Source organism: Budorcas taxicolor, chromosome 1 (genome assembly GCF_023091745.1).
Source record: "Budorcas taxicolor isolate Tak-1 chromosome 1, Takin1.1, whole genome shotgun sequence".
NCBI lineage: Eukaryota > Metazoa > Chordata > Mammalia > Artiodactyla > Bovidae > Budorcas > Budorcas taxicolor.
In genome coordinates this window covers 207,133,457-207,275,031 of record NC_068910.1, presented here as the reverse complement: position 1 = coordinate 207,275,031, position 141,575 = coordinate 207,133,457, and the positions used below count along the sequence as shown (strand labels likewise).

Here is a 141,575-nt window from a genome sequence, read left to right as displayed (position 1 = left end):
GCCCCACCACCACCTTCCCGCCCACAGTGGTTTCCACTTCACGTTTCAGTAGGTTTTGGGTATCACCAATACTGCAAAGCTTTGACAGCCTGTCCTGTAATCTCGAAAGTCATCTCATGGTGGGTCCCAACATCTTTGGCTTCCTCCTATCAGCAAGGAGACTTTCTCCCGCAGCAAACAATGGGGTGTCTTTCTCTATTTCTGCATGAACAGTGCTGCTGCTGCTGCTAAGTTGTTTCAGTCGTGTCCAACTCTGTGCGACCCCATAGACGGCAGCCCACCAGGCTCCCCCATCCCTGGGATTCTCCAGGCAAGAACACTGGAGTGGGTTGCCATTTCCTTCTCTAATGCATGAAAGCGAAAAGTGAAAGTGAAGTTGCTCAGTCGTGTCCAACTCCTAGCGACCCCATGGACTGCAGCCTACCAGGCTCCTCCGTCCATGGGATTTTCCAGGCAAGAGTACTGGAGTGGGGTGCCATTGCCTTCTCCCGCATGAACAGTACAATTGAGCCCAAAGTCACTAAAGGGAAAATAAGCCTCAGTGACCAACAGAGATGCCTATATCCTTGGGAGTGCCGGAATACTACAGTCAAGTCAGGTCAGATTCTGCAGCAAAACGAGTCTTGCCACTAAGCTTAATGGGGAAAAAAAGTCTCAGTCTTAACTTTTTTCATTTTGGAATTGCAGGGACTGTGGGTCTGTCCTACCAGGGAATCAAGGAAAAGATAGAACCAGGGTCTTCAGTGAGCTCCCAGTCCAGCAAGAGAGAGCTGTCAGCCATCAGAGCATGGCTCGGCGGAGAAAGCAGTACTGTTCCACAATGTCGGGGAGGAATACCTCTCCTTCTGTCCTTCCAGGTCCTTCCAGCAGCTCTGAAAATTAAATTGACCTGGGACAGATTAACAGGAGAATGTCAAACAAAAGTTCAATAACATGAAAGAGGCCTGGGAAAATGAGCATCTTGCCAAAATAGCCTTTTCACACTGTTCATGGGTTCTTGAAGCAAGAATACTGAAGTGGTTTGCCATTCCCTTCTCCAGTGGACCACGTTCTGTCAGAACTCTCCATGAGGACCCATCCGTCTTGGATGGTCCTGCATGGCAAGGCTCCTGGCTTCCTTGAGTTACACAAAGCTGTGATCCCTGTGATCATTTTGGTTAGCTTTCTATGACTGTGGTCCTCCTTCTGGAGGCTGTGGGCTTTATAGTTCTTGGTTCCTGATGGGAGGAATGGCTCTGGAGAAAGCTGTGTCTTGCTCTGGTGGGCAAAGCCATGCTCAGTTCAGTCCAGTCAGTCGTGTCCAACTCTTTGTGACCCCATGGACTGCAGCACGCCAGGCTTCCCTGTCCATCACCAACTCCCAGAGTTTACTAAAACTCATGGCCTACCAGTCAGTGATGCCATCCAACCATCTCATCCTCTGTCCCCTTCTCCTCCTGCCTTCAATGTTTCCCAGCATCAGGGTCTTTTCCAATGAGTCACTTCTTTCCATCAGCTGGCCAAAGTATTCAAGCTTCAGCTTCAGCATCAGTCCTTCCAATGAATATTCAGGACTGATTTCCTTTAGGAAATCAATTTCATCTCCTTGGACTCAAGGGACTCTCAAGAGTCTTCTCCAACACCACATTTCAAAAGCATCAATTCTTCAGCGCTCAGCTTTCTTTATGGTCCAACTCTTACATCTATACATGGCTACTGGAAAAACCATAGTTTTGACTAGACAGACTTTTGTCGGCAAAGCAGTATCTCTGCTTTTTAACATGCTGTCTAGGCTGGTCACAGCTTTTCTTCCAAGGAGCAAGCGCCTTTTAATTTCATGGCTGCAGTCACCATCTGTAGTGATTTTTGAGCCCAAGAAAACAAAGTCTCTCACTGTTTCCATTGTTTCCCCATCTATTTGCCATGAAGTGATGGGACCAGATGCCATGATCTTCATTTTTTTAATGTTGAGTTTTAAGCCAACTTTTTCACTCTCCTCTTTCACTTTCATCAAGAGGCCTTACAGTTCCTCTTTGCTTTCTGCCATGAGGATGGTGTCATCTGCATATCTGAGATTATTGCTATTTCTACCAGCAGTCTTGACTCCAGCTTGTGCTTTATCTAGCCTGGCGTTTCTCATGACGTACTCTGCATAGAAGTTAAATAAGCAGGATGACAATATACAGCCTTGTCATACTCCTTTCCCAATTTGGAACCAGTTTGTTGTTCCATGTCCAGTTCTGTTGCTTCTTGACCTGCATACAGATTTCTCAGGAGGCAGGTTAGGTGGTCTGGTATTCCCATCTCTTGAAGAATTTTCCACAGTTTGCTGTGATCCACACAGCCAAAAACTTTGGCACAGACAATAAATCAGGAGTAGATGTTTTTCTGAAACTCTCATGCTTTTTCTATGATCTAATGGATGTTGGCAATTTAATCTCTGGTTCCTCTGCCTTTTCCAAATCCAGCTTGAACATCTGGAAGTTCATGGTTCACATCCTGTTGAAGCCTGGCTTGGAGAATTTTGAGCAGTACTTTGCTAGCATGTGAGATGAGTGCAATTGTGTGGTACTTTGAACATTCTTTGGCATTGCCTTTCTTTGGGATTGGAATGAAAACTGAACTTTTCTAGTCCTGTGGCCACTGCTGAGTTCTCCAAATTTGCTGGCATACTGAATGTAGCACTTTCACACCATCATCTTTTAGGATTTAAAATAGCTCAACTGGAATTCCATCACCTCCACTAGCTTTGTTTGTAGTGATGTTTTTTAAGGCCCACTTGACTTCGCATTCCAAAATGTCTGGCTCTAGATGAGTGATCACACCATCTGGGTGGTTATCTGGATCACGAAGATCTTTTTTGTATAGTTCTTCTGTGTATTCTTGCCACCTCCTCCTAATATCTTCTGCTTCTGTTAGGTCCGTACCATTTCTGTCCTTTATTGTGCCCATCTTTGCATGAAAAGTTCCCTTGGTATGTCTAATTTTCTTGAAGAGATGTCTCGTCTTTCCCATTCTATTGTTTTCTTCTATTTCTTTGCATTGATCACTGAGGAAAGCTTTCTTATTTCTCCTTGCTATTCTTTGGAACTCTGCATTCAGATGGGTATGTCTTTCCTTTTCTTTGCCTTTCCCTTTTCTTCTTTGCTCAGCTATTTGTAAGGCCTCCTCAGATAACCATTTTGCCTTTTTGCATTTCTTTTTCTGGGAATAGTCCTGATCCCTGCCTCCTGTACAATGTTATGAACCTCCATCCATAGTTCTTCAGGCACTCTATCAGATCTAATCCCTTGGATTTATTTATCATTTCCACTCTATAATCATAAGGGATTTGATTTAGGTCATATCTGAATGGTCTAGTAGTTTTCCCTACTTTCTTCAGTTAAGTCTGAATTTTGCAATAAGGAGTTCATGATCTGAGCCACAGTCAGCACCCAGTCTTGTTTTTGCTGACTGTATAGAGCTTTTCCATCTTCAGCTGCAAAGAATATAATCAATCTGATTTCGGTATTGACCATCTGGTGATGTCCATGTTTAGAGTTGTCTCTTGTGTTGTTGGAAGAGGGTGTTTGCTATGACCAGTGTGTTCTCTTGGCAAAACTCGTTAGCCTTTGCCCTGCTTCATTTTGTACTCCAAGGCCAAGTTTTCTTTGGAGTTACTCGAGGTTTGTTACTCCAGGTATCTCTTGACTTCCTACTTTTGCATTTCAGTCCCTTCTGATGAAAAGGACATCATTTGGGGTATTAGTTCTAGAAGGCCTTGTAGGTCCTCATAGAAGCTTTCAACTTCAGCTTCTTCAGCATTATTAGTTGGGTCATAGACTTGGATTACTGTGATATCGAATGGCTGACCTTGGAAATGAAGAGAGATCATTCTGTTGTTTTTGAGATTGCACCCAAGAACTGCATTTTGGACTCTCTAGTTGACTATGAGGGCTACTCCATTTCTTCTAAGGGATTCTTGCCCACAGTAGTAGATATAATGATTATCTGAATTAAATTTGCCCATTCTAATCCATTTTAGTCCACTGATTCCTAAAATCTTGATGTTCACTCTTGCAATCTCCTGTTTGATCACTTCCAATTTACCTTGATTCACGGACCTAACATTCCAGTTTCCTATGCAATATTGCTCTTTATAGCATCAGACCTCCTTCCATCACCAGTCACGTCCACAACTGGGCATTGTTTGTGCTTTGACTCCATCTGTTCATCCTTTCTGGAGTTATTCCTCCACTCTTTTCCAGTAGCATATCGCCCAATATGACCACTGACCTGGGGAGTTCATCTTTCAGTGTCGTTCTCTTTTTGCCTTTTCATACTGTTCATGGGGTTCTCAAGGCAAGGATACTGAAGTGGTTTGCCATTCCCTTCTCCAATGGACCACGTTTTGACAGAACTTCCACCATGACCCATCACCTGTTATCCTTATCTGTCAGAGCGCAGACAGGATGAAATCCACAATCATAGATAGCATCACTGACTCAATATACATGAGTTTGAGCGAACTCCAGGAGATAGTGAAGGAAAGGGAAACCTGGTGTGCTGCAGTTAGTTTGTGTAGTCTCAAAGAGCTGGACAGGACTCAGTGACTGAACAACAACCCCATAACGGCTGAAGTCCTCACCTTAAACACCATCTTCAGCTAAAGACAAAAGAGGATTTCAGGGCTAGTGGTCTGGGGCTTCAAAGAGGCAGAAGGCAACTCACAGGGGTGGAAAAGCAGGTGTTTGGTAAACAAGTGTTTGTGGGCCCTGCAGTGACAGTGGAACACGGCGTGGACTCTGAATCGTAGGCGTCCCTACCACTCTGGCCCACACTCTTTGTAGACAGCTCTGGTGGCGGTTCGATTCCAGGAACAGACTCCTTCTCTAAATTCTTTAGGCAGCTGAGGAAGAGGTAAAAAGACTTCCCAAGTCTTATTTCTTAAAAAACCATCAGCCTAAATTAATCCTCAGGCCAGAAACACATTTTTGGGTGGCACATCTTACCTGTCACAGTGAGCATGAACTGTCAAGCTCGACGCAATGCTCCTAGGTAGGCATTACTGATCCCATGAACAAACAGAAACTCTTGAGTCCAAATAAGGTTATAATCAAGTGCTATAGGCTAAATACTCATGTCTCCCCACTCAATACATTTAAATTCTAACCCCCAAGAGGTGAGACTTTTGGGTCATGATCAGGCCATGATAGTAGAGTCCTGATGTATGGAATTGATGCCCTAATAAAAGAGACCCCAGAGAGCTCTCCTTTCCCCTACACGAGGACTGTGGGGAACCAGTACAGGCCTTCTCAAAATATGCCTTAATGACATATTACTTTTTTCTTAATATACATATTTTATTAAAGTATAGTTGACTTACAATGTTTCAGGTGCACAGCAAGGTGATTCAGTTATACATATACACATATATTATTTAATTATTTTCCAATATAGGTTGTTACAAGATACTGACTATAGTTCCCTGTGCTATACACTAAACCTTTGTTGCATATCTATTTTTTAATTGGAAATATAGCATTATACTAAGTCAAACAAGTTGAATCAAAATGTCATAAATTTTTTAGTTAGGCAAAAATTCATAGCTTTTCTAAAACATATACATTACACATATTATTTATATATATGTATACAAAAGATTTTCTACTACACTTGATAAAGGCTTGAAAAAGAACATCAGAAAAAAAAAAGATGGAGGAATTGGAAAACATAAACTAAATGAAGTGGGAGCACTGACTATGAAATTTTAAAAGTGAAACAAAAGTAAAATATCCTCATATAGTCCAGTTGTTTTTAAACAGAGCTGCTCATTAGAAACATATCTGGAGCTCTGGAGAAAAAAAAAAAAACAACACCTAAGCATTTGTATTTTTCAAAAAATTCCAAGATAATTCTGATACGCATCTGGATTTTTAAAAGTGATTACAGGTTTTTCTACTAAATCGTCGTTTTGGTGATATAGAGTTCTATTACTTTTCTGTTGATCAGTCATGATACAATGGTATTAACTGAGTAATAGTCACATAATCACAATAGTCAAAGATGTTTATCAGTTTTCACAATCAATGGCCAGACAAAAAATAAAAGATAATTACAATTTAAAGCCATAATGGGAACATGGTCAACCTAACAAGATAATTCCATACAATTTGGGGGGTCAGACAGAGTGATGTGGCGAGTGAAGTGCGTACATAAATCCACCCAGTCTGTCTTTTGGTTGGTGCACTTAATCCATTTACAGTTAAGGTAGTTATTGATATGTATGATTCTATTACCATTTTAATTGGTTTGGGTTTATTTTTGGTAAGTCTTTTCCTTCTCTTGTGTTTCCTACCTAGAGAAGTTTCTTGAGCATTTGTGGTAAAGCTGGTTTGGTGGTGCTGAATTCTCTTAATTTTTGCTTGATTTCTGCAAAGCTTCTGATTTCTCCATCAACTTTGAAGGAGAATCTTCCTGGGTAGAGTATTCTGAGTTGTATATTCCTCCCTTTCATCACTTTAAATGTATCATGCCATTCCCTTCTGGCTTGTAGAGTTTCTGTTGAGAAATCAGCTGATAGCCTGATGGGAGTTCCCTTATATGTTGTTATTTTTCCCCTTGTTAATTTTAATATTTTATCTTTGTCTTTAATTGTTATCAGTTTGATTACTATGTGTCTTGGTGTATTCCTCCTTGGGTTTATCCTGCCTAGGACTCTCTGTGCTTCCTGGACTTGGACTTATTTTCTTTCCCATGTTAGGGAAGTTTTCAGTTATTATCTCTTCAAATATTTTCTCAGGTCCTTTCTCTCTTTTCTCCTTCTTCTGGGACCCGTACAATGTGAATGTTGGTGCATTTAATGTTGTCCCAGAGGTCTCTTGTGCTGTCTTCATTTTTCTTCATTCTTTTTTATATATTCTGTTCTGCAGCAGTGATTTCTACCTGTCTGTTCTCCAGGTCATTCATCTGTTCTTCTGTCTCTATTATTCTGCTACTGATTCCTTCTAGTGTATTTTTCTGGAGAAGGCAATGGCACCCCACTCCAGTACTCTTGCCTGGAAAATCCCAAGAATGGAGGAGCCTCGTAGGCTGCAGTCCATGGGGTCGCCAAGAGTCGGATACGACTGAGTGACTTCACTTTCAATTTCCACTTTCATGCATTGGAGAAGGAAATGGCAACCCACTCCAGTGTTCTTGCCTGGAGAATCCCAGGGATGGGGGAGCCTGGTGGGATGCTGTCTACGGGGTTGCACAGAGTCGGACACGACTGAAGTGACTTAGCAGCAGTGTATCATTCATCTCTGTTCTTTAGTTTTTGCAGGTCTTTGGTAAATGTATCTTGCATCTTCTCCATTGTTTTCCCAAGATCCTGGATCATCTTCACTACCATTATTCTGAATTCTTTTTCTGGAAGGTTACCTATCTCCACTTCATTTAGTTGTTGTTCTGAGGTTTTATCTTGTCCCTTCTTCTGTGACAATTCTCTGCTTTTTCATTGTGATAAACTTTCTGTAAAAAAAAAAAAGGTAGGGGGATGTTTTAGCCACTGTGGGACTGTGTTTCTTCTTGCTTCTTCTGTCTGCCCTCTGATGGATAAAGATAAGGGGCTTGTGCAAGCTTCCCAAGGACTGGCTTGGGGTAAAACTTGGTTTTGCTCTGGTGGAATGGGCCCTGCTCAGTAAAACTTTAATCCAATTATCTGCTGATGGGTGGGGTTGCACTTCCTCCTTGCTGGGGTCTATGATAGAGTTAATGGTGACCTCCAAGAGGGTTTATGCTGAAAGGGACCTTCCTGGCCTTCTGCTGCCAGTGTCCCTATCCTTGTGGTGAGGCCCTGCCAACCCACACCGCCACAGGAGACCTCCAACACTAGCAGGTAGTTCTGGTTCAGTCGCCTGTGGGGTCACTGCTCTTTTTCTCGGGGTCTTCAGTTCAGTTCAGTTGCTCAGTCATGTCCAACTCTTTGAGATTCCATGAACGGCATAACTCCAGGCTTCCCTGTCCTTCACCAACTCCCAGAGCTTGCTCAAACTCATGTCCATTGAGTCGGTGATGCCATCAACATCTCATCCTCTGTCTTCCCCTTCTCCTCCTGCCTTCAATCTTTCTGTGTCTTGGTGTGCACAAGATTTTGTTTGTGCCCTCCAAGACTGCAGTCTCTCTTTCCCCCAGTCCTGAGGAAGTCCTATCATCAAATTCCACTGGACTTCAAGGCCAGATTCCCAGGGGATTCCCAGTCTCTCTGTCAGATCCCCAGGCTGGAAAGCCTGACATGGGGTTCAGAACGTTCACAATGAAATGGAAATCCAAGTTCTTGTTCTTGGAGCCAAAGAATGGAATCCACAAACCGGCAAACACTCACAGTAGCAAGAAAACAGGGTTTATTAAAGAGGAGGGAAGCAGAAAGTTCTCAGCACAGATACTGCAAGGGGGTAAAGGGTCCCTTAGAAGGTGGGGTTTACAGTTTTTTATCCTTACCAGTATTAATCTGTACGTTTTTGGTTGGCTCTGGCTCCTGTCCTTAAAATGCATCATTTTTAACCAATCAGTTTAAAGGTCAAGATGCTTAACATCTTTATGGCTTCTCTTTATCCTTCAGTTCAGTTCAGTCGCTCAGTCATGTCTGACTCTTTGCGACCCCATGAATTACAGCATGCCAGGCCTCCCTGTCCATCACCAACTCCTGGAGTTCACCTAAACTCACGTGCATCGAGTTGGTGATGCCATCCAGCCATCTCATCCTCTGTCGTCCCCTTCTCCTCCTGGCCCCAATCCCTCCCAGCATCAGGGTCTTTTCCAATGAGTCAAATCTTGGCAGGAGGTGGCCAAAGTATTGGAGTTTCAGCCCCAGCATCAGTCCTTCCAATGAATACCCAGGACTGGTCTCCTTTAGGATGGACTGGTTGGATCTGCTTGCAGTCCAAGGGACTCTCAAGAGTCTTCTCCAACGCCACAGTTCAAAAGCATCAGTTCTTTGGCGCTCAGCTTTCTTCACAGTCCAACTCTTGCATCCATACATGACTACTGGAAAAACCATAGCCTTGACTAGACAGACCTTTGTTGGCAAAGTAATGTCTCTGCTTTTCAATATGCTCTCTAGGGTGGTCATAACTTTCCTTCCAAGGAGTAAGCATCTTTTAATTTCATGGCTGCAGTCACCATCTGCAGTGATTTTGGAGCCCAAAAAAATAAAGTCTGACACTGTTTCCACTGTTTCCCCATCCATTTCCCATGAAGTGATGGGACCAGATGCCATGATCTTTGTTTTCTGAATGTTGGGCTTTAAGCCAACTTTTTCACCCTCCTCTTTCACTCTCATCAAGAGGCTTTCAGTTCCTCTTCAATTTCTGCCATAAGGGTGGTGTCATCTGCATATCTGAGGTAATTGAGATTTCTCCTGGCAACTTGATTCCAGCTTCTGCTTCCAGCCCAGCGTTTCTCATGATGTACTCTGTATACAAGTTAAATAAGCAGGGGGACAATATACAGCCTTGACGTACTCCTTTTCCTATTTGGAACCAGTCTGTTGTTCCATGTCCAGTTCTAACTGTTGCTTCCTGACCTGCATATAAGTTTCTCAAGAGGCAGGTCAGGTGGTCTGGTATTCCCATCTCTTTCAGAAGTTTCCACAGTTTATTCTGATCCACACAGTCAAAGGCTTTGGCATAGTCAATAAAGCAGAAATAGATGTTTTTCTGGAACTCTCTTGCTTTTTCAATGATCCAGCGGATGTTGGCAATTTGATCTCTGGTTCCTCTGCCTTTTCTAAAACCAGCTTGAACATCTGGAAGTTCACGGTTCACATATTGCTGAAGCCTGGCTTGGAGAATTTTGAGCATTACTTTACTAGCATGTGAGATGAGTGCCATTGTGCAGTAGTTTGAGCATTCTTTGGCATTGCCCTTCTTTGGGATTGGAATGAAAACAGACCTTTTCCAGTCCTGTGGCCACCGCTGAGTTTTCCAAATTTTGAGAGCATATTGAGCGCAGCACTTTCACAGCATCATCTTCCAGGATCTGAAATAGCTCAACTGGAATTCCATCACCTCCACTAGCTTTGTTTGTAGTGATGCTTTCTAAGGCCCACTTGACTTCACATTCAAGCATGTCTGGCTCTAGGTGAGTGATCACACCATCGTGATTATCTTGGTCGTGAAGATCTTTTTTGTACAGTTCTTCTGTGTATTCTTGCCACCTCTTCTTAATATCTTCTGCTTCTGTTAGGTCCATACCATTTCTGTCCTTTATCGAGCCCATCTTTGCATGAAATGTTCCCTTGGTATCTCTAATTTTCTTGAAGAGATCTCTAGTCTTTCCCATTCTGTTCTTTTCCTCTGTTTGTTTGCACTGATCACTGAGAAGGCTTTCTTCTCTCTCCTTGCTATTCTCTGGAACTCCGCATTCAAATAGGAATATATTTCCTTTTCTTCTTTGCTTTTTGCTTCTCTTCTTTTCACAGCTATTTGTAAGACCTTCTCAGACAGCCATTTTGCTTTTTGCATTTCTTTTCCATGGGGATGGTCTTGATCCCTGTCTCCTGTACCATGTCACAAACCTCCGTCCATAGTTCATCAGGTCCTCTTATCCCTTAAATCTATTTCATTACAATCCCTAGATCTAGTCCCTTAAATCTATTTCTCACTTCCACTGTATAATCATAAGGGATTGATTTAGGTCATACCTGAATGGCCTAGTGATTTTCCCTACTTCCTTTAATTTAAGTCTGAATTTGGCAATAAGGAGTTCATGATCTGAGCCACAGTCAGCTCCCGGTCTTGTTTTTGTTGACTGTATAGAGCTTCTCCATCTTTGGCTGCAAAGAATATAATCAATCTGATTTCAGTGTTGACCATCTGGTGATGTCCATGTGTAGAGTCTTCTGTTGTGTTGTTGGAAGAGGGTGTTTGCTATGACCAGTGCGTTCTCTTGGCAAAACTCTATTAGCCTTTGCCCTGCTTTATTCTGTATTCCAAGGCCAAATTGGCCTGTTACTCCATGTGTTTCTTGACTTCCTACTTTAGCATTCCAGTCCCCTATAATGAAAAGGACATCGTGTAGCTCTTCATAGAACCATTCAACTTCAACTTCTTCAGCGTTACTATTGGGGCATAGGCTTGGATCACCATGATATTGAATGGTTTGCCTTGGAAATGAACAGAGACCATTCTGTCGTTTTTGAGATTGCATCCAAGTACTACATTTCGGACTCTTGCTGACTTAGATGGCTATTCCATTTCTTCTAAGGGATTTCTGCCCACAGTAGTAGATATAATGGTTCAGTTCAGTTCAGTTGCTCAGTCGTGTCCGACTCTTTGAGACGCCATGAATTGCAGCACGCCAGGCCTCCCTGTGCATCACCATCGCCCAGAGTTCACTCAAACTCATGTCCATCGAGTTGGTGATGCCATCCAGCCATCTCATCCTCTGTCGTCCCCTTCTTCTCCTGCCCCCAATCCCTCCAGCATCACAGTCTTTTCCAATGAGTCAACTCTTCGCATGAGGTGGCCAAAGTATTGGAGTTTCAGCCCCAGCATCAGTCCTTCCAAAGAACACCAAGGGCTGATCTCTGGCTGATCTCTGAATGGACTGGTTGGATCTCCTTGCAGGCCAAGCGACTCTCAAGAGTCTTCTCCAACGCCACAGTTCAAAAGCATCAATTCTTCGGCACTCAGCTTTCTTTACAGTCCAACTCTTGCATCCATACATGACTACTGGAAAAACCATCGCCTTGACTAGATGGACCTTTGTTGGCAAAGTAATGTCTCTGCTTTTCAATATGCTCTCTAGTTTGGTCATAACTTTTCTTCCAAGGAGTAAGCATCTTTTAATTTCATGGCTGCAGTCCCCATCTGCAGTGATTTTGGAGCCCAAAAAAATAAAGTCTGACACTGTTTCCACTGTTTCCCCATCCATTTCCCATGAAGTGATGGGACCAGATGCCATGATCTTCGTTTTCTGAATGTTGAGCTTTAAGCCAACTTTTTCACCCTCCTCTTTCACTCTCATCAAGAGGCTTTTTAGTTCCTCTTCGTTTTTTGCCATAAGGGTGGTGTCATCTGCATATCTGAGGTTATTGAGATTTCTCCTGGCAACTTGATTCCAGCTTGTGCTTTTTCCAGTCCAGCGTTTCTCATGATGTACTCTGTATACAAGTTAAATAAGCAGGGGGACAATATACAGCCTTGACGTACTCCTTTTCCTATTTGGAACAAGTCTGTTGTTCCATGTCCAGTTCTAACTGTTGCTTCCTGACCTGAATATAGGCTTCTCAAGAGGCAAGTCAGGTGGTCTGGTATTCCATCTCTCAGAAGTTTCCACAGTTTATCGTGATCCACACAGTCAAAGGCTTTGGCATAGTCAATAAAGCAGAAATCGATGTTTTTCTGGAACTCTCTTGCTTTTTCCATGATCCAGCAGATGTTGGCAATTTGATCTCTGGTTCCTCTGCCTTTTCTAAAACCAGCTTGAACATTAGGGAGTTCACGGTTCATGTATTGCTGAAGTCTGGCTTGCGGAATTTTGAGCATTACTTTACTAGCATGTGAGATGAGTACAATTGTGCGGCAGTTTGAGCATTCTTTGCCATTGACTTTCTTTGGAATTGGAATGAAAACTGACCTTTTCCAGTCCTGTGGCCACTGCTGAGTTTTCCAAACTTGCTGGCATATTGAGTGCAGCACTTTCACAGCATCATCTTTCAGAATTTGTAATAGCTCAACTGGAATTCCATCACCTCCACTAGCTTTGTTTGTAGTGATGCTTTCTAAGGCCCACTTGACTTCACATTCCAAGATGTCTGGCTCTAGATTAGTGATCACATCATCATGATTATCTGGGTCGTGAAGATCTTTTTTGTACAGTTCTTCTGTGTATTCTTGCCACCTCTTCTTAATATCTTCTGCTTCTGTTAGGTCCACACCATTTCTGTCCTTTATCGAGCCCATCTTTGCATGAAATGTTCCCTTGGTATCTAATTTTCTTGAAGAGATCTCTAGTCTTTCCCATTCTGTTGTTTTCCTCTATTTCTTTGCATTGATCGCTGAAGAAGGCTTTCTTATCTCTTCTTGCTATTCTTTGGAACTCTGCATTCAGATGCTTATATCTTTGCTTTTCTCCTTTGTTTTTCGCCTCTCTTCTCTTCACAGCTATTTGTAAGGCCTCCCCAGACAGCCATTTTACTTTTTTGCATTTCTTTTCCATGGTGATGGTCTTGATCCCTGTCTCCTGTACAATGTCACGAACCTCATTCCATAGTTCATCAGGCACTCTATCTATCAGATCTAGACCCTTAAATCTATTTCTCACTTCCACTGTATAATCATAAGGGATTTGATTTAGGTCATACCTCAATGGTCTAGCGGTTTTCCCTACTTTCTGGAACAGCAGCTGTGCTTTGCTGGAGTAGCCATGAAGAGATACCCCACGCTCAAAGTAAGAGAAACCCAAGTAAGATGGTAAGTATTGCAACAGGGCATCAGAGGGCAGACACACTGAAACCATACTCACAGAAAACGAGTCAATCTAATCACACTAGGACCACAGCCTTGTCTAACTCAATGAAACCAAGCCATGCCTGTGGGGCAACCCAAGACAGGAGGGTCATGGTGGAGAGGTCTGACAGAATGTGGTCCACTGGAGAAGGGAATGGCAAGCCACTTCAGTATTCTTGCCTTGAGAACCCCATGAACAGTAGGAAAAGGAAAAATGATAAGATACTGAAACAGGAACTCCCCAGGTCATTAGGTGCCCAATATGCTACTGGAGATCAGTGGAGAAATAACTCCAGAAAGAATGAAGGGATGGAGCCAAAGCAAAAACAATACCCAGCTGTGGATGTGACTGGTGATAGAAGCAAGATCCGATGCTGTAAAGAGCAATATTGCATAGGAACCTGGAATGTCAGGTCCATGAATCAAGGCAAATTGGAAGTGGTCAAACAAGTGATGGCAAGGGTGAATGTCGACATTCTAGGAATCAGCGAACTAAAATGGACTGGAATGGGTGAATTTAACTCAGATGACCACTACATCCACTACTGCGGGCAGGAATCCCTCAGAAGAAATGGAGTAGCCATCATGGTAAACAAAAGAGCCCGAAATGCAGTAATTGGATGCAATCTCAAAAGCGACAAAATGATCTCTGTTCGTCTCCAAGGCAAACCATTCAATATCACAGTAATCCAAGTCTATGCCCCAACCAGTAACGCTGAAGAAACTGAAGTTGAACGGTTTTATGTAGACCTACAAGATCTTTTAGAAATAACACTCAAAAAAGATGTCCTTTTCATTCTAGGGGACTGGAATGCAAAAGTAGGAAGTCAAGAAACACCTGGAGTAACAGGCAAATTTGGCCTTGGAATGCAGAATGAAGCAGGGCAAAGACTAATAGAGTTTTGCGAAGTAAATGTACTGGTCATAGCAAACACCCTCTTCCAACAACACAACAGAAGACTCTACACATGGACATCACCAGATGGTCAACACCGAAATCAGATTGATTATATTCTTTGCAGCCAAAGATGGAGAAGCTCTATACAGTCAACAAAAACAAGACCGGGAGCTGACTGTGGCTCAGATCATGAACTCCAACATATAGAACAGAAGTTAATTACTGCTCTTCCCTAGATCTAAGGGGCTTCCCTCATAGCTCAGTTGGTAAAGAATCTGCCTACAATGCAGGTGACCCAGGTTCAATCCCTGGGTTGGGAAGATCCCCTGGAGAAGGGAATGGCAACCCACTGTAGTATTCTTGTCTGGAGAATTCCATGGAGAGAGAAGCCTGGTAGGCTACAGTCCATGTGGTTGCAGAATCAGACAGGACTAAACAACTAACACTTTCACTCACTCAAGGTTACTTAAGAAACAACCAATACAAGAGACACACACTGTCTCCCTGAGAGTAGGAAATAAGTCTCCCCGAGAGTAGGAAATAAGTCTCCCCTGTAAAAGGTGCAACCCTGCACCTGGAGGCAGAAGGAGTCTTATCACCGAAGATGGGGAATTTGGGCACATGAAGCTTATATAAGTGAACTTTTCTACTTCTTTAACTGGGCACCCCAATCTTAAGTCTGTCAATTCCTCACAAAGTCACAGCTTGTCTAAAAAGAATAAAAGCTGCCTGCTTTGCCCACTTCTTGCTGTGGTTACTTGCTTAGTCATATCTGACTTTTGCGACCTCATGGACTGCAGCCTGCCAGGCTCCTCTGTCCATGGAATTCTTCAGGCAAGAATACTGCAGTCGGTTGCCATTCCTTTCTCCAAGGGATCTTCCCATCCCAGGGATCAAACTCCAGTCTCCTGCATTGCAAGCAGATTCTTTATCCTCTGAGTCACCACGTAAGTCCTTGCCCACTTCTTAGGTCCCATTTCTATGGGGCCTCCATGTGCATGAATTAGAGTTAAGTTTCTTCTTTTCCTGGTAATCTACCTTGAGTCAGTTTTACTATTAGTCCAGCCACCAGAACCCAAGAGGGTTGAGGGGTTATTTCGCTTCCCATAAAGTACAAATAGGATCCAAGCCCCTGCTATGACACCCACCAACCAAAAAAGCAGTTCTCAAAATGTGTTCAGAGGGAACCGAGTCCTCCTCGCACCTGCTTTGAGGGGTACACAAGCACCTGGTTATCATTTTTACCTTCACTCTCAAATGTGCTCCATACCAAATTTTAACACAGTAGACACTGCCAAAGCATTTCTGCCAGGATAAAACTCATTTTTGTGCAGGCTTCTTCCCAGGATAAAACTTTTTGTTGCGTTCTCTGTTTACGAACTTCTGAGACTGCAGACTTGGGTGGACAAATAAACCAGGTGTGCGTTTGCCCCAAATGCAAAACGATACCTGCAGGACACTTGCTGCAGGACTGTCAGTAGAGGCGAGACTGGCTCTTCCTTGGGCCCATCAACAGGGGACTGGTTAGCCACACAACGGAGCTCTGGGGAGCCATGAAAGTAGTCAGGACTGCGCCCACAGTCCTATGGAGCCATCTGTGGGAAGGGCCGCTGGGTGAAAGAAGGGAAAGAGGAAGAAACAGTGGGTAAAAAGGAGATGCCTCAAAAAAAAAAAAATAACAGAATGAATTAGGAACACCGGAGGTGGGTAGCTCTGGGGAAAAGGACCCGGCGTCCACGCAGATCTGTGACTCTGCTCGGCCCCCTCGTCGCAGCGGCCCCTGCACTTTGGCTTCTTCGTGGTCTTCAGGGTTTCTGTGCCGAGCATTGCTGGACGTTCCTAAACCTGTCCCGAGCCCGTAACTCCTCACTCCCCCGCACCGCTCGGTCTTGCGGGCCAGTGAGCTCGGCCCGAAGACGTGCGCTCCGCCTTCCCAGCATCGGAGCCTCTCCAAACCCGCCGGGCTTTCCCGGGGCCAGGCCCAGGCGGCACACCTCCGGACCGGGGAGCAGGGGAGCTCCGACTCTGCTCCCCGAAGGCGAGGAAGCTGAAGAACGCGTCTTCTCGGAGGAAGGGTTCGGTGGGGATCCCCCAGGGAAAGTGCGGGGAGGAGGATCTCGCACCGCTTAGAGCCCGCGGAACCCCCAACGCGAGACTGGCGCGTTCAGGGCCCGGCCCCAGGGACTTCGTGGAAAAGCCCCTCGGCCGCTGCCTCCTCTGCAGCCGCTTGGCTTCTCTGGGCATTGGGGAACGCCGGTGGAGGTCGCCGGGCCCCAGCCCCGGGCGCGAGGGCGCTGGCGCCAGCCCGGAGAACCTAACGAGAGCCGGTAGGTGGCGCCGGCAGGCGGCGCGCGGGCGCCGCGACCGCCAGGGCAGCGCCTCCCGCGCGCCCCAAGCCCCGCCCATGCGCAGACAGCGCCTCTCCTGATTGGGCAGTGCCGCCACGCTGGTGAGGCGGAACGAGCGTCGTCGCGTCCGGGTGACGTCTCTGGCGGGCGTCGGGCGGGGTCGTCGGCGTCGGCAGCAGTGTCGGCGGCGGCGGCGGCGGCGGGTGGGAAATGGCGGAGTACTTGGCCTCCATCTTCGGCACCGAGAAAGACAAGTAAGTGAGAACCGGCCGCAGAGGTTCCGAGCTGGAGAGGCGGGTGGCGCGCGGAGGAGCTTGGCGGCGGGGCCCGGGCGGCGGCGGGAGGCTCGGCGGGGGGAGGGGCGGGCTGCCCTTCCGGCCTCGGGAGCCGCGCTTCGCCGCGTGCGCCCGGGCAGGCGGGCGATGGGCCGGGCGGGCGCCGGGCTTCCGCTTGGGCAGAGCGGCCTCTCCCGCCGGGGGCTCCTCGGTGGCCCACCTACAGGCGACCCGTGCCCCCGGCTCTCGGAAGCCGACTCGAGTTGTGCTGAAGTTGTCAACGTTAACGATTCTCCCAAGTTTGATCTTTTAATGTCGAGTCGGGCAGGCTGTAGTAGAGACTCGCCCGCGTTAAATCGCTAGATAACTGAGGTTCCTGTTAGGGTTTTAGATGCTTAACAAGCCACTTGTGTGAGTTAAGCGATCATCGAACAGCTCATAAGGACATTTATTGTGAAACAGTATTTTGGAGATTACGAGTTAACTAACCGTGAAAGACAGTCTGCTTTTAAAATATTTTCAGGTGCAATTCCAATATAAGAATAAGATGGGTGATTTTTTTAGGTTGCATACCTTCCGTAGTTAGTTGTTAAGTTGAGAGTAAAAATAATATAATTTTGGCTTTGCCAGTTGTTAATTTGGGAGGACAGTTCTTTAAAAACCTTAAGATTGAGCTGGATGTATTCTTCGAATAAGTGGTTAGCATCTTGGTGTTCTTCAGAGCTGTACAGGGTTTATGTGAATATGTTTTTAACAGTAAACTCGTAAGTTTGCCATAGCAAATGTTTTGACTTTATCAAAAACTTTAAATTGTTTCTGTTTTCCAGGATGCAGTGTATCTTGTAAAATGTCTTTTACATATTCTAGAATCTGTGTTGTTTGGAAGAGGGGGTTATATTTTTTCCTAGTAAAACTCACGACAGTCATCAGTCATATTCAGTCCAGAAACACTTACTGGGTGTCAGCTCAAGGCCAGTGTCTGGGGACTCAGAGATGGGTAGAATCTGGATCTTGTTCTCAAGGAGCAAGGGGGTGCTTGTTGTGCAAAGGATAACTGGATTAAAATGAATTGAAATGCATTAAGTGCTGTGGAAGAGAGGCCTGCCCTGAATGCTGTGGCCCCAGAGACAGCAGCTTGGGAAACAGGATCTTGAACAGATCGGCCAGCTCTGCTGGACAAAGAGGCTTCTCAAGTTTGCTGAAGAGCGTGCAGTGTCGATTTTACTCATGAGCTTATATCAGTGTGGGCTGTGACCTATGTCTCGTTGAGTTTTTCTTTCCCTCCTTTTTGTAAAAAGCTGCATAAGGTGATGGTATCACTGTTATTCTGTGAAGCTCTTACATTCCTGCCATAAATAACCCCATTTCATCTGTTAGAGTTATATTATAAAAGTCACAGCTGTAATAATTTAGGAAACTTGATTATTTAATCTAGTCTTCTCGTTTCAGGGAGATTTGTGGAGTTTTAATTTCCAGGAAACAGCTCAAAATTTTCAGCTGAAAAATGATTCCTGCTAACTTTTTAAATTTAATTTGAACTGAATGTAAAATGTATACCTAGCAATTAAAAATATTTAGCTGATTACACATTTGAGGTTTTAGACACTTTCTAAATCTAAGAATGGATTAGCCTTTCTGATATCCTCTCTCAAATAGTACACTGCATCTTTTAACATCTTTTCATTTTATTGCAGTAGTCCAATGAGCCTACTAGAAAAGCTTTGACTAATAGATTAAATTCAGTGATTAACTGGTCATTGTGAAATGAGAGTCATTTCTGATAGTACAGCAGCCAGGATTGTTTCACTTATATATAATAGTTGAGTGTTAATGGTTGAGACGGGTTTTGTCCATTCTGAGACAGTCTTAAACTATTTTCAAGTGACTTTCTGAAGATGTAACGTGACATACTCAAGTGTATGTAGTAATTTTTCTCTCCTCATAAATTTAGACTTCTCCATTTTTATTGCTACCTGATAATAAATAAATGGCTAGTTGATTTCATGGGCCATCAAATTTCACTGAGGCCCTTTAATCTTAACTGTGAATGTGAAAGTCGCTCAGTCATTTCTGACAGTGGGTAGCCTTTCCCTTCTCCAGGCGATCTTCCCAGCCCAGGGGTCGAACCCAGGTCTCCTGCGTTGGCAACTGTGAATGGCCCTTGCTAAAATAATTGACTCTACAGGGTAACTTTCCCACCTCTGCAAGTCTGAGTTTTAATGGGACACATCTAGGAAGGTTGCGTAACTTATCACAGATCTGCTCAGCCACCATGCGTTGCTGTCAGGCTGGCTGGATTGCTAGTTTTGATTTTGTCTGCATCGCCCAAGTATTGGAGCATATTGAGAGATGACCTTGTGTAGTTCTTACGAGCAGAGTGGGTGCCCCAATAGCTTATTCTCAGTGTATTGAAACTGGGGAGGATTGTTTACTTCAGACCTCTTTTGGAAATATTCTATTGGTCTGCTGTCTTGGCTCAGGGAACCTGGACTTTGTATTTATTTAGATGATAGTGACTGCATGTGATGAGCACATAGTATACTTGATCCTGGTTCTTGGAACAGTGCCAAGGTTGGCATTTTCCTCAGTTTACAGAGACCCGGACAAGTGGGGGTGACTGGCCCAAACCCAAGCAACTAGTAGCAGAGTCAAGATCCTGACCCCTCACCAGACTGCTGATGTCCTCAAGAGAGGAGTTCATCATGGAAGGAAAAGGAGCAGATAGGTTTTGAGTTAAATATAGTTTTAGACTAACTTACATTCAGTTTAAGAGAGAACAGTGGAGCAGAGAAGTATTGAATCTAACTGAACCTTTGAACCACATGGAGGTTGGGGTGCCAGCCCTCTGCACAGTCAGTAATCCAGTCCCAGTTTATTTACCCTCCAGTCAGCCCTTCATGTCTGCTGTTCCGAATCCTGCAATTCATCCAACCATGGGTCTTGTAGTCCTGCAGTATTTAATAACTGAAAAATCCGAATAGAAGTTGTTCAGGGACCAACCGTACTTGAAAGTGAAGGGGATTTGAATGAGGAGATCAGTTTAGAATAGAGTGCCATGTTTGAAGAGGGGCAAATTGAAGCTAAATAAACCAGAGCTTGCCAGGATACAGAAGTGGTAAAGAATCTGCCTGCATGCAGGAGATGTGAGGTTTGTTCCCTGGGTCAGGAAGCTCTTCTGGAGGAGGGCATGGCAGCCCCCTCCAGCATTCTTGCCTGAAGAATCCCATGGACAGAAGTGTGGTGGGCTACCATCCATGGGATCACAAAGAGGTGGACACAACTGATCAGGTGGGCTGCTGCTAAGTCGCTTCAGTCATGTCCGACTCTGTGCGACCCCATAGACGGCAGCCCACTAGGCTCCTCTGTCTCTGGGATTCTCCAGGCAAGAACACTGGAGTGGGTTGCCAGTTCCTTCTCCAGTGCATGAAAGTGAAGAGTGAAAGTGAAGTCGCTCAGTCAGCCCGACTCTTAGCGACCCTATGGACTGCAGGCCACCAGGCTCCTCCGTCCATGGGGTTTTCCAGGCAAGAGCACTGGAGTGGGGTGCCATTGCCTTCAAAGTACCTGTTACCAAGAGAAACATTGTGCCTAGGTCTTCGTGAAGTAAAAGCAAAGTAGTGTGGTGGCATTTGTCGTGTTGATGACGTATTTCCATCTAGTTCATGTCTTTCCAGCACACTAATCAGCTCTCGTTTTCCCTTACAGAGTCAACTGTTCATTTTATTTCAAAATTGGAGCATGTCGTCATGGAGACAGATGCTCTCGGTTGCACAATAAACCGACCTTTAGCCAGGTTTGTTTGTTTTTCCTTTTTTTTTTCTGTTTTCATGTAAATTATCAAGACTTCATGTACTTGACAGAGGCAGTTAGTAATTTCCATGTGTTAATAAGCAGGGTTTTTTCCTCTAGTTTTATTTTTCTGTTTGTGTTCATAAATGTGTTTTGTTTAAATGCGAATGAGGCAGGTGAACCACCCCAGCAGAAGGTCTGAGAGCACCAGTCCCTGTTTTTATCATTGGAGAAACTTGTTGGCTATGACTGGTTTTCACTGCTTTACCACCCTCCCTTCCTCTAATAGACATGGGTCGGGAGGGACAGCCAGGCCAGTGCTGACCTCGCCTCTTCTCCAGGCTGGTAGATGTAGAGGTGGGCGGGGGGCCGCCTTGAAGGAGATTGCCATGCTCTGCCCCGGGGTGGGGGGGGCTCTCCAGTACTACTGGGCATGTCCCCTTAAGACCCCAGCCAAGGACACAGCTAGTTGTAGCATGTTATAGAAACATGAAAAGTGAAATTTAACCTTAGAAGGTGGGCACTTCCCTTCTGGTTAATGGCCAGTCTGTTCAGTTAATTGAGAGATGGCGGTTGAGAGATGCCACTTATTTGAGAGATTGGGCTTAGCTCTGTTGGAAGTTTAGTCAAAAATTGTGATTTTTGATAGTTTCTTTTCGGCTAATTGAAGAAAAGGCAGGGGTTTACACGCTTTAAGTGATCCGGTGAATTTAAGGGAGATGGCACCTCCGAGAGGAACAGAAACCTTCTGCCCATGTTCACCTGAACATTTGGAATTTGAAAAAGATCTAGACTTCAGTCTTTCTTGAGCTCCTTCAGATGGCCCGTGAAGTCCAAATGTGCAGCCTCAGCACCAGTGGATATAACGTTTACGAAAACCAGCCAGCTGGTGAAAGAAAAAGACAGTGTTTCTAATTTAATTGCTTTGAGCATGTCTCTTTTGAAATTCAGAATATTGGAGGATTTGCTTTACATTTTCTGTAATATTTTTTCTTTAAGTGCTTCCATTTGTGAACTAAGTCTCCCTGACTAGGCCAGTGGCCATGATTCCATAACGTTTGGTGGGAGTCAGCTGTATGTGTTAACTTGAACATCTTGTTTTGATTCATTTGGTTGGTTTCAGGTAATCCTGACCTCCTCTGATTTTAATGGAACTGCATTACTCCCTTTAAGTGTCGTTTTATTAAACGGTCACTGCCAGATGACCTGGGTGAGATCTAACAGAAATTTCCTGTTGGAGACTTGGGCTCCGTATAGCTGTCCATCAGACTTGTCACGCTCAGGTGGTTTTAGTTAAAAACCTAATGTGGTTGGCTTTGGGAAACAGCCAAGGCCTGAGATAGGCTATCAGTGACATGAGGGAGAGGCCAGGCCAGAGGACGAGGCAGTGCTGTGTGGCTGGTGGTCATCCTCCCAAGTGGGTTTCCCAGAGCAGACCTTTGACTGGGGGGCTCTCTCATGACCACTCCCTTTGAACACTCAGCTACAAGTAGAACAGGCCAGTTTTATAAAACCAGTTAAAAAATTGCTTTGGATACGTGTTGAGACTGCATATTTATTTTCCTAAATTTTGTGATTTATTGGTTCAGCTTGTAAATCTCTAACAATGTCAGTGTGGGTTTCTTTTTAAGCTTCTTACAGTGATATGGACATTAAGATTCATGTAATGTGCTAGCCTACTAACTTAAACATGGTTTGTTTTTTCAGACAACTTGATTTTAAGAAGAACGGTACAATGTAAGGTTTCAAGTCTACCTGATCCAGTTTAAAGCACAAGGGCTAAAAGGATTTTTTTCCCTTAAAAGAAGGATCGGAAAAGAGCAAATGTTTTAAGCTATTGTATTATGTAAACAGAGATCCCACCAAGAAAGTGTAAATGTGCTAGCTGCCTCTGAGAGTTAGGAAACCCATTCGTGTGCCTGTTTCCTACGAGATCAAGAGAGCTTGATGGACTGCATATGCTTGAGTTACACATTTGGTTTTAAAAACATAATTTCATGTGGGGAATATGATTATAACATGAATTTTTTGACATCATAGTGTCTGTTAGCTTGAAGCATAAAAAATGTTAGTGTTCTATTGCATTAAAACACTTCAATAACATGGGCCTACTCAAAATAACAGTTTCTTCTTGGTTGCTGGCTGACTTGACCTAAGTCACTTGACCTAAGTCACCGCTCAAACTCTGTTTTCATAATATGATGGTTTGGGTGTACTCTTCAGAAGACAAGTGTCTGATTTGCAGGAAGCAAACAAACAGCAGGCGTTGAGCCATTTGCAAACAAGTTGTCTCTTTGCAATTGTCTAATATATGCACAGCAGCCAGTAGAATTCCCCTTTTTATTTTTTTTTCCCCGCAGACCATCTTGATTCAAAACATCTATCGTAATCCCCAAAACAGTGCACAGACGGCTGACGGCTCACACTGTAAGTCCCACAGTTGGAGAAGTTTTTTTAAGACAATGGTGTTAAAGAGCCCACTCTTAATTGAGACAAACCATGTTGGCTTCTGAGCTGCTGACATAGAGCTGTTGCAAACAGGACACGGTGCCGGAGGTCCTTGGCATTCACAGTAAGAACTTGATACTTGGCCGAGGTCAGCAGGCTGGCCGAGGAGGTCGCTGGCCAGGCCTCTCCCGCCCTGAATGTTTGTTAGCGAGAGGGGTCCGGCCCTGTGACAGCCGAACGTCACCAGCCAGTTATTGGTCTTACCAGTGGCTGAACCCCTGGCAATTATTAAGTTCTTTCTGTGAAATCAAAAACCTTAGGAATATGTAGGAATCAATAAGGTAAGTTGCCCAGTAAGTGTGGGTTTTATTTCACCATTACGATTTTTCCTCTAGGGAGTGGAGATTTCATGATATGTAATTATTGTATTTCTCTAGTCCGTTTATACAGGCACGCTTCTTTCTCAGTTGTTCATTAAGTTTCCTGTTACAAGAGTGGTTTTGGTGGTAGCCTGTCAACTTGTCTGCCTTCTTAACTGGATTGGAACGTTGAAATGGTGAATTCTTCTAGTCTGTGACAGAAATACAATACTAGCATATCATGGGATCTCTGTTACACTGAAGTGTTAGGGCGCTCCAGGACAGCCATCAGCTGAGAGAAAACATCACTGCTTCAAAACAAAATAACTTGCTCTTTTTTCAGCACTGAGTCTTGACTGAAGCGATCGCCACAGGAAACCGGTTAAGTGTTTACATTTAATTTTCCATAATATAAAGTTGTTGCGTTTTGTATTTCAGACCATTGCCCTCTTGAACATTTACCGTAACCCTCAAAACTCTTCCCAGTCTGCTGACGGTTTGCGCTGTAAGTTCATACAAGTTCCTTCCCTGGTTCCCTGGGCTTGCGTGTCAGAGCTCAGTGTCGACTGCACCTGGTCTGCCGCTGTAGTGTCGAGGACCGCCTTCCACTGGAGGTGTCAGAGCTTGTGTCCCCCTGAGCCCGTGGAAACCTCTGCTGGACGTTTACCTTGTGCCCACTTAGGGAGGAGCGAGTGCCTAGAGAGGGGGCCCTTCCCAAGAGCGCAGAGCTGCTGCTCTTCTGGGACTGTGGCCATCATCCCGGAGAACGTGTGTCAGCTTAAATGTGGGCTCACGTTTTTCCCGCTTACAGTGAAAGTCGCTCTAACTTAAAAAAAAAAGTTCTGAAATAATTTTTTCAGATTTTCTTTCTTTCTAGAGTTTTTTTCCCTTAAACTCCATTTGGAGACCATGCTTTTCACTGTGAGAGCATTGTCCTGAACATGACCCCAGTAGGACCCTCCCAGTTGCACTGACCTTCAACACCAGTCCTGTGCGGACTCTTGTTTTCATCAGATATTTTACGTAGGTGTCTCCTGCATTGGGGAAGTAAAGGATACTTGCCAGGGAATAGCTCTGGAGTGGGCAGTTGGTGGACATCACTCCTTTATGTGCCGGGGAATGCTACAGTCAAGTCACGGATGTGGTACTGATGGGTAGTTTTTAGGGAACAATGGAAATAATAACTGTTGAACTCTAGAGTAAATATAGTCATTTGAGGATAAGCTGAAACGAACATCCTGGACTCGTGTTAAAATCAGAGGGTCCAGACAAAGGGTAGGTGCTTCTCATTCACCAGTTCATTTTAAAGCTGTTTAAAAAAAAAAAAAATCACAGAATAACACCATGAAGTACCTTTGGTGGCCACATGCCTGGATCAGACACACCCTTGGCCCAGAGCCCCTCAGTTTGTAGGGTGGCCTGTGGTGGGTGAAACGGCCCTGGTAGCCGCCACCTCCCTGAGCTGGTCCAGACTGGGAGGCCTCCTGGTCTGTGCTGTGGTGCGTGGCACCCGCGTGCAGGGGGACCAGACTGGTGCGCTCTTCCTGCCAAGACACTAAATGTTTTTCGATGCTAATACTGACCTGAAAAGAGAATTTCTTTCCTTGTTTCTGGTGGCAGCAGGACTTGGTAGCCCTTGGTGTATTGTTTTTTTAAAGAAACAAGATCAGTGGGTGAAAGGAAGTGTTCCCGTCTGGATGGTTCAGTCATCTTGTGCCAGCTGTACCCTGGGATAGCAGTGGATGAGGAGCAGGGGGCTGAGTGACGACAGTGGGTCGCTCTTTGCCCTGTCTGTTTTCCGGGGATGCGCATGCTTTATTGACAGAAGGATGTTGTATTAGTTCTCTGTGTGTATATTTGTGATTCGCAGAACTCTTGTTTTGCACATGCTACAAAATAAAAGTTTAGCTGTACTAAATGCTACAATTCTGGAGTCCAGATTGTATGAATACAGATTAAATGCAATTTTTATTCTACAGTTTAGCTACTAGGTTCATCACTACTGGCTTTTTAATATAACCTTGTATCTGCAGAAAAATAAGCTTTCTATGCTTGGATTAAATATGAATCCCAGTTTAAGAATGTTTCTTTAAGAAAACTGGGTACTTTCAAGTTGTATTTAAAATACATTGAGTCATGTTAATACTTTAGTTGAGAAGCTTTTTTAATCAGTCACTCACCTCTGCCTTTCAGATCATTTTGATTGACTCAAAAATTTTTAACCAGAGCATAGAAGATAAAATATGCCCACTAGGAAGCATTTTAAAACATGAACTTTATATAAGTTATTAAAGTACAGTATTCTGTTTATGTAGTAACAGAATAGAGATACCAATCCCACGAATATAGCCAATAGTTTAATGGCCACGAAAATGTGATTCTCCGCATTGCTAAGACTTCGACTGTGTGAATATTTTCTGTCTTCTCATTTTCCTAATGTGGAGAAGGAAATAAATTTTAAACATTAAAACCTGCCCTTTGGAATGGGCTTCTCTTGACTGGCTTTTCTGTTGTTCAGACTTTGGTTTCTACTCAGGGAAGGAGATACACTCGTAACTTTTAAATCAAGACGAGCTGTCCGGAGTGGCGTCACCACACGTGTTTACTGAGTTCTCTGTTGTAAAGCGAGCTGGGTTCCTGGAAGTACAGAACCAACTACGATGCAGGGACACCGCTCTCCCCCACCCCCACCACCCCCCTACTGGCTGGAATGGGAACTTAAATCACTGCCAGAATTAAGATGGAAGCCAGTTTTAGAGGGAAACAGAGAGCTCGGGCATTGTGGGCAGGGCCTGTGGCCACAGCCTAGGGCCCTTGGTGGGAGCCCAGAGGAGGCTGCGAGTCCCAGAGGGTTCCTTTGGAAGGTGGCTACTAGCAACAGGCTGTTCCTGCCTCGAAGCTCCTGCCGGCCTGGCTGTTGGGAATATCAGCTTACTGACACTCCAGCTTTCTGCTTCCTCAAATTTAGATTCAGAGAGTGTCAGAGTTTGAATGGTAGAATGTAATGAGGATGGGATGTGAATTTTCTAAATCTGTCCACAGAATGGACAAGAGTTCACTTAGTGCATGTGAATTATGAAGAATAAAGATGAAAACAATTTGACACCTAAAATAATGCTTTCTTCAACAAAAACCTGTAACTTTCCCTTTATGCAAAAGAAGGCACTCAGATTACTGCGATTGAACTTGGTCATTGTCCTTCTCAGTCTTCACTTTCCATCATTTGGGTTTTAATAGCATCAGAAAGAATTAATAACATTCTGTGTAGCTGATAATTGGTAAAAGAAGCTAGTAGGGAGCATAGATTTTAATCATCTCCCCTGCCTGATTGCCACCTTTCATTTTAACCTAAGAAAGGAATGGGGAAAAGTCAGTGTGATTACTTGGCCTGTATCTTAAATCTGAAAAGGAGGAGAATTTTCAATTTGAAAATTTCTTTTGAGAGTCAACCTTTTCCTCATGCTTTCTGAAAATGTTGGCCCTTTGATGCTGATGAAAACTTGTCGTGATTTTAATATTTTAATAGCCAGAACTGAGGCGGTCATAAGGGGCTTTTAAAATCTCACCACACTTCAAACTTTAACAAGTGGCTGTGTGAGGCACTGTCTTCCGTCTCCAGCAGAGTGCAGCTCTGTTTTCTCTCTAGATAAGCTGATGTGTGTTACATAGCAGTTTTGAGTTTAAGCACAGAGCTCTGGCGGTCACAGTTCCCGGCTCTAACCAGCAAGCTCTCTGTTGTTCACAGGCGCTGTGAGCGATGTCGAGATGCAGGAACATTATGATGAGTTCTTTGAGGTGAGCTAGTGACTGAACCCTGTAGACCCGTTCACCCCCTGTATGGGGATTGGGACTTGACTCCATTCATAAGAATACGTACTCATGAGTTCTGTTCCTTTTTCATCTTTATTGTGATCCTCTAACCCCCGTTCTCCCCTTAGGAGGTTTTCACAGAAATGGAGGAGAAGTACGGGGAGGTGGAGGAGATGAATGTCTGTGACAACCTCGGAGACCACCTCGTGGGGAACGTGTATGTCAAGGTAGGACTGAGGCGGCAGTTGGGGCTGAGGAGTGAGGCGTGCCTGCCTCACCGTAGCTAACAACCCTCAGAGAACAGCCCTGCTCAGACCAGGCCGGAGCCTTGGTGCCCTGGCCAGCCCTTGCTGGCTGCGGCTCCAGTCCGGCAGCTGGCATGTGGGTCCCAGGAGGATGGGTGTCTTAGGCTGTTGGTTAGTGGTTGTGGGACTGTGGAAAAGAAACTGAATTATATGTTTGGTTTCTTTTTCCTTTTTTTTTAAACTTTTCTTGCCTGTGTAAATCACGACATTTGTGCTTTTAACCAGTTGAATTTGAAAACCAAGGCAGCATGCATGGCATGACCTTGGACTGTTGTAAAAATAAGTCATCGCTAATAAAGGATGGTCTGGTTTTTAAATTGCTCTCTTGCACTATGCCACCTATGTGAGCACGTGATACATATTTGAATCAGTCATTGAAGATACTTGTTATTGAAGTGGGGCTGGTCAGCAGTTCTGCTTTGTCTTTTCAGTTTCGCCGTGAAGAAGATGCGGAAAAGGCTGTGATTGACTTGAACAACCGCTGGTTTAACGGCCAGCCGATCCACGCCGAGCTCTCCCCTGTGACCGACTTCAGAGAAGCCTGCTGCCGCCAGTACGAGATGGGGTAGGTGCAGGCCGGCCCGGGGGAAGCAGGCAGGGGAGGAGAGGTTGTGTACCCAGCGTGACCGTTCTGTTCTCCTGCAGGGAGTGCACACGGGGCGGCTTCTGCAACTTCATGCACCTGAAGCCCATCTCCCGGGAGCTGCGACGGGAGCTGTACGGGCGCCGGCGCAAGAAGTGAGTACTGGGCAGGCTCAGCCCTGGGGCCTTCTCTTCAAAAGGCTCTTCTGGGAACGTAGTGAGTACTCCTGGGCAGGCTCGGCCCCGGGACCTCCTCTTCAAAAAGCTCTGCTGGGAATGTAGTGAGTACTCTTGGGTAGGCTCAGCCCCAGGGCCTGCTCTTCAAAAAGCTCTGCTGGGAACGTAGAGAGTACTCCAGGGCCTCCTCTTTAAAAAGCTCTGCTTGCTCGGCCCCAGGGCCTCCTCTTCAAAAAGCTCTGCTGGGAACGTAGTGACTACTCTGGGGCCTCCTCTTCAGAAGGCTCTGCTGGGAATATGCACACTGTGAGATATAAAAGGCACTCTGAGGGACATTCCACACATGTCTTCCTGCTTGTCAGATAGAGATCAGACCTTGTTAACAGGGACCCATCAGCCGGGTGACCATTTAAAAGGAGATTTGTTTGCACAGGATCTTATTCTGTCCCCTCCATGTCTGAACTTCGTTTTTCCATTGGGGTTTCTTGGATTGGGCAGGTGTTTGGTTGGGGGAGGGGGAGGGGGTGCTCTCCTGTGAACCAGAGACAGGCACAGCCACATGGCCAGTCCTGGTGCTCAGCTGCAGGTGGGTGCTTTTCTCATAAGCAGAGAAAAGGCCAGGGTATCAGTGTAACAGTCACTCTTCCAGCTCAGATTGTGTTCTGGCCCCCAGAGGGGTTCTCATCCCTCTCCTGTTAAACATATGTTTGGAAATCCATCATTGATGATCATTTTAGTGTCAGCAGAAAAGTGTAGGGGAGAAAGAACCTTGTTCTCCCTTCCCACAGTGGGCTGGTGGGCCCGTTGCTGAGTGATAACACGAGAGGCTTGGCTCAGGTGGGAGGGGGTGTGTGCCCCTTCCATTCTGGGTCATGGCTCCCCTGGCCGCTTGGGTTGGTTCCACAGAAGGGGGAGAAGGTGTCATTCCTCTTTGGTCCCCAGTTGCACAGTTTTACCCCCGGACACTCTAATGTCTGAAATCAGGCACGTGGTACAGTGTCACGTGTGGCTCAGTCAGCAGCGTTTCTCCCTCTATCCATGTCACCAGGGTGCTGAGCCGCCGTGTTTAGGTGTCTCTGTCTGCCCTGCTAGGTTGCGTGCTGTGGTTTGGGTGCCACCGTTGGTTTCTTGTCCTCTGTTGCAGGCATAGATCGCGGTCCCGCTCCCGAGAGCGTCGCTCTCGGTCTCGAGACCGCGGGCGCGGCGGCGGAGGTGGCGGCGGCGGAGGACGGGAGCGCGACAGGAGGCGGTCGAGAGACCGCGAACGGTCTGGGCGATTCTGAGCCATGCCATTTTTACCGTATGTCTGCTAGAAAGTGTTGTAGTTGATTGACCAAACCAGTTCATAATGGGAATTTTTTTTAAAAAACAACAAAAAAAAACAAAGATGGGTTTCTGAATAAAATTTGTAGTGATACAGTGTTCTTGTGTGACTGATTCCTTGTGCACAGTCTTCATTTTAAATCTTTTCCTTCACATCATGAGTCCGATTATACCGGTCACTCTGGGTATAAATGACAGATTTTTAAACTTAGGGAATGAAATATAACACCTCCCAGTTAAGGGGAAATTCTTAGGAGAAAAAGTCAGACCTGTTCCTCGTTACCTTCATGTTAACAAGTGGTCCGGTGTTTCTCTTCTGAAGCTGTTAGTAGGCTGGGTAAAAGCTGCCAACGGTGCCGGCTCTTGGAGAAGATGCAGCCTGTGGCCCCTGCAGGGGTCGGCTCTCATACTGTGAACTTCTCGTGTTGCTCCCAGAGCCACCTTGTGTCCCTGAGACTTAGGGGCATGCTCAGCCCCTTGCATTCCTGTTTCACCCTGACAGTAGCAAGACCGCCAGGATAACAGGAGCACAGCCCTGCCGTCACGTCCGCCTCTGCAGAGCCTTTGTGTCTGCTGTCCCCTCCCCAGACCTTCGTCATTGATGACTCAGGGCAGTGTAACTCGCTGTAGCCGTGGACTTGTTCCAGGTTCCTGCCGTGGCCACACCTTGGCTAGGGGCACAGAGTTTCTAAGAGAAAGTCAACCCAAAGACCAACCAAAACATGGCTCTGGGTGGTCATCTCAGGGCACCACACTGCGTCCCTGTGCTTGCCCATAGCAGTCCTCCAGACACCCTCATGCTGCTCGGTGACACGAGTTCAGGAGTGTCCTCTCTGATCCCCTTAAATCCTGTTCATGGGGGTCTGCCAGGAAATAGGCTACTTCAATCAGTTTGCTTCATGGACATCAATTTCTATTTGATTATAAAAAAGTGATTGTAGTGGGTAATAGTTTTCTTCAAGTTTGCTGTCTTGGAATTACTGTATTTTTTTTCACAGCAGTAGAGGATTTGGGATAAATTAGTGGCACTTGGACTAGGTAGCTTCTCTCAGCCGCTTCATAGAACCGTTCAGCTTCTTCAGCGTTACTGCTTGGGGCATAGACTTGGATTACTGTGATATTAAATGGTTTGCCTTGGAAATGAACAGAGATCATTCTGTCATTTTTGAGATTGCGTCCAAGTACTGCATTTTGGACTCTTGTTGACCATGATGGCTACTCCATTTCTTCTAAGGGATTCCTGCCCACAGTAGTAGATATAATGGTCATCTGAGTTAAATTCACCCATTCCAGTCCATTTTAGTTCACTGATTCCTAGCATGTCGATATTCACTCTTGCCATCTCCTATTTGACTACTTCCAATTTGCCTTGATTCATGGACCTAACATTCCAGGTTCCTATGCAATATTGCTCTTTACAGCATCGGTCCTTGCTTCCATCACCAGTCACATGCACAACTGAGTATGTGCAGTACTTGGATGCAATCTCAAAAACAACAGAATGATCTCTGTTTGTTTCCAAGGCAAACCATTCAGTATCACAGTAATCCAAGTCTATGCCCCAACCAGTAACGCTGAAGAAGCTGAAGTTGAATGGTTCTTTGAAGACCTACAAGACCTTGTAGAACTAACACCCAAAAAAGATGTCCTTTTCATTATAGGGAACTGGAATGCAAAAGTACGAAGTAAAGAGACACCTGGGTAACAGGCAAATTTGGCCTTGGAATGCAGAATGAAGCAGGGCAAAGACTAATAGAGTTTTGCCAAGTAAATGCACTGGTCATAGCAAACACCCTCTTCCAACAACACAAGAGAAGACTCTACGCATGGACATCACCAGATGGTCAACACCGAAATCAGATTGATTATATTCTTTGCAGCCAAAGATGGAGAAGCTCTATACAGTCAACAAAAACAAGACCGGGAGCTGACTGTGGCTCAGATCATGAACTCCTTATTGCCAAATTCAGACTTAAATTGAAGGAAGTAGGGAAAACCACTAGACCATTCAGGTATGACCTAAATCAAATCCCTTATGATTATACAGTGGAAGTGAGAAATAGATTTAAGGGCCTAGATCTGATAGAGTGCCTGATGAATTATGGAATGAGGTTCATGACATTGTACAGGAGACAGGGATCAAGACCTTCCCCATGGAAAAGAAATGCAAAAAGGCAAAATGGCTGGCTGGGGAGGCCTTACAAATAGCTGTGAAGAGAAGCAAAAAGGAAAGATATAAGTGTCTGAATGCAGAGTTCCAAAGAATAGCAAGGAGAGAGAAGAAAGCCTTCCTCAGTGATCAGTGCAAAGAAATAGAGGAAAACAACAGAATGAAGACGAGATCTCGTCAAGAAAATTAGAAATACCAAGGGAACATTTCATGCAAAGATGGGCTCGATAAAGGGCAGAAATGGTATGGACCTAACAGAAGCAGAAGATATTAAGAAGAGGTGGCAAGAATACACAGAAAAACTATACAAAAAAGATCTTCACGACCAAGATAATCACGTTGGTGTGATCACTCACCTAGAGCCAGACATCCTTGAATGTGAAGTCAAGTGGGCCTTAGAAAGCATCACTACAAATAAAGCTAGTGGAGGTGATGGAATTCGGGTGAGCTATTTCAAATCCTGGAAGATGATGCTGTGAAATTGCTGCACTCAATAAGCCAGCAGATTTGGAAAACTCAGCGGTGGCCACAGGACTGGAAAAGGTCCGATCTCATTCCAATCCCAAAGAAAGGCAATACCAAAGAATGCTCAAACTACTGCACAATTGCACTCATCTCACACACTAGTAAAGTAATGCTCAAAATTCTCCAAGCCAGGCTTCAGCAATATGTGAACTGTGAAATTCCAGATGTTCAAGCTGGTTTTAGAAAAGGCAGAGGAACCAGAGATCAAATTGCCAACATCCGCTGGGTCATGGAAAAAGCAAGAGAGTTCCAGACAAATATTTGCTTTATTGACTCGCCAAAGCCTTTGACTGTGGGTCACAACAAACTGTGGAAAATTCTTCAAGAGATGGGAATACCAGACCATGTTACCTGCCTCCTGGGAAATCTGTATGCAGGTCAAGAAGCAGCAGTTAGAATGGGGCATGGAACAACAGACTGGTTCCAGATTGGGAAAGGAGTACAACAAGACTGTATATCATCACCCTGCTTATTTAACTTCTATGCAGAGTACATCATGCGAAATGCTGGGCTGGATGAAACAAGATGGAATCAAGATTGCCAGGAGAAATAGCAATAACGTCAGACACGCAGATGACACCACCCTTATGGCAGAAAGCAAAGAGGAACTGAAGAACCTCTTGATGAAAGTGAAAGAGGAGAGTGAAAAAATTGGCTTGAAACTCAACATTCAGAAAACTAAGATCATGGCATCCGGTCCTATCACTTCATGGCAAATAGATGGGGAAACAATGGAAACAGTGAGAGACTTCATTTTCTTGAGCTCGAAAATCACTGCAGATGGTTACTGTAGCCATGAAATTAAAAAGTGCTCCTTGGAAGAAAAGCTATGACCAACCTAGACAGCATATTAAAAAGCAGAGACATTACTTTGCTGACAAAGGTCCATCTAGTCAAAGCCGTGGTTTTTCCAGTAGTCATGTATGAATGTGAGAGTTGGACCATAAAGAAAGCTGAGCACAGAAGAATTGATGCTTTTGAACTGTGGTGTTGGAGAAGACTCTTGAGAGTCCCTTGGACTGCAAGGAGATGAAACTGATAAGGAAATCAGTCCTGAATATACATTGGAAGGACTGATGCTGAAGCTGAAGTTTGAATACGTTGGCCATCTAGAAGAACTGACTCATTGGAAAAGACCCAGATGCTGGGAAAGATTGAAGGCAGAAGGAGAAGGGGACAACAGAGGATGAGATGGTTGGATGGCATCACCAACTCGATGGACGTGAATTTGAGCAAGCTCCGGGAGTTGGTGATGGGCAGGGAATCCTGGCGTGCTGAAGTCCATGGGCTTTCAAAGAGTCAGACATGACTGAGCAACTGAACTGAACTGCTCTGTTGATTAGAGAAAACTCACTTCCTTTGGATGAGACAGCACTGGAGAAAGCGTTGCTGGTGGGGTCCCTGCGGTGCCACTTCCTCCTTCCTTAGTTCAGGAGTTCCTACCAAAAGGGGGTGAAACAGCACATGATTTCTTTCTTAAAAAAAGTCTATGCAAAACACAGAAAACTGGTATGAGAAATGTGCTTCTAAAGCCTTTGTGATGCAAAGTCAGTGGGGTCTTGGCGGTCAGCGTCACGTGGGACTCGGTGTGGCTGACTCTGGTGAGGTTACAGTTCTCAGACTTGGGGGTTTTTCACAGACCATGTAGATTTTCCTAATGAAAGCAGGATTGTGATCAACATAGGCTTCTCAATTTCTGATTTTCTAAGTGGGACTTTTTAGATTGCTCTCATTAAAGTCCACTCATCATTTCATGAAAGAACATTTCAAGTTTTTATCATAAAGATTTTTAAACATACTCAAAAGTAGAGAAATTGTGGCGAAGCCTGATATACTTAAAACTTGTGTACGTAATGTCCACATCCCTGACTTTTCCATGTTACATTCTCAGCAAAGCACAGCCCTCCAGTAAGCTCGGCCCCATGAACCACCCCCAAAGCTGCCCTGCCTGCCTTGCCTTTCATCTCCTTGGGCCAGGGTGTGGCAGCTGCATCCATCAGGGTATCTTGGTGTGTGTGTGGGTACGTGCGTCGCACACGCCGGCATGTATGCCAAAAGTGAGCAAGATGGAATAAATACGTTGTTGGCACCTGGCATTTCAGGGTCGAAATAGGCTCTACCCTGGAGAAAAGTATGGTCAACTAGAAGAGGTGGTTCAGACCAGGCACTCCGAGAACTCGTAGGTCAGACAAGCAAGTTGGGAAGAGACGGTTCTGTCCAGGTGCACAGGGATTTAGACTCAGGGCTTTGGACAGGGCAGCATGAACTAGCCCTGGGGGCTGGATTCCTGTCCTTGCCAAGCCAGACACAGGCAACGCAGAGCATGTTGGGAAGAGGAGGCATCAGCTTCTTATCCCAGGTAATCCACATAACCTTTTAAGAAATAAGAGTAAACTGCTCAGAAACGTAAATAAATGGTAAGGTGCTTGCTCCCAGGGCAAGTAGCAGCAGATCCGGCCTTCCAACCACAACAATAGATGATGTAATGGCTGAGCTAACCCATTACAGACAGGCTGCTGGTTATTTCTCCAGCAAAGATGGGCTTATTTGGGATCTGCAGAGAAGGCAGCCTTGAGGAGCACCTGCAAGTCCCCATACAGCCAACAAGATGACGAAAGCCTGGCTCCAGCTTTATTTCTCCACCAGCTCTAGTCCCAACCCTTAGGGGTTTGTGTCGCTTCAGGCCAATAACAAGCGGGCTGCAGCTTCTCCAGGCTTCATGCTGACAGAGGGAGGACACCTTCCCCCAAGACTCCCAGCATTTCAAAGCTCATTGACCCAAACTGGTGCTGCTTATTTTTCTAGTCAGAAAAAAGAGATATCCTTTTCATCACAGGGGACTGGAATGCAAAAACAGGAAGTCAAGAGATATCTGGAGTAACAGGCAAATTTGGCCTTTGAGGACAAAATGAAGCAGGGCAAAGGCTAACAGAGTTTTGCCAAGAGAACACACTGGTCATAGCAAACATCCTCTTCCAACAACACAAGAGATGATTCTACACATGGACATCACCAGATGGTCAATACCAAAATCAGATTAATTACATTCTTTGCAGTCGATGATGAAGAAGCTCTATACAGTCAGCAGAAACAAGACCTGAAGCTGACTGTGGCTCAGATCATGAACACCTTATTGCCAAATTCAGACTTACATTGAAGAAAGTAGGGAAAACCACTAGATGATTCAGGTGTGACCTAAATCAAATCCCTTATGATTATACAGTGGAATGACAAATAGATTCAAGGGATTAGATCTGATAGAGTGCCTGAAGAACTATGGATGGGGGTTCATGACACTGTACAAGAAGCAGTGATCAAGACCATCCCCAAGAAAAAGAAATGCAAAAAGGCAAAATGGTTGTCTGAGGAGGCTTTACAAATAGCTGAGAAAAGAAGAGAAGCTAAAGGCAAAGGAGAAAAGGAAAGGTATACCCCTCTGAATGCAGAGTTCCAAAGAATAGCAAGGAGAAATAAGAAAGCCTTCCTCAGTGATCAATGCACAGATAAAAAGAAAGAAAAAAACAATAGAATGGGAAGGACTAGAAATCTCTAAGAAAATTAGAGATATCAAGGGAATATTTCATGCAAAGATGGGCTCAATAAAGTGTGGACCTAACAGAAGCAGAAGATATTAAGGAAGGGTGGCAAGAATACACAGAACTATACAAAAAATACCTTCATGACCCAAATAACCACGGTGGTGTGATCACTCACCTAGAACCAGACATCCTGGAGTCCAAAGTCAAATGGACCTTAGAAAGCGTAACTACAAACAAAGCTAATGGAGGTGATGGAATTTCAGCTGAGTTATTTCAAATCCTAAAAGATGATGCTGTTAAAGTGCTGCACTCAATATGCCTGCAAATTTGGAAAACTCAGCAGTGGCCAAAGGACTGGAAAAAGTCAGTTTTCATTTCAATCCCAAGAAAGGCAATCCAAAGAATGTTCAAACTAGTACACAATTTCTCTCATCTCACATGCTAGCAAAGTAATGCTCAAAATTCTCCAAATAAGGCTTCTACAGTACATAAACAGAACTTCCAGATGTTCAAGCTGGTTTTAAAAAAGGCAGAGAAACCAGAGATCAAATTGCCAACATTGAGAAATCTGTATGCAGGTCAGGAAGCAACAGTTAGAACCAGAAATGGGAAAACAGACTGGTTCCAAAGGGGGAAAGGAGTTCATCAAGGCTGTATATTGTCACCCTGCTTATTTAACTTCTATGCATAGTACATCATGTGAAATGCCGGGCTGGATGAAGCACAAGATGGAATCAAGATTGCCAGGAGAAATAGCAATAACCTCAGATAGGGAGATGACACCACCCTTATGGCAGAAAGCAGAGAGGAAATAAAGAGCCTTTTGATGAAAGTGAAAGAGGAGAGTGAAAAAACTGGCTTAAAACTCAACATTCAAACATTGAAGATAATGGCAGATGATCCCATCACTTCATGGCAAATAGATGGGGAAAAAATGGAAACAGTGAGAGACTTTATTTTCTTGGGCTCGAAAACCACTACAGATGGTGACTGCAGCCATGAAATTAAAAGACGCTTGCTCCTTGGAAGAAAAGCTATGACCAACCTAGACAGCATATTAAAAAGCAGACACATTACTTTACCAACAAAGGTCCATCTAGTCAAAGCTATGTTTTCCCAGTAGTCACATATGCATGTAAGAGTTGGACTATAAAGAAAGCTGAGCACGGAAGAATTGATGCTTTTGAACTGTGGTGTTGGAGAAGACTCTTGAGAGTCCCTTGGCCTGCAAGGAGATCAAACCAGTCCATCCTAAAGGAAATCAGTCCTGAATATTCATTGGAAGGACTGATGCTGAAGTTGAAACTCCAACCCTTTGGCCCCCTGATGGAAAGAACTGATTCATTGGAAAAGACCCTGATGCTGGGAAAGATTGAAGGCAGGAAGATAAAGGGTCAACAGAGGATAAAATGGATGGATGGCATCAGTGACTCAATGGACATGAATTTGAGCAGTCCCTGCGATTGGTGATGGATAGGGAAACCTGACATTCTGCAGTCCACGGGGTCGCAAAGAGTGTGACACAACTGAGCAACCGAACTGAACTGAACTGAACTGATAGTCTTCCCAGTAGTCATGTACACTTGTGAGATCTGGATTATTAAGAAGGCAGAGCGCCAAAGAATTGATGCCTTTGAACTGGTGTGCTGGAGAAGACTCCTGAGAGTCCCTTGGACAGCAAGGAGATCAAACCAGTTAATCTTAAGGGAAATCAAGCCTGAATACTCACTGGAAGGACTGATACTGAAGCCAAAGCTCCAGTATTCTGGTCACCTGATGCGAACTCATTGGTAAAGTCCCTAATGCTGAGAAGGACTGACGGCAGAAGGAGAAGAGAGTGTCAGAGGATAAGATTGCTGGATGGCATTACTGATGCAATGGACATGAACTTGGGCAAACTTCGGGAGATGGTGAGGGCCAAGGGGGCCTGGTGTGTTGCAGTCCGTGAAGTAGCAAAGAGTCAGACATGACTGGGCAACTGAACAACAACATATATATACATATCTATTTATCTATATAACTGAAGTGCTTTGCTGTATAACTAGGAACTTTCCTGGTGGTCCAGTGGTTAAGAATCCTCCTGCCAATTCAGAGAATGTGGATTTGATCCCTGGTCCTGGAAGATCCCACACATGGCAGAGCAGCTTAGCCTGGGTGCCCCGACCACTGAGCCCAGACTCTAGAGCCGGACAGCCTCAACAAGAGAAGCCCCTGCAATGAGAAGCCTGTGCAGCGCAACCATAGAGTCGCCCTCCTGTGTCACAACTCAGAGAAGGCCCACGCAGCAACGAAGACCCAGGGCAGCCAAAAATAAATACACTCTTAAAATAATAATAAAAACAGAACTAAAAAACAATCTACATAGGTTTCACCGAACATTACAGTTTTGTCTGTTCTTAAATGCTATATAAATGAAATCATTCTGTATCCCCTTGCCTTGCTTTGGCTCAGCTTGTCTGAGGCATTCGATATGTTTTTGGACTCAGTGAACTTGGAATTTGCAGCTTGAGGATTGAGTGAATAGCACTGAAACACGTATTTTATCATATGTGAAACAGACCGCCAGTCCAGGTTTGATCCATGAGACAGGGTGCTCAGGGCTGGTGCACTGGGATGACCCTGAGGGATAGGATGGGAAGGGAGGTGGGAGGGGGGTTCAGGATGGGGAACACAGGTACCCCCATGGCTGTGTTGGGTGGCAAAAACCACCACAATATTGTAAAGCAATTAGCCTCCAATTAAAATAAATAAAAAATTTTTAATGTGGTAAGAAAGGAATGGAGTAGTTCACACGTGTTTCTGGCACAACTACCTGGAGGAACAGGAGGAGGAGGAGAGGTCAGTGGGGGCAAGTCCCCTGAAGCAGGTATGAGCTTGCACATGCGTGGATCAGGACAGGCTGGCACCAGCCCATACTTGGAAACACGTGGCCCATTCCCCTCTCACCCCATGTGTCCGCTGAGAGCCAGCCACCGTGCCTCCCACCACTGTCGCCTTCCCTCGGGACAGCTGGTGGGGCAGCCCTTGCCTGGATGGACCCCTGCCAGTCGCCAGTGCAGAGAGAGGGGAAGCCCTTGCTGGTTCTTCAACTCTAATCAAGGCAATGGATGAACTTCCACATTTCATGGGTCAAAGCAAAGTCACATGGCTTCTCAGGACTGTAGTCAGGGGGCGCCAGAGGGAGGGCAGGGAGTCCTGGGATGCCGGGTGGACAGCAGCGCCCTCCAGAATGCATTCAAGGCATAGCAGGAGGGAAAGAGGGCGACATCGCACAGGACCTCATAAGCCTGGGTAGGTAGCACTGGAGCCCCTCTGAGTCGTGGGGAGGACAAAACGTTCTGACTTTTTTTTGAAAGTGACGTCTCACTGCAGGCTGGAGAAGAGACTAAAGAGTGGGCGGTGGGGACCAACATGGACGCTGCTGCTGTGGTCCAGGCAGGTGGGGAGGGCAGGTGGGGCTGTGGGACCAGGCATAGGGGGTGGGGGGAGGCTGGAAGACAGTCTCAGGCTCCTTTGTCTTCCAGCTCTTCCACTGGGACTGCAGTGACAGGTCCCTGGCATGTCCCAAAGGATGGATGAGGCTGGTGCCTTTTCACACCACCAGCCATTTGCATATCTCTGTGAAGCACCTGCCCAATTCTCTGCCCATCTTAAAATCCAGTAGTTTATCTCTTTCCTGTGTATTTCTAATAGTCCTTTACCCAGTCTGAGTCCTTTGTTGACGTGCGTTGCAAACATCTATCCCAGTCTAGGGCTTCCTTTTCCCTCCCAATGGCATGTTTTGATGAACACACGTCTTCAAACGTAACTAGTCCTGTTCAGCAATATTTCTTCTAAGGACAATGCTTTCTGGGTTCTGTTTAAGACATCTTTGCTCCTGAGCCCCCACTGATACTCTGGCTTTGCCATAAGCTTATTATCTTCCCTGGGCATTTAGGGCTAGAATTCTTTTCTGATCGCTTTGTGTGTAGGGTGTAAGGTTGGTTGTTTTTCAACATGGAGAGCCCATGGTTCCAGCATCTTTCAATGTGGAAATAGCCACAACCCTCCCCTGCCACACTGAGGGGGGCTCTGTAGATGAGGTGACCACACACATGGGTGGGTGCGTTTCCAGGGTCTCCTGTCCAGCCAGGGGAGGGGGACAGGAGAGCCAGTCCCCAAGGTTTGCCCCTCTTAAACTGGCAAGTGTCCTGCAGTCAGGAGATACAGACAAGTTACAGTCATCTGGCGAGCAGACACGCCACTCTCTTTTCCTGAGAAAGAGGGGATTTGGGAGGAGAGGGGCGGGGCGATGAGTGCTGCTGCTGAGCTAAAGGGTTGTCGCTGCCCACCCCTGGGTCCTCAGTGCTCTCTCCCGGCCCCCTGCACAGAGGCCAGGGGGGTCCAGAGTGGGCTGGAGGGGAACTGTCTCTCAAGACTACCCTCCCTCACGCACAGGCCATGTTCCCAATACCCCCTCCCCAACCTTCCTGTTGGACGGCTGACTCTGTCCCAAGAAAGTCTGAACAGGTAAGAACCGTGTGGTAATCAACTCAAGGGCTGCCCTGAGGTCAAGGCTGAAACCTCACTCCCCGTCCATCGGTCTCCCCTGCGGCTCAGTGCTACTGTCCAGGGAGGCTCCCCAGCAGCTGGGCAGGAGACCACATGAGTTTCAGCAGTCTGAAACTGCTGGAACAGGGAAATGTAACCCTCCTCCCACATCAAAGCCTTAAGACAGGGCATGTCCAAAGCTGAATTCTTCTTTAAAGTTCAAAGACACTGAAGCTCCAGGTCTCTTCCTGCCATGGCTCTTACATACTGGAGGCTTCTCAACCAAACAGTCCCGAGGCCACGAGGTGGCTGCCCTCCCTGCTCCTGTCACCAGTCCCAGGAGCCTCAGGACGGGCCTGGAAACACAGCCCTGCCAGTCCACATGGCAGGCCCTGCCCAGGGACGTCAGAGCCGCGCCCAGCCCTGGTGGCAGGCTCCCGGAGGCCGGATGACTCATGCAGATGTAGAGCCTGGCTCTCGGAGGCACCTACCTACCTCAACACATCTTTGGACTTAGAGTGAGCTCACCCCCAAAACGGCACCCCCATCTCAAGGCAGACTTCAGTCTTTTGCTCAGAAGGTTCCTCCAGATGAGCCTGGCCTTCTCAAAGCTGCTTCCTCTGGGGAGCATGTTCAAACCTTGCACAGCAGAGCCTTAAGCTCAGAAAATCCCCACCTGTACTGGTGAACAAACATTCCAGCACCTGCCTCAAATCCCAGGTCTTCTTTTAAAAAAAAAAAAAAAAAAAGAAATCAAATCAAATGAAATTGCTGTGTTTTGTTAGGCTAAAAATGGTGGATTCCCTGGTGGTCCAGTGGTTAAGAATCTACCTGCCAGTGCAGGGGACACAGGTTTGATCCCTGGGTCGGGGGAGATTCCAAAGGCTGCGGAGCAACTAAGCCCATGAGCCACAACTAATGAGCCTGTGCTCTGGAGCCCATGCTCTGAAACAAGAGAAGCCACTGCAATGAGAAGCTGGCAAACCGCAATGAAGAGTAACCCCCGCTCACTGCATTTAGAGAAAGCCCAAGTGTAGCAGTGAAGACCAGCGCAGCCAAAAATAGATAAATTATTGATAAACATTTATTTATATACTATTTGGCTCCACTGGGTCTTCACTGGGCACACCAGATCTCTACTTGCAGCATGTGAACTCTTAGTTACAGCATGTAGGATCCAGTTCCCTGACCACGGTTGGAACCCAGGGTCTTAGCCACTGGGCCACCAGGGAAATCCCAATAAATTAATTTTAAAAAGTGGTCAAACATCAGCTGCTTCATGGGGTTCAACCTCACATATCCCAACTGCCATTGCAAAACAGGCAAGGAAGTCAATGAAGAAAAGCAGAGATGCAGGCGTCTGACAGCCTGGGTGGAATTCTGGCTCTGCTCCCCCTTAGTTGCAGGCCTTGGGCAAGTCACTGGCCTCCTCTCCTAGGATAGTTATGAAGATTCCATTAGTTACTGTAGGCCAAGTTCCTACAACAGTGCCGGGCATGTGCTTAAGCTGGGTTAAGCTGTTGTTATTAGTGGAAACGGTATTAGTCACTGAGGGTGGACATGGTGGTGTGGGGAAGGGTGAGCAGAGGAATAACCAGGAACCCTAATAGGCCTGCTTTACAAAGTAAGGACTGGACAGGTGCTGCAGGAAGTTACTGAGTACAGGCCCATATGGGCAAAGAGTCTAGAAGAGTGGACGTATGTATATGCATAACTGATTCACGTGGCTGTACACCTGAAACCAACACAACATTGTAGATCAACTGTAATCCAATAAAACTTTTTTAAATGAAAATTTTTTTAAAGAACTTACTGAGTATAAAACTTACACTCTGAAATTGAAAAAACATCACGGGGAAAAGTAAAGTAGACTTAAATAAATAGACATCCCATGTTCATGGACCAGAAGACTTAATTTTTTCCCTGGCTGGGCCAAACATTCCCACAATCAGATACATCGCTCCTCCTTACCTAGACCAGAGGAAGCAGTGGGGACGAGCTGGGGAATTCCTCCACGTGCACACGAGAGGAGAGGGAGACATCTGCCCCCAAGCCCACGTGCAGTGATTAATACCAACAGTTAAACCCACACTCCGCCACTCCCTCTACTCTTCTCCATGGCAGCGTGTTTCAGAAGACTTGATGTTGACTCTCTAAATCCAAAAGAATAAAAGAATTAGGAAGAAACTTAATCAAGGAAATGTAAGACTTACTTGTACACTGAAAATTACCAAAAAATTGCAAAGAAACTAAACAAACAAACAAACAAAAAACCTAAATAAGTGGAAAGGCATCCTTTGTTCACAGATCTAGAAGGTTTGACATTGTTAAGATGGCAGTACTCCCCCAAACCAATCCAAAGGTTCCAATCAGTCCATCTATCTTCCTAATAACCTCTTTGCAGGAGTGGAAAAGCTGATCCTAAAATTCTATGGAATTGCAAGGAACCCTGGGCTTTCCTGGTGGCTCAGACGGTAAAGAATCCACCTGCAATGCAGGAGATCTGGGTTGGATCCCTGTGTTGGGAAGATCCCCTGGAGGAGGGCATGGCAACCCACTCCAGGATTCTTGCCTGGAGAATCCCCATGGACAGAGGAGTCTGGCGGGCTATAGTCCATGGAGTCGAAAAGAGTTGGACATGGCTGAAAGACTAAGCACACAAAAGGAACCCCAAATAGCCAAGACAATCTCAAAAAAGAACAAAGTTGGAAGACTTGCACTTCCAGATTTCAAAATTGAGTACAAAGTTACAGTAATAAAAGTGGTGTGGTCTTGGGATAAGGACACATGTATGTTGTTGTTGTTCAGTCACTAAGTTGTGTATAACTCTTTGCAACCACATGGACTGAAGCACACCAGGCCTCCCTGTTCCTCACCATATCCTCACCAGGATAGATGTACAGATCAACGAAATAGAATTCAGTTCAGTTCAGTTCAGTTGCTCAGTCGTGTGTGACTCTTTGCAAGCCCATGGACTGCAGCATGTGAGGCTTTCCTGTCCATCATTAACTCCCAGTGTTTGCTCAAATTCATGTCCATCAAGTTGGTGATGCCATCCAACCATTTCATCCTCTGTCATCTCCTTCTCCCCCTGTCTTCAATCTTTCCCAGCATCAGGGTCTTTTCCAATGAGTCAGTTCTTCAAAACAAAATTATGGGTCCATAAGTAAACCCTAACATCTATAGTCAATTACTTTTGACAAGAGTATCAAGACCAGTCAATGGGGATAAAATGGTCTCTTTAACAAATGGTGCTGGGACAACTGGTTATACACATGCAAAAGAATGAAGCTGGATTTTCACCTCACACCATAAACAAAAAATTAACCCAAGGTAGGACTTCCCTGGTGGCTCAGTGGTAAAGAATCTGCCTGCCGATGCAGGAGACACGGGTTTGATCACTGATCAGGAAGATCCCACATGCCGCAGAGCAACCAAGCCCGGCTGACTGTGCTCTAGAGCCTGGGCTCCGCAACAAGAGAAGCCACCGCAGTGAGAAGCCCGCCCAGTGCCACTAGAGTAGCCCCTGCTTGCGGCGACTAGAGGAAAGCCTGCACAGCAACAAAGAACCAGCATATTTATAAATCAATAAATAATTTAAAAATTAACTCAAAGTAGATAAAAAGCTGAATATTATAATTAAACCCATGAAAGTCATCAAAGACAACGCAGTGGACCTTCATGACCTTGGATCAGGCAGTGGTTTCTTAGATATGACAGCAAAAATGCAACGCACGAAAGAAGAAAAAGTAGGTAAACTGGAGTTCATCAAAACCGAACACTTTCGTGCGTCAAAAAACACTATCAATAAAATGAAAAGACACCTCACAGAATGGGATAAAATATTTGCAAATTACACATCTGATACAAGGTCCAGTATCCAGAATATAAAAAGAACTATTATAACTCAACCACAAAACATCAAGCAACCCAATTAAAAACGGGCAAACGATCTGAATAGACATTTTCCCAAAGAAGATATACAAATGACCAACGAGCACATGAAAAATGCTTCACATCACTTGTCATCAGGCAAATGCAAATCAAAACCACAACCAGATACCACTTCACACGCCCTAGGTTGGCTGTGATCAAAACAAGGAATGATGAAAGGTGTTGGTGAGTGCATGAACAAATTGGAACCCTCCTACATTGCTGATGGGAGTGTAACGTGGTGCAGTTGTGTGGAAAACAGGCAGTTTCCCAAAGGTTAAACGTAGAGTTACCATATGACCAAGCAACTGTATTTTTAGCTGTCTATCCAAGAGAAATGAAAACATATGTCCACATGAGAAAGTGTCCATGAGTATTCATAGCAACATTAATCATACTAACCAAAAGGTGGAAACAATATAAATGTCCATCAACTGACAAAGGAATAAATAAATAAATAAATCAACTGACAAAGGAATAAATAAATAAATAAATAAATATGAGATAGCCACACAACAGCATTTCATTAGAAAATAAAAAGAAAAGTACTGATATGTACAACAACATGGATGTACCTTGAAAAAACGCTAAGTGAAGGAAGTCAGTCACAAGAGAACACATGCTATATGATTCCATTTATATGAAATGTCCAGAATAGGCAAATCTAGAGAGACAGAAAGTAGATTAGAGTTTGCTAGGGGTTACTCCTGCCTGGGAAATCCCATGGATGGAGGAGCCTCGTAGGCTGCAGTCCATGGGGTCGCTAAGAGTTGCACACGACTGAGCGACTTCAGTTTCACTTTTCACTTTCACGCATTGGAGAAGGAAATGGCAACCCACTCCAGTGTTCTTGCCTGGAGAATCCCAGGGACGGGGGAGCCTGGTGGGCTGCCATCTATGGGGTCGCACAGAGTCGGACACGACTGAAGCGACTTAGCAGCAGGGGCTGAGGGGTATGGAAATGGTATGGAAAGTTTGGTGTGGGAGTGATAGCTAAGGGGTTAGGGTTTCTATAGTGATGAGAACATTCTAAATTGACTATGGTGATGGCTGAACTTTTCTGTGAATATACTAAAAGTCATTGAATTGTACACTTTAAATAGGTGAATTGTAGAGCATGTGAATTGTATCAATAAAACTGTTGGGATTCCCTGGTGGTCCAGTGGTTAAGACTCCAGGCTCCCAGTACAGTAGGCCCTGGGTTCAACCCTGGTCAGGGAATTAGATCCCACATGCTGCAACTAAGATCCGGCACAGCCAAATCAATAAATTTAAAAAATAAAACTGTGGTAAATATAAAAAGTTGTCAGCATAAGAAAGAGCATTTTTTTTTTTTTTTTAGCTGTGCTGGGTCTTCATTGCTGTGTGCAGGCTTTCTCTAGTTGCAATGTGCAGGCTTCTCATTGCGGTGGGAAAGAGCATTTATTTTTATTGTTAAAATAGGTATGGTCTAAAGTTCATAAATCAAGAAAAGAAATACAGGATGTTGTCTACATAATGGCAATGAATACCATTTGAAAATGTGTAAGAATCTAAGAGATATACATACAGAGAGAAATGTAAAGCAAATGTAATACAAATTTAACATTTGGAAAATCTGGATGAAGGGTGTCTGGAAATTCTTTGTACGATTTTGCCACTTTTCTGAGAGTCTAAAATTATGTTGAGGACTTCCATGATGGGCCAGTTGTTAGGACTCGGCACTTACCCTGTTGAGGGCTCAGGTTCAATCTCTGGGTTGGGAACTAAGATCCTACAAGCCGTGCAGTGTGACCAAATAAAATAAAATGATATCCAAAAAATTTTTTTATTTTAACGCTTGCATTTTAAAATAACACAAACTTACTGTCTCTCGCAATCCTGGAGGCCTCACTCGCTCTGAGGGCTCTGGCAGAGGGTCCTCCCATCTCTTTCAGCTCCTGCTAGCTGCCCATGTTCTTGTCTTATGTCCAGATGACTCCAGCCTGTGCCTCTGTCTTCACGTGGCTGTCTCCTCTTTGTGGGTCTGTGGCCACATTTCCCTCTTATGAGGACATTAGTCTTATTGGATTTAGAACTCCCTTCTTTGTCCAGTCCAACCTCATCTTGAGTTGATCACACCCTCAAAGACCCCATTTCCAGATGCCTTACACTCTCTTAGTAAAAGTTTAACATCTGGGAATCTGTGAGAATCTGGGAATTCTCACGCTATTCTTGCCACTTTTGTGGCGATCTGAAATTATGCCAAGAGAAAATAATTTGAGCATAATCAAAAACTCCCCACCGGAAACCCTCTCAAGTGCCCCAGGTCATCGAGGCTGAAGTCAGAACCCAGGTCTGGACCCAGCCACCCCTCCCACCCTCTGGGCGCTCCTGTTCCTTCTCTGGCTGCACTGACCTTCTCTGGATTCCCTGCTGCTGGCCTTTGCACTGACCTACTTCAGCCAGGGACATCCTTCCTCGGAACAAGGTGTGGTTCTTAAGCTTCCTGCTCAAGGGTCACCTGTCCAGAGAGCCTGATGACCACCTTATCCAGGACTCCCATTCCTGCCTCTCTCACTTTGTCATTCTTCGTATCAGTGTCATTAGTGGAAGTTTCTTACAAAATGTTGTCTGTCGAGCCTGCTCCCCTAGAACAGCAGCCACGCAGGCGCAGAGGCCCTGTCTGCACTCCCTGTTTCCCCACGCAGGCCCGGGTGCAGTGCGCGCACATGGCCGGACACTGAACAGTCGGGGACTGGGCGCAGTAACCCCATCCTCTGCCCAAGCCTGGCGGCCCCGCCCCTCACTTAGTCACTACTGTGCAGGAGAAACCCAAGGGTCAGTGTTTCTCCATTCAGCTCAGGAACCTCAAGAGAAACGCAGGCTCTTTAAAAATCGAGAGCAACCAGTTTGGAATACTATTGTTGGCGGTGGCCTTCCCAACCGCCAGGGCCATCCTGGCGGTCAGCCATTGGCTCCCGGGGCTGGGAACAGCCTGCCAGCAGCCCAGTTCACTACGGCTTTGTGGCTTATGCCATATCCACGAGCGCTCAGCTTCCTCCCTGATGGGAGCGGTCACCCGGCTCGGCACACAGCGGGGCTCAGCACACAGCGGGGCTCAGCCGGCGAAGCGCTGTATGTGCCGGACCCTTGGACCATGAGGGTCAGGACAAACCCGCGGTAATGGATCCGAAGCCCAGGTGCAGTGCGCCTACTGTCTGCGCGCTGAGCCCCCAGCTTTCGGCCCCTTGGGGTCCCGCGACCAGAAAGAACCTTGTCGGGTGGTCGCGGGACTGGGGCCCGCGTGATACGTGCTGATGCTCATTCTCAAGTCCTTGGTCTCTCCAGACCGCAGGCCTGTATCTCAACAAAAAGTATTACATTCCCGCAGAGCAAGGAGTTACCCAAGTAAAACAGAATCGGGACACTGGGTACAGAGCCTTCGCGCCAGTTGGGGTCTCGGGGTAGAGAAGCGGGGGAAGGGCGGGGGTCCCGGGAGCGAGGGGAGAGGAGACACGGGCCACCGGCCCCTCGTGGCGTCTAACCAGAATTCGGTGTCGGGCAGTGGGGGTGAAGCAGTCGGGGAGGGAGGTGGGCTGCGCTGGGGGCGTGGCGAGGGGGCGGGTAAGAGCGAGGTGTGTGTTGGGCCCTGGATCCGCAACTCGGGATTGGTCGGGTGCCGGCCCCCGCCCCTCTTCTCTCGGCCAATCGCCTTCCTCCCACTCGGGCCGCTGGGTGCCCAGTAGCCAACAGCCTTGGGGTAGCGTCTCCGCGTCGCAGCTTTCCCGGCTGCCGCTCGCCGCTCGCCGCTCGCCGCTCCCGGACGCGCCCAGCCCTCCTCTCTCTTCGAGTCTCGGTCCAGGTGAGCACCTGTAGGACCGAGACTCGCCTCAACGCTAGGCGGAGGGATCTGGCTGGGTTCTCGGAAGGGGTCCCCGCCGCCCAACCCCGGGCCAGTGTTGCATCATCGGCATCTGCTCGCGGCGGAGCCGGGGCCGCGCCTGGGGCGTCCCAGACCCACTCCTAGCGGGAGTCCAGACTCTCCTGAAGCGGGGGTTTCTGCGCCCACGTGGCGTAGGGCCTCCGCTCCAGCTACCGAGACTGAGCAGGGGCGGCTCGGGGCGCGAGCCAGGGAGCGTGGGGCCGAGACCTGGGGAGGGAACTTTCGGAAGGTGCGCTCTAATGGCACATGCCATCATTGATTTTTTGCTGCTTTCTGGATGAAAAATGGTCGTTTCGCAAATTGCTCTTTAACGTCAATTCTATGAAGTGGGGTGTGTGTGTGTGTAAAATATTGATGTGGTTGCGCGCGCCGCACGAGCGCTGGCTGCCCGCGGGCGGGGGTAGCGTGGCGAGGGAGCGCAAGGCACGCAGGGCCCCGCCCGCGGCACAAACCAAGGGAATGGGGGAGGGTGCCATTCGACCCCATACTTTGAGCCCTAGGCGAGGTGGGTGGCTGAGCTGGACAGTAGGGAGGGGAAATGGAGGAGGAGGAGGGGCGGGAGCGCAAAACGTAGCCTCCCAGGGGTTACTTGGGGGTGCTTATCACACACGGTATCCCCAAATGCCCCTCCGATAGTCTGGGTGACCCGCGGTCTCCAGGTTCACTGGAGAGGCTCGATTTCCCGCCTGGAAAGTCTCACTGGGAAACAGGCGTTTACTACTTTCCGCGCCCTTGGCCCTGACTGGACCCCTGGACGGACTGGGGCGCGTGTGCAGGGTGCGGGGGCGGGGGGTGCGGGTTCTGTCGAGAGTCGTGACCCCAGGAGGGTCTTGCGGTGTGAGGTGCGGCAGGAGCCGGCAGGGCGGCGCTAAGTGAGCCCGCCTGCCCCGGACGCACATGCGTCGGCGCGCTGGGCGCTTTGCCTGCGTGGAACTGAGCCCACCTGGAGCCTAGCCAGGCTGGGCGGGACCGAGTTCGCGGGTTCGGGACCCAGTCGCCCAGCGTGCGTCGCACCGAGTGCCTGTGGGTTCTCAGACTGTCTGCTCCAGTCTGAGTTCCCATTAGCTCCTTACTTTTCCGGAGGTTGCTCGAGGCGAGGTAGGTCGCCACCTAGGAGGCGCGGGGCTGCCTGCGTCTGCGGGGTATTGTGGCAGCCTGGGGCTGCCGGCCTGTGGGCCTCTGATGGGGAGAGAGGTCTACGACAGGGGCGCTTCTGCGTGATGGAAAAACCACCTCCCCGCGCCGGCGGGCGCCCCGAGGGGCTAAGGCAGTGTCGCGCTTACCGCACGGGCTTTTTGATAACGAGCAAGAATCACGTAGGATATCCTTGCAGCGTTTCATGAGGGGACCTAAACCCCTGAAAAAATATTTGCTGATCCCAGGGTTTGAAGGAACCACTGCTCCAGGTACGTTTCGGGCAGACGAGCTGGAAGGCTGATTTCTGCCCGGGAAAGCCGGGGGAGAATTTGAAAGGGCCTCGGGGATTTGAAATGGATGTGATTGCAAAGGGTGGGGGGGTCTCCGCCTCCCTAGGCTTCTGTCTGGGCATCTGGGGCGACCTGCTGGGCTCTGGTCTGCACCTGACCCCGCCCTGGGAGACAGGGAACCAGCTGGGGCTGCCTCTACTCTTGCTGATGGCAGCGGTACCCACAGGGCCTGCTCCGGAGGAGAGAGCCGGCAGGTCAGTTACCCTCCACGTGTACTTCCAAGTGTGGGGCCCAGTTCTGCCTGGACTTCCCCACCTGTTCACAGCATAACTGCTTTCCTAAGCCTCCTGGGGAGCAGAGGCACAGGGCTGGGGGCTGGGGTCCCTCTAGCTTCCAGGAGGAGGGTGGGAGTGGGGCTGCACTCAGAGATCACCGCGAGCCACATCCCTACCTTGAGCTCCTCTCAGGACCTTCCAAATCCACAGGGCTCCAGATAGGTTGGGGAAGGGGAACTTTAGATTTATGAAAAAGTTGGGAATAGAACAGAGTTCTCACAACCCAACCCCACCCCCACCCCCCACCCCCCACCCCCACACACAGGCACAGTTCCTTCTCTTATTACCATCTTAGGTTTTTTTTGCAACCAATGAACATTACTGTTGATTAAAGTACGTACTTACTCAGAGTTCCTTAGTTTCCCCTAGTACCCTTTTCTGTTCTGGGGTTCCCTTCTGGAGACCTCATTCCATTTAGTCTTCACTGCTCCTTACAGAGTTGGAGCCGTGATAAGTTTTCAGTCATCAGCCTGGTGAGTGATGGCTGTCCATTCCTGTTTCTTTCTTTCCTTTTTTTTTTTTTTGTCATCTGTTTTAAGGTTCCATGAAATTTGAAAATTTGATAAAATACATGTAATATGTTGTTTATTTTAACCATTCATAACTGTACAATTTGGTAGCAATACTTTCATTCACAGTGTTATGCAGCCATTACTATTATCTGTACCCCAAACTTTTTCATGGTAACTCTGCCCATTAAACAGTGATTCCTTTCCCCAGCTCCTAGAAACCTCTGTTCTCACTGTCTCTGATTTTGTCTCTTCTGAGTGCCTCGTATAGGTGGAGTCATGCAATGCTTCTTCTTTGTCTGATTTACTTGACTCACCAGAATGTTTCCTTTTTTTAGGGTGAAAATATATTTATTACTATCTTCATCTTCCTCTAATTATTTCCATCATTCACTGTAGCCTTTTTAACACAACATTGTTGAGATATCTTTGATGTATAAAAGTTGTCTGTATATTTAAGGTATACAACTTGATGTTTTGATTTACATATACATTGTGAAAAGACACCACAATCAACCTATAAGATAAATAATATTCATTACCTCTACATAGCTGCTGTGTGTGTGTGTGTGTGTGTGTGTGTGTGTGTGTGTGTTCATATGTTGAGAATTAAAACTTCATTCCATTTTTGTGACCAAATACAATTCCACTGTGTGGATAAGACGCATTTTGTTATCCGTTCATCCACTGATGGACATTTGGTTTGTTTCCGTGTTTTTGCTGTTGTGAATAGTGCTGTTATGAATGCGGTGGACAGATACCTGTCTCCGTGTTTTGGGGTAGGTGTGTAGGAGCGGAATAGCTGGGGCACACAGTGGCTGTACGTTTAACCTTTAGGGAAAGTGCCCAGTTGTTTTGCACAGCAGCTGGTGCCTGCATAGTTATGCCCCTTCTTGTCCAGCTTCTTGAGTGAGAGGAGCCCCACACCCAGAGGAGGCCGGGTGAGCAGGAGTCCCCAGATGAGAGCTGTAAAGCAGGCTCTTCTGCAGGAATCTGGAAACAGTCTGAACTGACAGCTTCTCCTCCCCTTCCCTTTGGCAGGTCCCACCATGCCTTCTGAGACACCCCCTGCAGACACCCTCTGCAGGTCTGCAGGGTGCCCCCACCTCTCAGGGACACACTTGGGGAGAGGGAGCCTGGAGAAGGAGCCTCTGGAGGACAAGGAAGCCAAGGAGCTGCTGTGGATCCGTCCCGACGCCCCAAGCAGGTGTTCCTGGCAACTAGGCAGGCCGGTCTCTGACTCCCCACATTGCCACGCTGCCTTGTGAGTCCTGCTAATGATCATAAGATGGTCCATCTGTTACCCTGTGGGGGAGGGTCTGTTTCCTGAAAGCCAGATGGCCATGTGGACCTGGGGTATGATCCCCCGCCCCCCGCTCCATCCTTCGCAATCACTCTAGGTGGATGGTGAGTTGAGGTGGGAGGTATTTCATAGCTGAGTCCCCCAAGGCTCAGAGAGGCCAAGGCTTGTTTGTGCTGTAGCCCGGCACCTAGGTGGGGCTTCTCAGGTGATAAAGAATCCACTTGCAATGCTAAGGATGTCTCTGGGCTTCCCTGATGGCTCAGTGGTAAAAAAAAAAAAAAAAAAAAAAAAACACTGCCTGCCAATGCAGGAGACTCGGGTTCGACCCCTGGGTTAGGAAGATCCCCTGGAGGAGGAAATAGCAACCCACTCCAGTATTCTTGCCTGGGAATTCCATGAACAGAGGAGCCTGGCAGGCTACAGTCCATGGAGTTGCAAAGAGTCGGACATGGCTGAGTGGCTGAGTATGCACACACGCTAGCCCCTAGGTGGGTGCCCTCCCCCTTGCCCCCGGAGCAGATCCTCAATAAATAAAGGGATGAGCCCAAGTCACACACTCTAAGTGCTAGGAGGGGGTGAGGTTTCTAATCCAGATCCGCCTGACCACACATTCCCGTAATTAGAACCATGTCTGCCTTCTCTACTTAACTCCAGGTCATGAAATAGTCTTCTCTAGTGGGGTTTTTGTGGTTGAACTGAGACTGTTGGGTGAACAAACCATGAGTTTAAGCACTCTCAGGCATTCACTGTCGGCAGTGATCTCGGTTTGAAGAACTATGGTGGAAAATAGAGTTCATTGAAGAACTATAATGGAAAATAGAGTTCATTTACTGCACACGTCTTTATTAGGCACCTCCTATATCTGTGCCCTGTTCTAGGTGCAGGAGATAATCAGTGGGAAAGACAAAAAGGCAAAACTCCCTGACCTACCGTGACACTCAGATCAAGTCCACTACATCTTAGGATTATCTTTATTTCCCTGGTGTAACCTCCCAACAGCAGAACAAAAGTATCATAAGAATGTACCTTTTAGGTGCTTGATTCTTACTCCTTATACACTGCTATGCCCACGTTGATGATTACTGACCTTAGATTCAGAACTGGGGATGTGCAGGGGGTGTGCTCCAAAGTGGGGTCAATGGACAGAAATGGCATTTACAAACCCAGAAACTCCCAACATTAAACACGTCTCGATGCTGGGAGCTCAGGAGGACAAGATGGCTGCTGGCCATACATCACGAGCCCTCGCTGCCAAAGCAAACCAGGGCAGGGATGAAGGGCCCGTGTGAGGCTGGGGTTGGGGAGGCCCAGATTCCTGATGGCTCTGTGAGCGTCTCACTTGGGCCTGGACACCGTTGTACCCAGGCGGTAAGCTGGCATCAACCTGTGCTCCACACAGTGGCCTGACCCTCCTCCAGCACCCTGGCAGGGTTGCTGTCCCCCGCAAACCGCTTGACACAGCTCAGGTTCACTGTTTATGAGGAGCTGGGCTCACCTACTGTGGGGCTCTAGACCTGGGTCCCTGGAGGAGACAGCCTGGGGGTCCTGGTGGGGAGAGCACACGGCTGATGAGACAGTGACGTGGCCACTGGGTGGCGTGGCTGGGCAACTCGGGGAGACTTCGGAGGTGGTACCTGGATGGGCAGGAGATGCTAGCCGTGTGGGTATCTGGGGAAGATGGTTCCCAGGTTTGGGGGACTTAGAGGAATAGAGCGGGAGCGCCGGGCCAGGGCGAAGAGCTGCAGAGGGAAAGGGGAGAGCAGGCCCCTCCCTGGTGAGGGGTTTCAGGTTTGTTCCAGGGTGCCATGGGCTCTACCACAGGAAGAAGGGGAAGCAACTGAGATGAAGTGTTAAAAGTCTCCCCCCAGGCTCCTGCCCTGGTCACCTCAGGCCAACTTCTCCTGTGACTTTCTGGCCCCCAGGGCCTGGTACTGAGTCAGGAACCCTGAGTTCTCTGCTTGCCCATCAGCCCCTGCTGGGGGCAGGGGTTGGGGGTGGGGTTACAGGCAGGTCAGGCCTCCCGCTCCTTCTAGTCCATCAGCCTCTGCTAGGGGTGGATGACTCAGCCACCCCTCCTGCCCTCCCCAGGTGTTTGTTTGGTTCTCCTGCCTTGGCTTTAACTAGTTAATGAGTCAACCCCAGGGTTGCCCCTAGGACTTGGTCTCCCTCCAAGGCTAGGGTCAGGAGCCCTTTGTCCCTGCCCAGGCTCTCTCCCCTCACCCCGATGCCTGCACCTCTGTTGGCTGAGCCTGCTTCCGGGGCAGCCCAGGGCATCTGTTTTAGCTCCTCGCCACCTTGGAAGGTGCAAGGGTTCCAGCTGGGCCATGTCGCTGCCTGTCTGGGCTAGGGGCGGAAGGCAGCATTCCTGGGGACCTGGCTCACCACCTTGGGGGCGGGTGAAGAATCCACACGGATAACAGGTTCCTGCCGTGGGGGCCGGGGAGCCTTCAGCTGTGGGAGCCGTGGTACAGGAGAGATCCACAGCGTAGGGAGCCTTTGTGTTTCTTGGAACTCGGCTCAGTTTTGCATATTCGGGCAAGAATATTTGGTGGCACCTCCTTGGCGTGGACGGGGCAAGAGTGTGGGATCTGAATCTGTCCTTGAGGGTGAAGGTGGAGGGTGCGTTGTGGGGGCCACTTGGGAGACGCAGGTTCAAGGTGTGTACACAGCTGAGCAGCTGCTGAGCTGTCCCACACCCCCGGTCACCTATCACCAGCTTCTCAGCTGGAAGAACTGCTGCGGGGGGTGGTCACTCAACTGGAAGGCAGACCATTGACCCAGGAGAAGCGAATCCGACTCTGAGCCTGGAGGCCCACCTGGGAGTCGTCTGACCCTGGCCCCAAGCACAGGGGTGACCAGCCTTTGTTCTTAGGCCTGCTAGTCGAGCTTCCCACCACCTGTGCCAGACACCCGAGTGACGCCTGGGTGGGCTCTGCAGTCACTGTCCCTGGCTGGTGCCCTCGGTCCCCACCAGTTTTTTCATCAAAGAGAAGGAAAGGAGGTATTCCAGGAAGCAGGAGCCGTGAGAGGAGACAAATATCAAAAATCATAAAAGGACTGGGGCTTCCCTGGTGGTCCAGCGTGAGACCCCACACTCCCAGAACAGGGGCACAGGTTCCAGCCCTGGTTGAGGAACTAAGATCCCGCATACCATGTGGTGCAGCCAGAAAAATGAACAAACAGAACCCTGAAAAAGATAGACCAGGACACGCTGTTGTTTTGAAAAGTGAAAGTGTTTGTCACTCAGTCATGTCACTCTCTGCGACCCCTAGGACTGTAGCCTGCCAGGCTCCTCTGTCCATAGAATTCTCCAGGCAAGGATACTGGAGTGGGTTGCCATTCCCTTCTCCAGGGGATCTTCCTGACCCAGTGATCCAACCTGGGTCTCCCGCTTGGCAGACAGATTCTTTACAATCTGAGCCGCTGTTGTTTGAAGCCAGTGTTTATTAACTTTTTTATTTGGAAATAATTTAACACTCACAAGAAGTTGCAGAATTAGCACAGAGAGATCATGGGGACATTCACCCAGCTGCCCACTGGAACCGTCTGTTACCACAGTGCATTTTCAAACCCTGGAGATGCTGGTGCAGCTGCTACTAAATCACATTAGTTTTCATGGGTTTTGAGGTGCACTTGCCTGTGTGTGTGTATGTGTGTGTGTGTGTGTGTACTAAATCACATTAGTTTTCATGGGTTTTGAGGTGCACTTGCCTCTGTGTGTGTGTGTGTGTGCGTGTGTGTGTGTGTGTGTATGTGTGTGCCTTTTACCAAGTATGTATTTGTATAATCGCCATCCTGATGCTTGTGAAAGCCAATTCTTTGATGTATTTAAAAGAATGTGCTGGGCTGCCAAAGCTGGTTTTGTTTTTTTGAGTAATCACGGACTCCTCCTCTGTTTAAGGGTAAAATCTCCAAAAATCTTGCCGGATATCCTGAAGAAAATCGGGGATACCCCAATGGTGAGGATAAACAAGATCGGGAGGAACTTCGGCCTTAAGTGTGAGCTCTGTGAGTGCCGGCTTCCTCGCCCTGTGCGAGGCTTGTGGGCAGGGGGCGGGGGGCGGGACCCTGGGCCGGTGTCCCTCCACATTGGGTAAGGTCAGAAGCATACATGACAGGGAGGGGTGCTGGGGGGTGACCAAGGCCGCTCCGGAGTCATCAGTGTCAGAGAGCCGAGACCTGAGTGTGGAGAGCAGCATGTCTAGGCAGACGTCGGGGGTGATACCCGAGCGGGGACTGCAGGTGATGTAACCCGGCAGCTGCAGGAGGAGGAGGCCGGAGCCCAGGAACAGAGCGGGACCCTTCTGTCCTGGACCGTCCCAGGGAGGAGCAGACATGCCGCGGCTTGGACGGGCTGACGGGACAGTGGGGGCGACTATTGTGAGGAGGGTCTCAGCCATCAGCCCGGCAGGAAGTGGCTCCCTTGGGGCTTAGACACTTGTCATTCATGAGAGACAGTGGGAATTTGGGGGCTGTGTTTGCCTGGGCCCCGTACACAAGGGGATCACCCTTGAGTCTCCTCCAAGTCCTATGGGGAGAGGGCGTCTTTGCAGGAGGCTATCTCCAGGAACGCGGGAGGGTGAGGGGCTTTCTTCACCGCCACTCTTATGGGCACGGAGCCCAGGTAGACGTCAGCCTTCACCCAGAGGAAGTGGCAGGTACAGAGGTCCTGGTTGGGGGGAAAGGGGACCAGGCCCAGTGCTGGAGCAGAGAGCCGGAGACGGGAGAGTGTGGGAGTCTAGGGGCTTGGTGCCCCCTAGAGGGACTGAGGCCCTGTGGTCGATTCACCCCAGAGGCATCATCATTAGAGCTTTCCTGCCCCCACCCCTCCCCGGGCAGTGAAGAGTTTTCTCCCGAGCAGTGAGCTGAACACACATCGGGTCGGGGGAGGGGTTTGCTGCTGGGGCTGTGCCATAGTGGGCTCCGTGCTCTCTCGTCAGATAATAGAAGCCATTACTTAGTTCCCTGTAGGCATGGGCCTGCTGCTGCTGCTAAGTCGCTTCAGTCATGTCTGACTCTGTGCGACCCCATAGATGGCAGCCCACCAGGCTCCCCCGTCCCTGGGATTCTCCAGGCAAGAACACTGGAGTGGGTTTCCATTTCCTTCTCCAATGCATGAAAGTGAAAGTGAAGTTGCTCAGTCGTGTCCGACTCTTCGAGACCCCATGGACTGCAGCCTACCAGGCTTCTCTGTCCATGGGATTTTCCAGGCAAGAGTACTGGCCTGCTGCACCTCAACTCGGCAAGAGCCCTCAAAACAGATTTTAGTGTGTCCATTTTACAGGTGGAAAAACTGAGGCTCAGGTTGGTTACGTTGCTTACCCATGGCTGATCAGCTGGAATCCCTGCCTTCATGCCAGCCTTTCCATGGGCTCATTAGAATTTTCAAACTAATTCAAGTGTGTGGCCAGCAAGAGTCCAGGGTGCAGGCCTCCTCAGCAGTCAGACACTTGAGAGCCCCTCCTTTACTGTCCCAGCAGGGCGTCTCTGAGTCCTGGGGGAGAAAACCTGTCTCTGGTTGTGGGATTTCAGAAGCCAGCACAGACCAGGACGGAACGCGATCTATGGGCACTCCAGGCTGGCCAGGGCCCTACCAATCACATTTGGAGCCACATCGCCCCCTTTAACTGACACACCGTAGTTTTAAGAGGTGGGAGGGAGTGCCCCTATGGAAAGACAAGCAGAGGCTTGGGCACAGCAAGGGCGGTCCTGTCTGTAGGATGGGGAGGATGGCCGAGAGCCCTGCTGGGCCAAGAGGCCCAGGAGATTGGGGTGTGGAGGGTCTGCCGGTTGTGGTCTGGCCGTGTGATGGGGGGGCTGTTACTTCAGGATATGAGGTCATTTGGCAGGGCCACTGGGCCTGATTTAAGCCTGGGGCTCCAGTCACCACCCCCAGCATTCCTGGAGCTCCAGTCACCCCCCCCAACCCCCTGCACATGCCCAGCATGTCTCTTTGGGCCTGTGCTGCCCCATGGGGGTGGCTCTGCTCCGTCCATCCAGTGGAGACCCCTTGGCTCCTCTGTCTCATTCACCTGGAGTCGCTGCATGGTCCACGGCGGGTAGGATGGGAAGCCACAGTGGGCAAGCACCTTCATCCAGGTCAGGTGTGGGAGGCACAGTGGAAGGTACTGATTTTCAGAACCCCTGAAGCCTGCCTGCAGCTGCATTCTGGGCCTATCGGGTGATGGGAAGGGGACGGCAGGCATCAGTTAGGGCTCAGGGCCTCTTCCTGTCCTGACGCGTCTCTGGCTCCCAGTGGCCAAGTGCGAGTTCTTCAACGCGGGCGGGAGTGTGAAAGACCGTATCAGCCTGCGGATGATTGAGGACGCCGAGCGTGAGGGGACCCTAAAGCCTGGGGACACAATCATTGAGCCGACGTCAGGGAACACAGGTGGGCGCTGCCTGCTCCTCTGGGCCCGCGGTGGGGGTGGGAGCGGCAGTGCCCCCCCCCCCCCGGCTGCATTCAGGGTCACTCTCCCCTCTGGTGCAGCAGCCCCTGGGTCCACAGTGAGCCCCACAAATGTCTACTGCTGTTGGTTTTGGAAATATTTACGTGCTCATTTGGCTGTGCCGGGTCTTAATTGTGGCATGTGGATCTTATTTGCGACATGTGGGATCTAGTTTCCTGACTGGGAGTCAAACCCAGGCACCCTGCATTGGGAGCTTGGAGTCTTAGCCACTGTTACTATCACCTCCCCAGCTCCCAGTAAGAGCTGGAGGAATTGGGGTTCATGACTTGCACCCCATTTCTCCCCTCATTCGAGGGCAGAAGGGGGTGACGGAGGGCCTTTTTCCAGTGCCCCCTCCCCTGGGCGTTTGGGGCTGGCAGTGGGGCCTGAATGGTGTCATGGCCCCTCTCACCCCACATCCTGTCCCCAGGGATCGGGCTGGCCCTGGCCGCTGCCGTGAAGGGCTATCGCTGCATCATCGTGATGCCGGAGAAGATGAGCACGGAGAAGGTAGGCAGGTGCGCGGGGGATGGGGCGGCTCCTGGGCCTCTGTCCCCGCGCTGCAGGCCTGGCGGGGAGGTGAAGGCTGCCACGTGCCTCTGCAGGTGGACGTCCTGCGGGCCCTGGGGGCTGAGATCGTGAGGACGCCCACCAACGCCAGATTTGACTCCCCCGAGTCGCACGTAGGGGTGGCCTGGAGGCTAAGGAATGAGATCCCCAATTCTCACATCCTGGACCAGGTGAGGTCGGGGCCGAGAGGTGAGCATGCTCCCAGAGGTTGGACTGAGTGGGGCCTTCCCTGGGGGATCTCTGTTGGGGGCTTGCAGGTGGTGTCGCCTCTGCCGGAGGAGGGGCAGGGTGCGGAGTGACCAATGCGCTGGCATGCAGTTGCTGCCCTCTTCCGGCCCAGTGTGTGGCCGATGGGGTCAGTGAGCCTTTGGCTCTGCTGCCCGTGTGCCCGCTTCAGGGGCTCAGCTCAGCACGCTGGGTTGGAATGCCCCTTGCAGAGGACCCTGGGAGCTCTCTAAGACATAAAATGCATGCAGACCTTTTAACTGGACACTCTTCTTTGTCATTCATTCCACGTCTGGGTTAATTCAGAAATCTCATCTTCTGGAGAGCTGGTTTTGATGCTTGGTGTCTGTTGAGCCACAGGATCCCCTCTGGCTTGCATTGAGTCATTTGCCTGGCACCCTGTGGCTGCTGCCAGTTCTGTGCATTGACCTCATCATGGCTCCTTTGCTCTTTCCTGGCAGTACCGCAATGCCAGCAACCCCCTCGCTCACTATGACATCACGGCCGAGGAGATCCTGCAGCAGTGTGATGGTGGGTACCTCTAACTCTGCTGTCCATCTTGACTGGGAGTGTACACTTACCTGCTCCTTGGTAAACTCCTATTCATCCTTCAAAACCCAGTTCAAATATCCCTTCTCTGTGAAATGCTGTCCTGAATATTTCCCAGGAGCAGTTTCCGCCCTCCATTCTGCCCTCTTGGACTCTGCCCATGCCTTGCCTGCAACACCCAACTTATCATATTTGTTTACCTAGTAGTCTTTTCCTCCAAACCTGTAGGCACTCCTGAGTGCGGGGAACAAGCGTGTCCCAGGCTGGTGCTGGGCTCACAGTGGGGGCTTCACATTGCTGAACGGCACTGACCCCAAACACCAGTGTGGGCACTGAATTCAGCGTTCAGGTTTTCTCGTGTGCAGACCTGGGGTGGTGGCTTGCAGCTTGGCTTCTTGGAAGCTCTCTGCACTTTTGGTGCCAAGCCCCATGGGGGTTGCAGTGTTCTCTAAGGGCTGTTTCCTGAGAGAGTCCTGGGAGCGGCTGCCTTTGGCTTCCTGTTTGGAGCCTGGTGTTGGCTTAAGTGCCCTCATTCTGTGCCCAGGAGCCAGGCAGCATGGTCCAGGCATTTGCTCACCCAGGTTTTACATTTGAGAATCCTCTCACTTGGCAAAAACAGTGCGTCTGCCTCAGCGCGGGTGCCTGCACTGACTTGCCTGCTGGGTGCCTGAGCTGGCCACCAGGTGCCGAGAGAGCCTGGACAGTGTCAGAGCTGAGCTGGGTGGTTAATTCTAGTTCCTTTGGTAATTCAGTTCACTTACCCACATCATCTGAAACCAGACAGCCCCCTGTGCCCCACCTCCTGCAGGAAGGTCCCCTGTTCACGGATTCACAACTCTCGTGGGGGTTATGGTGACTGGCTGCCATTTAGATTACACGGGGCTTCCTGGGTCCCCGTTATGGTGAATGCTTCTTCCAGGTGGAGGATGTGATGAAAAGTTTCAGCATGAGAGCAGCTCTGCTTTTGCCCTTTGGATGACCTGCCTTCGTCGTGTACAAAAGCGTTCTTGATTCTTGTGAAGAGTTGGGGGGACACGGCCGCTCCTTCCTGGGGATGTCCTCCCTGACACACTTCTCCACCCCCAGGAAGGCTGGACATGCTGGTGGCGTCGGCGGGCACGGGTGGGACCATCACAGGTGTGGCCAGGAAGCTGAAGGAGAAGTGCCCTGGGTGCAAGGTAAGGGACTGCGAGGGGCATGGGCACCACCCCACCCTGCCCTGCCCGGAGATGGGGGCCTGGACGCAGGTATGTTTCCCACCTGTGGCCTGAACTGCAGCCAGAGGCTTAGCGATCAGTCTGCTTGGCCTTGGGCACCCAGAGTGGCCTCTGCTTTAGAGCTGAAAGTTCTAGCTCCCAACACTTCTGCCCCGATAGCCTTGCATCTTGTAGGGTGTGTGTACCTGTCCCTGCCAGGTAATAAAGGACAGTAGTGCATGACCTGGGTGCCCAGATGGACTGGGGTGGGAGAGTCCAGTTGGGGGGCCTCCCAGGATTGTCCCAGAGCTGTGAGCGCTCAGGCTCAGGTCCTGGGCTCTGAGATCAGGGAGGGGCACTTGGGCCTGGGGAGGGGCTCAGAAAGACCCCACTGGTGGTGCCTGCGGCATCCTCTCTCACTGCCTGTTTCTCTGATGTCCAGGATAGGTCATCCCAGCACCGCCCCTCGCCCCAGGCTCCCACCGTCCATTGGCATCTCTCCAGGGCTGTCCCAGGTGCCCTGCATGGGAGGAGCTTCCCAGAAATCCACTTCCCCCAGCCTCTCACTGCCTCCACCCCAAGTGCCCCGAGCTGGACATTTAACGTGTGATCTCCCAGCGCCTGGGCCTGGCCTTCTGGGTTTTGAGTCTTGAGGCCTGGGAGCGGGGCTGCACCCTGATGCCAGCCGGGCACGTCCAGTCTCACCTAAGGATGCCCACTCTGCAGATTGTTGGCGTGGATCCCGAAGGCTCTATCCTCGCAGAGCCTGAGGAGCTGAACCAGACGGAGCAGACAGCCTACGAGGTGGAAGGGATTGGCTATGACTTCATCCCCACGGTGCTGGACCGCACGGTAGGCAGGGCAGCAGTGACAGGGCCAGCCTCAGCCTTGTCTGGCTGGGCACGGGTGGCCAGCCTAGTGGGAGCAGAGAAATGAGTTCCACGCTGTGTAGATGGCGATAGATGAGGTGCCGTCCCAGGGATCCTCACGTGGTGACTCGCAGTACTGTGATCAGTGAGCTCCTGCCACAGACACAGAGGCCACGGGTGGGGGTGTGGCACGTCCTGTCTGTGCACAAACCCCTGCAGAGCAAGGGAGCTGGGCGGCTGGGGCAGGTGAGCAGGCCAAGGAGGGAGAGGTGAAGAGCACAGAGGAGGCTGCTTTTAAGGACCGTAAAGGAAGCTTCAGGCAGAGAGACCCAGGCTACAGTGTGGCCATGCCGCGGGGCTGGCAGGCGGTTTAGGCGCCGTGGACACACTGTGCTGGGCCCCTGGGCAGGGGGAGGGGGAACGCCCTAGGTCTGCAGAGTGAGTGTTGGATCCCAGACAGAGGCTGGGCTGCGTCCCCGGAGGTCACGGCCACCTGGACCACGTCATCTGCAATATTGCAAACTGGGCTGTGGGCCCCACGCCCACCAGCCCCCCAACCTGACTGCTGAGTACTGGGTGCTGCCCGGGCTGACCGCTGCCCTTGGCTTCCCGCAGGTGGTGGACAAGTGGTTCAAGAGCAACGACGAGGAGGCCTTTGCTTTCGCCCGCATGCTGATCGCTCAGGAGGGGCTGCTGTGTGGTGAGTGGACGCCACGCTCTGCCCTGCCAGCTTCCGTCCAGCATGTGAGGGACACCCTTGCTCTGGCCACCCGGCCACCTGCCCCCAGGGTTCTGAGTTCCGTGGGAGGCTTTGGTGGTGCAGTGCTGAGCAGATGGCAGACGGAGCAGGGTGTGGATGGACAGTGAAAAGTGGGGTCCCCCAGCACCCCACACCCAGCTCATCCACCAAGGATCTCTCAGAGCAGGTGTGGGCATGGCCACTCTTGGGTGCACACGCAGCTGCCCCTGCCGCGTGTCTGACCCCTCCCGCCCTCTCGGCAGGTGGCAGCTCTGGCAGTGCCATGTCTGTGGCCGTGAAGGCCGCCCAGGAGCTGCAGGAAGGCCAGCGCTGTGTGGTGATCCTGCCAGACTCGGTGCGGAACTACATGTGAGGCCTCCGTCCTCCCCCGGCCTCCAGTGCCTGCGCTGCCTCTTCTCCCCGCCGTCCCCCCAGATCCTACAGCAGGGGCCAGGGAGCCAGTCTGCGGCCCCGCTCTGCGTCCCTGGAGTTCACGCGTTCTCAGCTGGCTTGTCCCCGGCTTGGGTCTCCCAGATGCCTTTGGAAGTCTGTGCACGTTCATCGTGGCAGCACTTGAGGGCCTGGCGGGACGCCCCAGGGAAGGGACCCCGTGTGCCCCCTCACTCTTTCGAGCTCTCGGGGCCTCCTGTTCAGCCATGGAGGATGAGGACAAGGATGTGGCCTCCCTGAGAGCAGCCTCCCACCCTGCCCACTGGATCCTTTGCTCGCTCACTGTCCGGCCCTGACCTGGGGGGACCCAGGCTGGGGTCTGTGGCCCCCGAGGCCCCTTCGAGTCCAGTGGTTCTGAGTGTCTGTGCACCTGGAGCTTGCTGGCTCCTCTAGGCTCATGGCCCTGCCTGGGTTCACTGGCCGAAAGAGCCAAGGTTGGAGTGTGGGCGGGAGGTCACAGGGGGCTGATGCCTTCCTCCATGGATGCATGTACCGTCTGGTGTCCTTCCTGACCCAAGAGTGACGGGTTACACACCTTGAGTGAGCTCAGCTTCCCCCGGAGGGGGAGCATTCCGTAACTGGGACTCCAGCTGGGGGTGAGTCACCTCCGGGTGTCCACTGCCAAGTTGCCCTGAGCCTGGCCACCCACCCTCACTACATAGTGCATGAGAAAGGCCATCTCCCCATGTGCTTGGCTGGCCTGCTGTGTGGGTACCCATGTGTGCCTATGTGTGCGTGAGAGAGAGATGGCTGGAGTGAGTGAGTGATTGTGTCCTCAGGCACAGACATCTGGGCTGGGGGCTGGGGGGGGTCTCTCTGCCCCCACTTTGTTGGCCCTCATCTGCCTTTTGGGGCAGGTCCCTGGCAGCCCCTGAAGCCTGGCCTGGTATCCTCTGACCCCTGGTGGGATAGGCTTCCCCTGCCAGAAGCCCTGAGGGGCTGTGATGACATGAGATTCGGGACAGAACTGTTCCTGACCGGGGTCTTGGACCCTTTGATCAGTAGAAATGGATCCGAGGCCAGACAGGAAGTTCAGGCAGGGCTTTACTGGGACTTGTGCTGCAGCGGTGAGAGCAAAAACAAATATTAATAACAGGTTCCCTGGCTTGCTCCCTGAGTGTGGGGAGTGGTGAGCTGGGTCCTTACATGGGGTGGGTCCAGGGGTCGGGCTGGAGGGTGGCCTGGGTGGCCTGCCCACCTCTGGGTGGTGGTGTGTGCAGGGGGCGTGAGCAAGACCCTGCCTTTGCTCCTGACACCTCGGAAGTGGCAGTCGGGTTTTGGGTCTTTTAGCATCTTGTCCACAGTTTATCCCATCCACACATGCACATAGTTACTTCTAGTCCCTTCTCGTTTCCTTGTATCTGTTGGAGGAGATGTTTGTCCAGGAGCAGGCATTGCAGCGAAGGGTCCCAGGTCCCAGGGTCCCAGCCCATCACAGAACCTTCTGTGCTCTGGGCGTATTCAGTTCTGGTTGGCCAGATACCCACACCGACCACCATTCCCTAGGAGGTCTTTCTGGCATCCAGCCTTCAGATCTCTTCGTGGAGCCTCCAGCCAGCCCCTTGGGATCTCTGCTGGACTGTGGGGTCTGGGCCTTCTCCGAGGCCCTCTGCCCTCTTTGGGGGCAGGGGTGGTGTTGAGAGCCTCCGCCCAGCCCTGTGGCTTCTGATGCTGTAGGTCCAAGTTCCTGAGTGACAAGTGGATGCTGCAGAAGGGCTTCGTGAAGGAGGAGGAAATCTCGGTGAAGAAGCCATGGTGAGGACACCTCTGGGCAGAGGCCACATGTGTGGGGCTCAGGACTCGAGTGCCTGGTCCCCAGCGGCACATGTGCGGTCCCTCACCTGGCTGGACGCCCCCCGCGGGCTCCCTGTTCTCACTCGCCTCTCAGTTCACAGACTCCCTGGCCTTCCCTCTTCCCTCAGGTGGTGGCACCTCCAGGTTCAGGAGCTAAGCCTCTCAGCCCCGCTGACTGTGCTGCCCACCGTCACCTGTGAGCACACCATCGAGATCCTCCGGGAGAAGGGCTTCGACCAGGCACCCGTGGTGGACGAGTCGGGGTCAGTCTCAGCCTCCATCCAGCTCTCTGCCCTGTGTGCCCCTCTGCTCCGTGCCTGCACTGCTGGGCAGGGTGGCCCAGCCGACCCCACAGCTGGCCCGCTGACCTCAGTCACTCTTCATCCAGATGCTCAGAGTGTTGGACAGCTGGTCCCTGAGCCCTGGCCGGGGTGGGGGTTGGTCTATTAACCCTTCCCACCCCCCTGCACCCAGTGTGTGCACAGGGGCATGTGCCTGCCTGGAAGACCATGGCAGATGTGCAGTGGTGACGGCCCCCCATCAGGACCACCAGTTCTAGCACCAAAAGGCCCACATCCCAGGACCCTGGCCAGTTGGTGACCCTTGACACTTGTCAGAATGGAGATGCCCAAAGGATTCACCCACTGGTTTGCTCTCTGCCCGCATCGGGCAGTCAGCTCCAAGGGTGGGGCGTCAGGTCACTGCTGTGCCACACAGAGACCCCGGGCAGACAGTGTTAGTGTGTTGGCCGCTCAGTCACGTCCAACTCTTTGCATCCCCGTGGACTGCAGCCCGCCAGGCTTCTCTGTCCATGGGATTCTCCAGGCAAGAACACGGGAGTGGGTTGTCATTTCCTTCTCCAGGGGATCTTCCCAACCCAAGGATCAAACCCGGGTCTCCCACATTGCAGGCGGATTCTTTACCATCTGAGCCACCAGGGCAGATAGTGGTTGATTCCAAGAGGAGTCTGGGTTTGGCCCTGAGGGCGGCTGTGCTGAATTCTGCCATATGGTAGGAGAGGCACCAGCGCTGACCGCTGCCCTGTGTCCACTTCCCCAGGGTGATCCTAGGGATGGTGACCCTGGGGAACATGCTCTCGTCCCTGCTCGCAGGGAAGGTTCAGCCATCAGACCAGGTTTGCAAAGTCATCTACAAGCAGTTCAAACAGGTACGTGCCCCGCGTGACCCAGGCAGGCAGTGCTGAGGCCAGCTCTGTTCTGGAAGGCAGGGCGGGGAGTCCCTCTCTCTAGGGTGCCAGGTCCCTGATGTTCAGCTCATCAGACCCATAAATTGGAGGCTTTGCCCTGGCTTCACAAAGTGAGAAGCCCCGGGTGGGGAGAGGCCAGCACTGGCGAGGTCTCACCCACGCCCACACCCGAAGGCTTCCTTTGCCCCTCCCCTCCTGGCCCGCTGGTGTGCACCCTGTCCTGCAGACGGTGCACGCTCCCCAGGCTCGTGTGTGCCCTCCCCGGGCTCGTGTGCACACACAGCCCAATGTTTGTGCCCTTGTCTGGCTGCTCTGACACAGTGGAGTGTTTCAAGGTCCCTCCGAGGTGTGCACGCACACCGTCCACCCTTCCATGCCTGCGTCCAGTTCCATTGTGTCTCTGGCCTTTGCTGTTGATTCTTCGGTGTGTGTATGGCCCTCCCCTCCCTCGGGGAAGAGCCGAGCCTCTAAGTCCCCTCCCTTAGTGTCCCAGGCTGGCCTGCAGCCACACCCTTCCTCCAGTGGGTAGCCGAGTCCCGGTCCCTTGGGCTCGAGTGCCACCCAGATCCTCGGGGGTCTCAGTACCTTGCCACTGAGGTGCGGGGTGGGTGCAGGCAGACTCAGGAGGTCCTTCACTGTGGCCCCACGCATCCCTATCCCTGTCCAGATAGTGTCCCAAGAAGAATGCAGCACTGTGGAAACCTGGGCGGGTCCCATCTCCTGGGCACACCTTCCCTGCCCAGGGCTGCCCCTTCTCACCGCCACCACCTCGGCGGGCTGGCTGCCGTCACTGAGCAGCACGAAGCGGTCCCCGTGGAGCTCTGGCTCCCCTAATGACTCGGTTCTCCCAGAGGGGAGGAGGAATCCTGACCTCCATGGTCTGACTATGGCCAGCGTCTGACCTCACGAAGACAAGCATTGGGGAAATTGCTCCTGCAGCCCAGCAGGGCTGTGTTGTGTACCCCTCAGCATGCACGTGCACCCACAAGCAGGTGGGCACGACCCTCCTCACACAGCTGAAGGCACTGCTGATGTATTTCCTCCCACCCTGGAGCTCGCATCTTCTCCCAGGGAACCTGCCTCCATTACTGGAGTCAAACTAGAAATCGTATCCAGTGGGGTTTCCCGGGGGCTCACTGCTTTGGAGATCACCTTGGGGGTTGAAAAATGGACCCTAAATGTGCCTCCTTTCTCTTGGAAGCTCTCACCATGTGTCTGTCGAGCAGGCGGAACAGAGGGCCCCATGCTCCCTTCCCCTCCCTGTGCCCTGCAGCCCTACGTCTTGTCCTGATGTGGGATTCGTTCCAATGGACGGTGAATACTGCATTGTTCATAACTGAAGCCCCTGGTTCACTGAGGGTCCAGTCGTTGAGTTCTGCAGTTATGTTGTTCAGCTGCTCAGACATGTCTGACTCTTTGTGACCATATGGACTGCAGCATGCCAGGCTTCCCTGTCCATCACCAACTCCCGGAGCTTGCTCAAACTCATGTCCATTGATACCATCCAGCCATCTCATCCTGTCGTCCCGTTCTCCTGCCTTGGGGAAGACTCTTTCCCAAGGGTCTTTTCTGATGAGTCAGTTCTTCACATCAGGTGGCCAAAGCATTAGAGCTTCAGTTTCAGCATCAGTCCCTCCAATGAATATTCAGGCTTGATTTTCTCTAGGATTGACTGGTTTGGTCTGGATTGATGGGTTTGACCTCCTTATTGTCAAGAGTATCCTCCAGCACCACAGTCCGAAAGCATCGATTCTTCCAGCTCATCCAGGTGTTCTTTTATGAGCGTCGAATCCCATTCAGTCTCTCGGGTCAGCAGGAGGCTCCGGAAGAAGCCCCATGGGGACACCAGGTTGTCTGTCGCTCCTTTCCTTGGGCTCCGGCTGGCGAGCGCTGACCACGGCTTCTCTTCCAGATCCGCCTGACAGACCCACTGGGCAAGCTCTCGCACATCCTGGAGATGGACCATTTCGCCCTGGTGGTCCATGAGCAGATCCAGTGTAAGCTGGGTCCCATGGGGCTGGGGGAGAGGGCAGGAGCAGGAGCTCTGTGAGGTGCTGGCTGCCGAGCCCCCGACCCCTGATCTTTCCAGCCCTGAGCTCCAGGGCATCTGGGAGCCAGAGGTACTGACCCTGGCCTTGGATGCAGATCCCGAAGCGACCCCGCTGTGGGCCAGGCCTGAGTGCTGGCTACCAGTGAGCTAGGGTGCTTTATAACCCAGGCCTCCTCACTGCATCTCCAGAGGCCGGTGGTGTCCTTCAGGTTCTAGGCTACAACAAGATTGTAGAAATCCCAAGAATTGGTGGTGGGCTCCAAGGCCCCCACCCGCTTTCCCACTGAGGGTTGGTCCAGGAGCCTGGGCGCCAACTCTAACCCCTCTCCCGTCCTTGGCTCCACAGCGCGGGACCTGGCCTTGTCGGGAGAGGTGGGGGGGCCGGCAGGTATGTACGCCCCGCCCACCCCTGGAGCTCGGAAGTGGTGGTGTGGTCAGTATCACAGCCTCCGAGTGCAGGGAGGGCGTCTAGCCCTGGCCCTGAGCCCGGCTGGGAGGGTCCTCCCTGTGCTGACCGTATTCTCACGTTTGAACACCCGCATACCTTGACTGGGGATCCAGTTTCAGGGTCTGTGAGTAGCTTCCGTGGATGCAGCCCTACCTGGAAGCACTGCCACAGATGCTCTTGTGCTGTGTTGGCAGAGCTGAGTGGTCGCAACAGACACCCAGCAGCCCTTTACAGAAAGTTGAAAGACCTGTTGTTGGACGGTGTCCCCAGGGGGCCTGGAGGCCCCTCCGACTGTCCTCCCCTGAGGGCGCAGTGCTCCTCCAAAGCTGCCCCTTTGCCTAACGCCCCCAGTCTCTTCTGGGTCCCTGTGCTTTTTTCTGAGGTACTCCAAGTTGGCACCTCTGTGCCTCCCCACCCCCACCCTGTTGACCTGTGCCCTCAAGGTTGTCAGGGACAGATGGAGGCGGGAGCTGGTGGAATGGGATGCACCCTGGCCATTTCCCACCCACTGCTCAGCTCCGCCCCACTCTCTGTGGGCTTCTCCACAGCTGTCAGTCAGCATTCTCCCGAGAAAGAGTACCAGCAGGACACGTGCATATAGAAATTCCCTGTAGGGAATCGGCTTACAGGCTGGCATGTCCCAGGAAGACCTGCAGGGCGAGTGGACAGACCTGAGACCCCAAGATCCAATGTTCCCATATCCAAAGGCAGGACTCTTTCCTCTTGCTCGTGGTGGGTCAGCTCTTCTGTTCTATTTGGGGCCTTCAACTGATTGGACAAGGCCCACCCACACTGGGCAGGGCAATCTGCTTTACTAGGTCCTTCCAGTCAAGAGTTGTTCACATCCAAAGACACCCAGAATGACGTTCGACCCAGTGTAGGGGCACTCCATGGCCCACTTGGGTTGAAATGTTGAATTAACCATCTCAGCCACCCTTTCTACCCTTGGGCTGCAGGGCAGGGGGCCCAAGTTCATTCTAAGCCGGAGAGAAAGGCATGGGTTTGAGCACAAAATTGTAAGCCAGACATGCGAGCTGGTGGTGGTGGTGGGTGTGAGTGGGACTGGGATTTCAGGCCAAGACTCGGACCTTGGGCACCAGTTGCTCCCAATGAGTTTGACCCTCAGGCATCCCCCCATGGGTGTGGCTCAGAGGGGTCAGGCCCTGCTCTCTGCAGCCTCACCTGTGTGGATACTCTTGAGAGAAGAGGGCACTTGTGGTCAGACACACAGGTGCCCATGGACATGGGGCAGCCTCAGGGCTGGCCCACCTGCCCGTGCCTGGGGATGGGCTCAGTGGCCTCAGCTCTGCTCTGGGCAGAGGCCCCTCTGAACCTTTGGCCTTGTCCCTCCTCAGACCGCTGCCATGGGGAGTCCAGTAAGAGGCAGATGGTGTTCGGGGTCGTCACTGCCATCGACTTGCTGAACTTCGTGGCCGCCCATGAGCGGAACCAGAGGACAAAGCCAGAAAGTGCTTTGAAGCTCGGAGGCACGGGGGCTGAGGCCCAGCTCTGACTCCTCAGCGCGAGCCTGCTTGGTGGTTCTCTTTTGCTTTGGTAAATACCAAGCAATCGGGTGATTTTTAGCCTCCTGGTGCTGGGTGTCACTCTGTCCAGACCAGTAGCAAGACTGCTTATAGCTTAGTCCATGGCCGGCAGAGATCTTGTAGTTTCCTCGTCTTTAACACTTGTCTCCCTAAATGAATCTATTTATGGTTTATTCCATTAGATGTGTTTTTCTTTAACTTTCTTTTAAAATGTTTCAGCAAGCAAACCTATCAAAAGAGAACCCAGCCAGGCAGATAGACCCCCGAATGACCAGGGTAGGGAGACCGAAGGTGGAGGTGAGAAGGCCTCGCCAAGGAGTGCAGAACGGGGAGCAGCAGAATGGGGCCCAGAAGTGTGGGTCGGGGCAACAGTCCACTTGGAGCTGGGTCAGTGGGAGTGGCTGGAGTGCTTGGGGTTTTTTAATTGAGGTGAAATTCCCTTAACCTAAAATGATTGATTTTTAGATGTGTAATTCAGTAGTGTTTATCAGAGATTGTCCAGCCACCACCTCTGTCAAATTCCAAAACCTTTCATCCTCCTCTCAAACTGCCCCTCCCATTTCCCTGCTTCGCCTGGCAGTTACCACTCTGATTTCTGTCCACGGATTTACCTGTTCTGGATATTTCATATAAAGAGAATCACACAGTCTGTGACCTCTCATGTCTGGCTTATTTTATTTTACATTATGTTTCGGGTTCATTCACACTGTAGCGTGAATCAGCACTTCATTCCTTTTTGTGCATCGGTCACTCAGCTGTGTCCGACTCTTTGCAACCCCAGGGACTGTAACCCGCCAGCCTCCTCTGTCCATGGGATTCTCCAGGCAAGAATACTGGGATGGGTTGCCATTTCCTTCTCCAGGGGATCTTCCTGACCTGGGCATTGAACCTGGGTCTCCTGCGTTGCAGGCAGACTCTTTACCATCTGAGTATTACTTTACTAGCATGTGAGATGAGTGCAATTGTGCAGTAGTTTGAGCATTCTTTGGCATTGCCTTTCTTTGGGATTGGAATGAAAACTGCCCTTTCCCAATCCTGTGGCCACTGCTGAGTTTTCCAAATTTGGTGGCATATTGAGTGCAGCACTTTGACAGCATCATCTGGGACCACACAAAGCTGGTCAAAGATGAACTCCAACCTTGGAGGTGGCTCATGGATGATTTGACTGAGAACAGCAAAACGTTTTTAAAAAGTGTTTTTCAACAGAACAGGTAGGACAAGTAATGTGCCCCAGAGATGCAAGGTTCCAATCCTGGAACCCAAGAATGTTCCCAGGTGGAAGTGTTTGCAGATGAGAAGAGATTGAGGCTTGAGGTGCACTGCGATCCCGGATCACGCAGACAGGCCTAAACACCCTCACATACGGAGAAACAAGCATCCAGCTATGGGAGAAGCAAGGGGAGGTCTGAGACATGGACAGGAGGAGGACGCAGCCACACACCAAGGAATGCCACCAGGGATCTGGGAAGCTGGGAAAGGCAGGAGGCCCCACCTCCAGTGTCTTTCCAGGGAGCACAGCCCTGTGACACCCTGACTGCTGGCTTCCTGGCTGCGGGGGGATGACGTCTGTTGCTTCATATGCCCATCAGTGATCCTTCATTTCGGCAGTCCCAAGACGAGTGCAGGTTCCTGTCAGTGAAATCATCAGATTATGCTCTTGTGTCTCACTTCTTTCACTCAACACAATATTCCGCTGATTTTTAAAATTTATCTGTTTATTTGGCTGCATTAAGTCTTGGTCACAGCATGTAGGATCTGCGTTCCATCATGCAGGATTATTCATTGCCGCACGCAGACTCTCTAGTTGGGGCATGCAGGTCAGGAGTTGTGGACTTAGCTGCTTAGTTGCTACTAAGTTGTGGACTCAGTAGCTCGGACTTAGTTTCTTCTCAGCATGAGAGCTGTTAGCTCTCCCACCAGGGATCAAACCTGCGTCCCCTTCATTGCAAGGCAGATTCTTAACCACCGGACCCCCAGGAAGGTCCCTTTTTAAACAAATCAGTTCAGTTCATTCGCTCAGTCATATCCGACTCTTTGCAACCCCATGGACTGCAGCACGCCAGGCTTCTCTATCCTTCACCAACTCCCAGAGCTTGCTCAAACTCATGTCCATCGAGTCAGTGATGCCATCCATCTCATCCTCTGTAGTCCCCTTCTCCCCCCGCCTTCAATCTTTCCCAGCATCAGAGTCTTTTCCAAGAAGTCAGTTCTTCGCATCAGGTGGCCAAAGTATTGGAGTTTCAGCTTCAGCATCAGTCCTTCCAATGAATATTCAGGACGGATTTCCTTTAGGATTGACTGGTTTGATATTCTTGCCGTCCAAGGGACCCTCAAGAGTCTTCTCCAGCACCACAGTTCAAAAGCATCAATTCTTCGGCACTCAGCTTTCTTTATAGTCCAACTCTCACATCCATACCTACCCACTGGAAAAACCATAGCCTTAACTAGATGGACCTTTGTTGGTAAAGTAATGTCTGTGCCTTTTAATATGCTGTCTAGGTTGGTCATAACTTTCCAAGGAGTAAGCGTCTTTTAATTTCATGGCTATAGTTACCATCTGCAGTGATTTTGGAGCCCGAAAAACAGTCTCTCACTGTTTCCATTGTTTCTCTATCTATTTGCCATGAAGTGATGGGACCGGATGCCATGATCTTCTTTTTCTGAATGTTGAGATTTTTAACAGTTAAAAAAAAATTTTTTTTGGCTGCACCGGGTCTTAGTCACGGCGTGTGGGATCTAGTTTCCTGACCAGGGATTGAACCCGGGCCCCCTGCACTGGGAGTGGGGAGTCTTAGCCACTGGACCACCAGGAAGGTCCCCAATATTCTTCTGATTTTAATAAAATATTTCAGACATACAAAAAGGTGGAAAGAATAACCACCCCACTGAAGAGAGAAACCCTCACCGAGAGCTGGAGCTTGCCTGTGTCCTCTCATGGCACACACGTGTGTCCCTAGACGGCATGTGCAGCATCACGGGTGTCGTGGCACAGCTGTCCTCCTCCGCTCAGCTCTGCACTTCCAAGACTGGCCGTATTGACAGGTGCAGCGCCGGCTCATCCTCATCCCAGTCGTTTCCCATCAGGCGGCTTTGCGCACCCACACTGATGGACTTTTGTCTCCAGTACTTTGTTGTGACCTTTGCTGCTGCCACGAACTTTTGTAAAAAAAACACTTTTATTTATTTTTGGCTGTGCTGGGTCTTCGTTGCTGTTAGGGCTCTTCTCTAGTTGTGGTGTGCAGGTCTCTCACTGTGCGGGCTTCTCCTGTTGCAGAGCACGGCCTCTAGGCCTCTAGGTTGCGGGCTTCAGGAGTTGCGGCTCCCGGGCTCTAGGGCTCAAGCTCAGCAGTTGCAACATGTGGGCTGAGTTGCTCCATGGCACGTGGGATCTTCCCGGATCAGGATCAAATTCATGTCTCCTGCGTTGGCAGGCGGATTCTTTACCACCTGAGCCTCCAGGGAAGCCCAGACACGAACATTTCTGAACACAGAGGCTGATCCTTACAGATCACCGTTGTGAACTGGCCACTGTTCTCAGCATTTCATCTATATTCATTCAGTTTAGGTCTCGCGACTTAACCTCTGTGCTTCTATAAGACAGAAAGAAACTCACCCCTCTGTTGTGTGAGCCGCTGGTACTCTGGCTGTGGGCTGCTCAGAGGGATGCTTAGGCAGGAGGAGGGGGCTGCTCTGGAGGAAGGGGGCCAAGGCCGGGGTGTGAGCAGCAGGTTCCTTCTGGGGTCTGGGGGGAGGGTCTGTCCCAGGCTCTCCTAGCTTCTGGAGGTCTGCTGGCAATTCTTGAGGTTTCTTGAGGTGTAGAGGCATCACTTTGACCTCTGCCTCCAATTCACAGTGTCCTCTCTCTGTATGTGTCTCTTTCCATGTCACCGCCTTTTATAAGGAGCCAGGTCATTGTCTTAGGGCTAATCTAATGACCTCATCTTAATTAACTGCATCTAGAACAGCCTTTGGAGAAGGCAATGGCACCCCACTCCAGTACTCTTGCCTGGAAAATTCCATGGACGGAGGAGCCTGGTGGGCTGCAGTCCATGGGGTTGCAAAGAGTCGGACACAAGGAGCGACTTCACTTTCACTTTTCACTTTCATGCATTGGAGAAGGAAATGGCAACCCACTCCAGTGTTCTTGCCTGGAGAATCCCAGGGATGGGGGAGCCTGGTGGGCTGCCGTCTATGGGGTCGCACAGAGTCGGACACGACTGAAGCGACTTAGCAGCAGCAGCAGCAACAGAACAACCTTATTCCAGATAAGGCCACATTCTGAGGTGCTGGGTTAGGACTTCAGTGTGGATTTGAAGGGGACTCAGTCAGCCCCTGACAGCCCCCAACACAGCCTCCCAGTGTTGGGACAGCTCCACCCTGACAAGCATTGGGTCCTACAGAAAGCAGAGTCAAGACCCGGTTCAGGCTGGGTTGGAATCCTGACTGCAGGGTCCTTGGGCAGGTTGCCCTGATTTCCAGTCTATAAGAAGGACATAAGATCAACACTACAGGTATGGAATCAAGTCACATGCGATCAGGCCCACTCACTGTCCGGTAAGTCTCAGCATGGTAATAGCACCACCCCTCTCCCTTGACCCTCTTCCCTGTCTCCCCCTCCTCTGGGCTCTGCCTCATGGGACACGGCTCCGTGCTCACATGCACTCGTTTCCCAGGACTTGCACACCCTTGAGGCTTACGTCAACCCATCAGTGTGTGATGGGGCTGAATCCAGACTCTTCTGGGAGCAGTTCCAAAAGCTAGTTAATTTGAGAACAGATTTTTAAAACTCAGTTGAGAGCCTGATCCTCCCTGTATCTATTCCTGAGACTATTTCCCTCTTCCACCCATTATTGAGAAATGGGACCCCAGACACCCAGAAGGTCTCCAACCAGTCAGCATGGATTAAGTCTTTTGGAAAGCATGCTTTGACATGATTACTAAGAGCAATTGTTTGTGTGGGGCTGTCACCTCCAACCACTGTTCCTCTGGATGAAGGGCCTCCTCAGGGGTGAAGAGCTGGCTGATGAGAGAGCTCTGTGGCTGACTGTTTGCTAGCACTGGGGAAATAGTTAAGTTTCTTTCTGCAGGACTTCTCAGAGCCTTTAATATGCTAATGAGCATCGAGACTCTCTGTGAAAGGGAAAAAGTTAGTCACTCATTTATGTCCAACTCTTTGGGATCCCATGGACAGAGGAGCCTGGCAGGCTACAGTCCATGGGATTCTCCAGGCAAGAATACCAGAGTGGGTTGCATTCCCTTCTCCAGGGGATCTTCCCAACCCAGGGATCAAGTCCCGGTCTCCCACATTGTAGGCAGATTCTTTACTGTCTGAGCCACAAGGAAGCTGGTTCAAGACTCTATGTATCAGCTATAATTCAGTTCTCCTGCAAGCGATAGAAACCTCAGATGACAACGGCTCCATTCAAGTTAGAGGAGTTTATTTCTCTCTCACTGGATCACAGTGCAGAGGCCAGCAGTCCCATCATCAACAGAAACCTAACACCCTTCTAACTTGCTGCTCTTGCTTTTGCAACATAGGCTTCTACCTCATGATCCCAGAGGGCTGCTGATGCACCAGCCATTATGTGTATGTTCCACTGAGCAGGGCAAAGGGGATAAAGAAGGGTGACACACTTCTGTCACACTTCCACTTGGGGCCTATTGGTTGATCCATCTGCCAACACAACAGTGCAACTTTGGGGGAATTTGAAAAAGGCAGTTCCTCTGCCAGACACAGCCGGAAGGACACACAGCTTGACAAGGCCACAGTGCCTTTGTGCAAACTGGAAAAATGGTGAATTAGTCCATCACTATCCTTTCTTGAGGCAGACCTGGGACACAGCCCTGTGCTGGAGACCCTCTAGGTTAAGCAGAGGGTATGTTCTCTAGGCCCACCATCTCTGCTCCAAACTCTCACACTGGGCAGTGCTGGCATTAGTCAGCATGGGATGCTGCCCTGCCCCCTGACCTGAATATGGGAACACAGCCAATCTTAGCTGTAAGGGAGGCTAGGAAGTGGAACCTTTATTCAGTGGCCACAGGCTCAGCTTAAAATAGGGGTGTTGTTCCAAAGAAGTCCTAAGGAAGAAAAAAGTAGGGTGCTGGTTTGAGTCTCTGCCACAACTTCTCCCCAGGAACACTTTAAAATGAAACCCCAAATGACAGACAGCTGGCTCAGGACACTGGGGTCCCAGAGGACATGCTGGTGGAGTACCTTGGGTCCAAACCCATGGTCGTTCCACATAGCTGATGGACCTTCCCTGCTGGGGCGGTGGGCATGGGTCACGCTTGGTGGTACCCAGCAGGAAGGGGTCTTCCTGGGCTGTGGTTGCCTCATCTCATGACTCACATCCTGGGGGGAATCTAAGTCCACCTCCCAACCTCTAGACCAGAGCAGCAGTCACTCCCTCATCAACCCAGGCAGCTAGGGTGCAGGCCCCAAGACACTTGGAGGAAGAGAGCAGGACCAGGGCCTGGGCCACCAGGAGGGAGGGGTGATGTGGAGCTTCTCCACAGGGTTTGGCTGGCAGGCAGAGGGCAGCGCCGCCCCATCCCTGGTGTGACCAGCTGTGGGTGGGCAGCCAGTCTGAGCCTGCTTCCAGCTTCCTGTCTGTCAGTCAGGCCCCCAGGTGCTTCCCCTTCTGAACAAGGACCAGGCTGTGTGGGTCATGGCAGGAGGCCTGAGGTGGCGCAGCCCCTCCACCACACTGCCAGGGATGGCTGGGTTTCCATCCTGCCCGTGTTCTCCGTCACAGCTGAGTGCAGGGTGAGTTCCAGGAGAACGCACACTTCCTGGAGCCAAGCCAGTCGGAGAAGGGAGCAGCTGTCCTCCATGTCAGTCTGGGAGGGGCTGGGAGGACTCCTGCCCCTATTAACACAGAAATACTATCTTCAGCAGAAATACCGTCCCAAGTATTCATTGGAACTGATGCTGAAGCTGAAGCGCCAATACGTGGGCCACCTGATGCAAAGAGCCAACCCATTGGAAGAGACCCTGATGGGAAAGATTGAAGGCAGGAAGAAAAGGGGATGACAGAGGATGAGATGGTTGGATGGCATCATCAATTCAGTGGACATGAGTTTGAGCAAACTCTGGGAGATAGTGATGGACAGGGAAGCCTGGCATGCTGCTGTCCATGGGGTCGCAAGGAGTCGGACACGACTGAGCAACTGAACAACTGTCTGCAATGCCTCATTCATTAGAATACTGGTGTGGCACACATGCCTCCACATGGATGCAGAGGCATGCAGGCTAACATGATTTATCTACCAAATTGGTCAGTATCAAGAGAGAAGAAGCGGTGAGGGGTGCTGGGCATCCTTGCCCCCTTCCCAGGCAGTGGGCCTCTGCCAGCTCCAGACCAGGGGAAACCAAACTCGGACAATCCCTGGGGAAGGTGGCCTGATAGCAAGGGCCTTAAATGTTCCCCACCTCCCTCCCTCACCAGGTAGCACTGAGCTCCCACCAGGGATCAGGTCCTGGGGCTTCCTTGCTCAGGGGAGGAGTCATACAAGAAATAAAACACCTGGAGATGGCTAGAGAGCAACAGAGGACAGATAAAAAGTAGTGTACTCATGGATAAGAATTCAGACGCGAACATCCTGACACGCGGATGAACCTGCAGGACGTGATGCCGAGGGAAGTAAGCTGGTCACAGAAGGATAAACACCGAATGGTCCCACTCACAGAGGCCCCTGAGGGAGTCAGCTTCCCAGAGACAGGAAGTGAGAATAGTGGGGGCCAGGGGCAGAGTCGGGGTGATGGGAAATGAAATAAATTGTGCATTCATGGTAAATGTTATGATATGTGTACTTTACCACAATTTCACAAAGAAAGGAAAATCAAGGAAAGGATTGAAGAGCCCCAGGGGGCAGAATGGGCACATATCCCAACAGACGGGCAGGACTGCCCAGTAGACGGCAAAGGAAGAGCCCAGCAGGCCAAAGGCACAGCCGGTGCAAAGGCCCTGGGGTGGGAGAAGCTCTCCAAGTCAGGGGAGGGGTCGGGGGACCAGGTTCAGAGCTGAGTCCGAGGGTGGTCCCTCCATGGAGGCGCCCAGCACAGCGTCTCCTGCAGGAGCATACGTGCCCTGCTCTGCGCAGCACACCCAGCCTCCATCACCGTGCTGCCCGGATGGCCAGGGTGGAAGTCCCCTGCCCGTCTGCCGCCTCCGCCAGATCACCAGCATCTCAGGCAGGGCAGGGCCTCCTGCAGCCTCAGCGAAGGCAGTGCGTGGCCGGGTGTGCTCTTGACAGGCGGGGGGTGAGTTACCAAGTCAGGAGGAGAGGGGATGGGAGGCCGAGCCTCCTTGTGGCACGTCCCTCGTGGCCTAGTCAGGCTCAAGACGGCACCACAGGGTCAAAGGTAAACTTCACACCCTGGATGAGGCAGGTGTCTGCTGGAGGAGCGAGGTCCCTGGCAAGACAGGTCATGGGCACCCCAGCCCTTTCGGTACTTTTCTGGGGCCCAACATCAACATGGGGGAAGGCTAGCGGCTGGATCCAGAACCAGCATCAAGATTAACGTGACTCGCTCTTCTCCTGGGTCCATGGTGCCTGACATGGAGGAGAGGAGGCCCCGCAAAGCACAGCGGAGCACAGGGGCAGAGGCCACTCAGGGGGGTATCCCCAGCAGCGTCAGGCAATGGGGATGTCCCTCTGTTCACACTTCCCATGTGCAGCAGCCACCCTGACTCAGGGCACAGCTCCCAGCGTCTGCAGCGTCACCTGCCCATGTGTGTTGGGAGGCGGATGCTGTGCCTGGAACCACTGCAGGTGGCCTGGGCTTCCTTACACATGGTGGCTGGGACCCAAGGGTGTGTGTCCTGAGAGGTAGATTTCCAGGAGGGTGAAGGCCACGTTTGTTCTGACCTCGGACCCCAGCGACATAACTGTTGCCTCCTGTCCTGACATCAAGAGGGCAACAGACCTCACCCGGTTCCCAGAGACAGCGACCTGCTTGGAGGACGAAGTTCTAGAAGAGCATCAGGACCTGGAACTACCGTTGTGCCCACTGGGAAACTCACCTGCTGAGACCCCACAGCTGCAAAGAGTAACATCCCAGTGCCAAGAGCCAGGACCTAATGGCTTTAGGTCACTCGACAATAAGGGGGAGATCATCAGACAGCCCCTTCAACACTGAATAAAAGCGATTTCTGAATCCCAGGGACAGGGGAGCCTGGTGGGCTGCCGTCTATGGGGTCGCGCAGAGTTTGACACGACTGAAGCGACTTAGCAGCAGCAGCATAGTTTTTCCCCTTCTTGATTCTCACATTTAATTCCTGGCCTCTGGTGCGAAGAGCTCTCTGTGCACGCCGCCCACCACCCTCAATCTGGACAAGGCCCCACCTCATCTGAGATTGGCTGGTCCTCAGGACCCACTCACTCCTAATGCCCTCCCTCCTGGGCATCCTTCCTGGGGTGTGTGCCTTTGGAAAGGCACAATCCTTGAAAAACAGCATTTTCTACATTCCTTATTTACCTAAACAGGATGGTGAAATGGGTCTGGTTCGACTTCCTTTTTCTCCACTCACTGGTCTTAAAATCTTGTTTTCAGTACCTGTTTTGAGGCTCACTTCCATTTCGGATGTAGAAGCCACAAGAACACTACTCACAGCCTATCAACAAAGAAAAGTGGAGGATCCTCAAGATAACTCTTCTTGAGCTCAGAGAGCTGAGGCTGAGAGGCAACCACGTGACTGAATTCTGAAGAGGGACAAGCCCCTCCAAGTCAGGTGGGGGTGGGGCACAGACTCGGGAGGGGGCAGGTACGAAGGAGGCAGCCCGGCCTTTGAGGACCAGCCCCCGCGTCATCTCACAGGCATGCAGGATGGGACTGGAGAGACCCCTCAACCCCCATGGTGAGCCGGCATGAAACCCCACCCACCACCCCGCCCCTCCCCGCTTTGAAGCAAAAACCTTAATCTAATGGGGGAGGAACCTGGCCCCCCACCCCAGGCAACCTGGGTGAAGACTGCTGCTTCTGGGTAGGAGTGGGTAAACTTTCAGCCCCAGGCACCCACCCTGATACACGGCAGAGGCAGGAGAGACCAGACCACTAGCCAGGCTGACCCTGGACGCCCAGGACAAAGGACTTGCTCAAGATCAGAACATCTTCCTCCACCCAGGGTGGGGGGACGAGAGCAGAGACACCGCCCACCCCAGGGTGGGGACAGGTGCACAGGGCCGACTGAACGCCGGAGGCGGGGCAGGAACACGGAGGGAGACCTTCTGGCGGGAGGAATCTGAAGCCCATGAAAGCCACGCTGAAACTAAACCCCACAACCAGCTCGTCGGCTCAGCAGACGGACTCAGCCCCACACTGCGGGCCCACTGGAGGGTGCGTCCACTTCCGGGGCCCAGGACTCTTGGCCTTGGTCTCTGTTGTTCTATAGAAAGCATCCGGCATTTGCTCGGGAGTCAGGAGATACAGCGAAGAGAAAACCACCCATCCTCAGAACCAGACCTGAGAGTACCTGCCTGCCACCCATTCTCCATTAACTGCACGGCCGCTCCACTCGGCAGGGACCCCAGGGTGCTTCTGTGACTCTCACCACCACAGATAGCACCCACGTGCATCGCTGTAGGTCCCATGTGACCTTGTAGGAGCCTTCTGGTGAAGCCTGTAGGACCAGAGTCCAGCTTCATTTCCTTGGGGACCGCTAGGTTCCATGACAACCACCCCAGCAATGCTCCCACCAGCAGCAACCAACAGCAGGGCCACCCGCTAACAGTAGGGCCAGATAAATTACCATCTCACGGGTCTCCAAGTATGTGTCTCTGATGAGGCCACGGCCCAGAACATCTTCATGCACTTGTTGGCCGCGTGGCTTTTCTTTTCAGGGAAATATTAAGATCCTCTGCCGTTTTCTCCTGATTTCCAACAATTCTCCCTTAACCCTAAATGTGAACTCCTTGCCAGCTTTAGCATTAAAAAAGAGAGAGAGGGAGGAGGCTTCCTTCCAGATGGTCGCCTGTTCACAGTCCAGGCTCTCCTTCTCCTGATGTGGCTGCATCTCCCAGGGCCTCCCCCGATGACTCACACGTGTCTTGTAGGTTTTCTTCACCCGGCGTAGCTATGATCAGCTCCCACGTTACCTTCTGCTGGCTTCACACCCCCACCCCAGAACCCCTGCATCTGGCTTGGCCCTGGCCCCGCTACCATGAGGCTGCTCTGATCAAAGCCACCCTGGTTCCCATCCAGTGTCCTCCACACTCAGCTCCTCCTCTGAACTCTCCCCTCTGGCTTCAGCCCCTGCGACATTTCCTCCAGCTCTATGGCTGTCCCCCTGCCAACAGAACTCTCTGGCTGGAAAACTCAGGTCTACACTCAGACAGCATACACTACTGAGGGCTTCACCTCTTATCTCTGACACGGACCGATTGTGGTGTTAATATTGGAAGGAAACTGAGTTAAAGTGAAACAAAATATGTTTAAAATATACCCGATTTTTTTCTACCATTTTCTAAAGATGTATAAGCAACTAAACCCACTAATTTCATTAAAATGTTCCTTTTCAGAGATACTGGAATCAAAGAATTCCTGCTTTATCCCTGTATATTAAACCCATCGTTGGCTTTTACAGATTGCATTTTTGTAAAAAATGTATCTTTTCTCCTCCATTTATTTAATTTTTTGGCTTTAATTGGTATGGCTTGTGCGATTTTAGTTCCCTGACCAGGGATGGAGTCTGGACCCTGGGCAGTGAAAGCACTGAACCCTAACCACCGGACCCCCAGGGATTCCCCCCAGGCCCGTTTTGGGTTGTTTCAACAGTGATATAAAAAGTAGGAGCACTTGTATGAGGCAATGCCTCAATACCATTTGTATGTAAATTACTCACCAAATCATTTAGTTAAGAAACACTAACTAGTTATTTTTAGACCAATTAGAGATGAGACAGACCGGGACCCTGCCTTGCTGAGGCCGGATCTGGGGATCAGTGTGATGAGCAGAGTGGTCACTGGAAGCTGGCTGTAGGCTGAGACGCCTGCCCCCTAAGCCAGCATTCGTTGTCATTAAGCGATAGCTCTACTGTTTAACGAATTTTAGTTTAAAAATGGTACGGAGATCTTAGGTCTTAGTGAAAATAAGAGGGTCTGTCGGTAAAATGGCAAAAATAATTTGTGCTAAGGATTTCTTCTTAGAGGGTATAGAGCACAGCACGTGGGCTAAACATAATATACGTTATCTAGGACACCTGCATCACGCAACAGAATGCAAAACAGTGAATATCTGGCCCAAATACCGTTATCTTCAGGATTTGCCAGGTCATTGCTTTTTAAAATTTTTGTTTATATTTGGCCATGCTGGGTCTTTGTTGCTGTGGTCGGGCTTTCTCTATTAACAGCTGCGGCGCGCATGTTTCTCATCCCAGTGGGCCCTGTTGCAGCATGGGCCCTGGGCACATGGGCTTAGCTGCTCCTCGCTATGCACAATCTTCCTGAAGCAGGGATCCAGCCCAGGTCCCCTGCATTGGCAGGCGGATCCCTAACCACTGGACTGGGGCAATCCCCAGATTTTTATGTACTCGTTTCTCTTCTGAGAGAATATTATTAGTCAAGTGTTACTTTGAGCTACACTAAATCTTATAAACCAACTTCTTCTTGATATGAAGGAAGCACTTAGGGGCTGAAGGCTGGGCCAAGGTCTCACTGGGTGAAATTTCACGCCCACCCTCTCGCCTCTGACCTAAAGGAGTTGGAGACAGAACAGGGTAAGTGTCTTCTGTCAAATCGATGAGAAGCGTGTCTTAACACACTTCACCGTTGTCATTCCTCACTCCAGCCAAGTCCACAATTTTACACGCACTTAAAAAATACTTTAGTCTGCAGACTTAAGCCTCTATGTACAAACCTTAGCCTCTACGTATAAACAGTTTGGCAGTTAAAATTCTCTAACAGTGGTTTAATGGACTCTTCAGCGCAACCGGGAATTTCTTGGCAGGAAATTTCACATTATGAACTACAAAAGGTAATACCTTACCAATGAATTGTTTTCTTCTCATTATTATCAGAATAATTAGATTTATGGTGAACTACAATAAAAAACAAACTGAAGCTTTCCTTTTTTTTTTTCCCTGGAAAACCAGTGACAACCTCAAGAAACTTAGAAAACATTCTTGAAGATGCAAATGGGCCTGAGTGCTCCAGGGTGGTGCAATCCTAATTTTTTAGAATCTGTGGGGGTCACGACAAACCCCAAGTGTCACCAGCAAACATGTCAACATCTGAATGTTGTCCTTAAAATGGAAAAGCATCTGTGGTGACATGAGTTTTAGAAAATAAAACGTCCATGAAGCATGTTTCTGTTTTTAATTTTTTTGCTTTGATAAATCAGTTGCTTCACAAAAACCCCTTTCAAAGACAACAATCCAAGAAAACATTGTTACAGCATTCACATTTAAAGATTGTCAGTTCACAGACCAGACAGAACTAAATTAGGAGAGGGTGGCGGGGTTTTTTTTTTCTGTCCCTAACTGCCAGAGGCAGGCCGTTCTCGCCTTCCTGGGATGTCTGAGCTTGTCTGAAAGAAAAGGTGCTCCCCCACTTTCTCACCCCGGTAAGAGTCAGGTCAGGTCATGGGCAGGTTATGTGGAGAAGACTCTGGGACTCAGGCCACGGCAACTCCAGCATCAGGGCCCTGTGGTCTTTGAGCGAGCTGGGGCCGTGGCCCACCTTACGTTGCACGCTGGACAAACACACTGTTTTATTTCTGGAATCAGAACGCGAAAGCTGCGTTACTGCAGCTGCTGGAGCGTGGCTGGACATGGCCCAGCCATCTGCTACCCGCTCAAGAGCTGAACAGCAGGTAACACGACACGTCCAACCTGGGTTGCAAGACACAGTCAAAACCATCCTTCAGGGAAAAGAATTTAACAAGAGCAAATTCCTTTAAGATGAGAGCTCAGCAGGGTTGTGCTCTCACTGATGCTCTTAAAACCCCAGGGGCTTAGAAATGGGTCTTTATTAGGTGCCAGCTAACTACCAATGTCCCAGACAGTGGCTTATGAACCAAAATAGTCTGCCTGTTGGGTTAAGATCCCATTAGTTACTCATGGGAAGAGCTTGAAACGCCCCCTCTCGAATGATCTTTATCCTAGTCCTCTGAATGTAGCGACCAGGATGCAGACTCCAGCTGCAGGGAGCAGGGACTGCGACCCTAGGTACCGACTGCTGGACCCCAACACGGCCCTGATGTGGCCCCATGTCCACGCTGCTGCAGCCTGTGGAGCCCGAGCCCTGCACCCCGCCTCCAAGGAACAGGCTTTCTGCTTGGGGAAACTGACCCGGAGTGACCGCAGGTCGTGGTCACCAACCTGAACCTGAGGTCAGAGGGACAGAGGGAGGCGAGGGAGGCAAGGGAAGGAGGAGGTGGCTGGCCAGCTTCCACAGGGTCTCGTCTTAAATCCTAACTTTGTTGGACTTAAAACAATCTTTCAAACTAGTATAGTTTAAAAGATGTGACTTAAAATATATAAAATTGTTTAAAAGGAACACAATAACTGCTTAAAAATGTTATTTTCTCCCCCAAAAGAGAGTCAAGTTTTTCTTTTATATCTCCTGAAATATTTTAAAAGAAATTCCTCTGTATTTCTTGCTTCCTTCTAAGTTATCCAGGAAGTATTCTCCTATGACTAACTTTAATTATTAATAATTTGGGAAGAAAAAGTCAGTTCCAGAAAAAAAATCTGCACTTGCTCAAAACACCCCTGGGTAGCCTTGGTCCACAATCAATTACTATCGCTGCTTTTCAGGAACTGACGACCATTAGACTGTCCTTCAGGGCTTCAGGTGTCCCCACTGATGGTGACGCAGAGACGTCTTCTGTGAAACCAGGTCCTGTTTCCTCTCTGAGAAAAAGCCTCACTTGAAAGTAAACTGGCAGATGCAAATCCAAACCCAGGGAAACAAACCCAGCCTGCTCTGTGGTCCGCCTGGTCACCAGGAGCCGAAGTCCCACCGTTATCCAGAGGTGATGTGATCAAGTCAGAGGAAGAACCACCAACCGAGTGATGCTGAGCCGCCGCCGCCGCCCCACCCCCAGGCCCTGCTGGTTCCTGTCCGTCCTGCAGTGGACGTGCACTAATCGTGTAACAAAGCCAAGGGTCTGCTCTTTGCCTGCTCTGAGCCGACAGGAGGGACACTTGATAGTAGTTTATGACACACTTTCTATGCATAACATACGCTGACCGAAAGCTCCCAAGGCAACACCCAGCTAACACGGCACACCACCACTTAACCATGGTCAGACTTAAATTAGACGGAAACAGTCAGCAAAAGCTTTTAACTGACCGCTGGCTACCACTTCTTAACTTCTAAGCCCTACTTAGCACACACCTTGAGACGTACGTTTAGATAAAGTGTAAACTGCAATCTGAGCGACATATTGACTAGAATTTGAAGATATCAAAATTTCATTAAATAGACGTTTCTTTTATAGTAGAAAATGTGAATTACTACCCGGGAGAGCAGAGAACCAGAATACTAGCTAACTGGGGGCAGGTCTTCCAATTTGGCCAACTCAGAACATTTCAAATTGAGACAGTCAATAAGTGTGTACTGTTTCTCCTCTAGAATTTACCCTTGACATAGTCATAATCCAATTCATAAGGAATTTATAAAAATAGCTTTTTATCCAATAATTCCAGCAAGGTAAAAATAGGAGTTTCTTTTCATATATAGCAAATGACACAGGCTCACGGAACATGAGGACGGAACCACATTTGAGTCGCAAACATTCGCCACAGGTCACACGCGGTTTATTGTGCTGTCATCCGCCTCGCACGGGCGGCCTCCAGGTGCAGAGGCTTCTTCCTAATCCCGGGGCTGACAAGTAAACCAGCCCCCAGAGACCTGCCTTAACCACAGAACGCAATTAAAACTGCATAATTGTTCAGAAAATGGCAGCACTAGTCCTTAATCTAATTAGGGGCTCATGGGGTGGGGGGGGAGGTGTTTGTCATTCATCACATTTTTAGCGTTAAACCTTTAAAGAATCTCCTTAAAAACACACGCACACACACACACACACACGTGTGCACACACACACACACACACACACACACACACACCTTGAAAGAAGAAGTCGCTGCACCGGCAAAGACGGCCTGGAAGCTTACTATGAAATACAAAAGTGCACTCTTCTATGCCTACATATAAAACATATTAGAAATAAAACTGTGTAAAATGTTTGCTGTGCAAACTATAAAAAGGGGTGCCGGGCGGCTGGGCCCTACTGCAGGGAGTCGCTGTTCTCCAGGACCAGCCCGCCCAGGTGGCCGGGCGCCAGCGCCGCCCCGCCATCCCCCGTGCTGTCCACTGAGTCGTCCTCGCTCTGCTCGGCCATCATCACCTGCTGCACCGCCAACGTGGCCCCATCTGATGACAGGGACTGCAGGCTGTCCACGTTCATGCTCACCGGCGCGGTGATGGTCACGACGGCCCCTGCGGCACAAAGAGGCGTCACCATGCCATCGGGGTTCAGCCCGCTGGGCTGCACAGCCTGTCTTCCCCCGGCTGTGTTTCTGGGACCATCCACAGGGATTTAAGGAATGTTTCTAGGATCGTCCCAGACCCTGCAAAGCTAAGCTCTCTGTCTAGAAAGGGTCTGAGGGTCAGGATGGTAAAGGGGACAGACGCCTGGGATGGAAAGCAAGAGTCACACAGAGGACAAGGGACCCAGGACACAGGGGAGAGGCCACAGGCAGGGGTCAGGGGGGACGGAGGTCAGAGGACGGCAGGCCAGTCTGTGAGGGAAAGAGAACACCTGAGACACACTCTCCTGTGCTCCAGACCAACAGCGGGGAGTGGGGACACGAGGTACCCGCGAGCAGGACGCGGACTAGAGACGCTGGGCCGTGAAGGCTCCGCGCCAGGAGACCGCACAGCTGGATGAAGCCTGAGGGGACACAAAGGGTGAAATCCCAGGCAGTGGGCCCATGACACACACACACCCTGCACTGGCATGGGAGGGGCAGAGAGACGGGGGCGGCCTCGGGCGTCTGGCCGCACACCCCACTCTCCTGGGCACACCTGCACTGCCGACAGGCACCTGGACCAGCACTGTCCCCATGGTGGACACAGCAAGACTGCTGCCTGCCCTTGGATTACCGCCTCGCCCGCACCCGCAGGACGGGGTCGCCCAGCCTGGTGCCCACCTTCAGACACAGTCAGCTCACTGGCGGCTGGCTGTGCTGCTCCCGAGGCGATGGAGTCAGGCCAAAACCTCTGGACGGGTCTGTTCTGAGCAGTTTTTTTCTTTGTTTTTGGAGTTTCTGAGCAACTAGAATCCAACATCGGCTGTAGGATTCGTCTTCTTGCATTGATGAACCTGCATGAAGGAAATACTCATGTCAAAATGGCCTTTCCAAGGCCCCTGTGGCCTCAACGACAGGCCAGGTGCTTCACAAACCACATGAATGTGACCACGTATTCCCTGCTGTAAGAAGTGCTTAAGAGTAACGCCAAGCATCTCACCTAAACTTCCAGAGAGTAGGGCTGTTTTTAGAGTAATTCACTTGAATAAAGACAGACCGTCCCACAATGTCCCTTCTCCACACTGATTTCTCCATGTCTATGAATTGGGTATTCACGATGACATGGACAACGCTGTTCAAACTGTGGATGTAATATGCCCTTCTCTAAGGAAGCGGCAGGTTAGAGCAGCAGAATCAGGCTCCCTGCAGCCTCCGGCACCCGAGGCCCGCAGGCGGTGGCGTCTCTGAGAGCCCACCCAGTCAGGCCCTGAGTGTGGATAGATGTCCAGCTCTGAGGCTGCCTAACTGTGAAATACTAAGATTCAAAAAATTTCCAATTGCCCGAGGACATATTCTAATAATAGATATGAACAGGCTGACACCGCAGAGCTTCGTTCAAAGACCATCGCTGGTCCCTGCAGCTGAGCGTGAGCAGGACTGAAGGGTCACAACAGCCCCTCAGCACACCACGGACCCCAGCATGACCTGGGAGGGAAGCCCGCTGACATCTCTACGTCTGTCTGTCCTTCTCTGTCAAAGCTTCTACGAGGCACAGGCATGAGCTAATGATGGGTGTGTTCAAATTCACTCCAAAATACAATTTTTGCAAATATATAAAGAAAGAAAGTCACAAAAGGTAAAAATAGCCACTAGAAGACTTAAGAAATTTTAGAATTTATAAAAGACATGTGTTAAATTGTTATTAATTTTAAAAGGAAAAGCTGAGGTCAAACCTTCTAGAAAAGACAATTCTGTTAATAGCACAGAGGAGCAAGCTAGGAGCAGCAGGGGCCCACAGGTGAAGAGGCTGACAAGCCACCAACCATCAGCACAGCCAGAGGCAGCACTCTGCCCTCCGCCCCTCGCCCATCCGTCAGTCACCGAGCCAAAACACAGTTTCTAAATGGGACACCGTGAAGACACTGGCGACTGTCACAGAGCAAGACCTGACAGAACTCACAGCAACAAACACTCAGAGCCTTTCGACTCTTGGTAACACTCTGTTTAAAAGATCCAACAGGAAATCATCCAGCACCATGCCTTATAACTGGCACTTAAGTCAAAAAGAATAGCTCAAAGGCAAGACAGTAGAAATGCTTAATGCAGTGCCAAAGCATAGCTCCTGCGTGTATAACTGCACAAAATGGAAAATTTTTATTGCTTACACCGGAATCTACCTGACCTTCAAATTTACATTTTAACAGCTAAAATGAAAATACAACAATGTTTACAAGTGGTAGAAACCATGTCTTCTTTTATGCGTGCCAATGTTAAGCTGAAATCATTTCGTACGTCTGAATGACAAGTAAAATAGTAAGTAAAAAATGAGGCCGATGACTAAAAGCGTGATGCAAGTGCACATTTAGTGACCCTTAGTGACACTTTAGTGACACACCCAGCGCCACTCAGTGCCATCAGCGCCTCTAACTTAAGGGGAAACGCGTGGTCAGGGCCCCAGTGTCCACAGTGACACGTGACACCAGAGCCACAACAAGGTGCTTCCTGGATGAAGCACACGTTTCCTCCTCAGGACCCCTTAGGCCTGCTGTGGGGCAGGACCCCTGTGGCCGGCCAGCTGGGGGGCTGCCTCCCCACATCACTGCTGAACAAAGGATACAGGGTCTCAAAAGGAGTCAGGGGAGAAGGGGGCCACCAGTGATCAGGTGAACTCACCTCGGCTGTCCACGGCCCAGGGAAACTCATCCACAAAACATGATGGTTTAAGTGGGGGTGGGGGGAGGCCCTGGAGAAACGCATTTCTGATTAAGCGAGGACATCATAGTGAAAAGTTCTTGGGCATCGGTCACAAAACTTAGGTGAAAGTGTGTGCGATTTATGCTTAAGTGTCCTGCCGCCAATTCCAGACTCTGATAACAGAGGAATGCGCGTGTAATCCCCCCACACCGCACTATTCGCTGGCGCCAGGATTTCCAGGTGTGCTGTTGACCGCAGTTTCAGAAAGCGGGCATGTCTTACCAGTTGTTCACTTGGAGTAGTGTCAAGTTTGTCTGAGCAGCAATCTGTTTTTTCTCATCTTCTGTCGGGTACGGATGCTGAAAATAAAAGGAGTGTCACCGTGAACTTTACTTTTTAAAAAGGAATTCAAGACCATCCTGGTAAAACAGAAGCACATAAATAATTGATAGTGAAAACTGGTGTGAACAGTGCTTTTAGCTAAAACTTAACTTTAGTCTTACATTTTTTCCAGAAATGCCTAAAACAGAATGAAGCCTTTCTCCCAGCTGCCCGAGAACATAGGTGTCGCAGCAGCTGGAAGCCCAGGCAGAGGTGTCGAGACGGGAGTCTGGCTCAAAGGCCACGGGGAGGCAAGAGGTGACGGTAAGAGCGCCAGAAGTGGAGGGACGCCAGGGGTTCTGCCAGGTGCTGTTCTAAGCACCCGATACAACTTTTGGTTTTTCTATCAGCTTCACAGGTGTCATTTCAGAACCATAAACTGTATCCATTTAAAGCAGATAAATGGCTGCGTTTTGACCCACAGCACAACAGATAATGTGATCACCTGTGTACATCCTACACAGGAATCCACTGATTCTGCACACTCAAAGACGAGGAACCCAAGCAGGGCAGGGCACACCCTCCCCATCCTGGGCTGGTGGAACAGGAGGCGGCAGGAAGCGGCCTGGACAGGCTGCCCCAGGCCATCATGTCCAGGTGACACATTCTGTCACAGGAACTGTGAGCATGAAGTGGACGGGATGCACTGAGGTCACCTAACAGTGTCTGCTGGGCTAACGAGTGCTGTTGGCAGAGAGCTCAGCTGGGGGCTGGGGAAGGGGTATCAGCTATTTCCTCTTTCTTTCATGGATGACTGAGATATGTCACTTAGAAAAAACGGAATTAAACCAGAAGTAAATACAGACACACCTAGGAAATACTGCGGGTTCAGTTCCACCCTACCTCATTAAATCGAACATTGCAATAAATGGGCCACAAATTGTTCTGCTTCCAAAAATGTATATAAGTTGTGTTTACACTATACTGTAGTCCAGTAAGTGTGTAATAAGCATTTTTGTCCAAAAAAAGGACACACCTTAATTAAAAGAAACTTTATTGCTAAAAATCACTAACCATCACCTGAGTCGTCAGCAAGTCATGATCTTTTCACAAAAGTCACATCAAAAATGACTGAGATCATCTTAACAAATATAATAATGACGGAAGAGCTTGAAATAAATATTGCGAGAATTACCAAAGCATGACCCAGAGACACAGAGTGACCGCATGCTGTCAGGAACAGCACCAACAGATCTGATTCACGCTGAGCTGCCACAAGCCTCCAACTCGCAGAAATCGCGACATCTGAGAAGTGTGATAGGCTTGTATCAAAATTCACAGAAGCACCAAAGGAAGGTAATTTCCATCTACAGGAATAACATGTCCAGAGGTGACTATCGTCCGCATGGCGGACTAGAGAGACATCTACTCTAAAACCTACATGCACTCAAGTCTCTCATTTTGCACCAACCAGGACCTCAGAGAGTGGGCAGCGCCCACAAAGAAGGAGGTGGGAGTGTGTTTCAGTTCTTAAGTGGCCATCCTGTGTTGGGAAAATCACTGTGTATCTTGGGGACAATGGAACAGCAGCAGATTCATCTCAGCTGCGCTCCAATGCCTCACACTGACTGACAGTAACTCACTTTCATTCCACAGTAGCGCACATGGAGCCAACTGAGAGCTTCTGCGAACAGAAATATCATTCTTGTCCTCTAAAAAGCTTGTAAAATAAAAAGGTGACAGGAAGCAAGTACACAAACCAGGAAAAAAAAAGTGACAACTTCTGCCTAGAGTGTGAGGAAAACCCAAAGGGAGGATAATATTTACAGGAAACAAGGGCAAGAAGACATAGAAAATGTTTACACAGGAAAAAAATTGGCATTTTAAAATGAACCTATGAGCAAGGTCTATTTTAGAAATGATTAATACATTAAAGGAAACAATAGGAAAAAACCCAATTCCATTATGTGTGTAATAGTCCAATCACTACATTACAGACGTACTCACTAGCTGTAATAATCACAGTATACTTAGAAACACGTACGATCTGCTTTCTCACCAGGTACCTAAGCTTCCTAGTGCTTTGGGCCCCCATTCACCATGTTAACTAGTTGCACAACCTTCCATCAAATCCACGGATCCTGGTTCACACAACACCTCATTCCCCATTATTATAATGAACATCACTGTGACATTCTAGCCATGAAATCTCCATTTCCTTCTGACTCTTTCTGAGACCACCTTCCCCATGAGGCTGCACTGCAGCCAACAACAGTGTTCTCCTTCCACGTGTGTGCGTGAGCTGCGCCCTCCCGCCAGGGCCCAGCACGCAGAGCCTGACGCCAGGCAGAGCAAAGAGGCTTAGCAGGGACCAGGGCCAAGCCCCAGGGGGACACGAGGCGACAATCGGGCGCTGGCCTTGGGGCTCCCAGTCGAGGGAGGACAAAGATGCCAAGGAACAACCTTGCCCTTGGCCCAGGTGGCGGGCACCTCTGGGGGGAAAGGGGGACTGTGGAGACCTGAGGGCACCACGGTACATGGGGCAGAGAGGCAAGGAGGTGGGGGCAGTGAGGATGCGGCTGCAGGGTGTGATGACGGTCGTGATGCCAAGGGGCAGGTCTGGGCCCACCGGCTCAGCCCAGGAGCAGCCCCGGGCAGGACCATGGAAGGAAAACCTCGTGGATGGAAATGTCTGGTGGAGAGGGGCTTCCTGCCAGCCTTCCTGGCCTCCCGCCCCTCTGGATGCCAGAGGCAGCCTCCGCATCTGCCCACAAGCCCCCCTGCCCCCCTCTTCCACCTGGACAGGCTGTAACTCAGTGGGTGAGCACTTTCCTCCTCCCCTTCCACCTCCCCCTACCCCTCAAAGGTCAGCCTGTCCTTCCCGACCCAGCAGCTACACCACTGTCACCCCTGAAAACTACTCGGGGTCACCCCCTCTCCTGAGTCAGAGGCATGAAGACTGCAGCTTGGATGGGTCATGAGCAAGTCTTCCCGTGGAATCAACAGACCAAGCTCCGCTTCACAGTCAATAGCCCATCTGCCAACCACTCTGCCCACAAGCTCAACTCCTCACCTCCCTTTCAAATCCAACATACACAAAGTGTTGAAAGTGTTAGTTGCTCAGTCGTGTCTGACTCTTTGTGACCCCATGGACTGTAACTCTGCCCATAGAATTCTCCAGGCAGGAATACTGGAGTGGGTTGCCATTTTCTTCTCCAGGGGATCTTCCCAACCCAGGGATCGAACCTGGGTCTCCCACATTGCAGGCAGATTCTTTACAGTCTGAGCCACCAGGGAAGCCCATAACACATATAAAACATACTATTTTGCAAGGTTTTGCCTGAAAGCACCATTTGTCTGCCCGCTTCTCTAATCAGCCTCACCTCCCCCTAGGTACATTCCACAGGCAGTTTCTCTCAGGCTCAGGCACTGTTAATGTTGGCTGAACTCAGGGATTCCCTCTCACTAGTGGTATCCCTGATTGATTTCAGTTTCCTGAAGGCTTTCTCCAATTCTGGGTAGCCCTCCCTCCTGTCTCGTGGTCTACGCACTATGGACAGTCAACAAAACCGATTCTTAAAACCTGGCCTACCAGCCCATGTAAGTCAATGTTCCCTAAACAATAAGCAGAAAGAAAGCATCTCGAAGCCATGCTAACGGGGCAGCCACGTCCGTTCTCACCCCAATGTGCTGAAAGAGCCAGGACCGCATCACGTTGGTGGCGTGCTTCGGCAGGACCCCCCTCTTGTTCTTAGATGAGCCGTCATCTTGATGCAAGATGCTGAGATCCTGGTTTAACTGTAACTGAAGCTTTTAAACAATTGAAAATAATGTTAGACAGCATAGAACGTGATGGCAAATCCAAGTGGCTTATGACTGTAGGTGGCGAGAACAGCCAAGGCTCTTCTGGGTAAACCAGTTATTTATAGTACAAGTACAAACACTTGGACTCCATATGGGTTAGCTTTCTGAGGATTTGGTCCCCACATTGTAACTATTTACACTCATGTCTCAGCTATAGCAAGTGAGGCAGGTGGGACGGGCATTGAGAAGTCAACCGAGTCATCCACTCTGAAGAGTCTCCCCCTCTGCAGACAGGTGCGCCCCTTCTTGTGCATACCTGTCCTCATCTCACTGCCTCTAGCAACAGACATGACAACACCCATTCCCAGCCTAAAAGCAACCAATGAGAAAGGACAGGGAAGCCAGAAGAGCCACTAACTAGAGGAGCCAGGCCAGAACAGGAAGGAAGTGTGGACAGAGGGGCTGGAGGGCCCGGCGACCTCGGCCCAGACGGCTCCACAGCCATCTGAGACATGGCCTCCCTTACCCTGAGCAGAGTACGGAGATGCCTGTTCATTCCATCTTGGAAGGAAAAGGATGCATGTGTAACACCCCTCAGATGGGGTCTTGCCACATACACACGGGGAGAGAGCCTGGGGCTCCGTGCCCACCCCCGGTGGCACCTCACTCCCAGCTGCTGCAGAGACAAGGGGCCATGGTGCTCACCACCCAGACCGGGGACAAAACCATGGCCCGCGTGGCGGCCTCCACACTGGCACAGCAGGGCCTTGCCGCTGGGATCTGTGCTTTAACTTAGAGCTTATGGACGAGGCAAACTTTATACATGCAAAACATGCAGTCGCTTCTGCAGGTCAGTGTCAGTATCATACAGTCATCAACATAGTTTATAGGTTTGGAAGTTCATTTTGGAGAGTGAAATATATTTTCACTATATTACTTGTACTTCCTCCGGATTTATATCATTTTGGATAAATGAACGCCAACATTTAAACAGAATTTATGACTTAAAGGAGAAATTACAACATTAACTGTATCTAAAATTTCTGAAAACTCAAGATTACTACCACGAACATGACTGTTTTCTGGGATGCACGTGTGTTTTTACTGAAGGACTGGGTAGTATGAAGCATTGCCTGTACATTCATGTACGTGCACACATGGAAAACGGACTTTTAAAACTAGTTCCACTGGGGCTGGAATGGAGCCTGAGATATGCCTGCCTCATTTACGGCCTTCTTCATGAAATCTGACACGGGGCTCCATTTCGGTGTCACTTTTCTTATGCAGGGTGAAAGTACATGTGGCTTCATCAACAGGGAAAGTGACAGCTGGCTGTGTCTGGACTTCACAGACACCACCAAGAGGGTCTGGGGAGGCAACTAGGCTGAGGGCCTGCGAGGGGACCAGCACGCCCAGCCCGCTGCCCTCCAGCACTGCCTGGGCCTGCACGTGGCAGGGAGATTTATAAGCCTAGGAACCTGGGTGAAAATTTAAGCAGGAGTGAGACCCCCACCACCCCATCAGTCTCAGCGGATGACCAATAGGCCCCAGCCCTGCAGGGACTCAGGGCATCTCCCCAAAGAAACAGAGCAGAGGCTTCAGCCTGAGCACAGCTGGAGGGCAGGAGGAGGGGAGCAAGGCTAGAAAGAGGGTGAGGAAGGTTTGCACAGAAGTACGAGATCCCCACCCACTCCTGCCCCTCCCCCAAGCAAGAAATCTAAGTCTGCTCCAGCAAAACTGCAGAAGGAGGAGGGCAGAATTTGGAGGTCAGGCCACGGAAGAGCCAGCTGCCACGGCCCACAACCTGACAAGCAGCAGATAGCATTCATGTTTATACTGAGAAGAACAGTCAACTCTCCCCAGACACCCAAAAGCCTCTATCACAAACCGCAAACACCAACGCAATGAACCGGGTGTGATGCAGAGGAAATGGACAGGGGACCTTCACGGATGTGATTTAAAAAAAAAAAAAAAAAAACCACAGAGGGCTAAGAAAAGTCTTAGAAATTAAAACTACACTTAGTATTTTACATTTAACAGATGGGTCGGAAGGTAACAGGAAATTTCTCAGAATGTAGACAAAAAGTGGACAGTGGGAACACAAAGACAACAATACAGAAAAATCAGTAGACTCAGCTTAGCAGGTCGCGTGTCCAGTTAGTAAGGGCTCTGGAAGGAGAGGATGTGCATGGGGGTGAAGGTGTCACAGAGCTCAGGGAAATGTCCCAGACTGAAGGATGCAAGGCCCTGGCAGTGCCCGGCACAGAGCAGCCCAGATAGTTCTGGTAGAACCATACCTGCAAATCTACAGGTTTTATTACTCCCAGCACACCCCACCAGGGCCCCCGTCAAATCTATTTATTCTTCTGTGAAAAAACCCACGGGGCTTGTTTCTCTGCTCCCAGCCCTGCTGCCCTGGAAGTCACAGACACCCAGGACATGGCAGGGAGGGGACAAGGGCGGGGGAGGGCCTGCGGGGCTGGCCAGGACCAGGGCAGACGGGGCTCGCTTGTCAGCCATGCTGCATGTTAGAAGGGGCTCCACTGACCCCACCCACACTCTGCACTTCTGCTCTGTAAACTAGAGGAAAATTCATATTCTCCCTTAAATGACTGCACGAATGAACCTCTACAAAACAAATAAGCAAGTGATTTAAGAGTGCTCTTCCTCTAATTCTTCGCTATGATGCTAGGAAATGCTCTGCAAGCCAGCTCTATGTTCAGAGCCGTTGTAAATGGAAAACGTCAGGGAAAGCAGGCTCGTGGTGGGGCGGTGAAGGAAGGGTGCTAGGGGGCTTAGCCCCACTCTCCCCACTGCTGGGCCTGGGCAGCCACCTCGTGTCGTGGGCCCGTGGGCCCAGCATGCCCCTTGCCCAGGCCTTCTCATACCTGCTTCTGAGTTAGGAAAACATTGACATGCCTAGGGCTGGGCCTCAAAGTGGCCAATAAGGATGTAGAAGACATCCGTGCAGGCCAAAGAGAACTAATGTAAACAACAGTCTGAAATAAGTACTGATAACAGAAACACTGCTTCTGATGTAAACCCAGCAAAGTGGGGGAAAAAAAACAACTGCATATGTGTCTAGAATAGAAAGGAGACTGGCCTTATTTCATCACAAAGGCACAGAGAGGGAAGGAGGACTTCAAGGTGGGGCACACCACAGCATTTATAGCACCATCACTACTGCAAGCCCAACCCTACACCCTTAGCTAGAGGCCTGCAGTCTGCCGTGAACCTCCAGGGGTCTGGGAAGGATGCGTCTACACAGCCTCCAATCTCCAGCAGTGGAGACAGCTGCACAGCCCAACGTGGAGGGGAGGGGTCCTAAGAGACATTTTCCTCCTTCCTTAAGCTTCTCTGAAGGCTTGATTTTTTTTTTCATTAATTAATTTTTATTTATATATGTTTTTGGTCATGTAGCATGTGGGATCTTAGTTCCCCAACCAGGGATTGAACCCAGCCCCCCTGCATCAGAAGGCAGAGTCTTAACCACTGGACCACCAAGGAAGTCCCTCCTTAGGCTTCTCTGGACTTTGCAACGATAAGGCAGACGAAAAGTGAAAAAGACAGGCAACATGGACATTCAGGTTAACTGGGAAGTACCTGAGGAAGCAGGCCTGGGACAATGACCTTCACCCAGAGGGGAGAGCTCCACCTGTGCCCCACAATGGGAACACATGCCCCACCCTCCCCCTGCACTGTGAACACGCGCTCACCCCCACCCCGCCCAGCCCATTTCCACGCACCTGGGAGTTCTGGATCCGGATGGTACCAGGCGACAACGCCTGTGTCACCACTTGGCCTTGGGGAGTGACAACTGTGACAGGCTGATAGACTGTACCCCCTGGAAAGGACAAGAAAAGTTAAATCACCCCAAGCCTCGACAGTGAACACCATGCCTCAACGTAGTCATGGAAGAATAAAGTCGTAGCTTACGGGCTTTGAAAATCATTTCAGACGGTCACCAGCACCTTGCTAGTTGACCTTTCACTTCCAGGGTAGGGTGGAGGGCAGCCAGGGCTCCTCATGAGACAGTGTGGGAGGGTGGCTGGGGGAGGTGGGCAGTCCATGAGCCCCTTCCTTGGCTTGCCTCTATTTCCTGGTATGTCTTAAAGGACTCAGGCAAAGGTATGAGATCACAGTTCTTTTTACTCTAGTTGTTTCTTTCATTCAATGCACTTTCATCTTCCTGGGGAGGTTTCCTTTTGTGAGATTATGTGGGGGTTTCAGCATCAATTTCACTCCCTCCTTCAGTGCCCTTGCCCTTTTCATGATGGTTCTGATGTGCAACGTCTACTAAAAACCATCACAGGAAGGAGGACAGAGTCTACAGTTCCTTGGTGCATCAAGAACAGGTAATCCCAACATTAAGACTGCATTTTCATTCCTTGTCATCGATTAATAATACAACTTACGGAATTCCAGCTGAGATATTTCAAATCCTAAAAGATGATGCCATGAAAGTGTTGCACTCAATATGCCAGCAAATTTGGAAAACTCAACAACAACTTAAGATTTTCCAGGTGCTGCTAGGAGGACAATTAAAAACTGTGCTATTTAAAAATTTCAGGTGGTTTTTGCTATGTATTTTCAACTTCTAATAAAACCTTTCCTTCCCATATTTTTTGACAGGGAAACACAATTTGCATAATATATTTGTTACTGAGAATTAACAAGAACCAGACATTCAAAGAGATCTAGATGCTGGTGGTCCTGTACCGGAAACTGGCAGTAATTAGAAACCTTGGTTATGTGCTGCTTCATTCTAATGTGAAGGACTTTTTTCTGCAAAAGCTCAAGGAAAGTGTCTCTTTCTCTGTCATCGTACCTGCCACTGTTGCCATGGTGACATTCCCCTGCTGCAAAGCGGATGCTGGCACCACGATTCCTTGGGGGCTAAGAGTGCCTGTGATGGCACTTTGAATCTGCTGCAAGTCAGAAACACACAGCGAAGAGGTTATCAGAAAACCCATGGTTAACACTTCACAGCAAGTGGCATAAAGGCATCATTAATAAAGGAAAGATGCTCGAGCAAAGAGCATCACCAGATGACAAGTCTTCACAAGGCATGTGCTACATCCGTATCTGGAAACCAAGAGACGCAAAACTGACTGTTAAATATGATGATTAATACTGAGATAGGACTTTCAGTTTAGCTTCCAAAAATTATCTTTCACCCCATCAGCACACTAAACACATCCTACAGCCCTGGAGGTATGATTAGGAAGACAAAAATTACCTGATCTCGTGACACACCTTTTCCATTCAACTCAGCTCAGAGTTTTCCAAGAACCAAAGCCTCCTGGACAAGATGAACTATTCAGAAGATGATGCCACAGGCTGGGGCTGTGGGGCTGTGGGGCTCTGGGGCTGTGGGGCTGTGGGGCTGTGGGGCTGGGGGGTGGGCGGGGGGCGGGGGCACACCCTAGGGCAGAGAGTCGGTACCTGCCCTTCCCACTGCACAGAGCACATCAGAGCCCCCAGCATTCAAGTGTGTGGGGTGCTGGGTCTGCATCTGGCCGACTGCAAGAGCCATGCAAACGTCTGTAACACCACACTGGAGGATCTACTCATCTGAGGTCAGACCCAAATGGGCTAATTTATCCATTTTCTGTGATGGCTGCCCTGGGAGTTGACAAAGGACAGGCTCTCTGCACCTGGCTTCCAGCACTGATTTGGCACAGAGCAGGCACCCAGACATTTGAGGGGTTAAACAGCCTATATGGATATCCTTCAGAGATAATTCCTCTGTGCACCATCACATCGATTTGAACATAAAAACTCCAGTCAGTCTACATCAAGTTTGCTGCATAAATATAAAGCCATTTAAGTCAGTCATCTAAGCTCCCATATCAGGAACATAGAAAAAGAGGAGCAAAATGAGACCAAGGCAGCAGAAGGAAGGAAATAATAAAGATGAAAACAGAAATAATGAAATTGAAAATAGAAAAACAGACAAAGCAGAGATAAGAGCTGGTTCTTTGCAAAGATCAATACACTGACAAATCCCTCGTAAGACTGACAGAAAAAAAAAAAAGAGAGAAAAAAAACAAATTACCAATATTGGGAATGAAACAGGGCCTAAAAAGACCCTAAAGACATCAAAAGATGAAAGAGGAACACTACTGTCAACAACTCAACACACATAAATTTGACATCTGCAAAGTGCAAAACGCAGCATGAAACAGATAATCTGAATAGCCCTATAACTAACAAGGAAACTGAATTAGTAATTTTAAAACTCCCCAAAAAGAAATCTCCAGGTCTAGGTAGTGTCACTGGAGAATTCTGTCAAGCATTTAAAGAAGAACTAACACCAGTTCTCCATGTCTCTTCCAGAAAACAGAAGAGGAGGGAATACGCTCCAATTCATTTGATACCAAAGTTAGCCAAAGACTGTACCAAAAAAGATAACTAAAACTAAGATTATGGCTTCCTGTCCCATCACTTAATGGCAAATAAAAGGGGGAAAAATGGAAGCAGTGACAGACTTTTCCTGGGTCCCAAAATCACTGCAGATGGTGACTGCAGCCATAAAATTAAAAGACACTTGCTCTGTCTAGTCAAAGCTATGGTTTTTCCAGGAGTCATGTATGGATGTGAGAGTTGGACCATAAAGAAACCTGAGCACTGAAGAACTGATGCTTTTCAACTGTGGTGTTGGAAAAGACTCTTGAGAGTCCCTTGGAGGGCAAGGAGATCAAACCAGTCAATCTTAAAGGAAATCAACCCTGAATATTCACTGGAAGGTCTGACACTAAAGCTGAAGCTCCAACACTTTGGCCACCTGATGGGAAGAGTCAACTAACTAGAAAAGACCCCAATGCTGAGAAATATTGAGGGTAGGAGGAGAAGGGGGTGACAGAGGCTGAGGTGGTCGGATGGCATCATCGATTCAATGGACATGAGTTTGAGCAAACGCCAGGAGAAACTGAAGAACAAGGAAGCCTGGAATATCGCAGTTCATGGGGTCGAAAAGAGTCAGACATGACTTAGCAACTAAATAACAACAATTATAAAATTTATAAGGAAAGGCAAAGGAACTAGAATACCAAAAATAATTCTGAGAAAGAATAAACTAGGAGAAATCGACCTACCCAGTTTTGAGACACATACAGCAACAAGTATCAAGACTAGACAGTCTAGAAACACATAACAGAGAACACAAAAATGGGCCCTACTAATAGCCGACTAATTTTTGACAATAGTACACAGGTAATTCCATGGAGTAAGTACAGCCTTTTCAACAAACATCGGCATAAAAACAAACCTCAAAATGGGTCACAGGTTTACATGTAAAATATAAAATTTTTAGAAAAAAAAAGGTAAGAGAAAAATGTCTTTGGAATCTAGGGTGAGACAAAGAGTTTTTAGACTTGGCACTGAAAATGTGACTCATAAAAGATTTGATAAATAGGACTTTATCAAAATGTAAAAGGTTTGCTCTGCAAAAGACCCTATTAAAAGGATGCAAGATTAGCTACAGACTTGGAGAAAATATTGGCAAACAATATATCTAATGAAGGACTTGGATCTAGAACATTCAAAGGTCAACAATTTTTAAAAAATCCAGTTGGAAAATAGGCAAAAGACATGAGTAGACATTCTACCAAAGAGGATACTCAGATGGAAATCAGCACGTGAAAAGATGGCTGTCGTTTCCCTGACGGCTAATGGGAAAGACAACCACAGCGAAATGTTAGCACACACTTTTCAGTTCGGTTAACACTTTCGGTTAAATACAACAGTGCTTCAACGTGGATGAGCTTGACGTTATGCTAAGTAAAATACGTAGAAGGAAACACGCGGCATGATTACCCCCACACAAGGTACCTAGATCAGTCAAGCTCCTAGAGACATAAAGCAGGATGGAGGGGCCAGGGGCGGGGGGTGGGGAGGGCGAGGGGTCAGTTTCACGGGGACGGGGCTTCAGGCTGGGAGCGGACGGCGAGGGGTCAGTTTCACAGGGACGGGGCTTCAGGCTGGGAAGATGGCATGTTCTGGAGATGATGGTGAGGATGGCTGCAGAACCCTGTGAGGCTGCTTAACGCCCGAGCTGTGCACTCTAAAATGGTCAAGGTGGTCAATTCTGTGTTGTGTGCTTTACCACAATTTAATACATTCATTCACAAAAAAAGAAACGAAGAAATGACTGGTGCTCTGCCTTGGGCTCTGGGGTAGGACGCAGTCAGGCCCACTTGGTTCACAGCGTGAAGCCCAGGTGGGCAGTCTCTCTGGCCTGAGGGGCCATGTGTGTTCCCAGCACAGGCCATGTTCAGAGACCTGGGGGCTCCTCAGAGCAGGACGGCTGAGTACAGCCCCCGTCCCACCGATCTTGACAGGGCTAGTGGCCTTAGACGTCCACACGCTTCACCCTTGCCGACACCGTGGTGACCCAACAGGCGTGCAGCCCTGACGTAAATACCTGGGACTGGACGGGGGAGTATGGGCTGCCAGGTTCCCCACTCAGGAGAGTCTCGCTGTTCATCTTTGTTTTTAGACAAGCAATATAGCGACTGCAGAAATCTTTGCAGAGTTCATTAACCTTCTCCAGCTCAAGAAGATGAATACGCAGAACCTGGATGGCTTTTACCATCTAGAAGCAAGAAAATCGAAACTTTCAGACAAGAACCAGGGAGCACGAGGGTAAGCGGCCATCATCACCACACAAGTCTCCTGCACAGACATGGCCGCCTGGGCTGCCAGGACCAGGAGGAGGAAGACGTCAGAGTCTGCAGGACCACCAAGCACTGCAGCTGCGCTGCTCTGTGGCTTGCTGTCGGGCTCAGCTGGTGAGTAGAAGGGGAGGCCCACCTCCCAGATGGCAGGCACAGTCTGGGAGCTGCTGGGCTCAACCTCGGCCCCCTTGGGTGACTCACCCTCACTCTGCTCCTGTTCCTTCATCTGTAAACGAGGATGAACCTGTGCCCACCCGCCAGGTGCCTCTTAATTTTGAAGAAGTTCAACTTACCAACTCTGCTTGCAATGGATTCTGCTTTTGGTGTCAAGTCTAAGAACTCTCTGCCCGGCCCTAGACTAGCCCCAGATCCTAAAGATTTTCTCTTACAGTTTTCCTAAAAAGTTCTTCAGTTTTACACAAAGGCACTAAATTTGGGAGTAATCTGCCTCCTAGTAGTACATAACGTGGATACCAGTGATGAACCAGCACCACAAACACCACTTCCTGTGAGCCCACAACCTAAAACTCAGCTCGGTCCCCGTGACCTTGGTGCAGCAGTTCAGGCATCTCTGTGGAGTGAGCCAGCCAGCCAGCTGATGCCGAGAATGACCACGCGCCAGCCCCGCTGGCCCTGGGTGGGGCGTCTAGCAGGAGGGCCCTGGTCCCTGCCAGCCTGGCCCACACTGGCACTCCTGCTCCCTCTTCACTGATGGCAGCACGTGGAGGGCCAGAGGCAGGGAGAGCACATGACCTTCATCCCCAGAGGGCGGGTGCTGTTGGTTCCACTTCCAAGATGAGGACTCAGACTCAAAGTCAGACACCTCATCTAGAAAACCTATCTAGCTGTAAGGGTGAATATATACTAAGAATTAAAAACAGCACCTAAGACCAGGGCAGTTTATCCAGGGAAGTTTTCCAAAAACCCTTCCCTGCTAATGAGGGGCCTCAGGCTGTGGTCTGAGAGCTGGCCGACTCCAGTGGGAATCTGGTGGAGGAACACGTCCCAGACACAGGCTGCCAGTGCTGGAGGGCACCACTCCCCTGGGGCACTGCAGTGACATCACCCCAAGGAACTCTCCGTGGCCTTCAGAAAGCACAGAGAACCCAGAGGTTGGGAGCACCGCACCTGGGAGGAAGGTGCCCTCGTGAGCCGGGCTGGCTTGGACAGAAAGGCCAAGGAGGCCGCGAGGGGGGCCAGAGGCTCTGTTAAGCTGGCCCCAGCTCTGCGCTCATGCCCGCTCCGCCCCAGGTCTTCATACAGTCTATCACCCACCAGCAGTGCTGGCCTCCAGAGCAAAGCCAAGGTCCACGATCAGGGGAGAGCTGAGAGCTGATGCTGGGCTCAGACACACTGCCTGGGAAGCAAGGCAGGGGGCACGGCAATCCCAGAGGGCCTTCCCAAACACTCGGGAGGGACTGAACTCCTGGCCCACTCAGCTCACAGGCTCAAGCCATCTGGCTGGATTACTACAGGAAGGGGTCACCGGAGAATGCTGGAGACCTGGCTGATCTCAAGAAATGGAAAATTCCCCGCTTCAGCAAAACCAAAAACAATCCAAAGTTCTAATTAGAGATGTACAATTTATTCAACAGGTTAAATTTAGAAGAAATAAAAATGAAAACCGTGAATTTTACTTACTAAATTGTCAGTTTCTGGATCCTCACAGAAGAAGGGCTTTCCCTCCTTCTCCTGCTTCCTCACAAAGTTCTCAATGTCCACATCGAAACTGGCAGAAGTCGTGCCTTCTGAGCCCTGTGTAGACTGTTCACATTTTTCAAACAACAAAGCTAATAATGGAAATAGTGGATGCCTGGGGGGGGGGAAATGTTAAAATATGTGTTCTACATTTTCATGAAAACGCTTTAGTATGTATATACGCACTGTTTTATATAAGAGCTTTGCTGAGATATAATTCACATGCCACACAATTCACCCGCTTACAGTTTATAATTCGGTGGATTTTAGTATATTCACAGAGTGGTACAACCACCACCGTCAATTTTATAATATGATCACCCCCCAAGGAAACCCTGTAGCTGTTCATGGTCACTCTCCATTCTCCACCAAACTCCAGCCCCAGGTCAGCACTAATCTGCTGTCTTACAGATTTGCCAGTTCTAGACATTTTATACAAATGGAGTCATATATTATGTGACCTTCAGTGTCTGACTTTTTTCACTTCGCGTGGTGTCCTCAAGGCTTGTCACTGTTGGAACATGTGTCAGTCAGTACCTCCTTCTTTGTTCTGGCCACATAATATTCCACTGCATGGTTAACACCAGCTGGCTAACTCCGGAGTTTACATCAGGTCCATATTCTACTTCGAGTGGATTTTTGTGTCGGGTGTGAGCTTAGGGCCTGGGTCTTCTCTCTGCTCACCGACGTCCAGCTGCTCCAGCGCCATTTGTTGGAGAGTCTACCTCTCCTCCGCTGAGAAAATCAAGTAGACAAAGCCTTCCAGCTTCATTCTTCTTCCTCAAAATTGTTTCAGCAGCTCTAGTTCTTTGACTTCCATACAAAATTTACGACCAACTTGTCTATATGTATAAATACATCCTGCTGAGATTTTCATTGCAACTGCTGCAGAGCTAAAGATCAATTTCAGGACATCTTTACGATGTTGAATCTTCCCGTCCATGAACACGGCATGCCCTTTTATTAAGGATTTCTTTGACTGCCTGCATGGGCGTTGTACAGCTTTCAGCATAAAGTTTCTGCATGTGTTTTGTCAGATTTACACCAAAATTTTTTTGGAGCTCTTGTAATGGTATTATTATCTTTTTAACTTCGGTTTTCAATTGTACACCATTAGTATAAAAATAGGACTGGTTTCTATGTGTTGCTGTTGCAACCTGTGACCTTATTAAACTCAATTGTTTCATTCTGGAAGTTCTTTGGTAAACTTTGAGATTTTCTATACATAGACAATCACATCATTTGTGCATAAAGCCAATTGAATTTCTGCCTTTCTAACTGGATATGTCTTTTCCTTGTCTTGCCTCACTGAACTGGCTGAACTTCTGCCACAGAGATGAACAGGAGGAGCCAGGGTGGACACCTCTGCCTTGTCCCCAGACTTGGGGAAAACATTCCATCTTCCACCATTAACTATGACATGAGCTATAGGTTTTTTGGTAGTTTCCCTACATCAGGTTAAGAAAGCTCCCCTCTATGACTGCTGCACTGGCGGTTTTTAGGTATAACTGGCTGCTGACTTCTGTCAAATGCTTCTTGGCATCACTTGATATGATCACGTCATATGGCTCACTGGTTGATCTCTGAATGGTGAACCAGTCTCACTTCCTGGGATAAACTCCACCTGGTCAGTAATATTCTTCTCTTTCCATGCTGCTCAATTTTGTTAATATTTTACTAATGATTTTTATGCCAAAGTTCATGAAGCATACTGACTGGTCTTCACGTTTCTTTTTCTGTGTTGTCTTTGTCTGGCTTTGGTGGCAGAGGTGATTCTCCATTCATAAGGTGAGCTCAGAAGCATCCAGTCTTCTGTTTACTGGGAGAAACTGGGTAGACTTGCTGTTTTTCCTTCTTTGTGGTAGAAATCTCTAGTACAATCAGCTGGGCTTAAAGACTGCTTGTTGTAAGGTTAACTAAATGTAGACTTATACTCCAAAACTGTTTTTAAAAAAGATATTAGCAATAACATGGTAACCTGAGAAAACTTTCACCCCAGCATTATCACATTCCAGCCCGCTACTCTGCCCAGCCAACAGCTCACTTTCAGTTTAACCAGGCTTCCATCCTCATCACTCCTCTGAATGAACACCCACACACTTCACATCTCACCGCTACCTATAAATGGCCTGCTTATCTGCATCCATCGGTGTCTGGGACCCCACTGGGGGAGGGCTCACTCCTTCCACATCTGGTTCAGAGCAGTTGGGGTCTTGCTCCGTCTTTAACTCTGTGACTACCTGCATCTGTGAGAGGAGAAAGAGTATTTTTGTTACTAAAAACAAAGTAAGTTGCTGCTAAGTATTCTATTCTCAAAGCAGAGGAATGGCAAACTGCCAGGTGGTTATATAACTGGCAATAGTACGTAAGGAATATACCAACAAAGCTCCTTTGAATGTACTAATAATATGCTTTTAAATGGTTAAAAGAAAAAGGTCAGATTTCCAAACCATTTAAAAATTGAGAGGACTGATGTGTGAAACACATTATTTTCAAAACCTCTGAAGGGAACCAGTGCACGTGAGACCTGACCCGTCCGCCTCTCCTCGCTGTAACATCCTCACAGTGGGTAATGCTGTGGTTGGAGAAGGAGAAACAGTCCACGCTCTCTTATTTTGTCACAAAAACAACTCAAGCCCAAGACAGTTCATATGTGTGATGGGGCTGGAATTCTCCCTTCCCAGTCCTTAAACTCAGGAATACACAAGGTATAAAACTTTAAGGAAAGTCACTGCATCTAGAAAGCAAAGACCAGCTGTGTTTAAAGAACAGTTTTAAACACAAGAGGAAGTCTTGAAGCTATTATCATTGAAATTGCTTTGGCTGGCTGTGCCATTTGGAACTTAGGGGGAGAATATTTAAATCCCTAAACATAAAAGAAATCGATTTACAAATAAAACAAAACCACTCCATTAACTTCTCTTATCCTTGAGCAGATCAGTGCCCTGGCTTCTTCAGGGCTGGGGTGTCTGGGATCTACCTGCCCCGCCCCCAGCTGCTACCCCTTTCCCCTCAAGGAGGTAGACTCTTGGGGGAGCCTGGGTGGCGGGGCTCATCCTCAGTCGTCCTGCCAGGAGGGCACCCTGGCGCTCGGGCCGCAGCCCTGCAGGCTGGCTTGGGCTTTGTTCTCTCCAACAGAACAGAGCCAGCAGGTCACTCCATGATGCTTCCGGATGAAACAGCATACTCGGGAATAGTTTCTCTCTTAAAAAATAAACCAAAACCGAAAGCAACTGACTAAAAAAGCCCAATCAAACAGTATTTCTGGAGAGAAGTCTGACAGTATTATTTTTTAAAAAGCTTAAGATTTATTTCAGGATTTTTAAAAATGATTGTGAAAAAAGAGCAATCTAACTGTTCGCCCTCAGAGGGCTGTCCAAGTAGATGTGGTCGATCTATATTGTAGAAAATCAAATGCTTACTGCAAGGAAGAACGCTCACAACAGTTTTCCACATCCTGGGAGGTGCAGAGCTATTACAAGCACTGGCCCAGCCCTCCCTGGACTCAGTGCCTCAGGGCGGGGGTCAGCTGCAGGGGCAGCAGAGGTGAGAGCATGTGAGGGTCCAGGGTCCCCAGGGCACAGAGCCCGCAAGAAGCCGCCACAGGGATGCCATTAGATGTGCCTCTGAGAAACAAAATCACTTGGAAATAGCAGAGGACTTCTGGTGAAGAGAGCAGCCTGAAACAGAATTCCCTATCTCTGAGAAGTAGAAACACTTAATTTGAAAAGTCAACAAAAACAAAATTGCTGCAATGGGAAACATTCCAGGAATGGCACAAAACTGTCCATCAAAGAAAGACCTAACTTGGAAAGGGAGGGGCACAGCCTCCAAATCTCACCAAGTGGGGAGTGACAGGTGGGTGAGGTGCCCCAGGCTTGGGCGCTCCCTACACCCTCAAGCAGGGAGCTGGGTATCATGACCGCCTCCTGCAGGGATAGGAAAAGTACAGACAGAACCCCACGTGTCATCAGACGAGTCCCCTCCACCGCCCACGTCCACGGACAGAAACAGAGCATATGGTCCGGCTCCACTCAGACCAGCAAGCGGGCAACACGGGAATCTGCGATCATCACCACAACCAGCTTTTCTGTAAAACCGACATTTACTAACACTAACATTAAAAAGGTAAATTCCCAAGAAACTCTGATTAAGGGGACTCAAAGTTACTGAATCTTGGTGTTATTTAGGAAACAACTTGAACAATTCTACAGCTAATCCTTCGGAGCACCAAGATGTAATAAATGCATCGAGCATTTAACAGTGACCCTGCATCCGCAGGGAGGCATGTGTGAATGCACAGACGCTGCGGGTGCCCCAGCAGGGAGGCGTGTGTGAACGCACAAGAACTGCTGGTGCTCCAGCAGGGAGGCGTGTGCGAACACACAGGCAGGCGCTGCGGGTGCCCCAGCAGGGAGGCGTGTGTGAACGCACAGGCGCTGCGGGTGCCCCAGCAGGGAGGCGTGTGTGAACGCACAGACGCTGCGGGCGCTCCAGTGCCAGGTGGGTGGGCTGCTCAGGGTGTGGGGCAGAGTGCAGCGCTCACTTGTTGCCCATCTGGATAGCTGTCTATGCTCAGTGTCTGTGTCGCCATCATGGTGAATGAATTCCTTATAAAACATCAGATCGTCTTGAGTCAAACGCAAATGGTGTCTGGGGAAACAAAAACAGAGAAGCATCAGTCACTAAGTTAGCGCATTGCTGTCCGCTTACTACATAGCGCCCATATACCTTTTAAAATACGTTATTTCCACACGGAAAGTAAAAAGCACCCTTCACTACGGTCTAAGACAAACACTACGCAGCACTCTGCACCTGCCTGGTAATCACACATTAGTGCCTGCCTGGCTGGGTGTGTCAGCTCATTTGCAGGCATCTGGGTCTCTTCCTCACTGAGCAACACCTAGTAAAGTCTACATGTGCAGGACACTGTCCTGGGCCCTGGGGCTTTCCCAGGACCACAAACAGGAGGGACACCAGGCAGCACACGGGAGACATGGGCAGGAGAACACGACAGAGGGCGAGCGTGCAGCTGGCGGGCCCCAGGGCCATGTGACACTGAGCCTGCCAGGCCAGTCTTAGGCAGGAAGGACACAGGAGGGCTTGGCGGGGCGGGGCCAGGCATCAGCTCACAGCCACAGGCAGCGCAGAGGTGGACACTGCCATCCACCTGTCAGTGCGCACTCAGGTACATGAGATGAGGGAACTAGGTGGGGACAGAGGATGACGGGGGCAGCTGCCCACCACCCACAGGCAGTAGCACAGTGGTGCTGTGTGCAGAGGGATGGCAGGGAAGGGGCACCATGGGGGGCACAGAGCAGGCCACACCAGCTCACGGTCCAGGTGAACATGGTGGTCTTCCTGGCGGGCAGGAAGTCCTGGGAAGGTGTGAGCAGGAAGGCAGAGGCTTCAGCTCAGGACAGACCCTCTGATGGTGTGCAGGGCAGACTGAATGACTGTGGCACCAAGGAGGGCGGGGGCGTGTGGACAAGAGCCTCAGGAGCACAGGCTGTGCAGAGGGTCTGGCTGCGTGTGGGAATGGTTGGGAGAGTTGACAGTCCTCACCTGAGCAACCGGCTGAGCAGAGCCGCATGTCCGGAGGTGGAGCCAACCGTGGGGAGCAGGTTCTATGGCCTGAGGGGAGAAAGCAAGAGACAGGACGTTGCAGGCTCGAGACGCTTCTCAGCATCCACAGGGAACCTGAACAAGCGAGGCTGGGCCACAGGGACAAGCCCGGCACCCATCATGGTGCGGCCAGCACGTGCAGAGGCCCGACGTGTCCTCCAGGAGGGCCCATGTCCTAGCCCAGGCCTGCACACGGAGCCTTACTTAGACACAGGATCTTCACAGATGTCATCATGTTAGGGGTCTCGAGAGCGTGTCCTGGAAAGGGGGGAGTGGAGAGGCTCTAGGGGGCAGCCAGGTGAACCCCTGTGAACTGGAGGCAGAGCCTGGAGTGACACTGCGACAAGCCAAGGACCCCTGCAGCCAGCTGGTCGGGAGGGACCAAGCCGGGAGGGCCTGAGCTGCTCACTGACTGGTGTCCCCTGACAGCAGCTTCCGGGCAGGTCTGCCACGGTCCCTACAGCGGACCCAGACGAAACACAGCAGAGGCCCTAGAGAGTTCCAGGCAGACGACCAAGGCCACAGCCACGTCAGCCTCGGCTGGAAGCCAATTCTCCAAGGTCTCTTTCGAGGACCCACCAGCAGGGTGGAACACACAGCAGCCAAGCCCACTGCTGCCCGATCCAGGTCGTGGGAGTCACGCTTCCACTCTTCCAACTTCGAGGGCTTTCAGAATGCCCGCAGTGAATACCGCGGACAAGCCAAAATTTTATCAACAGAATATATAGACGTGTAGTCCTTCTCACTACCAAATCTGGTTAAACCTTCAATATGGGACCTAACTGGGTACAACTGTTCTAAAAGAGAATTTTGAAATTTGTGTCAAAAGTTTTGAAAATACATTCAGTCTACAATGGAAGAAACTGGAAGAAGTGGGGGAGGGGGTGGGGGGAAAGCAACTCCATGTGACTAATATTTCATTGAGTAAAGATGGGGGAAAGACACAGATGTACAGAACAGTCTTTGGACTGTGGGAGAAGGCGAGGGTGGGATGCTCTGAGCAAATAGCATTGAAACATGTATATTACCATATGTGAAACAGATCGCCAGTCCAGGTTCGATGCATGAGACAGGGTGCTCAGTGCTGGTGTACTGGGATGACCCTAAGGGATGGGATGGGGAGGGAGGTGGGAGGAGGGGTTCAGGATAGGGAACACATGTACACCCATGGCTGATTCATGTCAATGTATGGCGAAAACCACCACAATATTGTAATTAGCCTCCAATTAAAATAAATAAATTAAAAAAAAAAAAGATAGGGGGAAAGAGTGCCAAGGTAACCGACACTGCCGCAGGACACCCAGGAGGAAGCCAGAAGAGCAGCCAGCAGATGGCGCTGTCCGCGCGTAAGGGCAGTCCAGGTCCAGGCCAGCCCGCGGCACTGTGACAGCAGCAGCAGAACAACCCCCCACCTGGGCAGTAACACTGACTGGCACCTGCGGGCGGGCAGCGGAATTCACGGGGTTCACCCGGGCAGAGTTGCTTGGGCATAGGAGGAAGGGTCTGCTCCGGTCAAGGCCTCTGCCAAGCTGCTACAGGCCCTCCCAGATCACAGATAGACCCTGCCCTACTGCACAGGAAAGTAAGTTTCTATTACGTTTAAACTCAAACAACAGTGTCTTCACTTCTTTTTGGAAAAGATTATACTCCATTTATACTTACTTAAAAATATTGGCTATATTCCCTGTGCTGTGCAATATACCCTTGAATCTTACTTTATTTTTAAAAAAATATTTATCTACTGCTTATTTGGCTGTGCCAGGCCTCAGTTGCAGGATTCGGGATCTTTAGTAGTGGCAGCATGTGGGATCTTGTTCCCAGGCCAGGGATCAAACTTGGGCTCGCTGCATTGGGAGTGCAGAGTCTTAGCGAAGATAAGGAAGACCCTATCTTGTCCATTTTATACCTAGTAGTTTGTGTCTCTTAATCCCCTACCTCTATTTGCCTTTCCCCTCTCCCTGCTGGTAACTACTAGTTTGATCTCTGTATCTGTGAATCTGCTTCTCTTTTGTTATAGTCACTAGTTTATTTCTTAGATTCCACATATAAGGGAACCATGCAGTATTTGCCTCTTATTTCACTAAGCATAATATCCCCCATGTCCACCCATATTGTCTCAAAAGGCAAGTTTACATTTTTCATGGCTGAGTCATATTCCACTGTGTACATGTACCACTTCTTCTTTACCTACTCATCTGCTGATGGACGCTTAGACTGCTTCCACATCTTCGCTACTGTAAATAGTGTTGCTATGAACATCTGAATCAGTGTTTTCGTTTTCTTCAGATACATGCCAGGAGTGGGATTGAGGGATCACACGGGAGCTCTATTTTCAGTTTTCTAAGCAACCTCATACGGTTCTCCACTGTGGTTGCACCAATCTATATTCCTACCAACAGTGCACACAGGTCCCCTTTCTTCCGAGTGTCCTCACTACTTACTGTCATGTGAGGCTCCAACTCATTTGAAAAGACCCTGATGCTGGGAAAGATTGAGGGCAGGAGGAGAAGGGGATGACAGAGGATGAGATGGTTGGATGGCATCACCAACTCAATGGACATGAGTTTGGGTGGACTCTGGGAGTTGGTGATGGACAGGGAGGCCTGGCATGCCGCAGTTCATGGGGTCACAAAGAGTCGGACACGACTGAGTGACTGAACTGAAATGAACTGAACTGAGGCTCCAACATACAAGTTGGAGAACCACCAGCCCAACAGACATACAACACCCTGGTGTTCAAGGGCAATAAGACATGGGCTTTGTTTATTTTATTCTACAAATTCCATCCAGTTAAAAAAGGACACATTAATGGAAACTGTCACTTTGATACCCTTTCAAAAGTCCAGCCAGACTAATACAAATGAAGAAAACACAGCTTTCCAAACTTCATGTACAGAAATCTTAAAACTAAAAGTAATTTTAAAAGTACAAAATTTAAAACAATACATCCTTTTTCAGCTGGCAATTATTAAATCTAAAAGAGTGGTGTGCCACTTTGCTAGCAAAGATGAAGTGAAACCTGCCACACTGAAGGAGTCCCAGGTCCCACAAATCGTGACAGCAATTTGTCAGAAAGCAATTTGACCATATGTATTTGAAGGGCATGCTCAATCACCAATTCATGACCGACTCTTTGTGACCCCATGGACTGTAGCCCACTAGGCTCTTCTGTCCACGAGATTTCCCAGTAAGAATACTGGATGGGCTGGATGGGCTGCCATTTCCTTCTCCAGGGGATCTTCCTGCACCAGGGACTGAACCCATGTCTCCTGTATCGGCGGGCAGATTCTTTACCACTGAGCCACCAGAGAAGCCCCGACCATAGGTATGCATACTAAATCACTTCAGTCATGTCCGACTCTTTGCAACACTAGACTGTAGCCCGCTATGGTCACATATCAAAAAAAGGTTACAATCTTCTCGAAGTCAGCATTAGTGTTGTGACCTTGAAGGCAGACAAACATATGAAATGTGAGCCAAATCTAACAAGCATTTTAACATTTCTGAGCATTCTAGTCCAGGACAACTGACAAATCAGGAAAGAATCGGAGGCAGACAGACTGGCCGAGTCCCACCAGGTGGACAGACCTTCCTGCTCAGAGCAGATGGGAAGGTCTGAGCTGGCTCAGTCCACAGGGACCTGAAGAAGAGATACAGCAAGTGGGTCAAAGCAGGCCCGGCTTGGCAGCACCCCAGCTCCCCACATCCCAGCCCATGTGATACCCCACAGATGACAACCTCGACACGTCTGAGATGACTTCCCTATGGCCTCAGCGGTGTCTCTAAAGCCCTCAGGGAGATTTAGATTTTGATATTATTGTGTTTAGCTTCACAGAATAATCTGTGTATTTAGAACTTAAGTTGTTTGCAGTATTTAAGAAAACTTGGCAACTTAATCTTAGACATCAGCTTTGATTCCAATTTGAAAGGTGTAACTGAGTTACTGAATTTACACATTTCTTTTTTAGGGAAAAGGTATGAGAAGTTTACTAAGATTGCAAACATTTCTTCCCTTATGCAAGTTTACTGACTGCCAGGGACTATTCTAGGTCCCAAAGGTACAGCAGTAAACAAAATCAAGTTCCTCATCCCATGGAAGCCACTTACTGGCAGAAGGCTTGGAAAGTGTGGTAACTTGAGACTTGCCACACGTGTGATTTTTGAGTGACATCTACTTAAGAAACTTTGATTTAGTCAGACAGTTAAGGTGCTTAAAATGAAAAAGGTCTCTACTAAAAACTAGGTTTTCAAGCTGCATAAGGAGATTAAAGTTGTATATGGGTGCATGGTACATGTGAAAACGGTACATGCAGTCTGATCATCTTGAATTGATCAAAGGCTGTCTTATAGGTGAAAGATCAAAACTGACTAAACTTATAAAGAGAATAATAAAAATTGTACATAAAAGCATAGAGGAAAAAACAGGCCTGTAGCCTCAATAAACACTGATTTTATTTTTTTTATTTTTAAAAATACTTTTCTCTGTTTATTGGCCGTGGTGTGTCTCCGCTGCTGTGCAGGCTTCCCTCTAGTTGGAGCGAGTGGGCGCCACTCTCCAGCTGTGGTGAGCAGGCTTCGTGCCGCGGGGCTCCTCGTGTTGCGGAGCACGGGCTCTGTGGTGCTCAGGCTTCGGGAGCTGCCGTCCTAGAGCACGGGCCAGCAGTTGCGGCACATGGCTTAGCTGCTCTGAGGTATGTGGGTATCTTCCTGGATCAGGGATTGAATCTGCGTCTCCTGCATTGGCAGGTGGATTCTTTACCACTGAGCCACCGGGGAAGCCCATAAATGTTGATTTTAAAATACCATCAAATAAACTCTTCTATGCTCTAAACTTCATTTCAAAGGGCATTAAAAACTCATGGAAATGTATCCCATTGTTCACTGCAGCACTATCTACAATAACTAGAACATGGAAGCAACCTAGATATCCACTGACAGATGAATGGATAAAGAAGTTGTGGTACATATACACAGTGGAATATTACTCAGCCATAAAAAGGAACACAAATGTCAGTTCTAATGAGGTGGATGAACCTAGAGCCTATTATACAGAGTGAAGTAAGTCAGAAAGAGAAAGATAAATACCGTATTCTAACACAGGCATATGGAATCTAGAAAAATGGTACTGAAGAATTTACTTCCAGGGCAGCAGTGGAGAAACAGACATAGAGAATAGACTTATGGACATGCGGAGAGGGGCGGAAAGGGGGAGATGAATGGAGAGAGGAACATGGAAACTTACATTACCATATGCAAAATAGACAGCCAACGGGAATTTGCTGTATGGCTCAGGAAACTCAAACGGGCTCTGTATCAGTCTAGAGGGGAGGGAGATGGGAGGGAGGTTAAAGAGGAAGGGATCATATGTATACCTATGGCTCATTCATGTTGAGGTTTGACAGGAAACAACAAAATTCTGTAAAAGCAACTATCCTTCAATTAAAAACAAAAAACTCATGGCAAGAAAGCCAGAGGGAAATGATGTGTTTTATCCACATTAATAAAAAATGGAAACAGAACCTACACACCAGCCACAGGACAATGAATGGTAGAATCCACAGTGGTCCCGAGCATCAGTCATGGACATGAAGGTTAATCATGGCAATAGGCTCATGGTGCTGTCAGGAGGAAAGGCAGGGCACAGAGTCTGCTGGACACATGGCTGGGCCTGATGCAGCCCACAGACACCTACTGAAAGTCTTCCCTGAGCCAAGCTCTGTTCTCAGTGCTGCGGATGGGGCAGCAAACCAGACACGGTCCCTGCTGTCAACAGACAACCTCACAACCATGTTGAAAAAGTGTCCAGAATTAATATGGGAAGAAGAGACATCTGTGAGCACCCTGAGCATGTGGCTCTCTCCCACATCCTTTATTAACTGATGTTTTCCTCTGTGGAGGTCTTCTCTACTCCTGGTTCATCAATCCTGAAACACTTTACCATTTCTCTTGCTACTATCAAAAGTATCTCGTTGTCACTATACTTTCTGGAGGACTGCTGGGTAAGAAATGCCTCCAGTCTGCAGGCTAACCTCATACCTACCAACATTTCTAATGGTTTATGAAAAGTCTACTGGTTTTTCTCAGCACATGCAGATAAAATCCCAATCAACATTCCTGTGTTTTTCTTCTTTTGAGAAACTAAAAAAATGTCAAGCTATCCTGCAAGGCCACAGTAACAACAAAGAAGTGGTAATGGCACAAGAACAGGTAAATGGGCCAGTGGAACAGCAGGAATGAGACCTCAGACCTGCCAGGGCTGGAAGGAAAAGCACCAAAGATGCAAAACGCTTTGGAATCTTGATGTGTTTACGAAAACCTCTCTGAACTCAATCAGTGCCTGCAAAGTGCGAGTGAACCCGGGGTTCTGGCGCTGCTCCCCACAGGCACTGTGGTGGTCAGCCACGGGCTCCCACTCAGCCTCGGGCAGGTGGACTCTAGGGGACCTGGGCTGGCAGCGCAGAAGCCCCACAAGGTCAGAGCTCCATGTCGCCCTCCTGTTACATAACCCACACAACGCAGAGACACACTGAGCCCTGGTCCCAGAAGGGAGCGTCTTCACTGTACCGCCAGCGCCACAATGGGCTCGGTGAGGGTGGGAGGGAAGACAAGGCAGGCAGCACCTACCCAGGGTCTACCTGTGTCCAGACCCCCACAAGCACTTTAGAACACATCCCCAAGCTCTGACATGCCTTCCTCCCTAGAAGAGGGTCTTTGTCCCCGCCTCTTAAACCTGACCCTAGTGACTCACTGGGAACCACGCATGAGACAGCATCCAAAGTGAGGCTGCGTGAGCCCAGGCCTGCGGCAGCTGTCACCATTCTCACTGGGTCACTCAATCCTAGAGCCCTGAGCGTCCCCCCAACCCCCGTCAAGTAAGAAGTCTGACTAACCAGAACCCCACCTCCCCCTCCATGAGGAAGCGCAGGCCACAGGGAATGTCTACGCAGAGCTCCACAGCCCAGCTCACACCCCTACTGACAGCCAGCACCAAATTTCCAGTTTGAGAAAATCCCTCCCCAAGACCCCAGCCCTCAGACACCAAGCCACTCCCGGGCCTCCTGGTCCTCCCAGCTGAGGACCCCAACCTGTAGGGCAGAGACAGGTCACTCCCACCACACCCTTTCCAAACTCCTGGCCACAGACCCAGGAGCAGAATGAACGGGTCATCCTGTGCCCGCACCCGTAGGGACCAGGACACTTGCTAGTCTCTGCAGCCCTGCCTGGCCTCCTCCTGCTCATGAGGCTGAATGCCTCCGAAAGAGGCTGGCTGCCAGGCCCGGCCTTTCCCTCTACATGCTATTTCTGAGAGCACAATAGACTTTGTTTTGTGAAAATTAGTAAACAGAAACCTCAGTGAAACAGAGTCAGGAGGCCAGCAGTGGTACTCTCATAACCTGACAGGAGGAACAGCCAGACAAGAAATGGACAGACTCTTCTCCCCACTTCCCAGAGCTCAGCCAATGGGGCAGTGTCCCAACCCAAAAACGCGAAGCCACTAGATGAACCCTGGATTCCTCCAGTGGACTCTGTTAACTCCCGCTCTCCCAACCTCCCCTTCTTTTAAAAAGAGTTCTCCTCTCCTGGCCAGCCAGGGACTTGCCCAGGCTCCATGTGGTTGCAGACCTGAAATTGCAGTTCTGTGTTGATCCTGAATAAACCCAGTTTTGCTGGCAAGATAACTGGCAGTCTATCTATGTCAGAGCAACTGTTTCTAAGATGACTATAGAACTCCCAAGGAAATCAAGAGAGTATTTGACAATCTGACAACTTTGATGCCTACAAATACTAATTTCATCAATTCAATCTATGAATTACTGTGTCATTCAAAATGGGAAACGCTAAGAGAATGGATGAAGAAGGTACACAGCACGACCTTCAGTCATGTGATGTTCAGTGCTGCACAAATGTAACTCTGCACACACTAGTGAGTCTAAAGAAAGTGCCAACCTGGCTCCAAGTGGCATCTCCCAGCAGCAGTCAAGGTATGCAGTCATACATTTCCAGAATATCCCACCACACATTCCTGAAGAGGAAAGGGACTCTTCCTCCCTGCTCATCAACACCTATAGGAAATACATACTGGAGCCAAAGTATGTTAACAGCACATGAAGGACTCTTGACACTGCCTGTGAGCATCTAAGTTAAAACACTGGGCCACAAAGACCCTGGGGTTTCCCAGATGGCTCCTAGGCAGTAAAGAATTTGCCTGCCAATGCCAGAGATGTGGGTTTCGATCCCTGAGTTGGGAGGACCCCCTGGAGGAGGAAATGGCAACCCACTCCAGTATTCTTGCTTGGGAAATCCCATGGACAGAGGAGCCTCGTGGGCTATAGTCCAGGGGATCACAAAGAGCCAGACACGACTGAGCGACTAAACAACAACGTGCCCCACTGCCATCACAATGTCTGGTACACGGCAGGTGCACAATAACTGTTTAGTGAATGGTTGCTCCATTTAACACAGGAATTATCTGTTTCGTGAAAGTTTGCTGTAATTCACTCCAGTGCCTCTTTAAAAAAAAACAAAACACTTTTTATTTATTTAAATTTTATTGACGCACTGGCTGGCTCTTTGTTGCTGTGTGCACTTCCTCTAGTCGTGGCGAGCAGCGGCTCCTTTCCAGTTGTGGTGTGCAGGCTTCTTCTTGAGGTGGCGTCTCTTGCTGCAGAGCACAGGCTCTAGGGTGCAGACTTAGCGGCTATGGCGCACGGGCTCAGCTGTTTTGCCACATGTGGGACCTTCCCAGACCAGGGACGATCCTGAGTCCCCTGCACTGGCAGGCAGATTCTTAACCACTGGACCGCCTGGGAAGTCCCCAAAGATAAATCTTGACTACCTTCTCCATCTCATCTAAAGTTCCTGGTCCGTGCAAGTTTTCTACCTCCAAGGTCAATTCTGGTCCTTTATGCCTTCTTTATAAACCACTCACATCAGCTACTTGGTCTTTTTATCATCTGCTCTGGAGAAGGAAATGGCAACCCACTCCAGTACTCTTGCCTGGAAAATCCCATGGATAGAAGAACCTGGTAGGCTACAGTCCATGGGGTCGCAGAGTCGGACACGACTGAGCGACTTCACTTCAAATTTACCACCATCAAATTGTAATGCATGTTATTATTTGTAAAATTTTCAGCCACATCCCTTTTAAAATACTATGTTCTCATTTCCTCAAAATCAGATTTGCAAAAAGCAAAAATAGATTTGCCTTAACTTTATTTTCCTGGTTTCTTGAGTTGAAAGCTGAAGTCATTTATTTTCCTTGTTCTCTAGTAAACGGTTAGGTCTACTCCCTTTGTTCCTCCTGAGAGCTGGCTTGCCTCATCCCATGAGTAGCGTTCAGTAGTCTTCTGTCTTTCATTTACAGAATGAACACTGATCTCCTCTTTAACCAGCATTATAAAGAAGGGGGTCCTAGCATTTTCAGGTGGATATTTTTAGCTGTCCTTTCACTCTTAGGTTCTGTCTAGGTTGCACTGTGGTCTGAGAATCTGGTCTATAGAATTAACTTTTCAAAACTTGGGATTTTTCTTTGTGGCCTAATATGTGGCTGGTTTTTGTTCAATGTTCTGTGTAACTGAGAATCTATACTTTAGGTTTGTTGGGCACAAGTTTCTGTACATCATCAGTTCTAGCCTTTAAATCCTTTCTATCAGCGGTTCTCTACTGGGGGCGATTTTTGCCCCCAGACGTTTGACAACTTCAGTTAACATTCTGCCTATCACAGTGGGTAGAGGCTGGGGATGCTGCTCACCCTGCCTCACTGCCCGGGACAGCACTCACAGAGAACCACATGGCACCGGTGCCAGTGGCCCTGAGTCAAGAAGCCCCTCCGCACCTTCTCTTCTCTCTGGTCTAACCTGGTTTGTGGCTTGCTGAGGAGCCCCCTGTCAACTTCTCCCCCTTGGATCAACCTTCTGATTTTTCTACATTTTGATACATTGCTACATTACTGATACATTAGCTTAGAATAGAAAGAACTGCTCTTCTCATGCTTTTGCCTTGAGTTCAGTCGACACTGGTATTGCTAAACCTTTCTTTCTGTAGGACTGACAACAGTTTTCTATCCCTTGTTTCCCACCTTCTTATTTTAGCTTTAGATAAAACAAGGTCGCTTGTTCAGGTCGCTTACATACCGCATCAGCTAGATTTCATTTTTCGACTAAATCTGGAGTTTTTATCACTTAGGAGAGCTAACCCTTTTACATTATTCGGTGTCTCTGGGCTTGTTCATGCCATCTTACACCCTTTGCTTTTTAACACACCACGCAAACCTCCTCATTCTCCTCTTTTTTCTGAATTCCTTTTTGTTGAGATGATAAAACTCTTCCTTGCTCCACTCTCCCCTCGGGTACCTGGGAGTCACATATTCTGCCTCCAGTCTCCTACTGGTTACCTCACACCACCTCAGCACTAACACCTGCATCCCAATCTGCTTCCAGAACAAGCATCACTCCTTCGACGAAATGTCAACCTGTGTTATCATTCCACACTTGAATCTGTGCTCCTTAGCAGCAGGGACTCAGCGCTGGCAGTGAGCACACAGCAATCTGGGAAGGCAAACGTGTCTATATTTCAGAATTTTTTTTTTTAACCTTTAAAATGAATTTCAGGGCATTTAAATGTTACACTTATAATCTGGGGTTTACCTGACTATAATGCTTCATTCTCATGAATGACTTGTATGTAACCTGTCATTTATGCCCATGCACATGTATATTTGATATTCTATTTGTTCAGCAACACAAAGCTAACAACACTGCCTCCTTCTAATGGGGGACCAAGTCAAACTTAGCAAAGTATCTTACAGTAACTAGTTTTGAACAGTGGGTTATTCTGACTTGTCTAGACAAGAATTCAGATTATTTTAATGACATTCTAGCTAAAAGGAGAAAATATTTAAATGTTTTGTCTACACTATAATCATCACCTTCAATATTATTTATTTTATGAGAAAATTACATTAAAAAAGCATTCCTTTAAGTTTTGATGGCAGAAATACTGGGAATATTCCATACTATGTTATTTCACTCCATGTATCAAATTCAACAGTTGAATTCTCCACTTGGAATTCACATAGAAAATCTTTAAAAAAAAAAAAAAAGGCAGGAAAAATAACATAAAGATGGAGAGATTTTTAAAATTTAAAATAGTTACAGGTTATAGTCTTGGGATATACTAGAAAGTGAAAGTCACTCAGCTGTGTCTGACTCTTTGCAACCCCATGGACTGTAGCCCAGCAGGCTCCTCTGTACACAGAATTCTCCAAGCAAGAATACTGGAATGGGTAGCCATTCCCTTCTCCAGGGATGTTCCCAACCCAGGGATCCAACCTTTGTCTCCTGCACTGCAGGCAGATTCTTTACCATTTGAGCCACCAAGAAAGTCCCAGGATACACTGGACTAACATTAACATTGAAACTGAGAAACAGGGACTTCCCAGGTGGTCCAGTGGTTAAGAAAGAATCTGCCTTGCAATGCAGGGGATGCAGGTCCAATCACTGGTCAGGGAACTAATAACTCACATGCCCTGGAGCAACTTAAGCCCTGTTCCTCAACCAGAGAGTCCGTGCAACAAAGATCCCCCATGCTACAACCAAGACCCAATGCAACCAAATAAATAAGCTTAAAAAAAAAAAAAAAAAAGAGAAATAAACATCTAAATAAACCATAGGTAAAGCATGTCCTCAGGCAAGTTAACTAAACACTAGGTCCCCCGCCAGGGGACCTCCCTGGCGGTCCACTGGTTAAGACTCCGAACTTCCACTGCAGGGGCTTGGGGTTTGATCTCTGGTCTGGGAACTAAGATCCCACATGCCACGCAGCATGGCCAAAAAATTAAAAAATTAACATTATCAAGTCAAAAGGGTCCATAAGAAAGCAAATCTCAGAAAAGTACTCAAAAAGAGTTGAGAATTAGTCCATCTCCTGTTTTCATTCCTTTCACGTAAGAATCACCCAAAGAGATATGAAGATCAAGGGGAAAAAAAAAAAAAAGATTCTAGAAAGAAAAAAAGAGGCCGTGAATGAGGCTCCGGTCCTTTCCCCAGCCTGGGTTCCAGGCACTCAGGAGCTTAGCTGGCCTGCTCTCCAGCCAGGAACTCCGGAGCTGGCGATGTAGAGCCCTCTGGCATCTGGGGTCTCAGAACAGGGGCTTCTGGGCAAGGCGGGGCACCCATGAGAGAGAATTTGACACTCTACACTGACTCTATCGGAGAGCAGGGATTTTTGGTGCTCTGATGACAGAGAAAAATCAAAGAGCAAGGAGGCATTGGGAACCCCACTGGAACAGAGGTTTCTAGATTTAGGTTTCCAGCATTTATTCCCATGGGTCCCTTTAGATTCTAATCAAGAGTTAAGAGCAATTTACATAGGCTCTGTGTTGACACCCATCACACTACATACTGGTCATCACAAGGTTAAGAGTCCAGTGAGTCCAGTGAGAGAAAATACCCTCCCTTTCCCCTTTTATTATTTCCCCAACAGTTATACTGTTTGATCCATCTGATCCAGACCTACTGGTTTCAGGGGAGCACCGAGTCAGCCAGCACTCTTCCTGAAGAGGGCCCGCTGGTAACTGTGTGTGGCTTTGAGGGCCACACACAGCCTCTATCACGTCTTCTTTTTCCTCTGCAGTATACCATGGATGGTTCCAGGACTGTACAAAATGGGCCACAGTGGGACGCGGCACACAGGCCTGTCGCTTACCCACCCCTGGCCTAGAGTTTAGCTGTCCCAAGAGACACATTATACTATAACCCCAGCTACAACGTGCTCTAACTCAGCCTCAGTGATGCAGTCTCTTGCATTTTTCATTTAGTCCACACACATGCTGAGGTGTCCGGCAGCTCCCTCCCTTCCCGGTTGCCAGGCCCACCCAGCAGAGGCTCAGGTCTCCCAGCAGGGAGGGTCCTCAGCTACTCTCAGAAGCTGCTCTATGAGCAGGATCAACTCCATCCACACAGAAATGCAGGAAATTCTGGGGTCATTTCCGTTTCAGTGGCTGTGAGAGCTGGTAATGAAGCCGGAAGAGGATGGAGAGACAGTACAAACTACCCCTTTAGACCGAGGGTGGGGGGTGCGGAATTGATGATCCTTCTCTAAACCAAACCATAAAGCTGAGAGAGCTGTTAAGGACCCCAAGAAAACTGTCAAAATTCTATATTCAAAATAAGAGACCTTATCCAACACCCCTGGAGGATAGTAGCTGTATGTCACTACAGCGCCATCAGTCTTCATTCTTGTATGGGAAGGGCTGTGACTGGCTAGAGAACCAGCCGCCTGCCCCCACCACCCCCCCAACCCCGACCCCGCCAGGCACCCCCTCCTCCCTCCCCTTCCATCCGCCTTCACGTCCCTCTCCAGTGAGATGGTCAGTCAAGAACTCATTCTGAGGAGAAATGTTTGTCAAGAGATCACTTTATTTTTCGAGCAAGGTTTTGAGAGGCACCACTTGAAGTTTAATATAATAGTCAAGTAAAATCACAGATGTTAAATCCTGTCAAAACAAAATCGAGCCCAAAAAAGCCAACCACATACGTTCACGAGAGACACAGCAAAATTCCAACAACAAAGGTGTTTAATGGTTTCCGAATCCCTTTCAGTAAATTCTGAGCTGAAAGGCCTATCACAGCTGGTAGAATTTAAACTCACATCACAGCTTTGTGTTTAAAACCATGACTACCACTCTCATCATTAAAAATGGACATTTGAAACTTTCATGATATACTTGCTGTTAATGGTCAATGAGTATCTTTTAGGTTCAATAGGAACCCAACGCTTCAAGGCAAGGGTTATGTCATGGTACCATCTTTCTCCTGAGGGCACTGTCTGAGCTCAGGGAAAGAGCACTGTGGACATGGGCCTGGCAGCCTTGTCCCTGCCCTGATCCGGCTGGCGCTCAGCTTGGCAGGCCAGAGGATGATCAAATAAACACAGGAAACAACAAGACCCACGTGCTTGAAAGGCTCCATCTACACCAGCAGGGACAGCCACACACACGCGAAACCAGAATCACAGAACTGTAGTAACACCGCAGATACACGCTGAAAATGAGAAACATGTCAATTACATAAATACATGAAAATACACATAACACTGACTAAAAATACAACTCAAAATAGCTGATGAATATGTAAAAACTTATGCCTATTCCATTAAAGTCGGGTTCCACACAAGGTGGTTTGCAAAATGCTGTTCCAGGGCATTACTTCTCAACCAGGGGGAATTTTTGTCCCCCAGCAAATGCATGGAACTATCTGAAGACATTGTTGGTCATTACACTTGTTGGTGGGGGTCCCGCTGGCATCTGCTAAAATCCTACAATGCATAGGACAAGAAGTACCCAGTCCCAAAAGTCAACAGGGGCCCAGCTTTGAACCCCTGCCCCAGAGGATCACAGGCGTGTTTCATTTATGCAACAATAAACTGTGATCTTATTTTTAAAAAGATACTTTGCATCAACACGTAACTGAATTTATAATACTGTAAAATTAAATTCGATTTTTTAAAGCAAAAAAAAAAATTTAAAAACCTTGATAAAATGTTTCAGCTATAGTATGGCATACACTGAGGGCTTGCCAAGCTCTCATGAAGGTACTTTCTGCAAATCCAACGAGACTGTTGAGGAAACTGCAATCACAATTCCTACCACCTACAGTCCCTTCCAAGTGACCCACCCCACTGCAGGCCCTGTGGAAAGGGAGTGGCTGTGAGCTGGCAAAAGCCCACCCCTCCTTGGGGCACCTGGGGGACATGGTGGAGGGCGAGACAATTGTCACCCTGTCTCTGGGGTGGGCAGGGTGTGTGAGGAGAGCAGAAGAGGATAAGGCGGGCAAAGTTGAGGAGCAGAGAGTGTGCAGAAGCAGCAGACGGTTGAGATCAACAAGGGAAGAGCAAGCCCTGAATGTCAAGGCTGGGGTGGCAGCCAGATCCCGCCATGCCCCAAGCTGCAACTCCATCCACCCCCAGGCCCAGCACTACCCGGGTCATTGGACTCCACTAGGTTCCTTTCTCCCTATTCCTGTGTGACCTGCCGGTGAAGTAAGCCTGCTGCCTGGCGCCCCGGGGGCCTGAGTACGGCAGCCAGGCGTTAAAGACATGAACACCAGAGGCATTTCCCACCACGTGCCCTGTGGCCTCTCCCCGACAAGGCCAGAGGCTGCGCCAAATGACAGACACCTGTGGGGTGGCAGGGTCGCCCTGAGTAGAATAATCCCCAGACAGGAGTACATGACCCCACACTGGGCAGGCAGTGTGCCTGCCTGAAGGGAAGGGAGGGCTGGGGGTCTATTGGCTGGACCTGTCCGGACAAGCGCATCCTAACACTGGAGAGAAGGCTAAAGACAATGGGAACTAACAACGTTCACCAATGCACAGGCCCTCGGTCCCAAAACCTGACTGATCAGCGCTTTTCAAGATTCTAGAAGAGCTGGAGGACTTTCACCCAGGGAAGCTGAGATGGAATGAAGCAGCTACTCTGTCCCCTCCGCAGGTCCCCAGAAGTGACCTCAGACCATAGAGCTTCCACATCCAGAGTCTGAAACCACCTTGCCAGACAAAAAGTTGGCTGGGCCAGCAACCGGCACAGTGTGCAAACCTCCCAGAAACAGTGAGTAGACCAGTGAGGCTGACACACCAAGACGAGGACAGCTGCCAGCCGAGGGCACCCAGCAGCCAGGTACCCTGACCATTTGCTGGCCAGGTGGGCAATACGGCCAGAGGGGCCTTATCTGACAGTCTCTACAGCCAGGTCTTTCCAACCAAATGCCTCTGCCTCCCAGTCCCTGAATGTTGATTCCAACAATTTCTCAACTGAACCCTTTCAACACTATACTCCACTTTCCTAAACGACTTGTACAAGACAGAACTGTAACCTATCCCACGTGTGAGTCATCACTACTGGTGTCAGACAGTTACTCCAGTGACTCACCCTGCTATGACCCCAGACAGTTCAGTTCTGGGTTCCCTGAGCTGTGCTGTTTCTACTTCCTCATCACCCCTGCCCTCATCACCAGCATTATGAGGAAGAAAAAGGGGGGCACCTACATATTCCTAGGAAGGGATGCGCTGACAGCAAATCCACTGCTAGTGCAGAGGCTCTTAACTTGGTCTCTGTGAACCTGAATGAGAAAAAAATCACATCTTTATAACATCTGGCTGAAATTTAGCACTCATTCAATTCCACAGGTAGTCGCAAAATCCTGGAATTTGCACAGCACCTGTGACTTCTTCACTAACAGAAACTACAAATATTTTCACAAAACATTAGCACTGTACAAAAATCTCAAAGTGTCACTTATACTCATCAATACTCAAAAAGAATTAGATCTGGTGTTCCATCTGTTACTACGTGAGCTAATAAAAGCAGGTAAGGAAATTCATCACAAGTTTATTTCAATATTTTTGATAACTGTTGCTGCTAAGTCACTTCAGTCGTGTCCGACCCTATGTGACCCCATAGACGGCAGCCCACCAGGCTCCCCTGTCCCTGGGATTCTCCAGGCAAGAACACTGGAGTGGGTTGCCATTTCCTTCTCCAATGCATGAAAGTGAAAAGTGAAAGTGAAGTCGCTTAGTCGTGTGCGACTCTTAGCGACCCCATGGACTGCAGCCTACAAGGCTCCTTCATCCATGGGATTTTCCAGGCAAGAGTACTGGAGTGGGGTGCCATTGCCTTCTCCGATAACTGTATTTCAGTATAACAGGTTATTATTATTATCAAACTGTATTTGATAACTGTATTTCAGTATAATAGGTTCTCTTCCTGATCCTATTTTATTTTTTTAAAAACCTTTGTGCCAAGAGGAGGAGACCAGAGGTCTGGGGAGGGCAGGAAAGGCCCCCTGGGGCGCATGATTTGCATCACTCTAGAGGTTTCAAAGTGTTCTGAACAGTTTCAATTAGTTTGCAACAAAAGAGAGTTACGCTAGAATGTTACTATTCCCCCAGTACCTTTCACTGATCCTAAGTGGTACTTTCCTAAAGTTACAACACACTGAAACAGACATGTAAATATCTGTGCCCTAGAGGACAGCATTAACACCCAGTATCATTAGTGTCTGCACTTAGATCATCAGCATGGGATGTTCACCTTTCCAGTCCTGCCTCATACGATATTTCACCAACTGTAATCCCCACTTGTAAATCTCTGAAGTAGGAAGGGTCCTTCGGAAAGCCCTGTGTGCTACAACTCTATTCCACAACCATGCTGAACGAAACGCACGACTCTCTCCACGCTGGGAAAGTGAAGGAAAAAACCGGTAAAGGCAAATTGGAGTCAGTGGGCCACCTTCCAAACCCACGTACACCTAGATTTGAGAGCATCACCAGCAACTGTACTGGCAGAATTTTCACATTTCACTTCGATTTTTCCACACAGTATTCAGAAAACACTGCATAAAACATTATACAAGTACATAAGCCCTTTCTTAATATGTCAGGAGAAATCATACAAGTATATCCAACAAAAGCTGAGGGTTTCATTTAGCATAAAGCGGGAAGTATCCCTACCAGTAGCTTCTACTGAAAACTAAGTCTTAGGATCAAAATTGTTAATCACAACCTCCTTACAAACGGCAAATCTACCCCGGATGGTGCAGGTCTGCGATCAAAGTTACCGAATGCACATTCGCGTCAGTACAGGTATTCCCCTCCCCCTCCCCAGCATCCGCCTTCCGCCCTCACCCCGGGACTCCGACCCGGGCAGCACGCACTAAGACGGATTCAGGAGTCGTGCATCACAAAGGAAAGCCTAACGGGCCCAGCCTCTGAACCACTAACGACGCCGCGTCCCAGCAGCCTCTGCGCTGAAATAAAGCAGACTCCTCTTTCCCTGCCTCTCTTGAGGTGACTCACGACCTCTCCCTCAAGGAATGTGGGAGCCAGCGGGCGGCCGGGCCGGGCCCCACACCGCCGTCCTCTAGTTCTAGTCGGCCGTTTGCCACCCGCGACGCCTGTGTCACTCGTTCCAGACACCGCGCACCCCGGGCTCCCTAACAACCCGGGACCCGCCGGCCACCGCCCGGCCTCTGGGACCCCGGAAGCCCGAGGAGCGCGACGCCCCCGCCTCACGGCCGCCGAGCACCCCGCCGCCGCCTCGCGAACGCCCGCCCCGCGCGCCCCCGAGCGGCCCCGCCCCCGCGCCCTGGACGCCGGCCCCGGCCCCGCCCCCGCGCGCGCCCGCTCCCCGCCCCGCCCCCGCGCGCCCCCTCAGCCCGGCCCCCGCCCCCGCCGCGCGCCCCCGCGCCCCCCGCCCCTCCCGCGCAGGGGCGCGCGCCGCGCTCCGAGAGGGACGGTTAGGAGCGCGCGCTTCGCCGCGGGCCCCGCGCGGCGGCGGCGGCGCCTTCCAGAAATTTCCGCGTCCCTAAGCCCACACCGAAAAACAAGCGGGGCGCGCCCCCGCGCCGGCCCGGCCCTCAGCGCCCCTCCCCGCGGCCGCTGCTCCCCTCCCCCACCCGCGCCCCCTCCCCGCCCCCTGCCCCGGGCGGCAGGTCCGGCGCGGCCCTCCCGGGCGGCGGCGGCCCGCGGAGACCCGGCTGGCGGCGGCGGGGCGGCGGCTGCGGCGCCGGCGGGCCGGCGTGATTGATAGGGACGGGGCGGCGGAGCGGCGGCGGCGGCGGAGCGGTTGAGTGACAGCTTACCTGGGTGCCAATCTTCATCACACTGACAAGCGGCTGCAGCAATCGGGACCCGCAGTGCCGCGCCCGCGTCCAACCGTCACGCCGACGCTGGGCCACGCGACACAGCCTCGCTCAATGGGAGGAGGGCGACGCCGACGCGCGCTGCATCAATATTCACAGTGAGGGCGGGGCCTGAGGGTCCCGGGCCCCGCCCCGTCCCTGCGCCGCGGCGGCTGGAGGCGGGGCCTGGGCGCCGGGGGCGGAGAGTGAGCCGGGGGCGGGCGGCGGCCGGCCCCGCCCCCGCCTCGCAGTCGGGACCCGCCCCCAGCCGCTGGGCCGCGGCGCGAAGAGCGGCCCGCCCCTCAGGCCGCGAGCCCCGCCTCACTAGTGTGGAGCTGGAGGCGTGGCCTGCTAGCGTCACGCCCCCTCCGCTCTTTCCTCAGAGACCGGGGGAAGTGTGTGGAGCGAGCTTGGGTGGGCGAAACCATCCGCGATGGTCAGGCGGGGAGGGCGGGCCGTACCATCCGCGGGAGGAGCCCTGAATGAGCGCCCTGGCGATGCAGGGCAGGCCAGTCCTGGGCTGTCCTCGGAGGCCGGGCCGTGCGGGCATCTGCCGCCCAGGCCCCTAGTCTGCGCGGCGCCCCCTTGGTGTGCAGGTCCGAGGCAGTCCCCTGCTTTCTTCCCGGAGGTTGCACACGTGCGCCCCGAGAGCGGCGGCAGTGCCCAGCGACCAACCTGACCCCCGGTGCCCTGAGCCGCGGTCTGGGCTCCAGCCACCGCTGCAGGCTCGCCTCTGGTACCGCGCTCTGCCGTCAGACACCTGTCCCCCGGTGGCCCACGCAGGCCCCATCTGCCAGTGAAGTGGTACCTCTTAGGGCGACGCGGAAAGTATGGTGTATCTCAAGGCGGACTTTCGAACACGGTGCTGCAGCGAGCCCGCGGGTCCCTCTGGTGGCCTTGCCCTCCAGGAGGTTAAGGAAAAGGCAAGGCCTTTCCTACCGCAGAGGCATGGGGCCCAAACGGCTGTCCATTTCTACAGAAACATTCCTCCTTGGTGGGGTCTCTGTCTGGAGAAGGGCTCGCACGCTGCCCCGGGACCCAGGACTGGAACTCGTGGAGGATGCCTGGTGATTCAGGAGGGAGTCAATGGGGAGCCGCCGGGAAGGACCTCCCTCCTAAGTCTTCAGGACTCCACCAGCACCATGAAGCTGCAGGCAGTCTGCGTGGTCCTGCAGAAATGCTCCGTTTTCCAGAGAGAAGGCTGTGATAGCAGCGCCTGGGCTAGGATGCAGTGAGCCACTGACCAGTGGAGAGTTGGAGGGAAGGGACCCACACAATTCAGTGGTGCAGACCAGCTACCTGTGTTTGCAGGGCCCAGTGCAAAGTCAGAATGAACGGTCCCTTGTTCAAGAGTCACTAAGAATTTTAAGACAGGGACAGAAGATTATTATACCGGGCTGGGGCCCCAACTGATGGCACTGCTCACAGGCACCCTGAAGCAGCCCTGCCCTGGCTGGCTTCACCCTCTCCCCACCTGTGACTGAAGCTTTCACCTGGTTCCCATCAAGTGTGTGAGGCGGGAGAGGTCTCTGTCCAGGAGAACCTGGGGATGTGCTGTCCCCTGATGGCCCAAAACAAGTCCCAAGGCAGTTGAGACCCCGGCCCTGCACCCCTGTCTGGCCTCTATGCCTGGCCTCCTCTACCCAGGCCCCCCGTGATCTGCCTGCCCTTCCTCTCCTTCTCTTCACAGGGCCAGCTCCAGAGGAGAAAGGGCTGGAAGCGTCGTCAGTGACATTGGCCCAGAGGCTCACACATCTGGGGGCCCTTTTTAGGAAAAGTAAGTGGAAAATGAGGTAGAAGTGGGGCCTTTGCTTTCCTCTGCCTCCACCCATGGCCTCCCCCCAGTGGTGGCACCAGGGTGGTTTATGAACAATAAAGAAAGGTTTGTGCACAATGGGCGTGTCTGCCTACTTTCTTCCCAATTTCTTTGTTAAAGACTTGCTGCTATTACCCCAAGGACCACATTTAGGTGTATGAAGTAAAAAGCCACGTATAACTGTTCATAGAACTACCTGGATGACAGCAGGTGCTGTGAGGCCAGGAGGGGAGGAGGGAAGGTGGGAGCAGGCAGGCAGGTGAAGGAGCTTTGCAGGACCCGTGGGGAAAGGTAGAAAGAACTCTGCTCAGGTGCCAGTGGGACAGACAGAGCCTCACTCCGTGCAGCCCTGTCTCAAGCTGGAGAAGGTGGGGGAGAATGTAGGGGAAAGGTGAGCCTTGAACCCTGCCTGGCAGAGCATGTGAGACAGTGCACAAAGCCTATGGCAGCCAGGATGGGGTGCAAGGTGCTGTACTCGCAGGGAAGATTGCAAGGTGAAAGCTGGAGGAGATGCGGGGAGGCAGGATTGGGGTCATCTTTAGAGGATGTCTGGGATCTGGGGCTTTGGTAAAAAAAAAATGAGTGGGGGAAAAAACCCTACAAATAAGGGCGAATCTCTTGGCTTGTCAAGGCAGCCAGCACAGCAGAGAATAAGCCACTTCAGTTTGCACAGGTGGACAGGAAGTCACCAGCGATGAGTCAGACCACATTGCTGCTATGCTCAACCCCTCCAAGAGTTCCCCATCTCATTTAGAGCAAAAGTGAAGTCCATGCAGTGCCTGTGAGGTCTCTACCATCCCTCTCCCTTCCACACCTCTGACCTCAGCTCCTGCCACCCTTCCCCTCACCTGCTCTGTTCCAGCCAGCCTCCTAGCTACTCCTAGCTCACTCCAAGTGTGATTCAGCCTCAGGGCCTTTGCACCGCTGATTTCCTGTGCTTAAAGCACTCTTCTCAAAGGTATCTCCATGGCTCTCTCTCACTCCATGAAGTCTTTCTCAACTTCACTTTCTCAAAAGAGGTTTAAAATTGTAAACTCCCAACCCATTCCCTACCCTGCTTCCTCCTCCTATGGTACTTCTGTAGATACATGTAGCTTGCAATGTAGTTGTATAACCATGTAACTTATTTACAGGTAACATATGATACTACTGTGTAACCATGTAGCTTACTTACATGTAAGGTACAATGTAACTTATTTACATGTAAGGTATGATGTAACTGTATAACCATGTAGCTTATTTACATGTAACGTACAATGCAACCACATAACCATGTAACTTTTACTGTGTCTATCCTCCAATACCCCCACCCCCTGTACACACACATAAATAATAGAATCTAAGCTCCAGAAGACCAAGAATTTTACTCTGTTTTGTTCACTGATGTATGCCAAGCACCCGTGCTAGTACCTCGCAAATAAATATTTGTTGAATGAATGAACCAGTGCTTCTAATAAATGGTATATTGGCTATCTATTGCTTTGTAACAAATTATCCCAAACTTAGTGTCTGAAAACAACATACATTATCTCACAGTCTCTGTGGGTCGGGAATCTGGGCATAACTTGACCGGGTCCTCTGCCTCTGGGTGGGTCATGAGTGGCCTCCAGGGCTGTGGTCTCACTTGATGGCTTGACTAGGGAAGGATCCATTTCCAACCTCACATGTTTGTGGAGAGATGGACTGAGGGCCTCAGGTCCTTGCTGGTTCTTGGCTGGAGGCCTATTCAGTTTCTTTGCCACACGGACCTCTCGAGAGAGAAGATGGAGAGAAGAGCCAGCAGGTTGCTTCATCAAAGCCAGCAAGGAACAGAGTCAGCGTGGAAGACAGAAGTTGCAGTGTTGTATAAAGTAATCCCAGAAGCATCTTCCAATCAATCACCCTTGTCTATTCTGTTGGTTAGAAGCATGTCTCAGGTCCTGCCCAAATACAAGGGGAGGGAACACCAGGAAGACACAAACAGCAGAGAGAGAGAATCCCCCAGGACCATCTTAGAGCCTGCCCACGTGGCATTTCTTTTTCTGTGTAAAAGGGACAGTGTGATGTAGTTAGGAGAGCCCTGGGCTTGCAGTCTACAGTGCTGGGTGTGGACAAGTGGCTTTGCCACTTGTCACGTGAATGTGGATGAGGCCACGTCACCTCCCTGAGATCCAGTTCCCTGCTTTCCATGGGGATGGTCATGAATCTCTCAGGGAATTCTGCAGAGGAGGCAGTGAGCTGTGTAGGAAGGCCTCCAGCATACCTGCAGATGTCCATGGTTCTTCAGGCTTGACCCCCCATTTTCCCCAGAAGACAGTTCAACAATGAAGTCCCTAAAAGATGAGGGCAGGAGACACTGCCCTCACCTGTGAAACAGCCTCCCTGAGGACCCCAGCCCAATGCAGCAGGGAAATGGCAGCCATGGCAGGGTTAAAGCATGATGTTGGCCCGAGATGAAATGATGACTCTCAGGCAGACATGCAATCACCGGGTGGCAAACAGCTTCCTGAGCTCATTGATTGATTGAGGGAACAGTAAGATGTCACAGCCTGTTCAAAGGAAAATGCGAAGAACAAACACTTATATAGGCTGGAATATTGGCGTGAACTTACAATTTGTGCAAAACTGGCTTTGAGTGGAAGGATTTGACAGCCATGGGGTGAGGGTTGTCCCTTCATCACATAGTCAACAATGGAGGGACATCTGCATTGTCACCCATTCCTGACAACTTAGACTGTAGAAGAGCTCAAAGACAATGAAAAACTGGAATCAGAAAACCCAGAAGGTTAAGCTCTAAAGAGAGCAGTTTCTCACTGGAGATGCCCAGCAAACATGTCATTTGTTCCAGGTCTTCATATACTAGTAATAAACTAGTGTATTACTTTGCTGGGGCTGCTGTAAAAAAGTGCCACAGACTGCGTGTGAGTGCCTGTGCTTAAATAATTTCATATATGTTTGTGTTTATTGGCTGTGCTGGGTCTCTGTTGCTGTTGGGCTTTTCTCTAGTTGGGGTGAGCAGGGAATACTCTCTAGTTGTGGTGCATGGGCCTCTCATTGGAGTGGCTTCTCTTGTTGCTGAGCATGGGCGCATGGGCTTCAGTAGTTGCAACACATGGGCTTAGTTGCCCCGCAGCACATGGAATCTTCCCAGACCAGATCGAACCAGCGTTTCCTGTGTTGGCAGGTGGTTTCTTTACTTCCCAGCCACCAGGGAAGCTCCAGACTGCATGGTTAAGCAACAGCTATTCTCTCAAGTCTGGAGGCCAGGAGTCCAAGATCAGGGTGTGGACAGAGCTGGTTCCTTCTGAGGCTGGAAGAACAGCCTGCAGTCACTGTCCACAGTGATTTTGCAGCCCAAGAAGATAAAATCTGTCATATATACATACACACATATATATCAGCTGCTACTACAAAAAGCCAACTTTCTGCCAGTTTTATCCTGACCTTTTATTAACCAAGTTTTTAAATTAAGTCTTCTTTATATAAATAAGTTCCCTGATACAAACTCATGTTTTTAGGCTGTGATTTTCTTCTTATCACTTTCAGGCACTCAGAGTCTTAACTGTAATACCGGATCTTCACTTAGATTTTTGCTACTTAAACTGTATTGTTCAGTTAAAAAGAAAGAAAGAAAGATTACGAAGCACCACCTGAGGACGGCAGTAGCGGTTCTCCGCCTTTCCCTGTGTGCACAGCCTTTGACAACTTTGCCAGTGAAAGAGCTTTGTCCCGGCCGTGCCCCAGAACAGCTGTGCCCATGGCACAAAGCTTTGCTTGCGGCTCCTATTTCACAGCAATCATTTCTCCCTGGCCTTGTCGCGGTCACTCCACGATGACTGCCCACCCCTCAGACCAACCACAAGTTCGGGAAATTGGCTGCTCCCGATGAAAGCTGGGTGGTGACCCCTTTACAGCAGGACCCCATCAGACCTCCTTGGACCACTCGGCTGCCAGTGACACAGTGACCTGGCAACCAGCAACTTTCCAAACCCAGCTGCTGCCTCAGCTTCCTTTGTGATCGGGCCAGTTTCTAAATTAGGTTCACAGTCAAGAGGCATGGTCTGTGATGTCGTGCATGTGAAAATCTGTTTCTCCTTGAAGTACAAAAGTTAATACCAACAAAAGCTTTTGCAGGGCTGAGCTCACTTTGTTCTAGTCTTGGCCACCAGTGTTGGGGGTCCAGGGAGGTGGATGGACAAAACCCACCTCTGCCCAAAGCATCCAGCCAGGCTGTGCACCCACTTCCTGGTCTGAGAAATGGAACCAATAAGCAAAATTCAACTTCTCTTTGTTGTTTGCTATGAAGAGTGATCTGATTTTAACAGTACTCGAAGGTCCCTGGCTTATTTCACTGAGCTCAGTATCTTCAGCATTCCTCCATGTTGTAGCTCATGGCAGGATTTCCTTCTTTAAGGTGGACTAATATTTCATAGTCAAAACAGAGCACCTTGTTTATCCATTCACGCGTCAATGACACTTGGACTGTGTCCACCCTGTGGCTACTGTGAACAGTGCTGGTGTGAACACACTGTACAGATCCTTGTTTCACAAGTGGAATTGCTGGATCATATAGTAATTTTATTTTTAATTGCTTGAGGTATCACCATACCATTTTCTACAGTGGCCACGTAATTTGACATTCCCATCAGGAAGGCCCAAGGACTGCAATTTCTCCACATCTTTGCCAAAAGTTATTATTTTCTGGTTTTTGATAGTGGCCATTCTCATGGGTGTGAGGTGCTAGCAATGATTTTTAAGACTCTTGCTTTCAAATTTTTTTTGCTGTCTTTCCCTCCCCTCCTACCTTCTGAAATACTTAAAAGGTTATATATATATATATATATATATATATATATATATATATATCATAAAAAGAAATTCTTAAAATGAGGAATTGGGAAGTTTAAAGTTAAATTTCCCAGAGGGGTTGGAATGAATGACTTTATACCACCCTGAACTCTCCCGGCCAGAGCCTGCCCTGTCATACTTTACAGCTGGATTTGAGGTTCATGAAAATATACAGTATTATAAACTAAAACTACTTTAAACTCATTTTATTAATTTATTTAATCTTACAATAAGAAACAGATTCCCTGTTACTCAATGATAAATAGCATTCTATGAAAAATCCTTATTTGAAAAAACATGATTAGTGAGAACAGTGGCATGCTTCATATTCTGCAAATCTTTTTAACGTCTAGCTTAACAGAAGACAGCTGGATTCTCATGTCTGCTTCTGTCTTCAGACTGTTGTAATGTGTTGCTTCAGTTGATGTCTGTGAGGAAAGTTTGGCCTTGTGGAGATGTATAGCAGGATAATGGAGGAGAGTTTACAGACTCTCCACCTGGCATGAGGACATTTCTCTCAGGTTCGTTGCCACGTGGACTACAGCACCATAGCAAGGAACCTTTCCTAGTGTTAGACCAGACCGCACTGGTCTCTCTGGCTGGTTGGATGGATCTGTTTCTCACACACGATTTTGTAACGTGGCCATTTAGTCATTTGGAAAATATTAATTCCCTGAGTTATGCACTTATTCCAAATGTTGGCCCATTTCAGCGTGTCTGTGCTCAGTCACTCAGTTGTGTCTGACTCTTTGCAGCCCCGTGGACTGTAGCCTGCCAGGCTTCTCTGTCCATGGAATTTTCCAGGCAAGAATACTGGAGTGGGTTGCTATTTCCACCTGCAGGGGATCTTCCCGACCCAGGGATCAAACCTGCAACTCTTGTGGCTCCTGCATTAGCAGGCAGATTCTTTACCACTGAGCCACCTGGGAAGCTTGATCCATTTCACTAGACAATATAAAAATCAGAGTTGTAGGGAACGTAAATTGATGCAGATACTATGGATAACAGAAAAGAGATTCCTCAAAAAACAAACATAGAATCACCATATGATCCAGCTATTCCATTTCTGGTTTCCAGGCAAGAGTACTAGAGTGGGTTGCCATTTCCTTCTCCAGGGGATCTCCCCAACTCAGGGATTGAGCCCTGGTCTCCCACATTGCAGGCAGACACTTTAACCCCTGAGCTACCAGGGAAGCCCCTTCCAAAGCCTATAAAAACACTATTTCAAAAGATATATGCCTTCAGTGTTCACAGCAGCATTATTTACAATAGCCAAGACATGCAAACAACCTAGGTGTCCATCAGCAGATGAATGGATAAAGAAGGTGATTTATATAAGGGACATTCTTAGTGACACTGTCCTTCCTTTATGGTGAGAGTGTGTCAGTGAGCTGCCCGGGGACAAACAGGCAGGGGCTGCTGCCAGGTCTTCACCAGGGGCCCAGAAATATGCAAGGAACGTCTTAGTATTATCAGATAAGTACTTTTTTGTATCATTTATTTTTCAATTGAAGTATAGTTTATTCACAATGTTGTGTTAGTTGCAAGTGTACAGCAAAGTGATTCAGTTATAAATATATATGTACATTTTTTTTCAGATTTTTTCCCATTATAGGTTACTTATAATTCCCTGTGCTATACAGTAGGTCCTTGTTGTTTACCTCTTTTATGTACAGTAGTGTCTATCTGTTAATCCCAGACTGCTAATTTCTAAAAGGAGTCTTGACCATGCTGATCCCTGAACGGGTCTGGACACCCTCGCTTTGAGAAAAGCTGGTTAGGCGTGCGTGTCCCACGGGAGAATGCTGTCCTTGGAATGGTTTCTAGTTGGTTACCTGCCAGATCTCTCCAACATTGTCTTCTTCTTTCTGTCTTTCCCCTGCTTATTGTCCTGTAGCTGGGAGCCAGCATGGTGCGAGGTCCCAAGAGGGGGTTCAGTGGTCCGTGTGACCCTTCCTCTTTTTCTTTGGAGCAGAACCCTCATTTCACACACTCCCCCCAGCCCTCTCACTCCACAGGAACCATGCAAATATCATCTGTGCCAATCATTACAGATTGCTCAGTTCTGTAATCCCATAAGAGATCCCTTGTGAGCAGGTCGCCAAGCAGTGGGCATGTGACAACAGCGGCAGGAGGGAGCAGCCAGCGCGTGCGCCCGGGTGTCCAGGAGTCTAACAGGATTCAAGTCGCACAAAGCACACTCTCACACCGCAGAGGAACTTACCACGAATCAGCAACAGAGGTGACAGGAACCTTCCCACCACCACCCCAGTGTTTGGACCCTGTATCATCACACGCCCTTGGGGCAGAGTACACAGAACACAAGGTTTGCCCTTCTGACTATCTGCAGGCATCCAGGTCACGGTCTTGAGCCCAGGTAGCCCCGCCATCCCCTTCCATCCGCAGTGCTGCGTTATCTTGCAAAGCTGCGGCGCTGGGCCATGGAATGGCAGCTCCCCGCCCCTGGGGGAGGGCGGCGAGGGGGTCACAGTTCTGCCCTCTGTCTCTGCCTCATTGGAGGGGAACTGGGCAATGTTTGTCTTTCGGTGATTGGTTTATGGCACTGGGCACGGTGTCCTCAGGGGTTCATCCACGTGGTGGTGTGGGGCCGAATTTCCTTCCCTTATAAGGCTGAATGATAATCGTGCTGTATTCTGAAAGAGAGAAAGAGAGAGAGGATTTCTTGACTAGGTCAATGAGCAGTCAAAACACGATAATCAGCAGAGGGTAGAGTGGGGGGAACAGACCACACAGCAGGAAGGAGAAGGCTTGGGGTTCTGGGCGCACAGGGGACGGGGCCGGAGCCAGCACCCAGGTCCTGTTTTAAGGGAGGTGCCCACTCTGACAGGCTGGAGGAGACACAAGGCCAGAGCTGTGAGGTGACCCAGGGTGTGCGGCTGTCACTCGGCCTGGTCTCAGCCACCTTGGGTCTGGACGCGATTCCTGGGGCTTTGGGAAGGTTAGTTTCATGTGTCTGCGGGGCTGGGCTGGGGTCCCAACTGTGTGGTCAAACATCAGTCTAGATGCTGATGTTTGAGTCAGATTTTGAGTGCAGCAGTTCACCCTCTGCAATGCAGGTGGGCCTCACCCAACAGGTTGAAGGACTTAAGAGGAAAGATTGACTTTCCCTGGGGAAGAAGGAGTTTTCCCAGCAGACTGCTTACCTGAACTTCCAGCCTGCTAACCCGCTTGCACACTTGAGGCTTGCCAGCACCAACACGGCACGAGCCGGTTCCTTAAAAACAGTCTGTGTCTCTGCGTCTATGTGTGTGTCGTGGTTACGCCAGTCCCTCAGTCGTGTCTGACTCTTTGTGATCCCCCTGAACTGTAGTCTGCCAGGCTCCTCTGTCCATGGGATTCTCCAGGCAAGAATACTGGAGTGGATTGCCATTCCCTTCTCCAGCAGATCTTCCTGACCCAGGGATCAAAACCCAGTCTCCTGCATTGCAGATGGATTCTTTACCATCTGAGCCACCAGGGAAGCCCCATGTGTATGTACATATATCTATGTATCTTTCGTCCTTTTATACACATGGACATGAACTTGGGCAAACTTCGGGAGATGGTGAGGGATAGAGAGTCCATGGGGTTGCAAAGAGTCAGACACGACTGGGTGACTGAACAAACAAAAGCAACAACAATCTGTCTATCTATCTATCTTCCCATCCTGCTGGTTCTGATTCTCTGGAGACCTCTAAGACAGGACCCCTTTCTGTCTCTATGTAGGTCCTTATACACTGAGGCCACCAGGAAAGCAGCAGGCTTCATTTTTTTACTGCACCATTCTGTCCTTTCCTACTGTGGCCAGCAAGGTCCCTGTGGGAGGACCCTGGAGGGCTCGTGTCTGGGTTCATCCTAGAGGGATGATACAGTTGGGGGCTTAGCCTCGCAAGACATGCTTTTGAGTCCCGCTTCCTCTCTGCCCACAGCCATCAGGATCCTTGGGAAGGGTGTCCTGCCTGGAAGGGCTCACCTGCCTGGCTGAGGAAGAGTGAGTGAGGAGAGGGATCAGAGAGGACTCACAGACAGGCGGATGGCTGCCAGCCTCTCGCTTAACCCTGCCCAGCGGCTGGCCATGCTGACATTTGCAGGGCCTGGGGTCTCTGTGGCTTGCCGGGTAAGGCTGACAATGGAGGTCCAGGGGAGAGAGAGGAGGAGCTGGCACACTGTCCTCCTGCCCTTGAGATGGCTCAAAATTAGCACAAAAAGGAGCATTGAAACAAAACATTTTTTTCTTTTCTTCTTGCCCCCTCATTCTTGGCTCTTTTCCGAATCTTGCTGAAATGAATGTTTACCCTCTCTTGAGAAATCAGGGAACAGAGCTGCTGTTTCTACAATGTATTTTCAATGAGAAGGAAAGAGAGAACCAAGTCTGGGTGGGTGGCAGGCTGGCCGACAGCTGGCCGTCCTGCGGGCTGCACTGCCCTCTCTCTGCCCATCGGACTGGGTGGCCTCTCATGTGTTTGCATATGCACATATTACATGATCCAAATGCAGTTTTAGATAATGCAGATCAATATACGTCTCTTAGGTGCAAATATTGGGGCCAGTAGAAACATTAAAGAGTAGAATTATTACAGGAAAACAGTATTCATGCAATTAGAGACTGGGAAGAAACCTCCTGGTCCCTTTATATGGGGAGAAAACTGTCCGGACAAGTTGAAGGCTCTTGGCAGTCCCGAGGGCCATGAAGACAGGCTGGGCCCTCATCCCGCTGGGGCTGTTCAGGCTTAACTACCTCTTCAGGGCACCCTCTGTGACTGCCTTCAATTTGAACAAAGAACACAGAAGCTTTCCTGGTCAGGATTCAGATGTCTTGTGTAACAATGAGATGGAACCCTGTATAATTAGCTAAGTGTTTGCCAATTCCATATAAAAGTTTTCAAAGCCTTTTAAAAAGCATTTCTCACTTATTCAGATTCCCCTGTAAGCTTATTTATCTCACAGCCGAAGTGTTGGCTAACAAAGATGTTTCCACTCCTGGCTTGTTCTAAGCCTCAGCCATCCTGAATTCCTGAAGACACGTTTGCTCTCTGTTTTTAAAAATTAAGGAGGCCTTGAGCTACAGAGTAGTTTGGGGTACATTTTTGGTTCGCTTTTAGCAAGGTGTGCATTGGCTTTCTCCACGATTATCGTTTCTTGAAACAGCTGTGGGGCCCTGTTTCTGAGGCCAGGAAGAGTTCCTGCTTCCCCCTCCTCCATCAGTCACTTCAGCGGCTCAGGCGGAGGAACATGCACCCTCACCTGGCAGGGATGTTCTTCTTTTTTTAATGATTATTATTATTTTTAACTTACTTCTTTTTGGCTGTGCTGGGCCTTCTTTGCTGCCCGAGGGCTTTCTCTAGTTGCAGTGAGTGGGGGCTACTCTTCCAAATGAGGGCTTCTCGGTGCCATCTCTTGCTGTGAAGCATGGGCTCAGTAGCTGAGGTGTGGCAGCCTAGTTGCTCTGCAGCATGTGGGATCTTAGTTCCCTGACCAGGGATGGAACCCACACCCCCTGCATCAAAAGGATGAACCACTGGACCACCAGGGAAGTCCCTGGGAGGGATGCTCTTGATAAAACCCAGAGGCATTCTTTTCCTTTCAGAAGGTGTTTTTTTTTTTTTTTTTGCACCAGTCTTTAGCTGATGCACTTTGCCTTATCACAGAAAGCTCAGGGGTTTGTAAGAAGCCCACAACATCGTCTCAAGCAGGGGCAGGTTTGCTGGTCTGCAACAATGCAGCATGAACTCTGATGCTTCCCAGGTGGCTCAGTAAAGAATCCACTTGCAATGCAGGAGACCTGGCTTTGATCCCTGGATCAGGAAGATCCCCTGGAGAAGGGTATAGCAACCACTCCAGTATTCTTGCCTGGAGAATTCCATGGACAGTGGAGTCTGGCGGGCTACAGGACCCAAAGAGTGGGACGCGACTGAGCCACTCTCACTTTTTTTCAAGTCACTAAGCACATTTCTTCCAACATAGCCCCAGTGTTATGATGGGCACAGCTTTCCCGGATGAATCAGCCCCTCCCGTCGGCTCACAAACTCCCCACACTCAGGGCACCCTCTCGTGTCAACATGAGTTGGGTTGGTGGGAATTAACCAGCTCTGCACCTCCTTTTTTTGTTTTTTTTTGAAAGTGAAAGTGAAGTCGCTCAGTCGTGTTCGATTCTCTGCGACCCCGTGGACTGTAGCCTACCAGGCTCCTCCGTCCATGGGATTCTCCCGGCAAGAATACCGGAATGGGTTGCCATTTCCTTCTCCAGGGGATCTTCCCGATCCAAGGATTCAACCCAGGGATTGAACCCAGGTCTCCCACATTGGAGGCAGACGCTTTAACCTCTGAGCCACCAGGGAAGCCTTTTTGGGGGGGGGTGGGGGGGAGGTGATATAATTGCTTTACAATGTTGAGTTAGTTTCTGCTGTACAATGGAGTGAATCAGCTATACATGTATATATATACATCCCCTCCCTCTTGAGCCTTCCTCCCACCCCCTATCCCACCCCCCTAGGTCATCACAGAGCCCTGAGCTGAGCTCCCTGGGCTCTATAGCAGCTCCCACCAGGCATCTATTTTACACACAGCGGTGTGTACATGTCAATGCTCTCTCCCAGTTCACCGCACCCTGCCCTTCTCCCTCAGCTCTCTTTGTATGCGTCTTTATTCCCTGCATCTTGTTTTTATTCACTCTGCTCATCTGCCTTTGGAAACTGGTGATTTATAAATAAATATTTATTATTGATCATTGACAAGATGGGAAATGTTATGCATGTGGAACTCCAGAAATAAGTCACCAGTGACTGGCCAACCCATTTTTTATCTATTGCAAATATATTTCCTGCATCAGCAGTTTGCCCAGATGGCCTTCCAGTTTGTCCTATGAAGATGAGATCTTGCCATGGAGCTATGATGCTTGGAACATTTTATCTTCCTCTTCATGGCCCT

General features: G+C 49.5%; 3 protein-coding genes across 8 annotated transcripts; 2 read left to right on the top strand and 1 right to left on the bottom strand.

Moving 5' to 3' along the window:
- The first annotated feature begins 16,841 nt into the window (after window positions 1–16,841).
- On the top strand, window positions 16,842–29,858 carry U2AF1 (U2 small nuclear RNA auxiliary factor 1). 2 transcript variants are annotated; one of them, XM_052636452.1, is made up of 8 exons: window positions 16,842–16,951; window positions 20,678–20,765; window positions 24,007–24,073; window positions 27,314–27,363; window positions 27,507–27,605; window positions 28,115–28,248; window positions 28,329–28,421; window positions 29,587–29,858. In XM_052636452.1, the coding sequence occupies exons 1-8, from the start codon at window positions 16,908–16,910 to the stop codon at window positions 29,723–29,725; spliced, it is 714 nt and encodes a 237-aa protein (XP_052492412.1). In that variant the 5' UTR covers window positions 16,842–16,907; the 3' UTR covers window positions 29,726–29,858. The 2 variants fall into 2 exon arrangements, with proteins under 2 accessions (XP_052492412.1, XP_052492413.1); XM_052636453.1 differs by lacking the exon at window positions 24,007–24,073 and adding an exon at window positions 23,122–23,188.
- Window positions 29,859–48,176: 18,318 nt separating this feature from the next.
- Window positions 48,177–70,669, top strand: CBS (cystathionine beta-synthase). Of its 3 annotated transcripts, none has more exons than XM_052637878.1 (17): window positions 48,177–48,285; window positions 51,679–51,901; window positions 55,842–55,948; window positions 58,197–58,331; window positions 58,820–58,899; window positions 58,995–59,129; window positions 59,646–59,715; window positions 60,820–60,911; window positions 61,656–61,781; window positions 62,414–62,498; window positions 62,801–62,906; window positions 64,665–64,742; window positions 64,910–65,044; window positions 65,841–65,949; window positions 67,901–67,985; window positions 68,385–68,426; window positions 69,842–70,669. In XM_052637878.1, the coding sequence occupies exons 2-17, from the start codon at window positions 51,687–51,689 to the stop codon at window positions 69,997–69,999; spliced, it is 1,758 nt and encodes a 585-aa protein (XP_052493838.1). In that variant the 5' UTR covers window positions 48,177–48,285; window positions 51,679–51,686; the 3' UTR covers window positions 70,000–70,669. The 3 variants fall into 3 exon arrangements, with proteins under 3 accessions (XP_052493838.1, XP_052493854.1, XP_052493846.1); XM_052637886.1 differs by lacking the exon at window positions 48,177–48,285 and adding an exon at window positions 49,455–49,464; XM_052637894.1 differs by lacking the exon at window positions 68,385–68,426.
- A 12,661-nt stretch (window positions 70,670–83,330) lies between these two features.
- PKNOX1 (PBX/knotted 1 homeobox 1) lies at window positions 83,331–128,048 on the bottom strand. 3 transcript variants are annotated; one of them, XM_052637231.1, is made up of 13 exons: window positions 127,967–127,982; window positions 114,571–114,646; window positions 109,269–109,337; window positions 108,250–108,356; window positions 105,822–105,949; window positions 103,647–103,818; window positions 101,753–101,923; window positions 98,156–98,255; window positions 97,074–97,171; window positions 93,205–93,333; window positions 89,485–89,561; window positions 87,190–87,362; window positions 83,331–86,476 (listed from the first exon to the last, which is right to left on the bottom strand). In XM_052637231.1, the coding sequence occupies exons 4-13, from the start codon at window positions 108,298–108,300 to the stop codon at window positions 86,265–86,267; spliced, it is 1,311 nt and encodes a 436-aa protein (XP_052493191.1). In that variant the 5' UTR covers window positions 108,301–108,356; window positions 109,269–109,337; window positions 114,571–114,646; window positions 127,967–127,982; the 3' UTR covers window positions 83,331–86,264. The 3 variants fall into 3 exon arrangements, with proteins under 3 accessions (XP_052493191.1, XP_052493199.1, XP_052493184.1); XM_052637239.1 differs by lacking the exon at window positions 127,967–127,982 and adding an exon at window positions 125,373–125,392; XM_052637224.1 differs by lacking the exon at window positions 114,571–114,646 and having other exon boundaries at window positions 127,967–128,048.
- Between the last annotated feature and the right edge of the window lie 13,527 nt (window positions 128,049–141,575).

Bases quoted from the DNA above. Each gene is read 5' to 3' on its own strand.
- PKNOX1 (XM_052637224.1), bottom strand. From the start codon at position 108,300: ATGATGGCGACACAGACACTGAGCATAGACAGCTATCCAGATGGGCAA. The intron at 103,819-105,821 runs GTAGCGGTGAGA...CCCCCCCCCCAG, and splicing joins GATAAGCAGGCCATTTATAG to GCATCCACTATTTCCATTAT. The intron at 93,334-97,073 runs GTGCGTGGAAAT...ATTGTTTAAAAG, and splicing joins TCCGGATCCAGAACTCCCAG to CTTCAGTTACAGTTAAACCA.
- CBS (XM_052637878.1), top strand. From the start codon at position 51,687: ATGCCTTCTGAGACACCCCCTGCAGACACCCTCTGCAGGTCTGCAGGG. The intron at 61,782-62,413 runs GTAGGCAGGGCA...GGCTTCCCGCAG, and splicing joins CCACGGTGCTGGACCGCACG to GTGGTGGACAAGTGGTTCAA. The intron at 64,743-64,909 runs GTGAGGACACCT...CTCTTCCCTCAG, and splicing joins ATCTCGGTGAAGAAGCCATG to GTGGTGGCACCTCCAGGTTC.
- U2AF1 (XM_052636452.1), top strand. From the start codon at position 16,908: ATGGCGGAGTACTTGGCCTCCATCTTCGGCACCGAGAAAGACAA. The intron at 27,606-28,114 runs GTAGGACTGAGG...TTGTCTTTTCAG, and splicing joins TGGGGAACGTGTATGTCAAG to TTTCGCCGTGAAGAAGATGC. The intron at 28,249-28,328 runs GTAGGTGCAGGC...GTTCTCCTGCAG, and splicing joins TGCCGCCAGTACGAGATGGG to GGAGTGCACACGGGGCGGCT.